We start from the raw sequence: 144,179 nt of genomic DNA on the forward strand, positions 1-144,179 counted from the left end.
AACAATAAAAATATATTTATAAAAAATTCAATTATTTATACTTGTTCTAATTTCAAAGTCAAGTACATGTTAGATAATCTCATAATACTTTAAAATACATAGGCTAAATAATAATAGAAATACGAAGCTCTAATACCACTCCTATATTATAATATAATAGTCTTATTATAATTACAGTTCTATAATACATTTCACTAACAAAACCATTTGTATATATTATACATATACAAGATTTTGTTCTTATACATATGTATAAATTTGTTATCCTAAGTGACATTGAGACGTGAAGCCCTGATATACGAAATAAAAGACTGTAGGACCGAATTTTTAGAATCAGTTGGATCAGGTGGCAAATCCTACGAGAGCACTCAGAATTTGGTAAATGGCAAAAGTTAAACTCGGGTATTATATGTATAAATTATACATATGTTTATAAATAAAAATACAAATACTCTCGATTATTTATAAATAGAGTTTACATCACATTTACATGTGACATAACATTTTTTTACAAAGTTGGACCAAAGGTGAAAAAACTAGTTTCTAACTTCGGATTCGCTGACCTTTATATAAATTCTGATCGATGATCTGATAATATAAAATAATATGATAATCGTGCTGTAAATTAAATAAGCGCAAGTCTATCTCTCTCTACATTTGTAAGTAGAGCAAGGGCATGGACGCCATTCTACGATCGAACTTATTATATTGTAAGAGAGATAAGAGAGAGTATTATAGGTAATATATTTTTTTCATCTCAGATTACGTTCGTGACCTTCTATTGAATGTGCCTAAAAAAATGTGTCAAGTTCAAGCGCACATAAAACATTTTTATAGGATAAAAATTTAGAATAAGGATAAAAAATATAGCATATAAAAATAGGCTATTGGTACTATTATTAATATTTATGCAAATACATGTTATAAATGAATTGATGTTTGTGGATACTAATGTTACATAAAAATATTTTTTATGTATTGTATAATTTCACCTTTTTTGTAACTCAAAATATGATGTGTCTAAGAAGACCCAATTCTATTTTTTATGCTTGTCTTTTGTAGAGGATACTTGACTGGCTAAGGGAGAAGCCCCGGCGGCAGGTACATCGTGGCCTCGAAGGCAACTGTCACCTGGCGTAGAGTCTGAGAAACCTATTTTTTAAATTCAGATAACTCATAAAAATTTACAATTATCACGCCGTACAATTAGTTTTTTGATATTACACATGTAGCAGCCACATAAGCTTATTAGAATCTTATGCTGTAGTACTTTTATTTCTATTTTATAAATTCATTATATGATCTGGCCAAGGATTAATTTCTGTGCGTGCCATCTATCGTTATTGTTGTCGTTTGATGAAGAGTATATTATTATTAGATGACATTGCACCGAACTATATGTATAACGAAAAAAAATAGCATGACAACAACCGTCGCGACGGTTTTAAATTCATCTCGAAACTGATCGCTTGAACATTTTTTCCCAGAACGTTTGCCCAGCGACGCGATAGTAAACAAAACATCTTCATTTGTCCCATTCTCTAAGTACGATATATATATATATATTTAAAAAAAAAAGAATTACGTGATTTTCTCGCGTTGTTTTTTGAGTTAGTCCCTCTATATTTCGCCGGCGATTTTCCCGGCATCTTCAGGAGTTTTTCACATTTTTTTTATTTTTATATGGTACACTTTTATTTACTTCGCGCAGGAAGGGATTTTTTACTCGCAGTATTTTTTTGGTTTTAATTTTAAAAACACGTTTTTTAGTTTGAATATTATTTTTTATCGATCGTTTTTTCGTTTTTTCGAATATATATATATATATATATATATTACAATGATTTCATAGATTTTAGAATATTTAGATACATGAAAGTCAATAAACAAAATAAAGAATGACGCTAAAGACACGGCGTGGTACATCAAAGTGTGACTTGCAAAACTAAAGATTCAAGTTCGCTTCAGAGAAATTTTTCCACGAATCTTGAATAAATATTAAATCAAGTGTTTTCATTAACTCAAGATGCATTATCTAACGTGAAAAAATGCATAATTTAACATTCACGCATATGAGCATATATTCAATATGTAATCATGCAACAAACGCTATTTGTTCTCTACTGGCACTTACGACTTTTTCTCTAGGCATCTACATTTGAATTAATTTCTGTGTAAACAAATCTATTTTTGTCGATTTAAGTAAATTGTTTTTTCATAAGAATAGTATTTCATGCTAACTCGATAATTAAATTTGTTTCGTTCAATGACCAATTAATTGTTCATGAATCTTAATGACCGAAAGTAAATTTGTTTTGCAATTAGTATAAATGCTTAACGATAAGAGCCTGAACTTGACATCTGTATATTTTGTCAATAGCTTGATTAAATGCTCAATTAAATATAATCTAATTATCAATGGGTTATGGAAAATTCATATAACATATAATTTAATAAACACGATCGACAAGTGACATAGTAAACGACTAATACCTGAAAGATCTGGGTTGGAATCTCAGTTTTTCAATTTCAATAATGCTTGGGAGATCAGAATTATTGATTATTCCATAATTATAATTTCAGTCGATCATCACGAATTAGGTTTTCCTAGATATATTTAATTTCGTGGATCAATAATTAGAAAATAAAATTAAACTTAGTCGTACTAAGTGACGTCTATGAATTATAAGCTGTAATAATTGCTTTTAAATAATAAAATAGATATAACACATTTAAAGAATGTGATCAGATGTCACACTACTTACTTTGTAGTTGTTGCGTTTGTCATGTTTTAACGCATTGTAACTCACACATAAAGTAACGGGCACACAAACAGCAAGTCCCCGATTAAAATAGTATTAAGTATAATGTTTACATATTTACTACATATACTTTTTTTAAATCTTTGTGATTTAGCCAAAGAACTGTAACTATTCATACATAACATGAAGCACACGCGCGTCTAAAGTCCCAGTGCGGAGCTCGCAAACCTAGCAGTGAGGTAGAAAAGCTAAGAAGTCTTGTAGACAATAGCGTTCGTTGCCCAAACTACACGTGAGTGGCACATTCTTAAGTCCATTTATAATTATTTAAAAAAGTGAAAATGCGATATCTACATGATGTTGTATTCCTGTTAAAGCCTTCAGAAAAGCAGAAAAAAATTAAATTTGTTAATATGTATTAATGTGAGTCAAAAGATTTTTTTCTTGTTGTTATATATAAACGAGAATATTATTTTCATATGTGTGAATAGAAGCATTAGAATTAAATGATTGTGCATTAAATATAGCGCCACTTTTTAAATCAGCAACCCAAGTAAAACTTTTTAGGCACAAAAATGTGTGGTGGTCAATATAATATATGCACACATATTAACATATTTACACTTACTTGTTTTCTCGATCACGGTATTCTGATCATTCGACAATCTCGTGGTCATTCTTGGTGACCATGGTGGCGAGAGTAGATTAACGAAGGTCACTTGTCTGTATTTGATCTGAACGCTTGACTTTCCATTTCTTAATAAAATCAAACAATTTTGCCATTGCTATGTAAATAATAAAAACATTTATAATTCTTTACGTAGAAAGAAAATAAGAAACCATTTAATAAAGACATCTTAGGAATAACAATTTTAATTATTGTTTATGCCTTCTTAATGTCATTGTTTGAAAATAAAGTTAAACAAAAAAATCTTTTTCACAAAATTAATTTAAAAAAATGTTGACGGTTGCTGAATATTAATGGTTTCCTTTTAGAAATGTATACTTCTTTGTTAGTATTCTAATTAATTATTTCACACGGTATTATACAGAAGGCATTCTTTGACTTGCTTTTATAGATAATTTAATCTTATTTGTTATTCAATGTCAATTTTGACATGGCACACAATTATAAGAGGCAAATCAGATTTTTATTTGTATATTTTAAATCTTGTAGTCATAAAAGCGTATTGGTAGAATTATTCTACGATATTTCGATGTCTTAATAATAAACCAAGAAACTCTGAATAATTCCTTCTGAATAATCAATTAAAGGTTTCTGCAAAATTAATTAATGGTATAATTTGATGATTACTATCTAAAAGGCCTAAGTTTGAATCTCATATAAGCAGATCGGAATTAGTGATTGATTGATCGGAATTATAATTCCGGTCGATCATCAAAGGTTAGGTTTTTCAATATTTTTTTAATCTCACTGATGATTATCGTGACGAATAATTTAAATACAACTAACTGAGATTCTGCATAGTGACATATATTAATTGTCACCTACAATACTATTTATATAAAGACTAATGGCAAAAAAATAATATAATATTTTATTATATTAAAAACTGTAATATTATTTGATGTAAATCAATATTTATAATTAGCAGCTACTAAACTTATTTTACATTATAAATAACACAATCAAAAATATTAAAATTACAATACAATAAAATAGTCAAAAATAATATAAATACGATTAAAAAATAATTTTAGATATTGTATTTATTTTTGCGACCAATGGTTCTAAATAGATCTTGTCTATAATATTATGGTACTATCGGGGGATTTCTTCGTTGCGTGACTGTCGGTCATTCTGTTCGAAATTTAATAGAATTGGATATAAAGCAAATAATACAAGTAAATTGAAATAATATACTATTCATTATTAATCATAAATGCTAATGCGCAGTTGAATAATAACGGGTAGCTTGAACAAACAAAATAAAACTTTTACTTTGCGAAATAATAAGCAACGAGTTAGCCAGTTTGAAGTTCTGATACTTATCAGGTTATGATCCGTCTAAGTTGGCTTACACGTGCCTGGTATAAAGATTTTATGTAGGGAAGAAAGAGGCAACTTTGAGACGGAATTAAAATTTTTATTGTTCGGGCTCGTTCGACGAGGAGCAGTTGCTTTGGCATTGTGAAATAAATCTTAATAATATTACTCCTTTGAAAAGGTAACATGAAAATTCTTAAAAATATTTGTTTTTTGTATTATTTATTAAAACACTCTAATACATATTTTTCAGCAAATCTATAATGCACTTAAATGTATCTGGAAAGATTTCAACATCATAGAAGCCTGCTCATTTTTTGATAAACCATTTTGATATCCTTCATCGTATTAATCGATAGTTAAATGAATATTAAATTAAAGGTTTTCGTAAATTTTTCAATGAGTTCATCACAAAACTTTCTCACATTTCTTTATAATGAACGTCATTTATTTTTATACAATAGAAACAAACCTTAAAATCATTGCCATTAACAATAACAAATTAGATAATGATTTCAGTAACAGTTTCTCTTTTTTCATAATTAAATTAATTCCCGAATCTATATTAAAATCAAAACGTTAAAAAGTTGCTAAAAATAATTATAACTAATTATAAAGTATAATGACTATATAAAGCACAAAATTCTAAAAAGTATAGAGCAAAAAATAAAGCACTACTACGAATGAGTGTGTCTATAGATGCAATAAAATCACTTTAAATACTATGAAAAATAGGTTTCGAAATATATTTTCTAGAAGCAAAAAATAACTTAAAATGTTACTCTTAGAATATTTTTAACTCTCTCTATTCACACAGTTTCGTGTAAAATTAGTTTTACTAAGTTACAATAATATAATATATGTTAAAGACCGCTTTATAATTTTTTCATGGTTTTAATAGATCATAAATTATGATGTTCTAATCATAAAGAAAACGTGCCTAAAAATAAAAATCAAATTGAATCAATAAGCCATTTTTATTTCATATTAGTATATCCTTACTACGTTAACTAAAATATTATAATTAATATATCTTGAAGTACAAACACGTAATGTATATATATATTATACAATTATATTTCCAAGTTCTCACATAAATTGCTTAATGGATAATACCTGATGTAAAGTAAATCTATCTGATTTACTAAATATATAATATAATATTATGTAAGACAATTTATCTATAATATTTTTATAGATCTAAGAAAGAGCACTTGAAAAAATCATACACATATAAAATAAACATTACGTATACTTTTACTTTGATGTTGACCACGTTACGAATAAATTTATTACAATAGATCACCTGTATGACCTGTCGTGTTTAGATAAATAAGATATAATATTATTTAATTAATAGTTTTGTTAAATGGTAAAAATATTTATTGGGAAGTCCCAAAATATACATCGTTTTACTTTAATTTGCCGGTTAAAACCTAAGTATGTATTTTGTGTCTATGGTAGGACTGTAAAAGGATTGTTCATTATGAAACTCTTAAGCCTGGACAAACAAGAACAGCAATATTATATTGTTATCAGCTATATCTTTTGCATATGAAAGTAAAAAAAATACTGCCTGCACTTATCAACAAAAATCGAAGAGCTCTACAACAAAATCAATCAACTTGGCTGGAACGTTTAATCTCATCCACCTTCATCTCTAAACCTTTCTCCTTCCGGCTACCTTTTGTTTCGATCGATACTTCCTAGACAGAAAAAAATCCTTTCTCATACCATTTATTTCGAACACTTCTTAGACAGAAAAATAATATTTTTTTACATCGTCTGCATCGAAATGCAGACGATGTGAAAAATGTGTTATCGAAATATTTTGCATAAAATCCTCCAATATTTTACGCTAATAATTTTTTTTAAAATACCCGTGAGATGAGAGAAGGTTAATATTTTTAATTATTAAAATAAAACAAACATATAAATGTATTTTTTTTTTTAATTTAATAATAAAACGACATTAATTTTATATTAACAGTGCAATATTCTATCAACACAAATATGTAGTACAATTTAACGATCTGTAATTTTTTAGTTCATAATATTATTATCACTGCTTTCGCTTTCATAATATTGCAATCAACTAACACACCCATACTTGGTGTAGTGTTTTTAAGATCAAGGTTACTTTATTTCACTCACAATCAATATATAAAAAAAACCTGGCGCCTGTTTGTTAAAAAAACTTGATCTGGAATTATTATCACTAGCTTATTTATACGCTTAATTTACTATATTTTTTTTATACGTGCTATTTAAACACGTGTAAAAAATTTTTTTATTCATTCATAAAAAAAAACACTTAAAAATAAACTCAATTATATAATGATTCAGTATTTATAGCATTAAATCTATTTGTTTATTAGTATATAATGATGAAAATTCATATAAATTTAAAAAGAATACAATGTAAACAAAATAAAATTGTTCTTTATTTTGTTACTAAGGTAGTAAAAAAAATATAAACCGTTTTTATTTTAATAAACAATGATACCTCGAAGACCTTCGCTCTGTTCTTATAATAATCTACGTTTATTTCCATTATCAGGTATATTTATTCCATAATATTTTAGTTAAATTACTGTTTATTTACATTTTTTTAAATAATTTTAAAACATACCTTTCAGATAATCATCAACTTATAAAAAACACTCTTTTGCTAGTAATATTTCTATTTTTTGCATACTTTCGATGTAATTTTCTAATTATGCTTTTCTTGTGTTTTTTTATGTGTTTTTTCTTAATTTATTTTATTAATTTATTACTTGAATTATTTATGTCTTTATTTTAATTTGTTTTTATAATAATTCTCGTTCCAGCGAAAGCTATTCTCTAATCGAAAGTATTTTTTTACAATGTGTCAATAAAAAATGTAAAATTATCTCAATATGGTGGAAATACGTATAACTCGTATAGTTGAGAGACATCTGTGGGCAGTGTACAAAATTTTTTTACAAACAAACGTAGAAGCATTTATAAAAAATTACAGTTAATAATTTACTGTAAAAAATAATGTTATAATAATACAAATTTATATTTTTGTGAATAAATTTTGGTAAATTTTATATTTTTTTTCAATGCTACACGAAAATAATAAATATTTTTAGCAATTATATTAAAAAATCATAAATATTGTAAAGAAAAATATAAAATATTAATATAAAATAATGCTATAACAAAATTTATTTTAAATAATATTAAAAAAACAAATTATTAGCTGAATGAAAAAGGAAATAAAATCACATTTATCAAATATTATATAAACTCATATTTGCATTAATTAAAAAAATTTTAATAAAATAAATAAAAATGTTTTTATAGTATATTTAACATCGATGTAAAATATTGTAAGATATAAATATTCTAAAACCATAAATTATTAAAATATGTATAGTAATTGATAGCAAGAAGTTAAAAAATATCTGTTGCAAAATTCGATTTCATGCTATGTCACTGAATAATTATGTATTGGGTTTATACATGATGAATTGTTTTTTTATTATAGATTGAAACCAAATAAAGCTGTGATTTTCAGATGTATTAATAAAATTATTAAAATAAAATATTGCGCCATCAATTAGCAAGTAAAATGTAATAATAATAAAACCAAGCGGTGAATCCCATTATAAATATTTTTTTATTAATAAAATAGATAGACCAGTTTAAATTTGCTGCTATTTCAATAACTAATTGCAGGTGTTAATTATTATATTGCTGTGTCGTATTAGGCTTGTTAATTTACAAAGATAAATTTACTATAATGATAAAACCTTTTTTAAATGTCATTAGTATATACTTGTAAAATTAAGAGGAACGGCCCAAGCAAATTACCTTGCGGCACTCTAGTTAAAATATTACGTTTTCTCCTAATCCGTAAACACATTTTTTAGGTGTGTTCAAGATGCAATTGGGTCGTAAACATCCTCATCTGACATTCTACAGAGGTGTCTTAAACTATTATTATAAAATATGTGCTACTTAATCACATTAAAGGCAGACTGCAGCGACATAAATAGACACAGGCAGACTATGGAGAAACATAAAGGAAGAAGAAAACAGAAGCTTCGATATTTCATTAGTATCATATCTAAAATTTATACAGAAAGAGTTTATTTTTACTAATGAGATCACTACTCTTTTCGAATATTAAAGCAGTTAAAACTACCGCCGTCGAAGAGTAGTTGGCAACCTTTTTATACTGGTGCGACCTTGACCCTCGTGGGTAAACCTTCTTATCAGTACTTCTAAGAACAACTTCTAAAAATTAAAAGAGAACATTGCTTTCATTAATTTATTTAGTTAATTGCTTATAAACTAAACATAAACAGAACATAAAAATATACTTTAATATTTTAATTTATTTCTTAATGCACGAAGGTGTTTCTATACTCCATTGAGGATATTCGGTACATTTTTATTTTTTGCTGATTGTCCTAGGAATGTTATTACACAAATTCACCGGTTTATACGTCCATTATATGTTTGTAATGCAATGGTTGACTTTCTATAATACAGGAAAATCTTTATACAGCAATATAAGCAACAATATAAAATCGCGTTGTTATATCGTGTTCGGGCATGACCGCCGCTCATGCGAACGCGCTCGAAACTAAAAACGGTCTCAATGCGCAGGCGCACAATATACGTCATTGACGAGAACGATGAAAATTTTGATTGGCGGGTGGTCCAAACAGTCCAAATTAGGACCATTGCTGTTATACATTAATGATGTAATTATTAAGTTTGCAGACGACAATTTTATTTATTTAGTGTTTAGTCTATAAACAATTAGCTATATTAGTTAAATATATTAATAAAATGAATGTTCTCTTTTAATTTTTGGAATATAGCGTCACACGCTTCAATTATTATTAGCACCTAAAAACCAATATCCGTCAAGTTATGGCTTAGATACGGCTCGATATGTACGAAAAAGTCATCGAAAGGATCAGTCCTTGAGAAATATCCAGAAGTAGCCATTTAATTGATATTATTTTTCATAATTACTGAAATACATCAAATGTGTGATTAATAAAAAAAATCCGTGTTTTAAAACTGAAGTTGAATCACCCTTTATATTATAAATATACTGATCATTACATGACAATATTGTATACCCCACTACTAGTAAATAACTTAATTTATTTTTAATAGTTAAATAAATAAAGATAACTTATATAAGAATTTTTAGAATATGTATCATAGATTTTTCAAAACGAAAAATCAGAAAGAATGAGAAAATAGTAAGAGTAAGAAAAGTCATCCGAGGCGTCATAGGATTGTTGATTCTAATTTGCGATTAGGCTATTCTGAGGCAACGGAAGCGTTTAGAGGCGCAGCAAGCACTGGCGGAAAGGCTACGAACGCCTCGGCCGCCTCGAGTGTGTATGCGCAGTTTGACGTTTGAGCGCGGCGGTGTTGGTAGCCGTGCGCGGTTCAGCCGAGCGGCGCTGCGCCCCCAGCCCAGCCCCGCCCGGGACGCCGCCCTCGAGCAAGTGAGGCCCCCATTAACTATCCCTGTCGCTTTCGCGCTGATCTCCCATTGAACCGCCCCGCGCGAGACCAACTCACCACCCCCGGGTTAAGGCCAATGTCAAAACCCCGGGACGCGACTAGACGGGAACGGGTTTTTCCGTCTACACCCGGTTTTTCATCGAGCTTTTCTTTCAAAAAATTCATATCTAATAATTGTAACGATTTCATACATGATATAAAGAATTTGGGCGTTGTTTGTGTGATTTTTTGATTTGCGTAATTCGACGTGTGCGGTTGTACGGCTGACTTTTCACGTGTAGGGTTGTTTATGTCAGCTTAAGAATATACCGTAGAATACAACACCGAACTAGAGAATTAGCTTTTTACGAATCTATTAACGATTTTGTGCTATAATTTTATAGCCATTACCAAATTTATTTACCCTATATTTTTTTTTGTTACTTTCGTTATTATTTTTTATTGTTTATATTACAATACAATATACATGGCACATCTTTAACTCATTTTAAGCTGAGTTTTAAGCTCTTTATTTTAATTACGGTTATTTGTATTTTAGCTTTTTGCAATTTTTTACGAAGACTAATTGAAAATGATTCCATTTTTCACTACAAAGTTTAATTATTTCATTATCATGTAAAATTATACGCTGTTTTTTCTTGTTTTGAATACATAAAAGGTGAAGTAGAATCATTTTAAAAAAAAATTCTATATCTAATATATACTACCTAGCATCACGATATTCATCCGAGATTAAAGATTAAAAAATCGAAATAAACCTAATCTGTGATAATTGATCGAAACTATAATTATATTATATTTACTAATTTCGATCTCCTATATCTCCAAGTTTCAAATTTATCATTAGTTTGTTTGCTTACATATGCATATAGTTGTAATGTCAAATCAAAATTATTCTCATTTCTCGTGAAATTTTATAAAGCATTTTTATTACATAAAATTAAATTTGTAGGAATATTTTTAAAATGTATACAACCACTGTCATTTTTATAACGCTGCATAAGTAAAAGCGGGCTCATGCATAATATGCATACTTTTTAAAACGTTTTAATAGGGGTCTGGGAATGACAACAAATTGTTTATTTATTATTAATTGTTCAGTTATTTTTGCTTAAGTATGAAATGAAGATGCTCAGATAAAAAACCTTTCCGAAAGTGTTCATGCTAGATGATTAAAAATATGCATACTCGGAAGATCGGATGTATTTGAATGGCCAACAATTTTTTTGCAATTTTACTCTAACCGGCCGGCGGTTTTATTTTTGCTTTGGTGATCTAAAAACCCGCTCCCATAAGAAGAAATTACGTATGAGAATCAACAAAACGATTTAGGGATATTTTTCTTTTTTGATAATCCAAAAAGGATTTTTTATATTGTTTTTGTTAAGTAACAATTGTATCATGATTATTATTGACAGCCGAAGGGGCCCTAATATTTTTGTTAAAGCAATTGTAAAATATCAATTCTGAGCTAAGCTTGAAATTTATTTTATCCATCCCAAGCTAATTCCTTTATTTTATCCATCGTTACTTTAACAACATGTGATCGCGCATTGTCGTGTTGTAAAACTGATAATTTTGCCTTTTTATTCTTAATTGCTCCTTTAAACGGCCTAACTACTCACAACACATCATTTTTGTAATCGTTTGATCAGGTCGACGAATTTATTTCCCACCAAATACACAAAACTATTTTATTTTGCAGTCAGTCCGGATTTCTCTTTTGTTTTTGCTATCTACTTATTTGATAACTATTGTTTTTTACGTCTACGATTGTCATATAGAACCTATTTCTCGTCAACGATCACCAGATGGTATAAAAACAGTGTTTTTTATGAACCACTTTAACGCCAGCAACTCATGATTATTTTTTTAAACAAATTATTTTTTTAAAACTTACGAATTATTTAAAAATTATGTTTCATTAATTATTAAAGATTACTGTACTAGCTTCATTATTCAGTAAACCAAGTACTTTATATTTATTTAAAGAAAAAGATACAGACGCGTGAAGAAAATAACTTGTGACTCACTAAAAAGTCGCTGGCAATTAAAGGGTTAAAGATCTAGGAGTTCTCGGTAAGTGCGGGATTCATTTGCCTTGCCTCCAATTCTTCCCAATTTTTCTTATATAAACATGAATGGTAGATTCAGAGAATCCACGTTTCTCTGCCAGTTGATGAATAGTTTGAGTCGGATGGTCAATGCCTCTTTACCCAATTTTGCAGTTCTTTCACTTCAAACTGCTTTTAATATCGAGATCTCTCATCTGAATTTATTTAAATCATTTCTGGCACATATGAAGATCTAATACGTTCGTCCCCCAATACATGACAAATGTTTTTTTGCTGCAGTAGTTACAAATATTTTAAAAAATCAAATAGCATACAATTTCGTAAGAAATCTTAGGTCGGTATCGATTGCGAATTGCTGGTTTTTTTTTTTAAATGGATGCCCTGAATGTTGAACCGAAAAATAACAAGACAGGCGTTGACACAACGATAGGCAGAGCGCGATTAATCATCCAAACGAACCAATACAAAAAACGACATTAATTTCCGAATAACCTAATAACTATACCACCATGAAGTGGACCAGGTTGCCCCGAAATGTTATGATTGTCAGAATAGAGAAAAAAATCAATCTAATTATAATTACAAATTAAAAAAAAATATAGTATGTACATAAATTGATATAAAAAACATTGTAAAATTATAAACTAACAAGCTAATACATTTATATATTAATACGATGAATAAAAATGATTTTTTTATTTTTATTCATCATCGTCGTCATTGAATTTCCTGAATAAAATGGCAAAGTTCAATTCATCCTTTATTGCTTGTCTTTTTTGTTTAGTACTAATTTTAATGCAGAAAAAGTAGAAAATATATATAGTAGGATTAGTTTCTTTATTGCTGAATTTGATTAAAGCACATGCCATGTTCGCTGCATTTTCAACACATATACTTTACCTGCTACCTGCCTTTCGTTAATTTCAATTTTTTCTAGAGTGGCTTTCACTTTATGTTTTACATATAAAGAATCATCAGTATCAACAATGTCCAATGTTTTCGGATTGCGGCATCCATCTTCAAATAGCAAAACTGTTTTTAAAATATTCTTCAGATCATTACGAGCATACTTCGCTGTACTTATTACCAAATGGGGAACAGCTTAATGTCCTGTGGAAACACCAAGCTCCCGACCCATTTCCCCTGCAACCTTTATCCTTAAGTTTGAATGTAGCGAATGGTGTTGAACTTGGTAAAATCCATTTTCACAAGACTTACGGAAAGTACTATTAACCATTTTAATTGTAATTTTTGAGGACTTAAAAAAAGAATTAATTTTATATTGGTCCGTTTTGATTTTCTAAAATTATAATTAAAAAACAAATGTCACATAAGTCTAACAAGAAGCGGACGAGAATCTACAAATCCAATTACACCCCCAAAATTCGTAATTGTTTGTGGTAGCAAAAAGTGTGAGAGCACTAAACCTCCCTCAGATCATGTGTATAAAAACAAATACATAACGCTCGAATCAACACTTTCGTTTGAGACTTGCTCTCGATAACATAATCAAGTTTGAATGAACTCAAACCAAGTAAAGACGCCAACCATCGGCAAATGAAGATGATCAAGAAATCAGCCACTTCCCTCTTCTCGTCAACCCTAATTCTGAATCATTGCCTATTTATTTTGTTTGCTAACGACATTTTTTAGACATTAGTGGATGTTTCTATCAATATTTTTTTTAATAAGGCTTTTTAATTAAAAATATTAAATTTAAAATAGTTCTTGGTCATATTTCTAATATAAAAAATAATTGTTTGTGGTGAAGCCATTACTGCTCTTGTTCAAGAAACAAATGTCACGCTGATGATGCTCCGTATTAACCTTGCTACAATTTTGAAAGTCACAACGACATGCTAAAAAAAGTAAAACCATTCCGTTTTTCTCGCATTTGCGTGATAGCAGGCCACAAGCGGTTTCGCAACGAAAACATTACGAATGATACGTTTATGATGAAAACCGTTATTAGGGCAATAATGATATTACTTTACGGAGCACCCGCGCTGCCATAACTATAACGAATGAAGCGATTTGCGTAAAAATCGATCGTATAATAAAAAAACCTCCGATGTCCGCGCAATTATGTATTTCACTAACGACACCAATCGATCAAAGGAAAATTCGAGCCGAATTTTCTCGTTAACGATTCGACCTAAATGCATATTTCGGCACTTTGTTTCAAAGACTTTTAACAACTGATTTATTCACACATCAAATTATAATTAGAGAGTGAGTGATATTTTACAGCGCACAAATTTTTCGATAATCACTAATCAGCATATATTAGGGTACTAAGATACTATGACTGATTTTCAGTTCACACATAATAATATTTTCGATATGAAAATGATCTCAAAATTGACGACTCTTAGTGATAAAAGTCTTTCAGTGTTTTTTTTTATATTTAATAAATATTTTATAACTTTGTTCTTTAGATTATATAAGCTATATAATACAAACAATATAGTCTATATAATAACCCAAAATTAAGCTATATAATCTATAGATATAGCGTAGTCCGTAGCGTCTCAGACTAGTAACTCTGAGGTTACGGGTTCGAGCCCCGGCAACGACACTCGAATTTTTATTTATAAAAATGCGCTATTGTTAAAAAAAATAGCCCCATCTGCAGTGACATCTATTGATTATAAATTGTATAGCACATTATAATTAAAAATTAATAATATGGATGTCACCGATTCCCAGACGTTCAGTCTGGTTGTTCAGTTGTTACTGATTTGTTCGTTGCAATGCATTGGGCTTACGCCTGTCAGATTACAACGGAAGATTTAATAAAAAATATAGCCTATATTTATAAAAAAAAGTGAGGAAAAAACTACATAGATTAAAAAATGTAAATAAACAGGATTATTTCATCTTTGTATAAATACATTGCGATTAAATTCAATCCTGCCAGATTTATCACTATAATTTAAGGGCAAATTTTATCTTAAAAATAACAAATTATATATACTTTTTATAAAAAAAAATCACTACCATTGCTAAATTACGTTTTTCGACTTAATACTGATAACTTTATTATGTAACGGTTTTATAGCATAATAAGGGTTCGAAGCCTAAAACTGAGGTAAATATTTTTGGATTTTGGGGTCGAAGGGTTGTAAGACTTAACAGCAAAAATAGACACTGAAAAATCTAGTGACAGTTTATTTTGTCAACATAAATAAATTACCTAATATATAATCAGAGTCTTCGCTGGCGTGAACAATTGTATTATTGTCAGCTGTGATTCTGGTAGAGCAGCTGGGTTTGTCCTGATGTACTTTCACGATGTTCTTTGAACAATCCGCTGCAGTCTTTTGTGTCAATGTAGTGTCTTGGATCATTTCTACTGCTGTAATTCCGTAGCGTCTCTGCCCTTCTGTAACCAAATGTCACATATTTTTTTAATGCTGGTTCGAAACAGCTCGATTGCAGCACTTTTTGGACTTACCCACGAATGTTTACGCGTTAAAAATATAAATGGTTTAGATCCTCACTTCAGCGATCAGTAATTAGTGAATAAAAAAACAATAGTATTATGCGCTGGGTAGAATATTTTGCCTAGCGCGCGTCCTTTCCAAATAAAGAGTACTTTTTTCGGTGGTACTTACATGTGATAAGTATTTCCAAATATTAACGCAATTTTATGGTCACAAGGACTACCTTCTGTGTGTAACCTTACTTTTAAGATGTTTTTGTTTCTTCTAAACTGTGATTGAAACTCCTACAAAATCTTTTTTTTTTATAATTAAATAAAAATATGTATTTCTTACATTTTTAAAGCAAATAGAGTACAAAAACGAAATTGAACATATCATAGACTATGCACTTTTATATAATATATAAGCCAAGTTGCTTTATATTTGTGATAAAAATCTTGTTGAATGAATATGTTCTACATTCTTTTTTCGTTTGGCTCATAATAAAATTCGGAGATATTATTACGAAGTGGCATAGTTTTTGTTGACCTCTTGAAAGAAAATTCCAATGTTGACCTCTTTAAGTTGCTGCATATACTATTATAAATTATCGAGACAATGTTGTCTATCATGTGTAGCAAAAATCATTAAATATTATTTAAAAACACTTTTTTATCCATGTAAGCCACAGTTTATTTTACGTGTCTCTAAAGTGACTCAACTATATTTTTATAAAATTACTAAGATATATGAATACATGTATATTTTCAAAATTGTTACTGTAACATAGCTACCATTGTTTATGTTATTTTTCAAATGCTCATTATATTTGTAGATCTCTTTCAGATACACATCAGTAACGTTAGATGTTTATGAACAGTTTTTTTTTATAATAGTTATATGCAAGATAAGAGGCATTACGAAGTGTTTTACTAAACATATAATTTTTAAAGCTTTGTAAAGGTATTGCTGTTGACCACTTAAAAACTTATTATTAAATAATGTAGTATAAATTAATTTTTTTGTTAGAAAATTGTTTATTTTCTACGATTTAAGTTATTCAATAAACTATCCAAACGTATACCATAGATATTGAAAATAGTGGTATATTTGCTTATGTACATATCACACGAATAAATCTGGTTCGCTTAACATGATAATGATAGTGCTAAAAATTTGCGTGAAACTAGAGCACCACCCCAAATCCGTTTATCGAATTGTTTGGGTGAAGCTCTAATGGTTATAGATAGCTGTGTTATATATTACATAAAGCTTATATTATGATATATATAAAAGCGATCCATATTTTTTTTATATAGCCTTGTGATTAACCTAATGCAAATTACAGGTTGTCGTTAACAGAAATTACAAACAGACAAGTGTAAATTTAAACTACACAGTGTGTTAAAAAATTATGTTTGAACGCTGCTAACAGAGCAAATGTTTGCATAGGAGGAGAATAATATACACACACAATCGTTAGCACGTAGTCAACAATGCACGAATATTTACTTACCCCTATTTAATGCGTAAATCGTCAAGAACTTGATTTAAACCACACAAAATAATCTATTCAAAATAAAAACAATATTATTTATAACGACACAAAATCATAGTCGATTTTCAAATGTACTTCGAGTACTCTGCGATAAGATCCCAATCTGTGGCGCACATATCTGCTTTTCATTATTACTATTATTTTGCAAATAAAGCAGAAATAAACGTGCTGAAAAGTCCTTCAAGTTATAATGCAGCTACAGCTCAAATTGCTCATGTAACAAAATAATCTTTCACTAAAACGTGCTCAAGTATTAGCTTTTACTTAATAAATGACACTCAACTGATCTTGTCATTATTTATTTATTATATACAATTTTAAGCAAATATTTAATACCTTGCAATAATATAAAATAATTATCGTTGCATGACAGTAATACGTCAACGATATTCTCGAGTCTCTAATATGCCATATTTTATTAAAGCATTATCGTGTGTAAATAAAAACGTAGCGCTTAATCGCCATATTGATCAGGTATACAAAACGTTATCTCTGAAAAAGTTTGCTTTTATAAAAATAGAATATAAATAAGCTAAATATAACATCTAAATAAAATTAGTAAATTTAAATAGTACTTATTTATATCAGGAAATTTTAATAGCTAATATCTTGGCAATTATAACTTATAATAGTGCTGTTAGACATTAAACCTGTATAGTATTATTTTATTTATGTATATATGTTTATATGACGGGGCGTTCCTCTGTGCCTGATTTAGTTCCCAATTCCATTTTAAAGCGTTGTTAAGTCATTCTTGCTGATTTCTCTAAAACATATTGTTGATCTGATTCTCAAGAATTCATCATTTCTTGATCTTTGGAAGTGCACAAAATTTTCTCTATTCATAAAAGTGTGGCAAATTGTGCATAAAAAACTATAGACCAATCGCAGTGTTGTTAGCTCCTGATTAATTATTATCCATATATACATCTTCAATCCCTTTCGGCCAGTTTTGTTGGGTTTTGTCCCGCTCTTTTCCCTGTTATGCCTGGACTACACTCTCTGGAAGTTGGCCAAGGACGGAGAATGTAGTGAATTACTACGGGGTTACTTCGGTCGAGTTCGGTCTAAAATCTCTCGGAAAGAGAACAGCAGGTAAAGTGGGGGTAATTCAGTCGACTTGGCCAGCTTCAAGCGCTTCCGAACATTGTCGGCAAACGGACCGAAGTCAAAAGGACCGAAATCGGAGCTGTTCTTTCGAGCGCGAGCGGTGAGATACTTCCCCTTTCGCGCTCTCGCGTGTTAAGTGACGAGATTGAGAGAGATATTGATATGGTTTTTCGCAAACTGATGTAGAACGAGTAACTCGGATCAATTTCAGTATGCGCGTAGGCGTCCTATGGTCAACACGCATGACGTGCGCTGCATCGTGGTAACGTGGTCAAGTTATAATACCACATTCTTATCGAGGACTTCAACAGACTCTTACTGATATCTTTGAATATTTTAGGGCACCAAAAGGAATTAATTATATTTTTTATAGTATATTCTTCTAACAGATATCGTTATTATATTTTTTTCATATAAAATTAAATATTTAAAAAACAATTAGTGGTACTTGATTTTGTTAAAAAAAATCGTTTCGAATATCCTTATGTATTTTCCTAGATCGGTTTATATAAATGTCACACCATAACGAATTCTTGTTTAGAATCGATGGCGACAAATTCTAGGATAGTCACAGATGTGGTGTTCGTATTCTGAAGTATAATTTTTATGCCTTATGGCATTTTGCAAAAGCCGACAAAGATTTTGCTTAAATTATATATTTACGACCGAAAAGTTTTCACTGATATTGTATTGGTGAGTGCTCACACAAATTTTTATAATTATCAGTAGCGTAATTTTAATAATATGACAATTTAAAAATTGCGATTATTTGGCACATTTTTCGATCACGCGCAAATATGCCAGCTGTACATGACAGCAGCCGCCGTGCGTACGTCATTCACGTCCGCCTTCCGGACGGCATCTGAAATTTGTGACAGTGTGGCCGCTACTCGGAAGTCGGTGACCTTGACCGACTTCAGTTGAACTTCGGTTGGGACAACTTTCAGAGAGTGTAGTTCAAGCATGACTAACCTTCTGTTATTCATTAAAACGATGACAAAATCTTTCGATGCAGGAATTTTAGTAGACATTGTATATACAGATTTGGAGAAGGCTTTTGACTTGGTTTGTCACGGGTTATTATTAAAAAAATTGTCGGATTTAACTCAGTTATTCTCGTATTATTTTAATGATCTTAAAGAGCTTGCAGCCTATGGTGGCCTACTGTTAAAGGAATAAATATTAAAAAAATGGCTGTTGAGTAAATAACATTAGTAATCCTATTAAGTTCGGCATTCAACGGATTAAAATAGACTTTTATCAATGATATATAATACAATACACATATTTTTGTGTCCAAAATACAGTGTAATCGAACTGAATATTTAAGTTTTTTACTTAACAATCTCAACAGCTGCTTAGAAATTTTCTGTACATATAGAAAATTCAGTTAGCTTGTTTACACTGGATTTTTATCCCAAACATATTTTTTTATTTTACAGTTTCTAGATAGCCCTAGTTTTCTTCCCTTCGAAATTGCTTGCTTAGAACATTCAGGTTTATTTATCCTACTGTTATTTTTAGTTTATTATATTTAGTTTACCACTTATATATACATATGTCACTGTTGAACCATCGATAATCACAGCCCAAAACACTCTTAGGGCTAACTTCTTCCAAATTAATACCCTCAGCTTTGAAATATGTATGCTAAGTTCGTTTAAATCCACCAATTGTCGAAGAAGACGAGGACCTAAGGGTGTGGCGCAGTTCAAATTGGGACAGGAAAGACAGAATCGCACCCTTTTGTCCTCATATAGCGGGTTCGATGGGTTTTAATTAAGTGCCTTCGGATCCGGACAAAAGATGAGGCAAACAATGTGGAGGGAAAATCCGAATATCATAGTCCGCTCGGAAGGTTTGCTATTGAATTAATATCGCTTGATTTCCACTGCAAACCCTTTACTATTGTATACCACAGATGGACGAAACCAACACATAATCAATTAAGACTATTCAGGATTTTTTGATTTAGTAATAATTGACCTATGTACATTTATTTATTTAAAATAAATTAAGACCATCGTGACCTAACAAGTTAAAAGTAAATAATACATTGTATTATTACAATATACACACTAAATAAAAATAATACATAGCAAGAAAGAAAAAAAAATTAAAATGAAATTATACGAACTGGACCAGCTCCTCGTGGTTGACATTAAATAGTTCAATGTGCGATATTTGCGTCATAGTCCGAACAATTAAAAAAAGCTCATATTCGTAAAGATTAAAAATAGGTTATTAGGAAAATATTTTTTTTATATATTAACAAAAATCATTTCCTATTTTACAGAATATTCAGTAAAAAATAAATGAAATAATTATAAAAATAAAAACCATCTTACTTTTTAAATTGTAAAGAGACTTTTGACCCATCATATAAATTAGTACATTATATAAACTCCAATTTAATTTTAAGAAATGTTTTATTTTAATTGAAAAATAATTGGTGCAACTTGACTTTAAACTTTTTATTTTTCCGTCTCCTAAGTCTTGAGTTTATTGCTCTGAATCTCCCCCCCCCCCACCTCTCTTTTTTTATATTATTTAGAATTCAGCTCATAGCATGGTTTAAAATAGTTTTTTGTATAAAAAATCTGGTTTATTAATATATATCTGGTTTAAAAATATATTATTCAATAACTACGTATTAAAACAGTATATATTCAATTACAGAGCTTTAAACCCAAATAACAAGAATATTATTTTAAACGGGTGTTTCAAAACCACAAATTATCAGTTAAGACGAGGAAACCCAAAACACGCATATCTTAAGTAACTGAAAATACAATAGAATTCATGAAAATTAATTGTGGAAATGAGATATTTGCATATTGCACAGATAATGAAAATATGATATGATGGCACAGAATAATATCTTTGTGATGTTCTACACATCTTTTCAATCCACTTTATGTGAAATATGCAACCTGTTAATGTTACAAAATACATGGAATTTCATAAGTACCATATAAAATGCCACCAACCGCACAGATGGCTTAAATGAAAAACTGCCGCAATTATCCAATGCAACGAGATGAAATTAATTTGCGAAATGCTTTCATACCTTCATTTAAAATTACGCTGAATTTATAACTGACATTCACGTGTAATATCTTGCAATGGTTTTAATTTGCTTTTGCGCTGTTAATTTTTAAGTAGCTACAATATTTAAGATATAGGATGATTAATTTATAAAAAAAATGGCAACATTACTTAGCAAACACTATAATACAAAAACTCAGCGTCATGGTAAAGACAGCAATGTTAAATAAAAAATACAACCGTATTTTTTTAGTCTGTTTAGATTTTAGGATTCAACACTAAGAAACAATTTATTACTGTTAAACATTTTTGATTGGTCATAAATAGTTTTCAATGAAAACATAAAAAAAACTACTATTGTTTAATTTTTGCTCATTTGTGTTTACTCAGACTATATCTCCAAATGTGTTTCACTTTCTGCCAATGGAATTAATGTGTTTTGCTCTTTTCTTGATAATGTAACAAAAATATTTTTTACTACATATGCATTTAAAATCAAGAGTAGTCAAGAGGTAGTACTTTGAGTCCTTCTTCGCATGTTCAAAAAATATTAGATTTAATATATCTATAGTTTTATTGATTAAACCATGAAAACTAATCTGATCGAAGAAAAAGAACTACACTGATCGAACCTTTAAACGTTTGTTTATATCTCCTCATGAGCAAGGGGTTCAAACGGGGCGGCTTCCACCCACCAAGGCTTTTATGGCGACCTAGTTTCTCCGGACTCCAGGTCAACGACAAGGAGCAAACAGCATCCCTCTCCGGGATGAATGGAGGCCCCCCCGAACGTGAAATTTCGTTCTTATCGCAGCCGAACCCCGCTTTGGCCTGTCATGGTTCATATTTCGCCGATCAAGGACAACCGACTAGAATAAGATCGATGGCTATAAATCAAAACCAAATTGCCGACGATTTAGAAAGCGACCCAAACAAACAGATAAACAAGTAAAAAAGTAGCATCGTGAGCGAATTCTAACGTGGTATGGGGCTTTGGACTCGATCCAAGTTTTTAAAGATAGGTTAGGAACCTTTGAAAAGTGGAACGAAAGACGTTGGATTTTAAGAGGTCTATTTTTAAACGACCCCGTTGCAATAATAACAGGTGAATGAGGAAAATGAAAAAGTGAGGGATGGTGCCGTGGGGGATGCGTTATGTGAAAGTTTACTCGTGTCTCTCTGAAAATGCTCGAAAAACATTTTGGATGGTGACTAAAAAACAGTTAAAAATAGCATCCTGGTGGAGAACAGTTTATATTATATACACGGTTACATTTTAAGTGCACAAACATGACAGGCAATTTACAATTAAATAATGTTTTTAATTTATAACAGAAAAAATCAGTTATAAGTTTATTGTGCCATTGTTTAGGAATAGCCGATTTTTTTATTTATTTTTAAAGTAAATCATACAGGTTTAATACAGTATTATTTTGGTTTGCTATACTGAACTTAATAGATTTTCCCAATGCGTTATGATGACCAATATACGAACAATAATTATATGATTTAACATTTAAAAAATAATAATTATAATAAAACAAATATAGTGCACACCTAAAATAAATGAGCACCATCCCACATTCATTTTCCAGCTCCTCACAGTTACCACTAAAATCATCCTGTGAGATGGCGAGATGTTTTCTCCGAGTGGTAGTGGAGAAGCTGGCGCAGGGATGATGTCCGTGGGAGATTCTCATAGGTCTATAGTCTATTTATTTTCAAGAGTCAGTGCGCAAGAACGTTGTTTAACGCGTAATCAAAATGTGCTCTTAAATTTCTGCCTTGTGCTTGGTCGTTCTCAATGAAACGATTGATCTTACGGCGAACGACCAATCACAGGGCAGAAATTTAAAAGCATGTTATGATTACGCGTTAAACAAAGTTCTTGCGCACTGACTCTTGAAAATAAATAGACTATAGTAGGTGGCTTGGCAGCGTGTACAGCGGAACTTGATTCCTCTCAGTTCCTCTCAGGATGTCAGTGCTTTAAGTCCAATTTACGTGTGTACCATACATTGATATTACATATCTCATAGTTCAAAAATAAGTTTACATACTGGTTATGCCGCGCAGCGCAAACATGTTATACATAATATGATATTTTTCATATTATATTTATTTTTAAGATACCTACTGATTAAATAATGTTCTAATTTTTAATTGTTTTTTCTAGCATATATCGATATTTGATTTACAGTTAATACTACTGTGGATTTTTTTACATGATTTATGACATCATTAGGGTTTAAAGAACGCTTCAACGTTTATTTTAAAAAAATCATAAAAAGCACAATGACAGCTCTAAAATTGTATCAATCACGCGAACGAATAATTAGAAAGGAAATATTTTTACACCAGTTAACTGTACTAAAACAAAAATAAACCAATTTACGTATAATCATACAGTAGTTATAAATAAGTCATTATGTAATTAGTAAATTAACATTTCTTTCGTGTAGCGTAAATAGTAGACAACACAAATATACACAACACAGAACTTTTTCTATGTTTACAGATTTATAAATAGATCCATAAATGGGTCGCTGGCCGGTCACTCTTCTGCATGTCAATGACGTCTCCTCTCTCCGGTGACGTCACCCGGCTACAGAGTTCGACCTGTGACGTCACGGGAGCAATCCCGGTCACGTGTTCGTGACGTCATGCAGTGACCCAAAAAACCCACCCCTACCTCTTTCGATATAATAAATAAGTCCGGATTGCTGTTGCAGTTTCCGCGTGGCCCCCACCACCGCCGGTATTTTGACCCAATTTCAGTGATGCTGTGCGCACCCATTCATCATTGCCCTCGGGCAAGATCGATATCTGGTATCACTGGGATATTTATATGACACTTTACATCGCCAGTATTTTTTTATAATTCAACGAACGGTTCGGTGTTTTAAAACTATCAATGAAATACACTTATCATTATTTTTTTGTGTATTACATCATTTGATAAATATTGTATGCCGTGTTACAGTGAAAAGTATTTACATTTGGGGTTGTATACATCTTATGTTACTTCTTAATAATCACTACTTTTTGAACAGGGTTCTAAAGAGTAACTAACTATTCATAATTAGATTAAAGTCATTCAAAGGGTTAGGGTCGTATTCAGACAAAACATATATATATAGTAGATATTAACCATTTGGTCCCATGTTACTTATGCGTTTTGTCGAGTGTCAAGTGGTTAACTAGTTAACCACTTCATGAAAAACGATACTTATCAATCATCGAAGTCCGAACTTAAGATCACTGAGTGATTCAAGAGTGATTGCTGACGCGATCGAGTGTAACATCATTTATACAGTTCCTTTATGAAGCTTTAACGAATGGGAGCGAAGGTCCATTTCGAGGCAATTTCGTTAGTGTTAAGCTCTACCTCTTACCCATCCCTTTGTCGTTTTTATCAAATTGTCCTCACGCTAAGCGACCGTTTATTAATTACAAAGGATAATTAAAAAAAGTTAATTTGATGCTAGGACATGCGTTTTAAGGTAAAAAAATAATGTCGCTATAAATCACCATTAAAAAAATATTCTTTTAAAACAGTAATTTTTATTAAAATTTATACTTTTATTCATTATTTTAAAAACTGCTATACAAAATTAAATTTGCGTCTTAAATTTGACTTACCGTAAAACTAAACTTTTCATTAAATGAGAATTACCGAAAAAATATTGTTTTTACCATATCTTCTTGGTTATTAAATCATTATTTCCTCTGCAAAAAAAAAACATAGAAATGCGAATGATGAATATAATAAAAATAATTCTAAGATATGTAAAACAATATTATTTATTAATAAATCAGTATTTTTAAAATGTTAATTTAAATAATTTTTATAAAACATTTTAAGTTATTACAAAAACTACATACAAATTAAAAAAGAAAAATATCGAAAAAACAAATTTATTTTACAATTTTTTGATATTGACTCTCGAACTGATATTTCTTTATAAAAAAATAGAATTGAGATGAAACAGAGCGTTTAAATATTATAATTTAACTAGTAAATTTTTTTGCTGCTTAATTTTTGCTACAACAAATTATGGCATAAAATCACAAAGAATGGTATAACATTCGAGTACCTAATCATTACATTATTATTATTTTTATATTCTTATATGAGATGTTATACAATTCTGACTAAAATCTGTAATGCGTATCAGTTTCCATTACATAATATTTTTTGGAATAAAAAAATATATTACACCTTATTGTGTGATTTATATCAAGGCTTGGCAAACTACGGCCCGCGAGCTAGAAATAGATATTAATTTGTCAAACTTTCTAAAATTTCAAAGTTTGCGCTATACTAGAACGACTTGCGAGATATGCCCGTATGTGGTGCTCCTATTGCTTCGCATTGTACTGTGACGTTGCGCAGTTATGGTTTAACAGCGTCTATAGCAGTGTTTCCCAGCCTTCTTTATGCCATGCCCCACCGTAGTCTTTTCAAAAGTCATATGCCCCACCGGCATCATTTTTAATGAAACAGTAGGTCAATTTTCAAAACTTATATTATAATTGAAATAATTACAAAATACAAATTAAAAATGTAAGTAAAATAAAATAAAATGGTAATGCATAATCCATTATTAAATTATTAAATTCGCTTACGCTTGCTACAAAGAAATTTTATGTCTGGATCTAACTTGGTTAATTTCACTCTTAAGTCCCCTCTATTTGTAATATTCAATCGATTTCTTTTTTTAATGAGTAAATCGCTTATGGCGCTAAAACCACATTCCACTAAATAAGATGATGGAAAAGGTAATAATAAATTTCTAGCATGCAAAGTAATATTAGAATATTTTGTGTTAGTTTCTTCGCACATCCATGCCATTATTCCTTTTATATTGAATAAATTTGTAATCGAATCATCATTTTGCATTTCCGAAAGTTCTTCTTCATACAAATTTTCATTTGAAATATCTACCAGCATTGGTTGTGTGAACCAAGCTGGAAAATGTATCTCTTTTAAATCAGCAAATCGTTCTTTAAAATCAGTTGATAAAGTTTGCAGATGGTCCAAAATAACACGTTTAGCATTATCAGTCACTTCACATTTTTGGAGCCAGTAAAATTTTTCAAAATTGTTGTTAAAAATATTTTTTTTAGATAATTCGATAAAAGTGGTAAATGCAAATATCTTTGCTTTTGCATCGACAAGTGTTTTCTCCGATCCTTGAAGTTGGCTATTTAAAATATTTAATTTTTCAAATATATCAGTTAAATAGCTTACAAATGCTTTACCGTCGACCGTCATCAAAAACCTTATATCAGATCGGTTGCTTAAAAAATCACAAAGGGTATCGAATAATTCCATAAATCTTTTTAAGGAATTTCCTTTTGAGAGTCATCTTACTTCAGTGTAAAGTAACAGTCTTACGTGTTCCGCATTTTGTTCTTCACAAAATAACTTGAAGAGACGCTCAGATTTAGCACTAGTTTTAATCATATTGATACACTTTATAACGGAATTTAGTACCTCATTTAGAACAGGTAAAATGTATTTATCCACCAAGTTTTCCCTGTGAACAACACAATGCACCACAGTCGTATCTGGATTCTCGTCTTTCATTAATTTTAAGCAGCCATTTTTCTTTCCCATCATATTGGGGGCACCATCTGCAGCACAAGATATTATATTTTTCATTGGTATATTTTTAACGTCTAAATATTCTTGTAGCTTATTAAATATATCTTTGGAGGTAGTGGTGCTTTCTAATGATTTGCAGAATAACATTTCTTCTGCAAATTCTCCTTTATCAATATATCTTACGTAAGCTAGCAACACGGCTTCACTGTCTCTCAAAGTTGATTCATCCATTCGTAGTGAAAATTTTCTTGTTTTCAGCTTTTCAACAAGTTGGATTTCAACGTTTTCATTCAATTCGTCTATTCTTCTGCAAACAGTAGTGTTGCTGAGGGACATAGCCTTCACGAGTTTGTCATCTTGTTGTAGAACTGTTTTAAGAAATAGACTCTATAGGGTCCCGTGTAACGCTTCCTGCGATATATTGTTCTTCTTTTATTACCTGTAAATATTTGTATTGTCATTAACAAATCTAGAAAAGAAGAGACTTGTGGACTTTGAATATCGTGCTTAAAATAGAGTGGAGTGTGAATTATTTTGTTATCAAATTAGATGTCGTCATTACTATTATTAGAGTTGGCACTCGACACGATATTCACAACTTGCAAATTTACAATGACAAATTTTTTTCACGAAAATAAAGTAAGGAAAATTAGGCTTTAACTGAATCTGTTTCCGAATAATATATTAACTAATAAAATAGATCCATTTACTGATGGTTAATTGATAAAGTCGTGTATTATTGTTGCAGCCTTGTTTCAATCTATCAGGGTTTCGATGGAAACCGTTGTTAGAAGTGTTGAGCACATTGTCAGTAACATCAATAGACAATTTAATACAAAACAAAAAATTTCTAAAGCTTTTCTTGGTTTTTAAACTATTGTGGCTCTCGGCGCCCTTGCTAAATCTAGGTTTTCCTAAGGCGCGCTATGTCAAATATCTTGTATAATAAAGGGTTGGATAAAAATAGTTTTAGTAAGTTACCTTTTTTTAGAGGCACATACAAACAGTTAGTTACTAAGTAAATTAATGGTTTGCAATATATTAGATTAAAAATGGAAATCATAAGTCCATGAAAATGTAATAGTGGCGCCCCTATAAGGAAGCCGCGACACTCCATGGCTCCAAAAACTTAATCATATTGACTAATATTAAAGAACGGAAATATTTTTATTTGCTATTTATAATGTTATTTATAAAAATGCTATATTATATTTGCTATGTATATTAAATATTTGCTACTTATGAAAATTAGAATCGCTTTTAATAAAAATAGTATTCGCAATGTAAAAAAAATCAAAATAATTAAGATTCGGGCCTAACCCATTGGTACCAGTAAAAAATATTTACAGTGAACACTTTCTACAAACAACAAAATTCTAAAATGCATTATATTTTATGCAGAATTTACTTTATTATATAAATAAAATGCCTAAAATATTTTCTCACATTCTTTTTTAAACTAAAAACTTTTTCCCAATTCTCCATCGCCCTCAATGGCACCTCTATCGCCCACCGGTGGGCGATATTGTCCGCTTTAAGAACCTATGATTTAACGTATTAAAACTACTGCATGTTTTAAAAATTGCAATAGTTGTAAATAATTAAAAAATATTCGTATAAATTGAATATTGTACAAAAAAAACATTTTATGCTCATGCTTAAGAAATCAGCAAATTTATTAAAAAAAAATCTCGAGAAGAAACACTCACAGGCCTAATAGCAAAATACTAATAACTTAAAGTTCGACAATTATTATCAAAAACAGGATTTAAAATACCAGATTATGTTACAACAATATTCGTGCATGAGTTAATTTATATTATACGATATGTTTTTTAACATTTAATATTGATAATATATATTGAACAATAGCTTCATGCCATAAATGAGCTTTCAAGTTACGTTTCGCACCCTATCATTACATAGGCTACATAAAAGTCGAGGTTGGAAAAAAATGCGATAGTCTGATCTCAGATAAAATATATCCTTCCTCGAGAAAATCTATTTCTCGTTATTTATGCATATAACCGTAAACATCTTTTACTGTTTTTACTGTCGTTTTATGGATAAATTCATAGAATCGTATTAAAAATGTATGCATAAAAACTCAAAGGAAAGTCGCTTAAGGCTGTAAACTACTTTAGGTGTCCATATAGTACAAGTTTTACCGTGGGATTCGTTGTGTATCTTCATCCGGGTGTATAAACGCTGGAATTGCACGTCTGGGATTTGGTGGCCCGGATTGGTTTGCGCTCGTGATTTTATCCAGGGTTTTTGTTCAAAGCCATATTTATTACTAAAATTGTGTTGTATATGTGCGCATAAATGGTATTTTGGGATAAAATTAAATCAACCCTCGTGCGTTATAATGACCCAAAATTAATGGATATTCGCCATTCCATACTTCGAACTTAAATCATTTATAAAAAAATATTTTAAACTTGATATATTACATACAAAAACAACGTAGTTCGAATCATATCTACACCAATTTTGATTATCTTGGATGAACCCTTATTTACTAATGACATATATTAAATTCCAAACGAAAAAATGTTATGATGTTATTGATAGTAGTGTAGCAAAAAGACTAAATAGTGTGAGAGCTTCTCTCTAGCGATCGCTTAATGTAATTTATTGTGCCATTGCATAGGTCAATCGATCGTTTAACCCTCAATGGTGAAATTGGTCCAGAATTTTCTACCCACTCTCGATTGAGATACTAACGTTTTATTACCTGAAATCAGAGAGCGTAATAAAGTGCATTAAATTACCTACATAATACAAGCGCCATGACATGGCACACAAGATCGAGCCATATTACATATTCTCGACGAACACGTACATGCGAAGGGCTTTCACAAAGGGCGTCAAAACGCCGTCGGCATAAAGAGAGCTTTCAGGAGCGAGTATTATTTCAAAGGAGGATGACTTACGTGCTCGAAGACTGAGAGCGGGGCTCTACAACACATCTTGACCGTTTTTGTATTGAGTTCGGGTGCACAATTCGACATTTGATCTTCCTATACATCGACGTCTATAACCTAATGTGAAAGGCAGTGTAAACTTCTCTCCAAATTTATATTATATATATATACATATATAACTAGATCAACCGAACTAATGCGCTGACCCTCGGTCAACTAGTATTAATTTGATCATATGATTCAAGGATGACCAGGTTTATAGGCCAACAAAGTTTTAAGTAAATTATACCCTAGTGAACCTTTACTAAAAGTATAATTCCAAAACTAGTCTATCAACAGATAAATAATTTAAAGAAAAATATGTATAAAAAAATACAATTTTTAAAATATTTTTAAAGATAAACGGATGTGGAAATCAATACATTAATTAATTAATCAGACTCAGGGAAACGACATAATAAGTATGAAGGTTGTTCAAGATCTTCATATAATAGCAGAAAAAATGAATATAAAATATAACGGGTTTCATAAATGGAATAAAAAAACACCTTCGTACATATAGAAATAAATTATAATATTAAGACTTTATTATTGTATATTTTCATTTTTTCTTTCTGTTATGTATTTTTTATATATTTTTATATATGTTTACTAAATTTGTTAGATATAAAGATTAGCTATTAAGCTAAATAAATTAATAAATAATTTACTACATTGAGAGTATAGAAGAGTTTGTAAATTAAATACCTTAGTTTAATAGTAAAGTACAATACAATAATGAAGCATTGAATTTAAAATTTAGTAAATTTAAATTAGTATCTTCAGAAAAAATTCACAACATAATTTGTAAATTAAAAAAAGGAACCAGTACTGATGAATAAGATGTAAATATAATTAAAAAAAACTTGGGAAATACTAGTTACTAAATTACATTATTTAGTAAATAAAGCACTTTCAGAAGGAGAAATACCTATATATACCGATAGCTAAAATAAAAATAGTAAAAAGGTTGAGGTTACAAATAACCATGTTGCCTTGTATAGAAAATGTCACGGAAGAAGTAATAATATTTAATAATAATTTAATTTTAACAATTGGAGCAGTTTTCTTGGATTTCAAGAGAGCTTTCGAAACATTAGTCAGAATATCGGTATAAGTGAAATTGCTTTAAGAGGGTTTAATAAATATTTTAAGTAAGTGATAATGTTAAATAAGTTGTAGATAATTTAAAATTTAGTTTAAAAATAATGTACATTTACTGATTATTATATAAAAAGTTATTAGATAATAATATAAAAATTGCTATAGATAACTCTATTTTATAAATAGTTGCTAATATAATGCGTCGAAGATTGTAAAGCACAGAACGTATTTAAATAAAGACAATACAAACTGATACTTTCAATAAACAAACTCAATTTCTCTATAAGATCTTCCTTCTTAATTATTCTAGGAATAATACGTGCATCGTACTTTTTATTTCTCGTAGACAAATATCGTGAGATTCGAAATATTTCCTCTCTTGCATTTTATTTCGCTTGCATTTTTTTCAATATTATATGTACGAAATATTAAATAAATCGTCGAATATATAAAGTATCGATTTTCGGGTTATTTTTTTTATGAGACAGCGAAAACCCCAGAAATTCCAGAGAATAAATTCGACGAGATAGTGTCCGAGATTTGATCTGATTTATTAGACCGAAATAACTGACACTTCGTTTTTTTACCTCCTCTTTGATGTCATGTTTGGCTATTATCAGACTTTCTAGATAATAAAAACTGTTAACACACTTTAAAAATACTCATCTAATAGGATATTTTCAGGATGCTGTCCCAGTTAATTCTGCTTGTTAATTATTAGGCCTATTTTATTGACTGATGCTTAAGAGCGTTGAAGACTTTTAATAGTGCCACTTTTGCGCTAGTCACAATATTTGTACAGATGTATTATATAATATATAGTTCTTGTTATGTTGACTTTGGCATCTCTAGATACTTTTTATAGTGCAATGTTGAATTTTGCACTCCAATTTACATTCGACACTTTTCATAGTGAGTTTTACCATGGAAATAAGCTTCTTCGAAACGCCCACTTCCTCCATGACATTTGCAACAAAATATCGAAAAGCGGGAGCTGACCTCAATATTGGATAGAATCTGTGTTTATCTTATTGAAATGATCAACTAGTAAATGGAAGAATATCAAAATAGTTTCTTTATATAACATGCTATATATTATCATAGAACGGTTACATCTATACATTAGTTGGCAAATACCCAAGCAGCAGGCTTAGCTTGTGTAAATACAATGTACAAGGGAATAAAATTTTATTTTACGCTAACTCATCAATAAATATTTTCAAGTTGGAAATGCTTTTGGTATAGCTCAATATAAGAGTTTTAACACACCTTGTCAACAACATATAGAACCTTTATTTTTAATACAAAAAATATATATAAAAGTTAATATAAACGCTTGATAATCGAGCATTTTCACTGCGAAGGTACGATTTTATTGCTTTTGAGCTGGACTGGAAATTCACTATATGGCAACACTGAGTAGCGATGAAAACAATACTAATTATCAGATAAATATTATGAGTATATATTTTTAATAATTTTTATTTTAAATATGATTTTAGAAAATATGTCGCAACGGTGGTTAATTTTTATATGTATTTGTAGCATAGAAATTCAAGAAATTATATTAGGATTTAAAAATATATATGAAGTGCCACTTTTGTCATTCACTCTAGGCGGCCCTGACCAGGAGTCACAGCCGACGATAATTCAACCCGACACTCCAACGAATACTTTCAAGACCTGTCATTTCAATTTTACCACCCGATAGCGTCAGCTACATTTCTATATATATGTATATATATACAAGAAATAATATATCACGATGTTAAAAAATATACAAAATGTTATTTTTGTCATGAGGCCCGGAATTATTGTTTTTCCAGGGCCCGGGTTTTGAATATGGCTGATTAGAGTAGTTGAGACAGCATAAATATTTTTTGCATTGATACACATTTTCTTATGCAGCAGTATAATAAAATTCAGTGGTTATAAAAAATTTAAAAATAAACGTACAAATTTAATTTTAAACAAAAAAGGGCTATGAATATTCTCGAATAATTGTTGATTTTTGTGATTAATGATTTATGATAATTCTCGATTTGGCTTCTTGAGAAGAAATTCACAAGTTAAGTTTTTAAAGATGGAATTGTGTTTTAATTAAATTTTAAATAAAATATCTGTTCATAAACAATTAATTTATATTATAATTTCAAAGATAATTGTTATCGAATTTTTAATAATACAAATACCTTTATTTCTAATTACTTGGCCAAATCTACCCATATTTTCTACCAGTGACCTATTTTCAGCTTAAAATAATTTTGTAAAGAGTTCGACTGCTTCTCATATTTGGCTAACTAAAAATAATATTTTCAATAAAGAGTTAGCACAATGTTATTTCATACTATTAGACAGTTTGTCTCATTGTGTGGTTACAATTTCATTATGATAGGCTCAACAACTGCTCAAAAAACTTAACAAACTACTAAAATATTTAATGATTCGCCTTAAGTTTTTCTGCGGCATCAATGGTTCACGAAATATAATAAAATGCTTATAAATATAGAACAACAGGTTCGTGACTAAAATTGTGGAGTTGTTTAAAAGAACAAATTCACACGATGTACGACAAAGATCATCGGCAAGAAATAAATAATGAACTCCATAGAACACCGCGCGACACGCGCGAGAGTAGAGTTTCTAATTATCACCTACATAAATAAAGACTGATTTCGTATTTAACCAGGCTCGTTTTCTTTTTTTGATTTAGTATTAAAAATACAAGCTCATTAACTATTTATCAATTTAGAAAAAATGTTTTAATAAAATGAAAATAAAAATCTGCAACTTACTAAAAAAAATCTGAGTCAAATATGTAACGATAATTATAATTATTTATTTTTAAACATGTTTAATTCCTACCTAGCAAATATTAAAATTAGGAACATTCTGTATTATAAATTATTTTTACATACGTTTATTTATAATATGCATACAACTTTGAGTAATTAGTAAATAAATTAAACCGACTTTAAAACTTGCGATTCACTTTACAACCAATGGTTTTAGTGCTACTTATAAATATCATTGTAAATAAAATGAGTTTAAAAACTTTATCTAAAATAAAATAATATATATTTAACTTCTACTATACTAATAAATTAATTATTGAATATCCAAAATTTAATTATTCATCCATTTCACTTGAATTTGCAGTCATCCAATCACATGTTTGTTTGTGTTGGATTGTAACACAAACGATTCAGTGGCATCACTTTCAGTCGACCTGTGTATACACAGCTGCACACGAATATGGGTATGGGTGTAGCGTAGCACAAGGAAAAGTGTTCAGTTCGATCGTGCTCGTTTCGCGAACGGACGTTCTTTGTGCATTACAGAGTCCGTGTATAAAATATTAAATTATTAATAGTGATCGTTGTTTGTTTCTTAAATTATTAATCGGATTGTGGTTTATTATTGTGAGTACTGTCTATTTTTAGTTTGTGATTTTGATTAGAAAGTATTTCATTAGGTTAATGGAACAATGGTAAACCTTCAATTTACACAATACACGTGTGCGCAAATAAATTGTGTAAAATGTTCATTGTTTACTTTTATGGCCAGAGCTCTAAATCCTTGAACTTATTCAGTAGTTGGGTTGTGCAAAGGATTTATGTTGTTAATGTGTAAAGTGCAAAACATTACACATGTATTTTATATTTTTATTATACACATTTGCTTTAATATATTTAGGACTAAACTTACTTTAGTTTGAACCAATATAATGTAATTAAATACTGATCTATATTATAATAATAGATTTTTAAAAGAAAGAGCGAAGTTTCAGTACTTAAAATCTTTACTTACTTCATTCCATTAGGATTAGTAAGCTTTTGATAAAATAAAATGCATAAACAGTTTAAAATATATTTTCTTATTACATTTCTGCGGTTACTTGTGATTCATATCTTTATGCATTGTTTCATATTTTTTTTTGCTACAAATATTCACTCGTAAAATATCTTACACTATATAATAATACCTTAAAGACTTCAAATTCCCTATGAACTATGGTGTCGAGGTAATCAGAATTTCTGATTGCAGCGCTCCAATCTCTGTCTATTTTTTTGAATATATAGCAAATTTAAAAAAATATTCTATGTAAAGAAAAGGTGCAATATAAAACAATTTATTATTTAATACTTATCTAATCAATATTTACAATAATACAATGTATTCAGCATTAATACAATAGTTTAATATAAATATAATTTAAAAATATAACTTTAATTTAATGTAAGAACACTTAAGAAAAACTACTGGCTTATATAATACCTACATATGATATATAGATATCTTTAACGGTTACAAACTTTGTTCATATCTTTATTTACCTTCGATTATTACTGGGGATGAAATTCTCTTTGTGCGTTTGTAGCGCCCTTATAAGAGGATTTATAAAATGCACGAATTATAACCTTATTTTTTTTCGTTCGCTTCCCTTCTGAATAAAAGATGTCCAGCTTCTATTTCTATTCCCTAGAGTTAACTTTTGCGTTTTTTATTTCATTGAACACGCGCTATTTTCGGGCGTGTTAAATTATTTAACCCGTAAAGGTGATTAATATTTAACCCGACAAACTAACCATCGTATGTATCCAATTACTACCTCTTTACCTCTCGCGTATGTATTATAAAGTTAATTAAATATCATACAAGAATCTGGTATGAAATAAATAAGCAGTGATAAGTGAGTTTTAAAAAAATAAAAATAAATTACGTCCAGACAATTTAACAATAAATTAATCCATTGTTTATAAAATCAATGTCTTTTAAAATAACATGATTCTGATAAATAAATGTTGTATTTTGAATAATATGTATACATGTTTTAAAATTTGATTATCTGTAGGAGAATGCGGGATGAGTCAAAATTTACAGTCATTAGTCTGCATATGTCTGTTTATGAACATTGGATGTTTTATGGTTAATTTTCAATACATGGTCTTAATCGCCCTACAATTTAATTCCAGTGTAATAGTCTTGCCTGATTTATGAATTGATTGATTAATACCACCATATTGTCACCATACTTTTTTAAATGCAAATTTGATTTTAAAAAATATTTTGGAGCTTCTCTGCTATCTAACCATTGTCCTGATTCATTCTCGGTATCGCAGAGAATTATTTTCTCGTCAATAGTAATGATTCTCTTTATGAATGGGTCACTATTTTTTTTTTTTTTTTTAGAAATAATGTAAAACAGACTTTCGGTCAGTTTATTTTTGTACCTATTGTCCTTTTTTCACTTTTTCTCTGACATGCAGATGTTGTGAAACGGTTGCAGGAAAGACCTCTTAGTCTTGTGAGACTTTTTAAAAAAAATAATAATAAAGGTATTTATTATTACATTTAAGAGTGTTTTACATACCAAGTTTCACCTTACTTTCCGATAAAAAGTTTACGATTATATTTTATAGCAAATAAATAATATTTTTTAATTTTTATATATTTAAAGTGTTTATGTACTTTTAGTGAATTTCGCGTTATTCCATATAGTTTTTTAATAAAATGTTTGAATATATAATTTTGTAAATCTTATGAACATATATTGAAACTATTTTTTTTCTGTTACAGGTGACACGAGATAGAAATCGTTGCTTTCGAAAATCAATCATCAATATCATCGATGTCACATTTTGAGTGTCTGTGATAATTTCAAATTTATTTGTTTTAATTTACGTTTTTGTTCCGGTCGTCATAGATACATAACATAAAAACTGTGATAGCGTCGAGTATACAATAGTAAAATCGGACGGTCTGTGATAAAAAATAAATAAAAATAAGCAAAAAATAATATTTTAACACAAATATACAAATAACAGAAGAGGATAGTGTGGTCAAGATTTATACAAGAATCAAGATTACATGGATACCCGTTAACACTTGCGGGTCTTCTCAGACAAAGGCATTTCGCAACTTCAACCGCACGGATATCAGCACGCTAAAAGGTAAAAATGAAACCAATCATTCGATCGATATGAGTACTAATAAGTTTTCAGTGCACGCTGTTATGGCAACACTGATAAGGCTTTGTGTAACCTTCATTGTTGGGTTTTAAAATTATATAGGATTAAATTTTTATGAACGATAGCAAAAGAATTTTATTTTACCGGCAATTATGTTATAAATGGAATTTGGAATATAACTAGAATGTGTTTAATTAAATAGCTATTGGTTTTTGTAAATAATATTTATCCTGAAACATATGTCGGTTTTAAAATCATCACTCAGTGTAATTAAGTCTATGGCATAGGTATATTTAAAAAATATGTCAAACATCAATGTTCGACGCAGAAGGTATAATTAACCTTTAACACGATAACCATCGAGTTGACATGTTACCTTTTACACGCGTCACTAATCAAACAGTGAAAGTATAATTGATAAAATAAACTTCACCAATATGTTAGAGATAACATTGTACAACAAGATGTTTGCCACAAGATAAAATAACTTGATTCATTCCTACTAGTTTCTTCAATATATATGTTACTTTTTCATATATTATTGATTATATATTTGATAAATTATTTATAACTGATTTATAAATGCATGCACAGTAAAGTTGAATACTGATACATAAACTACGTTGATTTGAATCCCATATGAATATTTCTATCATATCTGAAAGATCAAAGTATTCCAAATGCCCCTTAAAAAAATGCGGTAAAACGGATACCGGAAACTGTAGTGGATGTGGAAGTTTTTATGGATAAAAACATCGCATTATCACTAGCACTAGTTTTTTTAGTGTCTTCTAAAAAATTGTTACCAGTATGACAAACCAGTGGTGTAAGTCGGTTAATAATACCTAAAAGACATGGGTTCGTATCCCTTATAGACTTATGTTTTAATACTTCTATCGTATCTGGAAAAACAAATTTAGTGATTATATAATTAAATGTTCAATTGATCTTCATATATATGGTTTTTCTAGATTTTTCTCACGGATAAATAATTTAAATTAAATAAATCTATGTAGATCTTTCATAATCACATCTATTGATTGTAAGCTATAATTATAGTTTATAACTAATAAATATAGATGTCACTAATTTATATACCTTGATTTCAGTTTATTGTGATTTCACACTACTTGCTTAATAATTGTTGCTTGTGTTTATCCCATTGTAACGTATTAATTCAACGCTTGTCATGTTGCAGTAAAAGATTTACAATAAATAAAAATAAATCAGTAAATTTATTTTTAGTGAAATTGTTATTTTTGTAATGATACTTAGCCGAAATATTAGGTAATCCTGAAATTAATGTGTTTTTTTTTAATTTTGTTTTAACAGACAGTCGTGGTTTTGCACATCTAGACACCAAATTTTATTATCAAAATAAAAAAAATGGTCCTCAAAATTGCGATGGCAAAATTTTTAGCGAGTGAATATTTTTTTACAAAATTGCATGCTATATTAATTTCTTAAAAAAATACCTAACTACGGCCATAAAAATATATATAAAGTGGTAAAAGCTTGATTAGATATCCGTAAATATCAAAGATGGTTAAAAAAAATTGAATTGAATAATCTTAAATGTAGGAGAACAGCAAAGATGTGAATTAGGTTATTAAAAAATATATATACATATATTGGCTGAACTATCCAATCAGTAAAATATGCTGTTTATAAATACTTTTTTATCTTATTTATATAACGCACAGCTACAGAATATTTTTTATATATTAGTTTGATAATTAAACTATATTTTTTTAAATTAGGGTGAATTAAAAATAATATTTTGGTATCCGCATATTTGCTAGCTGCGGTACCTCACGATAGTGTGGGACCGACAGATAATGTTATTATCTTTCTAGCGAAAAAATGTTTAATTGCGGTAAATTCTATTAAATAAATAAATATATAAAAATAATTAAATATAAAACATATATTGAGGCATATAAATATATAAAAAAAAACTGTTATTTTTCCTTATAACAGTGACTCAAATGCCGACTAATATTTATTTTTTTAATAAATTATGTGAATTATGGAACTAGTTCATTATGCCTTTTATACAAGAAAAACTATACTTTATTTTATTACTGTGCAATATTTCATCCTTTTCTTTAATGTTTGTATTTTTACTGACCACTTTTTTGGGTCTTATATATAATATATAATTTTAAAGCCTTGCTTCTTATATGTTATTAACATATGTATAATACTAATCGACTACGTTAGAATGGTAGCATGATAATAGAAGTATGCATAATTCAGCAATATTACTTACTTGCTCTTGCACTTATTACATGAATAATTTATCCAAACACGTAGTAAGTAATATTTAAACAAAGCGCATTTCTGTACAATATGGCTTCATTATTGTTAATATGGATTTTTAATACTTTATTCGAAAAAAAATCCTGCGTCTCGAAATAAATTAAATGTAGTTAGGTTTCCAAAAATTTAAGATTTTATTTAAAATTTATTTATAATTTATAATATTAGAAATTATGACAATAAACTATATAATAATCTTACTTTTGAAAATTGCGAACGATTCTAGAATTAAAATTTGATGATTTTTCAACATAAATTCTGCGAATAATTTATAAAATATTGCAGATAAAAGTCAAATTTAATTATATAACTAAATCTAGAATTAGATAATTCTGCCGATTAAATTGTATAATATATATTTAGAGATTCTCAATTCAGTCAATATTATTATTGAACCACTTAATTGTATATATGAAGTAATTATAAACTTAATAAAAGTTGAATATCAAAGGCTTTTAAGTGTTTGAAGAATTTTAATAACATAGATATATAATAATATTTTTTTTATTTAGCACTATTGTCGATTTTTCTATATATATAATAAATAAGCTATTTATTTTTATTTTAATTTGTCAAGAACGGATGCAACAATTTTCAGATTATTGCGTTTATTCTTTTAAACTATATATTGCACAATTACTTAAAAAGTAACACAAACATCGTTAACTATTATACAATTTCATCTTATTTTTTGGTTAAAGAACTTCCTCGCGTGTTTGTGTCATGCGCAACGGTAATTATAACTCGAGATTATCTAAAAGTAACAGACAACATGTTGTGTCAGTTATGCTGACTATATATTAAATTCTTTTCTCTTGAAAATCATAAATATATGTAGTATTAAAATATTCCAAATAGTAAGATGTTAAGACCAAGTCGTATATATGACGGTTAAGGACAAGAAATGAAGTTAACGGCCAAGCAGATGCTATTTTTTTTTGATCGCCTTATAAATTTCGCTGTCCTTGGAAATCAGCCTGATATGTAATTAATGTTTTTACATCATTTGTGCTCAAAAATTAAAACGTCTCAAAAATTTAATTTCAAAGAGCCAGAAAAAATCTTACATACACGAGCTTCAATGTTTAGTTAAATAAGGAAGTCTTAATAATATTTATATTTCTTCCGCTGGCGAATTAAACATAATAATAAAAAAGTTATTAACTTTTAAATATAACGGTCGGTTATATTATGAATCAGTTAATAATTTAACCTGCATGATAGACGAGTGGTATAAGTTTATTACCATTAACTTGAAAGACTTAGGCTCGAATCACATATGAACCTTAATATTTTTATAATTTCTATTGTGTCTGGGAGATCGAAATTAGTGATTTTTATAGAATTATAATTCTGAAAGATCATCAAAGTTTACCTATATTTTATTAATGTTATATCTATCAAGGCATATTATTGTTTTTTAGTCAAGTTATCATTCAATAAACCTAATCTGTGATGATCGCTCGTTATTATAATTATATAATAATCACTTATTCCGATATCCTAGAAACGATAGAAAAAACACAAATTGGATTTTAAATTACAGACCTATTGTGCTAGTAAAAACATAAAAAATAACTACTGTTTAAGCATCTGGAATCCCACGAAACTCGGGAATTATCATAATGAAAATCTCTTTTTTGACTAAAATTGTCACTCCGCCACGACACCTTACAAACTGATTCATTGGTACTAAAAACCCAAATAGTGTTTACTCAAACGCAACGCTGCTGTGTGACCGCGCCTTTACTTCTTCTTTGATACATTTTACGGAGTAAAACGTCGTAAGAACACACGCAGAGGTGTTACAAAAACGTGTTATTGTGCGGTTTGTGTGTATATTTAACGTCCCACGTATCGATTCACTCGGTACCGAACAAGCAAGCAATGTCCCTGTTTCGTATTATTTCATCCGCGGGTATTCAATTCGCGACAACTAAGCTTCGTGGGATTATACTCCCACAGTGCCGGCGTACCGGATTATCGAAGGTCGCCGGATAAAATCTCGCTATTTGAGTATCATATTTGTGAGGTAAAAGTGTGGATATACATCGTAATAGCAGCTGTTTTGCAAATTTTTTTTAAAAAATTTTCGACGTGTACCTCTGGGATGTTACTACAATGTTGTCTGATAAACTAGAAAATTATCGTGTGGGCAAACCTTTGCAATTAGTTCTCAATTGGCATCGTTTTATATCTTTCTAAGCTTCATTAAATGATTGTTATAACATATGTGACTACTTTTCAATCAACGACGACTACATACCTACTCTCAGACTGTGTACGCAATATGTGATGTATTATTCTTGAATTTTCGACACATAAACACTATTGAACACAAAAATGTTGAAATTTTTTAATTTATCTAACAGTTGTTAGATAAATTAAAAAATTAAAAAAGTTTGGTTAGTTGAACTTTACCATATTTGCGTTAGCACAGTCAGATCGAGAGCTATATATTTCCTCATTATTAATAATTAAGAAAGAGATGGCAATTTTGGGTTTACGTCTCTACTATTAGCTCTAAAGCACATGATACGGATATATTTTTGATATATGTACTCATCATTACTTCGATTGATTGATAAATATAAAAAATATAGTAATGATTTTAATTTCTATAAATTTATTCAAAATATTAACAGCAGTAATGATAAGTATATCGAACGTATATCCATAGGGGCGTAAACCTCAACTTGCCATCTCTTTTTCAAATATGAATAATGATGAAACTGATAGCTCGCGAACTGACTGTGTTAACGCAAATAAGGTACAGATGATTTTCTCCCAGCCTTTGCCATATTTAAGTACCACTTTCTTCCCCTTGTTGCTCACTATTTATAATCAAATTACTATTTTTACAAATTACATTTTACTAGTTAGCTCTAAATACATCTTTCAGCGGTTTCTAAAAGCAACAAATCGTATTTATAGTCAGTTTTACTATATTTTTTCAATTTCTTGTTTCACTTATATGTATCATATTCACTGAACCGTTTTACGAGTTTGTAACCGCTTGGCGTGAATAATTAATCTGTTTACTGCACATTGATCTGCTTTAGTCCTTGTGAATCCAATTACATTGTATTTTAACCTTCACTTAAATCAACATTGTTTTTACAAATATATCAAAAAGCGTTGTCTTTTTAGAATTGGATGCTCGCATGAATCATTAGATTAATTTATAAAATTGTAGGAGTTTTAACAATGGCTTTAGAAACCATTAAAACGACAATTGTTTGTTGAACAATATAAATCGGCAGAACACCCAGAATTGCACAATAGCCACGCAAAAAACTTATTAATGAAATGTTTATAAATTTTAGTATTTAGTATAAAAATGTAAATAACTACATTAAAAAGCACTCAAATTGTATTACTGAAGAACTGATAAATTCTCCTTTTATATAAGTAGAAAATATATTTCTATGTATAGACGTATTGCGACGGTATACGTGACATTAAGCTTACAATACATATTTTAAGCGTTAATTATATTATTTTTCAATGAATGAACCTGGTGTGTACAATGAATTGACGTCATAACTTCCTAGAGTGTTTTTTATCAATACACGTCAGCAGATAGCTGCTAAAAGATCGATTTATTTACCCACATTTTCTTTATCGTTTCTGTCGGTCGCAATAGTGGTACTCAATAGTATGTAAAAAACGTAATTTATGGCTTGTAAACATATTATAATATTTGCGAGGTATGTCGCAATTGAGTATATTTATACATTTTTAGATTAACTTGTATCTTTAAAAATATGTGAAATGTTTGACATTATCAGTTTTGATAAGAGTTAATTTGTTATATTTGATAAAATAGTTTAGATGTCATTCACATTAAAGTTTTCTGTACATACAGTAAAAAACCTGTTTACAGAATCCGTATTTCCTAGTAAGAAATAATGGAAACTTTAGTTGATTTGTTGACTCGAAAATATTCATATAAAAACTATTAATACAAAGTACACACATATTTTTTATTACTTTATTATATTATACAATAATTTTATTTATTAATTAATAAAATCGGAACCACTGATAGATCAATGATTTTTTTCTTTTTGTGGAACTTTCTTTTGCCCCTTGATGAGGCTTTGGCGAAAATGTGACATTGCTTTGCCATTTGGGTGTTAATTTTCCTACATTTACAAATATCTCTAATCTTATTTTATGTAACGAGTTTCTCAGCTTTTTTTCCTCTTCCTCAGACAAAATCTACTCTGTAGTCTCGAGCTGTTGCTTATGTTACAGATCTATTAGACCATCGGTGGTCAAATCCTGGCCATGGTACTCTACCGATTCCTGAATATCGTCCTCATTCAGCTCCAGTCTTATGTTTTTTCCAAAGACACAATTTCATCGATAATTAGGCGACAGTTTTCTCCAGCAAAATTGAGGATTCTCTTTGTTAACCTCACCCCATGCTTATTGATGATATTGATCTGAGTAGTATACTATTTTTTTAAAGTAATTCTTCACTGTAATACGTTCTGCTCGTTTATCAAGTAAACATTGATTAAATATTTGCTCGTATTGCGAATATGCCTTAGACAAACTGAGATTATTAGTTAATGCTCTAATTAGAGCATTGACTAAATGCATATAACCTTATCACAATTCAATACATTTCAAAACAGATTAATGGCAAAGTCAGTAAGAAGGTTGTAATTTTAACTTTTATAGATATCTATATACAGCAAATGATTTATTTTTAAATTATGTTTACACTGCATTCAGAAATATAAAAAGTACGAAAATATAGCCAATAAAGTAATCGTAAAAAATCTCATTTCCACTCAAATGTTTAGTATACAGCTACAGAAAAAAACCGCAGTAAAACCAGAGTGATTGGAAATTCAAGGGTATAATTTATTTTGATAAACTTTAGCTTATGATTTGAATTTTATGGTTGCAACTAACTTGGTTGTATCGCAATATTATTTTCTTATGCTAAATAAAAATGTGTTATTACAATTTTATCTTATGAAATAATAAATAGTACAAATTTAATTCATTAAAAGCTAAGCTGTATAAATAATCGCTCAACAAACGTTTAATATTTTTACAAAATGTTTTAACTTTTTAAGTCTACGTCTGTATTTATACTATTGAATTTAAATTTTAAAAATAATATTGTGGGAAGCAATTACCGTTTATTAACCTTTTACGTTTTCATGTTAAGGGTGAGAATTGAAAAAGCAAGGCTAATCTTTATCGTGCAGTTAATCGTTTTATAAATATGAACTTAAATTTGTTATGAAAATCTGACCTAACTTTATAAGTAACGTTTGCTACATATTAATATTTTATAATATACTCCTAAAATAATAAATATAAAATGATAATAAGCTTACACCCGAGTGTCAACAACTAAATTATTTATAAGGATGCAAATGCTTACAGCTTATATTAAATCCAAATTCACATTAGTGCGGAATGCGTCATGACTTTCTATTCTTATACCTAAGTATATGGTTGTTCATGGTAGCTTATGACACGAATATGGCTTCGGAAAAATTATTATAATATATTTAAAGATGGCACGAGGATTATATACATACGTACCTGTGTTCATATATATTTATGTATATGTATACACGGGACCCGTCCGTGTACAAGAAAGATCAATATTGCGGTTTTAGACTTTTGGGCTTGCGATGGTCTCGTTTTTGAGGATATTCATAAAAATAATAGTTGGTGTATATATAGCTATTTGCATACGAATATAGTACATCATAAGTCTGCTGTATTACTCAGCGATGTCGCGATTATCGATTCGGACATTCAGCATTGTTTAGGTCAGATTTTTCTAAGTAGTAATAGGTTGTGATGTATTTTTGTTATCGACGGTTAATCATATTGTAAATAAATAAATTGTTTTTGCTATTAATAATAATAATCTAGAGTAGCTAAGCTTTTCCAGAATTTGCCGTTAATATTTTATGTTAAAAGTTTATTTTATTGTCATTTTTATTATATTTTTATGTCTTTATTTGACTCAATTATTTCGATAAAAAAAATCGACTGCGTTTGAAATATATACATATATTATATTATAAAATATATAATTTTTATTGAAAAAATATTTGGTTACATCCAAAATTGATTGTTATCTTTTCTTAAAATAAAATACTTTAAATGAAAAGCAGTTTTTATATTTTTTATTTACTTATGTGACGAAGCGAAACCGTCACCAGTTTCGCTTCGTTCGCCTCTTTAGAAATGTAAATTAAGATTTTGAGTTTTTGGATGTTGACCGCAGAATATCAGTAATGACCTTCAAGTTTTATAAAAAACCGGTTGCATGATTTTTGCATACTTTTTTAAGTTTATAAAAATATGTATAACCTTGCCATCCTGTAATTTATAATGAAGCATAACTGGAAAAAAATACTGCGTACCTAACTTATGTACTGAATTTATGGAACAACGTAATTATAGTATTATGGCCTTATGAGTAAATTGCACATTGAATAGCACTAAAATTATTGTAAATTAAACTAATTTATTTGCGATTGTAAGATTATTTATAAAATTGCTGTGGCGTCAGAATAAAAAATACTACTCATATTATTATATTTTCAATAACAAAATTATTTGTAAAATTATATCTTCTTTTCCCTTTAATGTCATTATTTTTTCATCACTCAATTTTTTCATAAAATCTTATCTGTGTGGCAAGAAAGTGTAACATATTGTTATAGTAATAATTATTAGTATAATAAATATGATTTCAATCTTAGCCCTTTGAGTAAAGAGTTAATTTAAACATATTTGTTAATTTGATAGCAAACACCTGTGAGTTAATTTTACGTATTTTTTCATAATTATTTTTTATTGATTTATTATTATTTATATTGCATTTATAATTACATAAAAAATCGGTGTTTCTCAACGTATAATTTCTTTGATTTATGTTACTACTTTTCTGTATTAGTTCGTTTTAATAATTTATTTAAACACTTTTCTATTATTAAATATTGATAATTTATTTAACATATTTTTTATATATTTTTCGGATTCTGTGAAATTTTTTTATATCAATTCAGAGGCTCTCAATATTTTTCATAAAATTAATATAACATATTCTCTGTTATTTTCTATAAAAATCATTTACATTAAAATAAATTGAAAAAAATATTATGTTTATTATTTATTCAGTTATATATGTAAATATATAATTATATGGGGTACCTCAAAACAGTGAAAGATCGACTGCCGTACATGTACTGCAATATCGCTCAAAATGTTAAGACCCTAAATTTGCTTTTAATTTTAATTTGAATACTGTAGCGGCTAACCAATGTTATACGGATAAAATATACCTTATCAGTAGGAATTTTAATAAATTGTACAAACCTCTCAATCTCGTTTCCAAAAATACCGTCAGAGAAGACAATTTCTCAAATGTGGACGTACAATATGAGCCAACTGCTCTACTATTAGCTGGCTAGACATCCTAATGCCCCCAGGGCTCCTACGATTTTCATAAATCAGGTGTATGCAAAGGACCTGTCACCTTGGCTTTTCCCTTAGCCAGTCAGCCCCCCCTTTCAAACAAAATTTGTTGTTTTGTAACAAATTTACAGTAATAATTTTATAAAATACATCTAAATAATTGTACATATGTATACATTGTAGTATATCTTAAAAAATATTTTTCAGAAATTCAACAAAAATTATTTTGTGTTTTTCTTTTGCATATTGTACTTATTATGGTTTTAATAGAGTGGAAAAAATGTTTTTTAGAGAGTTTTTATTTTAGTAAATGCCCGGTGCCCATATATTTTATTAAGTGATGTAGCAGAAATTTTAGATGTAGCAGGTTTTGTCACCCAAAAGTTATTTTTTGAGTATTTCGCGTTAATTTATAATTGCTGTCCTCAAATAAAATTTACTGCTGAAATTTATTTATGTTTACATTTTAATAACATTAAAAACGTAGCAAAAAAATGTAAAGTGATATTTATGATGAAAATAAGAGAAGAATGCCTTCCATTGTCACTTATGAACTCATGCAAAAATTAAAAAAAAAAAATAATAATTTTTATAGTATTTTATTTGCATTATTTTTAAACCGTTTATTAAAATATGTAGGTGTAGAATTAGTAATTTTAAGTAAATTAAAAGTTGTGTATGTGTGTAAATTGTGACTTTCCTGTTAGTGACTTTGACGTATGGTGGACGGATTTATTTGACCAATTAAGCAGTATGGAATATTTTCGCCTCCATATATACTCCTCTTTTATCTGGCTAACATACTTTTATGTTTTAAAAACCATTTTATTTTTTTGGGTATTTTAAATTTTAAAGTGGTACTCACTTTTATCATACCTGCTGCCTATAAGTATGTAAAAAATATTAACTTAATAAATTACTTAAAATTTAACATTATTCGTTATGATTTAAAAGAGATAATTATTGAAGTTTAAACTGTTTATTAAAATAATATGCGTGCGTCAAGTGCGTAAATAGAGAACGGGCGTTGTAGTTATTAAAATCGTCCTAAGAATCTCCAAAAGCTATTTTTAAAATTTAATAAAGGGATTCTAAAGAATTAGAAGTATTAGGATTATATTCTACATATTATTTTATTGCGTTAAAACGGGGTTAACACAAACAACAACTACTTAGTTAGTAGTTAAATACCCGACTAAAATCAGTGACGTCTATTTTATTAATAATACAGCTTACGACATTTATTTGTGAGATTAGGTAAATCTAGGAAAACATATTCTATAATGAATGATCAATCGAAATAACGCAATTCTGTATTTTCAGTAAATTTATTTTGAGATGATCTAAAAAATCCACTTGGTTATAAAATTAATTTTGAAAGGTATTAATTTTGATACTATGATTATTTATTGTTACACTAATTGTGACATAAATTGTTTAATTTTTTTCCCGAAGGCTTATGGGGCTATAAATATTATTAACACCTCTGTATAAAACTTCTACTTGTTTATATTTTTTTAGTTATATTATCTATTTATTGAGTAACAGCTTATTGCCACTTAAATATCAATTAGTGGATTAAAGAGTAAATTTAAATAAAAAAGTAAATAAGTACCATATAAAAGTGAGTGTTCATAAAAAATTACACGACTTTGTTTAAAAAATCTGTTCCTTTAGTTAGAATTTATTTAAAACCTATTTATCTTAGGAAATATAAATCAATGTCGCATGTGAAGATAATCTGTGTGACCTGGTTGTCAATAAGGAATTAAAAATATGTTTAAACCAAACTAAAAACACATTTTCCTGAGCTACACGAATTTACATATAATTATCTCAATAGGACTGTTTTATTTGGCATAAATTTAAATTTATCAAATATCGTAATTTTGTATGAAGTCACTAACTATTACGCTTAGAATGATCCCTAATACACCTATATTTCATTTAAATTAATACATTTATTTAAGAAGTAGATATAATTAGAAAATACATGTAGAGCACGGTAAGGATTATAATAAATCAAATTATAACAATAGTTCAATATAATAATCTATATTAGAAAAAACCACTACCGTCCTGTGTACCTACACGTGCTGGTACCGCCCCTTATGACGGCCGATCAATTATAGGGCAGAAATTTAAGTGTACGTTATAATCATGCTTGGAACTACTTGTGAACTAACTGTTCTTAATGCGATTTTTTTCCTACCTATGTTACAATATAAAAATGTAATATTAAACCTAGAAGAGAATGAACATCTATATATGATGTCCCTCTTACTTACATACCTTCAACGTACAATATATGGTGCTAGTGAAAATACGTGAAACCATATTGACTGGCTGCGTTTATTTCGTTTCAACTATAAATTGACACTAAAAAGTTTGACTGCTTGCTACAATCTCTATAATCAATCTAGATTATTCCGCATTCGACACCGCCGCCCGACACTAGGACCTGAATGACATATATACCATTCAGATCTTTCACTAGCAAATAAAGTCCCCGCTAAACTCGAAAAATGTAACGCCTATGTGAGAATATCGGAGTAGAACAGGTCTAATCCACTAAATAAATTCACAGGCTCTCTCACACTCATCTAAGTTAGTTCAGTATATTTATTACACTCTAAAATTAATTTACCTCAGCCGTTTAAGTACCTGAACAAAGGCTATAGTTTTATACAATATTTTTATATGCCTACCTTCGGGTCACCACTGGGCACCACGCCGTTTCGCACGGGGTGGGTTTCTGAGGGTGGAAAGAAATAAATTTTCATCAAATGCCGCCGCCTTCTCGGTACACGGGTTCGGCATAACTTCGCCCCCATGGCGCAGGGTAATTTCGACCCCTCAACTTCTTAACAACTTCGATTTTAGGCAGCAGCAAACCTTTGCAAAAGGAGTTGTCGAGTTTTCGACGTTGTTGCATCAAATATTAATGAGGTGCCCACAGCCCATACTTTGCCAAAGTTTCGCCGAGATTCCCTTCGATAGCTCCTCTGTGCTATTTGTCTTGTTCTACATATATATACCTATTAATAATATGAATTTTAAGAGATCTTCTCGCGCCGTTAAAATCGACGTATACTAAGATGGTAGTAGATTTCATAAATCAATGCTTTAATGCCAGTTTTTGAGACAGCCGTAGCATGCTAGGTCGTAACAAAGTACATTTAGCCCCTAATGGTTTCCTGATGCCATCAGGATATATACGAACGACCTGGTGTTTTAGCTCATCAAAGTTTTTAGGAGTTTCCTTTGGTGCGTTAACATTTTCATTTAACATAGGGCTCGATTTTTTTATTAAAAATAGCAGTTAGTTGGAAGAATGTTTTAATTTTGATTGAAATAAAAACAGAAAGCATCGACTACCCAAAGTTGACCGCGTCATTGCTTATATGAGGCATATGTGTGCATTGCTGATGGATTATTAATATTTAAAAAATGCTTTAAACATCAATCTGCATTCGTCCTCGATATAACCTTCAGTATTTTAACATATTTAAAAAAATGTTTACTTAATCTATTAAGTAGGTATATATTTTTATTGCACAATAAATGTTTATGCATAAAAATCCATAAATATACATCAGGTGTCAGTGTCTGGCGTCGGTGTCGAATGCGGGTGGTTTTAGATAAATTGTTGATGTAATAAGTTTTTAAATGCATTTTTATTTTCTATGTGGTGATTTGTGTAATGCAACATTTATTTTATTACAATAAATATTTAGTACACGTCTTAGGACTCATCCATTGGGACGCATCTATCCTAGTTTATTTTTTCGTAGAAAAAAATCGTTTTTCTTACTTTGCAAAGATTTGTTCAGTATTTTTCGTAATCCCTTGAGCGTACCGAAAACATACATATGCTTGATATTGTTTATTTTGACTCAACTCATTTGACTTGAGTGCTTTTTATGGCCTTAATTTCTGAGTTTTAGTATTTTTCGCCAGATTTAATTCATGCCAAGTAATGATACGAATAAATAAAATGTAAAATCTATCTGTCATTATAACTCCTCTGAAAATGTAAACAGTAGCGACATGACATTTGCACATGTCATTCTGGCTGATATTTTGCGGTCAACTGTGTTATCATCAACTTTAAACTTTTACTTAACCCTTTGAACTCTGAGTTCCTAAGTCATTTTCGACAAAGTAAGAATATTTGATTAAAAAAGCAATTTCGATCAATTCGATTTTTTTTTAAAACTTAGTTTATTTTTTTCTGATAATTGCACACACTTTATGCAACTCATAAAAATAATTTAGAAATACGATAAAAAATATTTATTGCATGTAAAAGGTTAAACAATAAAAATCAATTTATTGCTGGAATTCAATCTTAGAATAACACTCTTTATAACAGTTTTCAGATCTAAACTCAATTTAAAATGATAATTGTGACACCTACTATAATTTACACCAGTAAACCGTTTTCTTGCATATTGGAAAATCTTATACGATTTTTTATATCCTCCCAAATTTTTCTTTGCAGGTCGGAATACCGGCCTGTGGGATAATGATGATAAAATAATTAGTTGCGAAACTTAAAGAGTGGTTCTGTCGTAGAGTAAGAAGAACCGCTTTCCTGTTTAAGTAAAAATGTATTTTTCAAACTGATCATATTTTTAGCAATACTTATTTAAACTATATTGAATATTTACCTGACCAAAACTCAAAGCATAATTTAAAAAAATATGAAAATCTCTTGCCAATAAAACATAAAAAAACTTTTTCTTAGATATAAGGAATACCACAGAAAAAGCCGCTTTAAAATCCGTGTATCTAAAGTTTTTGAGGTGAAAAACAGTCAGAATTTGAATTAGCCTTTTATATAAGTAGGGAATTACGCACTCGCTACAACAATTAATTTTTGTATAATGTTATTTTTTATGCCAACCACATCCTGTTCGCATATTGTTCTCAAAGTTTATGGGATTTTTTTCAAACACTGTTTAAAAACACGAGAAAAATTCGCATCGTGAATAACAATTAATACCACTCGCAAAAGAGAAGTTTTTGTGTGAAACTGTGAGAATTATTTTTATTATATTAAAAGAAATTGTACAATATAAAGCGGAGAAGGACTTTTCCTCGTCGAATCGAAATTCACTATCAGTCCTAGGAACCAACGGTCTATTTTCGCGGTTTGCGTGTTGCGAAATAATTTACTATCCTCAATTGGATTATAAGGCTAACGAGGTTCGTATAGTATAGTATATAATAATAGCAAAGTTTATGTGTCACGCCATTCCTTGGACCTTTTCGATTGTATCCAGTCGGTTCACAGATATTTTCGAATCTGCGTTTTCTATGCATTAAAAAAATTATTCGATTTGTATATAATTTACGTATTTACATTGCATAAGACACCATATAATGTTACGGTTTAATGATTGCTAGTTAAGTGATTTACAACCATTTTGTGTTTGGAGTTCCTCTAAATATTTCAAATGATTTAACCGAATTAATTCGAGAGGAATACATTACAAAATTAATAATAATATGTTCACCACAAATGATATAAAAATAAATATGGTATAGTTAAGCTTTCAATTTTATTTTTTATTTTTATAGATGATAATAAAATTATATTTAAATAATTTAAATTTGATTTTTTTTGAAGCCGAAAAGTTTTGATGAATTGCTACGGAAAATTATGTATTTATAGTGTCGTGTTTTTTTTTGCTAGCATGTGATTTTCTGTGTAAGTGTAACGCGTTGCTATTGTCATTAACTTAATTTATTTTTTGCACAATTATATATTCAGGATCTGTATCAACAATCATAAGCTGATTTTGTGCCTAATCTGGCAGTGTACATATTTATTTTTTAAGGTACAAAGTTTTTTTTAAATATGTTCAAATCGGTACAATTTTAAATGTGGCCTTTCAATTTGTAATAGTCTCCAAATCGTATCGAATATCGAGTTGCATTCTTGGAATTTAAATAACTGCTTAGCTAGACCAGATCGGACAGTCAAAGTAAAATGCGGCTGCTTTTCTGGATTTCTAACGGTTGTATTGGTGGATTCAGTGTAACTCCGCTTAGTGTGAGTTTGGCTGAGCTCTCTATTAGTAAAAGTCAAGGAAGTACTTTTGTATTAAATCTGATTGAAATATCTGAATTAAGTTTTTGAGTACGGTAGTGGGACAATTGCGGGCAAGAAAAAAAATGTTTCTTAAAAAATTAAAAAAATAATAATTAACTAGTTTTATGAGTCATTCGAGACTAATTTCGTCACAGCGATTATGGGTGGTAATTTATAATCAGACAATTTAAACTTCATTAGTCTTTTTCAAGCATTTAAATCTTGTAAGTTTTTGTAATTATGTTATAGTTGATTCAATTATCTATAAAACTAGATTGCGTGACTATGAATTTGGTTAAAAATTATATACATCGTACCAAAACTAATAATAGATATAAAGTCATCGATTAAATTTCTACATAAATCAGATATTTGTACCAAAACCTCTCGAAGTCAAAAAATAACGATAAAATAAAATATATATTATAAAAATTATTACTACAATCACATGAAATAATCATTAGTTTTTACTTCATAATTAATTTATAATTATTATCTATAGCAAAAACCTTTATAAAATATAATTAATCGCGTGTTATGTGACGAGAGAACGCATGTAACGCACGCCCTATCTCTCACTCACTTTCGTCACTTAACACACAAGCGAGCGAAAGGGAATGTATCTCACCGTACGCGCCTGGTTGTGATACGAGAGAATGGGGGATGAGGCGCCGCCGGTCGTCATCTTCCCGTAGAGGTCCACTAAACAATGCGTCGCCCTATCCCGCCATTGAAAATAAATTGACCTCTACAGTTTTTATCAAATTTAAAATAAAAATATCGTTGTTTATTGAGTAAAATTTATATTTATAATATAATTTGTTGAATAAATATTATCATCAGTTTATGTATTTTATATTTGTATTTATTATATACAATATAATTTTTTTTTAATAAAATAAATTTACGTACTAACTTTCGAAAATTGGGAATCTCTGCTTTGTTAGATGTTTGTGTTGCTCTTGAATCATATTTTTTTACATTTGCGTCATCAATGGTGATGTGATGATGCTGCTATGTTGATTAAGGTATAAACGTACTTGAATATACATTTTACGTTTGTGCTAAATTATAGGATGTGACACACCTCATGCGATTGTGACGCATCATTTAAAATAATAGAAATTGCTATTTTATTATTATATTATAAATAAAAAAAAACATGTATCTAGTAAATAAATAAAAAATATAGACGTATGTTTATAACATACACCTAGTATTAATTAATTTAATCAAACAATTATGTTCATTAATTTATATTATATGTATAAAAACATAAACATAAATAATCGTTAAAATAATTACTTCCTTCTCATTTTTAAGACTATTAAAAAAAATCCTCTCATCTTCATCTCAATATATTTAAAAGTTTTGGCGTCATGTTTGATTTATTTTTTCAATTTAATATATTATACTTCATTATATATTTGTGAAAATTTGATGGTTCTCGCCGGTTTTTTTTATTTTATATAAAGCTCTTGTGACATTGTCTAATTAATTATGTGAAAAAGAGTAATTATTTTATGACAAGCTTTGGGCTTGTGTGGTTCACATGCGATATTGTGTTATATTTGCGCGTCCATCTATTGTGTATGTTGGTACATGATATGTATAGTAAATTACTAGGTACATCTGTAATAATAAATTCAGGTCATCTCGAATACAAATTCACACAAATCACGATGATGATGTATTGTTTTACTCTGAATTGTTAATTCATACATTCATACATATATCTGTAATGTTGTGCATGGAGATACATATATATTTAATCCATTTATAGATACAAAAACTAATATATCTGGTAAAAAAATAACTATTGAAATTACACGCTAAGCAAAATTATATTTAATAAAACAGATTTAAAACTCTCATAAACATCATTTTCATTTTCTCATAAATAAAAAATCTCTTATGATTTTTATATATAAAAGCATTAAAAAGTCCCATAAAATCATATCTGCATTACAATAGTTTTTGACTTTCAAATAAGGAATGAGTAGTGAGCCGGTTCGTTATCGTGGTGCGAAATTAAAATTCGTCTTCGGTTTTTTACTACAAATCTCGCAATTTATTTCTAAAAAAACTAGATATGTTTAAGTGCCAAAGTTGTTTAAGGTTTAGTAGGCCTAATGGGTGTGACTTCGCAGCCAGTAAGACGCAGGTGGACTAGTAATAATGTATTAATTTATATTACATATATTGCGAGTTACTATGTTTTTTCCGAGCAGTGGTGGAAAAGCTGGAGCAGGGATGATGTCCGTGAAAGATCCTCAGGAATCTTGTAGGTGGCAGTGACAGTGTCTGGAGGTCAGTTCCTCTTGCTGTGATGATCGTGTTCGGGAGTCTCAGGCCGTATCTTCGCGTCTGTTGGTGGGGGCGCGTCTGCCAGGCGGGCCGAATCTGCCAAGTCTCCATTGCAAAAAACTCGCTGACGAATCACAATCATGCTGCGATCATCCAGCTAATCGTAGGACTCGCTTCTTAGAACAACATCTCCGAGGTCAAATTGTGCAACGGGAATGTTGTGTTTTTTGTCTTCCGGTGATATATTGTTTCCCGTGACCGTTTCCTAACAAAGAAATATTTATTCAATGCACCGGAGAATCCTTGCGTTTTATTTATGGGAAACCTTTTTTTCTATTCGTAACGAGGGTTTTGTGTGGTCCCACTATTGTCTTGTTTATTATTATTGATAAATGATAATTTTTGGTTACAGTCATTAACGCGAGCTTCAAGAATAAAATCCCCCACAAACGAGGGGCTTTGTGGGGGATCATCCTTTACACTATATTGTCTTTTTTCTCTCAATTGTTGATAAATAATAATTTTAGGTCACAGTCATTAACGCGAGTTTCAAGAATAAGACCCCAACAGTTGTATAAAATATTACATATTTAATACTTAATCAAGCGTTAAAAAATCTCAGATATTGTTATATATATATTTATATTGTAGAAGTTCGTTTATATTATATGTATTTAATATTACTTAAAAAAACTTGTTATATGTCGTTAAAAAAAATATTGATGATGTACCCATTCTAGCAAACACAAAGTCAGATTAATTATATCCGAAACTCCCTGTAGTGCGATATCGGAACAACTCAATTTAATCCGAACTAGCACAAAAACCACTCTGGAACGTTTCAGAACAACCTGCACTTTCGAAACCCAATTAATCCAGTACCTCTCTCCTATTTTTTTCATTTCGATCTCTTCAACCAGTGCCTAATCGACCTTTCCTATAACACACCATAATATATTTTTTAGACGCGCCGTTCTATCTAGCTTAATCCTATAAATTTACTCATCCCAAGGAATGTACAAGATTAATTAAAATTTTTGCTATGAAATTTACAAAGCATAATATTAACTAAAGTCACCCTTACACTATCCAAGAGTAGTACGTATCGGATAAGATTTATTGCAGTCATGTCAAAACCTAATACGCACTTGTAAATGCCGTATTGCCTTCCATAAGATACGTTTGATGCCTGGAAGATTTATTGCTCTTGTTTTGGCAGATGTGCTTTGTAATTTTGAACGTATCCCCAAATGCAACGTTAAAGGTGTCATTAATCATTAGAAACTGGGCTAAAACATATTGACTTTACTGTTGTACTTGTAAACAAAGAAAACTTGTAAGTAATTAAAGTAGTTATTGTAATTTTTAACCCCATAATGTTAGAGGTTCTGTTTAATGAATTAAATAAATATATTTAAAGCATAAATAAATGACATTTAAATAGTGTCCTAAATTGTTAATTATTCGGTTACTAAAAAATTAGGCGATTGGCTAGTAAATAAGAGCAGATACAATACTAATGCCTGCACTATACTCTCTGGAAGTTGGCCAAGGACGGAGAATATAGTGGGTTACTTCGGGGTTTCTTCGGTCGAGTTCGGTTTTGCCCGCTCTAAAATCTCTCGATTGTCCGAGGTTACCGAGAATGGGAGGTATAGTGGGGGTAATTCAGTCGACTTGGCTAGCTTCATTGTCGGCAAACGGACCGAAGTCGGAGCTGCTTTTTCGAGCGTGAGCGGTAAGATACTTCTCCTTTCGCTCTCTCGCGTGTTAAGTGACGAGAGTGAGAGAGATATTGATATGGTTTTTCGCAAACTGATGTAGAACGAGTAACTCGGTTCAATTTCAGTATGCGCGTAGGTGTCCTATGGTCAACACGCATGACGAGCGCTGCATCGTGGTAACGTGGTCAAGTTATAATACCACATTATTATCGAGGACTTCAACAGACTCTTACTTACATCTTAGAATATTTAAGGGCACCAAAAAGGATTGATTATATTTTTGATAGTATATTCTTCTAACAGATATCGATATTATATTTTTTTTCATAAAAAATTAAATAATTAGTGTTACTTGATTTTGTTTAAAAAAATCGTTTCGAATGTCCTTATGTATTTTCCTAGATCGGTTTATATAAATGTCACACCATAACGAATTCTTATTTAGAATCGAAGCCGACAAATTCTAGGATAGTCACAGATGTGGTTTTTGTATTCTGAAGTATCATTTTTTTATGCCTTATGGTATTTAGTAAAAGCCGACAAAGATTTTGCAGAAATTGAATATTTACGACCGAAAAGTTTTCACTGATATTGTACTGGCGAGTGCCCACACAAACTTTTATAATTATGAGTAGCGTAATTTGAATAAAATGACAATTTAAAAATTGCGATTATTTGGCACATTTTTCGATCGCGCGCATATGCCGGCTGTACGTGACAGCAGCCGCCGTGCGGACGTCATTCACGGTCGCCGTCTGGACGGCATATGAAATTTGTGGCAGTGTAGCCGCTACTCGGAAGTCGGCGACTTCGGTCGACTTCAGTTGAACTTCGGTTCGGACAACTTCCAGAGAGTCTAGTGCAAGCATTACATTTAAAGAAACTCATTCCTAAGTCAATTCCAAAATAAATTGCTTAATAAAAATATCTTTATATTTTTTTGCTATCTATATATTCGAATCAAAAATAAGACAAACATCTTCTCGCAATTTATTTTTGTTAAGCCTGTAACCAGGACTTTAACCGGATAGTTATAAATTGGTTGGCGTGTCAGTTAAAAATCCCATTAAAACACTCCGGGTGGATGGCCAACCGCGTTCGAAAAGCGAAAACACGCGAGTGTTGTTCAAATTGGCGTATTAAAGTTGCAGTGTTCGACGATTGCTAAATAACGATTAATTGCACTGCCATAGTGAAAAGCCAAAAATTGTAATTAAATAGTATCGTATTTTTCATTACAACGATGATATAGGTGTATGGCATATAAAAATGGTCCCAAAAGTATAAATAAATAATTAATGGAATACGCGTACATTACATCATGCTATTGACTTTTCGCTCATGAAATGCTATTTTATATGTTTTAATTAAAATATTAACTTAAACACACCTGTAACTCACAGTCATTAAGTAATTATTTTTAAAATACCTTTCATCATATTATTATTAATTATATGTGGTATTGAAATAATTACGAAAAAATCAATATCCAAGCGCTTCCGTTGTATTATTCTATAGAATATTTAAACTCGCGTATTCCTTAGTTCAAGTATATGTATGAATGTATAAAATAAACCGTTTTCAAGGAGAAGGAAATCCATTTAATACGAATAACGCGAAGGCCGTCCAAAAATCGTGCTCACTTTATGTAGGAAGAAGTGTTTTTAATCGATGTTTAAATGCCACATAAACAGCAGCAATTAATTATTTATTAAATATACCTTAACATGTACAAAATAAGTAATATATCATACAGATGAAATAAGAAACGCATTATTATTTTAATATGACAATTAACCATTTTATTACCTGCTCTTTTCTCTTATACGTTGATATCACTACATATGCTTTAATGTTTTTACCTACACTTTAAAATATTTATAGGCCATTATTTCGCTAAACAATCCCTAATAAAAATAAAAAATTTTAAGATTAAGAAACATTTAACTTCATTTTAAAGACAATAATATAATTAATTAAGAATTACTTTCTTTCTTTACAAAATTTTTCATGACTATTACTTAGATTGCTTTCAATAAATACAGCTTCAAAGATTTAAACTATGCATAGAAAATTAACCATGAAACATTCGATGCTGGTAAACATACTCGAAACAATTTTTCTCTAATATAATACGAGAACTAATTCTTCCGTAGTTAGTGTTGCAAAATTAAACGAATAATGATTTTAATTTTTACTTTACCACCCATATTTCCCTCATAGGTTTTAACTTATTTCTTAAAAATACGACTTTAATAATCAGAATGATATTATAAAAGCTATTGACAACTTCACAACATTTAAAAAAAATATTATTTATGATCAATGTATCATTCATTAATAAATCGTTGGCCAATAAGATAATTTTCATTAAAAAAATCTGCCACTTTAAATAAAACAACCTAATAGATAATACAATGCATCGCATTTCATTAAACACTTTTTAACTATTATTATTTTGTTGAATGCAAAAGAAAATTTATTAAATATTATTTTTTTAATTTCAAGGTTTATAGTTTCGTGTCGTGGAGTTACGTGCAAAATAAAGATATAATCTAACAGGTAATTTTACTTATCAAATCTCATCTAAGATACCTTTTCTTGTTGACATGGTTTGTGCAAGTAAAATACTGTTCTTTCACTGCATTATGATTTACATTTTTAATATTAAAATACTGTAAATAAACAGAAAAATATAGTGATATACATACAAAACTGTCTAGATTTTTATAAATATTATTATATTTATATTTGAAGATGAAGTATGTATGTTTATACCTATCTGTCATCTAAACATATTAGGTAAGAAGTTATAACATAGTGAATCAAAACCGGCGCATTTGCCATATTTGTTAAGCTATGTGTACGTTTTGTAGTAAAATATATTATGCCTGCACTACTCTCTGGAAGTTGGCCAAAGCTGGCCAAGAACGGAGAATATAGTGGGCTACTTCGGTCGAGTTCGGTTCTGCCCGCTCTAAAATCTAGAGGTAATTCAGTCGACTTGGCCAGCTTCGATCGCTTCCGAACATTGTCGGCAAAAGGACCGGAGTCAAAGGGACCGAAGTCGGAGCTGCTCTTTCGAGCGCGAGCGGTGAGATACTTCCCATTTCGCTCTTTTGCGTGTTAAGTGACGAGAGTGAAAGAGATAATGGTATTTTTTTCGCAAACTGAAATAGAACGAGTAGCTCGGTTCAATTTCAGTATGCGCATAGGCGTCCTATAATTAACACGCATGTCGAGCGCTGTATCGTGGTCACGTGGTCAAGTTATAATACCACATGCTTATCAGGGACTTCAACAGGCTCTTACTGACATCTTTGAATATTTTAGGGCACTAAAAGGGATTAATTATATTTTTGATAATATATTTTTCTAACAGATATCGTTATTATTTTTTTTTTCATGTAAAATTAAATAATTAGTGGTACTTAATTTTGTTTAAAAAAATCGTTTCGAATATCCTTATGTATTTTCCTAGATCGGTTTATATAAATGCCACACCATAACGAATTCTTATTTAGAATCGAAGCCGACAAATTCTAGGATAGTCACAGATTTGGTGTTCGTATTCTGAAGTATCTTTTTTATGCCATATGACATTTTGCAAAAGCCGACAAAGATTTTGCGTAAATAGAATATTTACGACCGAAAAGTTTTCACTGATATTCTATTGGTGAGTGCCCACACAAACTTTTATAATTATCAGTAGCGTAATTTGAATAACATGACAATTTAAAAATTGCGATTATTTGGCACATTTTTCGATCGCGCGCAAAAATGCCGGCTGTACGTGACAGACGCCGCCATCCGGACGTCATTCGCGGCCGCCGTCTGGACGGCATATGAAATTTGTGGCAGTGTGGCCGCTACTCGACCTCGGCCGACTTCAGTTGAACTTCGGTTCAGACAACTTCCAGAGAGTGTAGTGCAGGCATTACATAAGTAGCTTATGCTAGTCGATGCCTGAATTTCTATAATTTTGTATCACTTAACAGTAGTAGTCGGTTCGATTGATGAACTGTGTTGGCATCTGTCGAATGTTTGGCAGGTGATTTGAGTGTCGGATAGTAGGTATCGTAGTCGTCGTTGATTGTCAGTAATCATAATAGTGATTACCGTCCATCAGGTGCTTGCCAGTGATTGGTTTTTTATATCGATCCTTTTAGGATTCTTGAATACTGTGTTAATAGATGTTTCTTAAAATTTTGTATAGCTATTATACAATTCTGGGTATTTTCCAATAAATAAGTATCAAGACTAGTGGCTTAATATCTCAGGAAGGACGTAATAAGGGACGCTGGTGTTTCTCTCATGGCAAATATGTCACATTGGTGAAGAATCCAAAGTATATTTGGTTTCACATAATATTATAGTATTCACTGCATTCTTTCAGTACATTCAATATTTAAAGACATATGCATATTTTAATAACCTATTTATAACATTCATTTTAACTGCGCATGTTTCAATTATCCATTGCTCGCATAGCTCATATTCTTTAGAATAATTTTAACTCCTTATCGCAAGCTAATCATTTTTTGCCGATTAGTCATGTGACTAATGTTGTTATAACTTGAGTTATATCGCATGATAGATTAAAAATCCATTAGTATTAATAGACTATAAATCTGTACAATAGCTCTACGTATGGATAATTGCATTGTATGTATTCTATGAATATGCGACCACGTTATCGTTAATGTTGCAGTGTTTAAATAATAGCATATCTAAGCGTCAGTTCTTTAACCCTGTCATATGTAAATTAACTGTGATTTACTACTATATGAAGAACAGTGTAATTGTTTATTGATGCCATGCACACCTGTGTTAAATTACTCTATACAGTTTTGTATTTGAATTATATTACAAATGAATCATTTACGCAATAACTATAAAAGTCTAGATGGTTGTGTTTATATTAAATAAAAGACTTCAATAATAAAATATTAAACGTTTGTTTGCTCTCTAATATACTCGACTCATATCTTTGATGGCGAAATATTAAAAAATCTAAATTACAGTTATACATCTATAAACCTTTTCGGATAAATATAAATATTATACCATACGATAAAGAAATACACGTAAAAAACAAACAATATCGAATTTATATGTTGTGTAAATCTATGTAGATATTATAGCTTATTTCAATGATAATTTCTTCCCTCTCATCCTTCTTTATTAATTGCTCTCACCCCTAAACCACCTATTCCCAGCGTGCTGAAACTGAGACATGGCTTTTTAACAATTAGTCGTATGCGCTTCCACTTGACTCGCGTTAATTACATTAAAAATTAATTATCGGACCTGAAATATCGCTGTATCGGTAATTTGATTCCATTTCTACGCTTATTAATATAATACATAATAGCCAGAAAATTATTCTGTTGAATTAATATTTTAATGAGCACTGCAGTCATAAAAAATATGTAGACGATTATACTTCAACTGCCTACCTGATTTGTATTAGATTTACATTTCTGATTTAATTTTAATATTTTTGTATAGATATTTACTTTAAATATTTAATTCAAGATGTTTTCAATCGTTTAAGAATACATTTTTTTTTCAGTAAATTGTAACAAATGTAATAAATCAGATCTAAGTCAAATGCGTTTAATTAAACGTTGTACAAATTTGGCATAATTTAAATATTATTAACATGCAATAATGTGTGTAACGCATGAAGTTAGCAGCTTGTGAAATAAAAAATATTATAATGCTGATCTAAAATTTTCATCAGATATTTTAATTCAATATATATATAATAAAAAAAAAATTGAATAATAATAAATTACCTGCTTTTATAAAAAAACAACAATATTTTCAAGTGGATCAAAGGTGCATTTATAATAAATATACGCACTCACAAAATAGCATCCGACTTCCATAACTGGCTTTTAAAACGAGCCGCCTAAAGGATGTACTTAAGTGATCATAAACTTTAAATTTTAATATTTTTAAAATTAAATTGCGTATTATAAATAAATACTATTTTAAAACATAGCATATTTTGCTGCTTGTTTTTTTAATATTTTTATTTTTACAAACAAATCAACGTATATTTGATTTTTATATGGGTATTTTTATGAAATAATTATTAAGTGAAAGAATAATTTTACCGGCTAAATATAGGTTAAAGTACCCATGCAATTACGCACCAAAAAGAAACACAAGTTCTAAAATTAAAATTAAAGTCACTAGTGAAATAATATATATTTTGTTAGTAATATATTTTTTCATATTATATTAGTTTTCTCATAAAAAATAAAATAATTGTATTCAATATTTTATACTTTACTCTATTTGCGTTAACACAATCAGTTCGAGAGCTATCAATTTCAGCATTATTCATAATTGAGAAAGAGATGACAAGTTTGGATTTACGCCCCTACTATTAGCTCTAAAGCACACGATACGTATATACGTTTGGTATACTTACCCCTATTTATATTTTGAACAAATTTAAACTCATTACTATATATTTTTATTTATTTATCAATCAATCAGAATAATAAATATAATTCTATAATCATTACTTTTTTATACTTATCATTACTTCGATTTATTGCTGAATATAAAATTATAGTAATGATTTTAATTTCAAAAAAATTGTTCAAAATATAAACAGGAGTAATGATAAATATATCTAAGTAGAATGAAAAAGTAGTTTTTAAGTTGGCTAAATTTATGCTTATTTTTTATTTATAGATACTAGCTGTCGGTCGCACACTATCGTGAGTTACCGCAGCTAATTTATTGGTTTGGAGATATTTAAATGTACATACTATTATACATATGTATATCGATAGTAGATACATAGGAAACTTTTTAAAAAATACAAAATGTTTAATTTGAAATAATTTGCTTTTAATTAAAGTGTGTATTAGGTTAAAAATATAAATTTTAAACTAGTTGTTTTATTAAAATTTAACAACACAATAGCATTTTATCAATTTAATAATTGTAATTAGAATATTGCTTTTTTTAAATTAACTTTGAAAAAATTATATCTCCCATAGGTATTAAATATAGAAAACTATCCGTTATTTTATACTACTTTTATGTACTCTTTCTTGATTTATCGATACGACACTAGTTGTGAGTAAAATGTTCGTTTTTTGATAAATTTTCTATATTCCTGAAAGCTTTAACGCAATATGAAATGTCAATTCGATTGATCACCACACACACTACATTTTTTATCGAGCGCTACACACGAACATTTTTCATACAAAATATCGATACTAGTTTTTCTCTCATAATTTGGTTATTTTTAACAGTTTCGTCTTGAAATAACCGACCAACCCCAATATTGGTGGTACATTTTGCATATATTGAAGGTACAACACGCAAAGTTCTCCTTGACATAGTGTTTCAATATCGACAAGGGTGAAATTGAATAATTAATTCTTATATGCATTCTGTAAAGTTTTCCTCGTAGGATATATATTATGTAGATAATAAAACAGTTCTTGAAATGGCTGAATATTTTATGCGAGCGAGTTACTTATAATAAAATTCAATATAGTATAATAGAAAAGTGTACAGCTTATGTTAATGTTTCAAGCATCAAGATAATATTTTTTACTTTTATACTATTTATGTACATATAAGTGTATATTTTACAGTAAAAATATTGTGTCATCGCCAGCACAATCGCCAGTTTCTCAAACAGTGTTACTTTTAAGATAATTATGACAAATATTTTCTATATTTTCATATTAAAACAAATACTTTACATCTAAAACTACACCAGTAGAAAAAATTGTAAGCGTACATTGTGCTTGCTATACATGCGACACTTTTAGAGGTCATTCTAATACTTTAGACACTTATCTATGATGATAAAATTACAGTTATTTGATTCAAGTGCAATAATATAACCATCGATGGGTCAATACGAATAAAGCCAACCTCAAGGTCTTGCATTACATAATTAAAAATGTATGAGCAGTCCGATATGTCCTCAGTTACGATTGTTATAATGTGATTTAAATTTGCGATTCTTCCTAATGTTTGTTTGTAGCCACTATTTTTTCCATCACGAAAAATTAGTGCAATATTAACTAAAGAGTTAAAGATTTACTATCGGTAATTTATAGTTATAGACAAATATATAATATAATAGTATTATTATTTAATATTATTTTATAATAAAAAAATATATTCACAGATTTAATATATTTTTTGATCTCGTAAAAACGAATTGCGTATTCCAGACAATTTTTTATCAACATTTTTTTATTAAATATGTGACCTAAAAAATATTAAATACAAAAATATTATTCTGTAACTGTTTTACAAGCTACAAATGATTTTAAAATGTATCAAAATAATATTTAAAAACAAGCTAAAAAATTATTTTTTAACAATTTTTTAAAATTTTAAATGTTACTTTTTTTAATAATAATTCATAAAAAACGTTTACTAATTACTACATTCAGGCTACATAATATTTTTTTACTCGTCTTTTTCTGTACAAAAAAATTAATGAACCATTTATTTCAGGACTAAATTTCAAGTAAATAATTTTGTCTATCAGAAAATCTCAATTATATATTTTTAGTTTGCTTTTTACAATTTCTTTTATATAGTTAAAAATAACATTTTTAACATGTGTGATTTTTTTCATTTCTTATCAAAAAATAAACGTACTAATTTATGATTTTAAAAACTATTTTCTTACACTGTAATATATTTTTTAAGCTAAATGTTATTCTATATTTTCTTAAATATTCAAAAAAGTTGTTCCTGATTTAATCTAACTTAATAGTTTAATATAAATTTATTATATACAAAATTATATTTTTCGCGACGATTTAAAACGATTAGTTTTAAGAAACAGTATTTTTGATTATTATTGTATATTTAACATTATGTCGTTATGATAAGTATAATAATTTTATAATTTTACCGTTATCGCTCAGCTTTAGTTTTTTATTATTAACAATTAAAATGTTAATTTCGTGCCAAGTTGATAAGCAATAATTGATTCTTGATTTTTATGCACTTTATACAATATTAATCGATCAAGTATAGGTAAATTTATTTTTTATTACTAAATAAACTATGTTTTACATTTTTTCCTTTAATTAACCAATTTTGCATATCCTTTATAATATTTAAAAAACTTTGCTATACTTTAAATTGTATTTACTTATCGTAATTTTTCATTTAACTGATAATAATAGCAATAACAATATTAAATTAAAATATACACTTGCTGTTTCTGTCCTAATAAATAAACCAGAAATAAAAATTAAATTAAATATTAGTTTTTTATGCGTCTTTAGAATATGTTTATGGATCAAATTTAGCTAGGTAATTTTTTTAAATAGACAATTAACGTTTATTATAGAAACTCAGTATCAAGCAAAGAAATTACATTGAACATTTTAAAAATAATTTTCAATGTAAAAGATACGATAGTAATACTATTGAATATAATAGACAGATTTAAACACTTAAACAAGTTTGAATATATGAATAAGTAGTATAAAATGTAACATACATATACGTCACACCTTTAGTTTTATTGTCATAGACCATGGTTTCCCAAACTATGTTCCGCGGAACACTGGTGTTTCGCGGATCCAAAATAGGTGTTCCGCGGAGCCTAAATAGATATTTCACAAAAATTTAGAGTAGATTAAAAAAATTGTTAGTCTTGCTAATACATAAAAATTGTTCATAAATCTGTTAAAAAAGCTTGAAAATATGTGTTAAATATTCAACATTGATGTGTATAAAATCTGGAGAGAAAAGTTTCATAAGTCGGTGTTGTTTTTTTTAACTTTAAAATTTGATCGTATTTAAACAATATTTTTTTTGTTAATTAATCACACGATATTAGTGCTTGTTATACGAATTTTATTTATGTGACTACATATGCTACTAGCAGTCACTGTATTTTGCATAGGCATGCACTGTTGACTAAAAAATTTTCCACAAATTTAAAAAATGTTATGAAGTAGCCGTGAAAATGATAAACTATGTAAAATCTAGACCACTTCAATCCAGATTATTTAAAATTTTGTGCGATGAAATGGGTAGTGAACATAAAGCACTTTTATTACATACTGAAGTGAGATGGCTATCCAGAGGAAAAGTACTATTAAGACTATGAACTTCGAAATGAATTATTAGTCTTCTTGAAAGCACAAAATAATTTGCAACATCATTTTATAAAATTTTTAGCAAATCCTTCCTGGTTGATACATCTGCATATCTGGCGGATATTTTTACAAAGTGAAATGATGTTAACTTATAATTAGAAGAAAAAAGTATTACAATTTTTAATATGAGAGATAAAACTGAATCTTTTGATAAAAAATTACAATTTCAGATTTTATCGGTTGAATCTAATAATTCTGATTGTTTTCCTGTCTTGGATATGAATGTTTAAATGAATTGAATTTTCAAGTAGATAAAAAAGTTTCACAAGTATTTTTAGAACACCTATATTACTTGAAAATAATTCTTTCGGAATATTTTCCGAAAACTAGTAAGGACGATTCCTGGGTTCGGAATCCATTTTCCGGAACAGTAAAACCAGTGGGCTTAAGGGATTATGAGAATTTAGTTAATGACTCTGCTTTGAAACAAAAATATCAGCCATTAAATAATTTCTGGGTGAGTCTGACTGAAGAGTTCCCCAAGGTGTAAAAACAAGTTCTGGTTTGTTTACTTCCGTTTTTCACGACGTATTTATGCGAAGTGGGATTTTTTAAGTATATTGCAACAAAAACAAAATACAGAAATAGACTCCACGCCACGGCAGATATGAAAATACAACTAACCAAAATTGTGCCTGATATAAAAAAATTGTTATTTAAAAACCCAAAATCATCAGTCATTAGGAGTTTTATTTATTTGTATTTTTATGTTTATTAAATAAATTTAATAACATTTCTTTAATAACACGTTTTATTTTATTATGAATTACCCAGCCTAAAAAATAAGCTAAGTGTTCCGCCAAAATTTTCGGATTTGCCAAGTGTTCCGTCGCTGAAAAAGTTTGGGAAACCCTGGCATAGACAATTTGTAACTTGACTTTTACTTGAAATTGATGTTTATAAATATTTGTATTTTTTTCTATGAATTACATTACTTAAAGTTGACTCAATTGAATGCATTATGAAAATCTTCATAAGGAGCTACAGATAAAAACAATATTTAAAGAGGTGCGGCATCGATCGTTACTCTATTTCTCTAGCGTCTTGGTCTTCCAATCACCACGCCTTCCGGTTACTCCGTGAAGACGCGTTGAAAATATTAATGTTATATATATTTAAACACAAGCTGCTAGATTTCAGCTCACATCCCATCCAACTTGTAAACTACGTGCATTCTTCTGAAGCCAACCGGGCACATAAACACAGACGTTCTGCCGTGAAATGGTGGCATTACGAGAGCAGTCTAGCGCGACGTTCCCGAGCACAAAAGGTCCCGAGAAACTAGCAACGTGGCCAATGTATGCACAAAAGTAGCTGTAATTCCGAACAAGGAGCTGAATGCGGAAGGAGGCGGGCGTACGTACATATACCTGACCCATTTTCCCCAAACAACTTTTCCCTGCGGGTCTCCTCGGATGCTGCGGTCCATCCCGCGAGCAAATTAAACTTAAATGCTACTATTGTGGCGATTAATGGCAGGCCGTTGGGCTTTCGGTGCACGTACGCCGACAATCGGATTAGTGTGAAACAAGGTAGTTGTAAAGGGACACGGAGCGCGGGTAGCTTTGGCGTGGCCGGATTTGCAAACCGCGCCTGACTTTGTTACCCCAAAACTAGGCTGATGTTTGCAAACCGCGTCTTCAATAGGCTTTGAATAAGCAATCGATACTATCAAACCACATATATTAATTTGTATGATGTATTAGATTCGTAGATAAGTGACGCCATCTAATCTTGATGAAAACATCTCAGGTGGCGTTTATTGATCTTGACGTACGTCCTTAAAATATATATACTGATTTACCTAGGAACGATGTAATACACTATGTAAGACTTCATTAGTGAATATCAATGGACCATAAAAGAGTTTCACCTTAACCGGTTGAGTGAGTGCTGCGCTATCTCTGTTTGTGTAAGGTTGAAAATTGCTACTTTTGTACGTTTTCAACTAATTAATATATCGAAAACGTAACGCTACAAATTTTGTGTAAAACTTAATAAAACTGCCACTGAAGCTTATGGAGATAAAAAACTATTGAGAAACATATTTTTGTGTGGCGCAAAGCTTAAGAAAAAGATCGAAAAATGTTGTAAACGAAATTTATTTATTTTTATTAAATTTTTCGTTGTAACCTGGCATGCATAAGCCCAGTTCGTTACAACGGGCAAATCTGTACCAACTAAGTCAATCAGACATAATGTATTCATTAAAAGTATTAACCACGGAATCAGTGACATCTATATTATTAATTATAAATTATTATGTTCTATACAATTTATAATCAATAGATGTCACTGCAGCTGGGGTCGCTTTTTTATTGATAATAACACAATTTTATAAATAAAAATTTGAAAGGTGAATCTTCTGCAAATGTATCTCTCTTTGTTGGGTCAGATCAGTCAAGGGCAAAGCCCCAGCGGTGAGCCCGGTATGACGTAGTACCTCTATTAACATAATAAACACCCATATTTGTGTATAGCAAATTAAGGTAGTCACGACTAAAATTAAAAATATTTTTTTAATGATTTGTTTATTTTATGTAAAAATAATAAAATTATATATTTTTTTCTGATTTTCTGATTACAAATTTATTACTCGAATATTTAAATACTATTCGTAAAGTATTCGTTGGTGACACAACTTCAGTTTTCGAGCATTTGTTGATATTATTTTTATTAATCGAACATTTGAGGTATGGTAATAATTATGAATTATAATATTAATTAAATGGCTGCATCTGAACCTTTTGCAGCAGCCGATCCTTTCGATGACTTTCTTGTACATTTCGGGCGGTATCTCGTCCATAACTTGGTTTTTAGGTGCTCCAACGTTTCGGGTTAGTCAGCGTAAACACGGTCCATAGCGTAACCCCACAAAAAATCCAACGGCATTTTTTGTAGGAATACATCATGCGCCCACCATTTATCGTTTTTAAAAATGTAACGTCCAATGACGCCGCCTGACCACAATGCGCACCAAACAGTCACTTTTTGGGCATGTAATACATAACGATTTTCCTCGCATATGCTGCAATTTTGCTTAATAATATACCCATAGAGATGGAAATGTTCCTCATCAGAGAAGAAAATTTTCTTTTAAAAATCAGCATCATGTAAAAATTCCATAAAACGTGAAACATTTTGACCGAAATAAAATGATTTAAATATGTTTACGATTTTAACCCTTAAACTAAATTATTATATATTAGATTTCGACGTATCAAGAGTATCTTAATAATGTTAGAATGTTCTTTCTTATAAAGATATTTAGAGAACGCACGAAATATGTTGTACTCGGTCTCCTTGTATTCTCAGTTATCCACGTACACACGCCTTTTGTTATCGCTATTGTTTCCCTATAGAAATAGTAGCCAGCAAGATGTATCTCGAGAGGGTAGCGCCTCCGTTTTCTGAGAAAGGGAATAGAGGGATAATAATTCGAAGAAGGGAAGATAGGATGAGGCACGACGACGAAAAGGGAACTATTTGGGTCACGGAGTTTCCCACGATATTCCCGCTTCCTCTGCCTCTCGCTCTTCTCGTAAAAGATTGGAAAAGAGAGAGATCTCGGTCGGCATAGTATCGCCGTATGTTACCTTGCCCTCCTGAGCAATATAATATATATAGCGCAGACACAATGTATAAACATGTAATGGCACCATTATATGGGTGATAGGATTTTGGGAATATTTTATTTTTGCAATAGGTTTCGAATGTGAAGCAAATATATATCTTTATACCATCCAGCAAAAAATATTATAATTATAATATAAAGTATACTTCAAAGATATTTTTTATTCAGGAGAAGTCTGTTGTTAATAATTTAAATTATATACTAAGCTTATTTTTTTATAAATTCTAGTTTTTCACAAGAGTAAGTTATAATTTATAGATTTACATATGTTGTATTCATTGTAATAAAATAATTAAGATTAAACGTTTAGTTTCTTAGTTACTATTCGGAAGAATATCCTTGAATTTCATTATCCAAAATACAAAATGTGGAATACTACGAATACTAAATACTAGGTAACATACATAGTTAGTACCGTTAAAAATCTATATAGAATACATAAATTATGTATAAAAGTTTTATATATTTATTACCCACTAAAAATAGAATGTATCCATTACACATTATTTAGTTTATAACACGCTAGTTGTAAAATAATTTAGACCCTGTCGCAGTAACAGTTACTTTTGGTCTTTAAAAATTGTTCTTTAATCCTTAAGAACATGTCGATTAGCATGAAACTTCGTACTTGTTGAAGTTTAAACATGCTCTATTCTTTTTTTAATATATATAACATAATCTTGATATTTTTTGTTACTTACATAGAAATGTATAGAATATATTAAAATATTTGGATATTTTATTGTTTGCTTTTCGATAATTAAATAAATGAAAGTAACAAATATTTGAAAACCTCAGATTTACACTTCATATTTTTTTTCTATGGTCTCCTTCACCTGTCTGATGCAAACAACGGACTCCTTTTCAAAACAAAACCTATCTTCAAGCATATTCTATGCTATCCTCTAACATTAATTAGTTAAAATAAAGATTGTTTTAAATCACTTGTCACATTTCACCATGGATACCTGGTCTAACAAGATTTTTATTAGACAATAACAAATAGTCTGGTTTCACATCAAATCGTTCCATTGAGAAATGGAGGAGACATTCGACTTCCTCTAATTCTGAAAGGTATTTATGCCGTAACATTACTGTATTAAATTATTTCCATCGAAGACTTAAGTCAGAAACGCTATTCAGAACCATAATTTTGCTTCCGACTTAAACGAGTAAAGCCGAATTCGAGCAAAACGTCTCTTAGTCCTAGAAAGCAGCAAATTCCACACTGACCTTCTGATCCGGTCCATATCTCAAGAGCTCAGCTTGATTCTCGACACTACTTGTAGACTACAAAACCGTACAAAACTAATTGAAGACTATATGAAAAAGTGAGAATGTCCTTTTTTTCTAAATTTGTTTTTTTGTCGTAATGGATAGTGCTGGGCATCTGAGCAAAATGGTAAAACTACCATTGTCACAAAAATATTTTCACAACAGTCAATTTCATTGTAGAAACATTTTTATTTTATGAAAATTTTTCTTAACATTTTAAACATAGGCAAATTCAGATGTAAAAAATTGATCATTCATTAAAAGGAGAGGTATTATACTATGTCAATACATTTTTCTGGGGCATAGGATCGATTTAAAATTACTAAAAATATTGATCTTCCCACTACAATAAACTTTTTGCGAGCATATGATGGACCTATTCCTTTGAAAGCTCAAAAAAATCTGATTTATTAGGTTTAACAAAAATACTTTCAAAATTTACCATCACTGGAATACATTAAAATGGATAGTAAAGATGTCTCGAGTGACGAAGATTAATGCTATAAATTTATAAAATTGTTATTGTATTATTTTCTAATATTTTTTTGCTAATTTTAATATTTCTTAATTTTTTTCCTATTTTACATGTTTTTTATTTTTAATATATGCATGCGTGTGCGTATATATTCAATAATGTTAAACTTAAGTGGTAAATATTAGAAAATAGTAAATAAGTATATTGAAGAAAATTTTTTTTTTTGAAAAACAGCCTATGTAAAAAAATGCCAAAGTTGGTTTTGATTTTTTATTTTTTTTGTGTGTATTATTTTATTTCTAAAATAAACTCAATGTGTTTTAATATTTAATGTTTATATTTAAAACGTTTTTTTTATAAAGCATTTCCTTGTAATCAAAGAAGAAAATTAGTTTTTTTTCTCTCATATAAAAAAATATTTTTGTGACACTGGTTGTTCTTCAATTGCAAAGCGACGATTATTGATGTTCGTTCACAAAATTTAGATACAGGTGAATGTTATTAAATAGTAAAAATAAATAGCAGCATGAATACTTATCAGTTGAAATATTTAAAAAAATATTTCATACAAAACAATAAAAGTAATATCGATTTTATCACAAACAATAACATACACTTTGAAGCATAAACGAAAAGTCTACAGTCTACCTAATATAACACCAAGATTTGCTAAGCTTTAAAACTTGCAAAGAAAATGTTGATAATATTTACGTAACATGATATATTTTTTAGTATTATTAAAATATTTTACGGTGTATGTCGCGTTTTAAAATGGTTAAAAAACACTGCTTTAGAAAGTGACTACATCTAAGCGAGTGCAATTCTCGCTGGTGAACCTCATGAATTCTCAATAACCCATATTCTACAGTTTTACTTATATAAAAAACCGTATTGCTTTCTAGCCAATAATTGTATTCAAACAGCATAGTTGATTTTTTTCTAACGGGAAAATACTGTAAAAACCTGTAAATTTATTCGCAATAATTTCTACAGAATGTTTTGATGTTTTACTTTTGATTCATTTTTGCCACCCCTTGGTGTATTTTACAGGTTCTGAAAAAAATATTTTGTGTTCTGTATTATGTACATTATATTCCGAAACATCTTCTTTAGTGAAAAAGGTTACCCCATTTCATCGAAAAGCGTCTCAAACTCAAAGTTGTTTACATATCCCCTTCGGTGCATTTTCTTCTAATTTTAGAGCTGCGTCGTGTGGCAATGTGCCATTTACGGCCCTCTCCCGGGCCATTCTGCGCCCATTCAGAACCGATTTCATTCAACCCGGAGGCCGCCCGTGACGTCATAGCCCGATAACTGGGACACCCGGGACGCCCCGGCACAACCTCCAGAAGTTCATTTGTGTACCTACGTACGCTCAGTGTTGAGGCATTGATGGTGCACGCCGGTCCTCAGTGAGCTTCAATGGTCGACTTTGAGCACAAAAAGTCTGGTTGTATTCCAAGTAGTGTAAGTGTGAATACTTTTTTTTTAAGCTGATAACTTTCATTCACACGCAGTGCTAATATAATAGTAAGTATGACCAAGTATTATTTGAATTTGATTACGATAGATTTGGGCCAACAAATTTATTTAGTTTATGGAACATATATTATAAGTACAAAACTTATACTTTTGCTTTCAGTGTCGTTTCATTGTTATTCACACGCAGTGATTATATAATAATAATAATCATTATAGCAAGGTGTTATTCGAATTTGAATACGATTAATTTAGTGACGCTTCACCCAATTCAAATATTGTTCTATTCAGCATACTTCTTTATTGGGTGCCGTTTCATTGTTCTCTGCGCGTAGAGCTATATTATAATAGCAATAATGATCAGGTGTTATTTGTATTCAAATATAGTGGATTCAGGCCATCGATTTTATTTATTTTATACATACACCTCATACATTAAATATTTAATTCAATTCACAATACTTATGTTTCAGAAATATATTCAAAATATATGATATTTGTAAATTAAAATTATTATTTTCTAAATGTAGTCTCAGGTGGCTAGGATGGACTTGTTTTAATGCTTAGATCCGAATATCGATTCCTCGGGTAGATTCTGGGACAATACTTCGCTGGCGACAGCTTTTATTATTTTTTGAACTTTTTATTTTTAGCGAATGTTGCGTTAGCTTGTCAAGTGTTTACAAGTTTTAAAGCTTTTAATAACCGTTAATATTTGTAATCTTCAATATACGTAACAAATAAAAAAAATTAACAGATTTTATTAATTGTTTTATAAAAACCAATTGTTTGTGCATTACAATAATAAAAAATGCGCATTAAATAAATATATCTATGATCAATAAAACATATTGGATTGAGCAACATTGTATTTGTAGTGTGCAATAAAACGAATAATTTGTGCATTAAAATAATAAAAATGAACATTTAATAGATATATTTAAAATTAAAACAAAATGATCGACATTTAATATACATATGATGATCGATAATAACAATTAATTCTTAGTTTTCATGTTATTTCCAGTTGTGTAATGTCCATTTTCTGTTTAAACTCGAACTTAATCTAATTGAATTTTAACAAATATAATCAATTTAAGAACTTTCTTTAGAAAACTACACCAACGCTAATGCACAGTTTATTTATTTTAATGCACATATTATTAATTTTAGATTACATTACATTTTTTTGATTCACGTATATTTTATATTATATATTGCTCATTTAAATTGTCTTCTTTTTATAGTGCAAAGTATCAAATTTATAGCGGAAACTAATACATGTATAGTGCAAAGTATTCATTTCATTCGGAATTGTATCGAGTTAAATAGAAGCGACCACAATGATGTCGTATATAGAGGGCCACCTGGGATATATACTCATGCTTTATTAAATGATTGAAGATTGATAATGTAGTCTAATGGACATAAATGAGCATTTTTATCATTTATCTAAGCTTCTGTGAAGGAACAATATTCTAGCTCGATAGACCAATGGCATTAGTCGATGACTAATGCCTGAAAGACCTATATAGGTACGAATCCCATATGAATATTATATAATTATAACTTGATTTCTGTAATGCTTTTAAAACAAAATTTACTTTTAAAATAAACGAGCGGTATGAGTAGGTGACTGTAACCTGAAAGATCTAGGTTCGATTTCCATACGAAACCTAATGTTTCTTTTTTAATTTTAATATTATCTGAGAGATTGGAATTAGTGATTATTATATAACTATAATATCGATTGATTTTCACAGATTAGGTTTTCTAATGTGTTCCTTATCTCGCGGATGAATATCGTATTGAATAGTTCAAATAAAATTCACCTAATATAAATAGTTCATAATTAATAAATTATATGTCACTGATTCATAGACTTTAATTTTAGTGTGATGTCTCTATAATTGATAGTTATTGATAGTCTTTACCCAGTTGTGACACATGGGGCTAACGCCTGTCATTTTGTAACGAAATATTTACAATTAATTAATTTATTATGTATCACAATAGTATTTTTTATCCGATTAAAAGATATGGTGTTCGTTCATTGTTGGCAATTACTCATGTGGCACCCACGCTGAAACACTTTTTTAATATACGATTTATATCAATCGATGAGTCTGGCTTTGCATAAAAAAATCATCCTTGAATCCTTACATTAAAACATTCTCACTGTGATCTCTATTTATTTTATTCTAGTCATATTTTATTAAAGTACTGATTTTAATGTATTATTATTACTAACGATAAACCAAACGAAATACAATATATATTTATAATATCGCATTATTCTAAGCAATTTACGTACATATATTACAATATGTATATACATAGTTCATGCTGTACCATTTAACCTATATCGTGTCACAGTTCAATGCATATTAAGTGTTATTACATATAACTAATTACTTTATCGATTCGCAATACACGAAGCACCTGTTGTAATACCCACAAATGCTTTTTAGATCGATTACCTAGCCTAGAAACCAAATCTTCCGTGATCAATTATAAATTTGACCTTGCACTTGAATTGTTTTTACCAAAAACCGTTATTTTGCGTGTGGCGTTATTTAATTTAAGATTCCGTGACTCGTAGTTAAATATGGGACATTTGATAATAATGTAGAGAAATATTGCCATTTTTTTTCGTGGAAAATCTTCACGGTTTTGACAAAACAAACAATGAAATGATAACCAACTGTCTTAACGAGCCGTTTCATCGTAACTGATTTTAGTTAAAATGTTTTTATTGACTGAATAATTAAACGAGCTTTTAGTATTTTGGAGTTTATCTATAACTGTAACAATCATCACGCGATGGTCGCAATAAGGCTTTATTGATCAATTATACAATTATATTGTAGTAAAGCAATAAAACAGACTATTGTGGAAGATTAATGGTATTTGCTATTTTATTTCAGATCATGTTATGAGCTTATATGGTATTTTTATCAAATTTAATTAAAATATTTTTCACGCAATATTTTTGTAATTTATACAATGAATAACGGGTGAAGTTGGCCACGAATGAAATATTTAATCTAATATTAAAGAATAACTGGAAACTAATTTATCAATTATTATTTTTATAGATGTAATAAGATATTTATAGTAAATATAATACTATCTAATTTTATAAAATTACAAACACTACTTTCAAGAAGTTCATAAATACGGGTTAAAATTAAGATTGGTATAATTTAAGGAAATTAACTACCAAGGAGTAGTACAGAAGTTCATATTTATAGTGATACCGTGTGCTCATTATTTAAGCATTTGAGTTGCCATAAAAAGGTTCTAATGATTATATTTTTTTCTTTCCAGTAAAAAATGCGAGTTGTTAACGGATCAGTCGGCACAATGGGGCCCATGCCCCTCGATGTAGGCCCCGCTGGAATCAACAGATCAGTGCGAGCCAACGGACTACCGCGCTGGGGCTCCTCGATACCAAACCGTGGTCCCGCCGACTATTCAGGCACAACTGCACCCAGACACCAAGAGCCTCCTTTCACAGAAGACCAAGGACTCAATAAGAAAATAGCTCTCTGGTAAGTTCACATACCCACAAGGTATACAAATACAGAGAGTTATAATGTTCTTACTTATATTTTAGGCACGGTGACATATCAATCCTAGAGGTGGACGCTATAACAAACACAACAAATGAATCAATGGACGAACAAAATTCCATTAGTGATAGAATATACGCAAGAGCTGGTTCGGCTTTAAAAGAAGAAATATTTATAGACGTTAAGGGTGAGTTACTATAATTGGTCAACATTATGCTGTTATTTGGGCTATTACTTTTGGATGAAATGTATTATAGTTCTCAAATACTATTTTTAAAACTTGCCGCTAGAACTTGAACTATATTACACGAAAGTAAAAGATATATTTAAAGGTCGTTATTAAAATGTTCTCGTTACAAAATTAAACTTATTTTAAATTGTGTTTCTCACAAAAATTTTTGACGTAAAGATTTTTTTTATTATATTCAATAACATATACAGCTTATTAAATATATTTTTTTATACGAGCTTTTCTTTTCATTTCAGAATGTAGAACTGGAGATGTTAAAGTTACTTCTGGACATGAACTGGCATCCCGTTACATTATTCATACAGTCGGACCTAAGTATAATCCAAAATATCAGACAGCTGCTGAGAATACGTTGCATATGTGCTATAGGTAGTGACATATTAAATTTAAAATAATTAGAATCAAATCATAATAATATATTTAGCCAATATTTACACCTTATAATAAAATACCATGTAAGGTTTAAGACTTGGATAAATTTTCGCATTTTAATAATTCATACAAAATATATAGTTTTAATGTACAAAGAAGGTTAAAAAATATTTATAATCTAATAAATTATTGCATGCTTTAGTAAAATAAATTATATTAACATTAAAATTTACCTAGAATATTTGACATGATAATGTTAAATTCAAACAGCTGGTTAAATCTCGATCACACGGCTCAATAACTGCAAACTAGTAGTTTTACAGAAAAGTAATTCTAAACTTTGTTTGGTGCTAAAATTCTGATACTTGTCTGAAATTGTTATTTGTAAAACTAACATTTTATTATTACGAAGTTCCTATAAACATTAAAATATTAATTATTCTTCTATACCTTCGTCAAAATCAATAAAAATAGTCAGTTGCTAGTTTATCTTATAAGTAGCTAACCACAGAGAAAAAGCAAAAAATATTTTTATTATATATATAGATTCTGTAGTTATTATCAATTACACTACTACTTATTATGACATATTACAGTTCTATAACATCAATGTCATCCGCATAGCATGGACGTCACTTCAGCTTTTTCCAGGAGGGGGCAAAAGTTGGCCAGTCAGTGGTCATTTCTTTAATATTTCCATTTCATTTTAATATTATTTCAATAAATTACAGATTCATACTATTTCAATAAATGACATGCATTTTTCTTGCCAAATTCAAGGGGGTCCCGGTTTCAAATCCATGTCAAAAGCAATAAAATCATGCTGTCGTCATCACAGTGGAAACATTCGGCTATCTAACGTTCATATTAGGACCTTTTTATAACGATATTACGATTTACAATAACTAGTAGTCAAATAAAGCATATCTAAACCGAATTTTGACAAATAGGAGAGCGCAAAAAACAATTATCCCTTCTCAGAAGTCAAAAATCTAGGTCAAAAGCGAATGCCCCCTCCCCCCGTAATTGATGCTACTAGATGCTATGCATAATAAAATTAAATTAAAAAAGATTATTGCTATACTATAATAATTTGTTGTTTTACACTCAATTTTCAGAAATGTTCTTCACAAAACGAGAGAATTGGGAGTTCAATCACTTGCTCTGTGTCTCATACATTCCGTAAAAAAGAACTATCCAGCCGATTTAGGTGTTCACATTGCTCTCCGTAAGTACATCATACAAATCAAATGAATTACAAGAACCATCATAATCTAATGAGCCATAATTTCTCAGGCACTGTGAGGCGATTCTTAGAATGCTACGGATCATCGCTACACACAATAGTGATATGCGCAGATGGACGTCAAGAACTATCACTGGTTGAAACACTTCTTCCGCTGTACTTTCCTCGTAACGAAGCCGAAGAGCGAGCGGCGAGGTGGAAGTTGCCGGCCGATATCGGAGGATCGGCTGGAGAGCCACACTTACCAGACAGACAAATTAGGATTATTGATAATCCACAACACACTGTGCTAGATGGTTAGTTGAAGTTGATGAACTAAACTAGAGATAAGATTATTATTGCCGTATATTCTTCAGCTATGTATACAGTCATGTTTGAACATTGAAAAAATAGCTAAAGCTAATCTTATCTTTTTAATTACTCATACCGAGATAAAGTGCAATATATCTTGTGAATATAATTGGATTTGATACGGATATACGCACTATTCGCTTTTGTGATCTTGGTTGAATCGGTCTTATTGTGATTGAGTGCAGTTATTTTAAAGCGATGAGTGCTTCAGTATTTGGTAAATATTATGTGACTAAATATAATAGCAATGTATTCATACTAAATGTAATATTTAAACATACAAATATTTTTATATCTACCAACTTTTTTTGATGAGTTTTCTTTACTGTGCTCTAGCACAATCTGAATAAGCTTCTTAAACTGCGACATCTTTTTATTCAGATTTAGAGCTTGGCTCTTATTTTTGTTTTCATTATCAATTGAAGTATTTCGTATTTAACTTTATAAATTACTTAGCCTAAATATTTCATATTCTATCGTTTGAGTACAAATAACAATACTTTATTAGCATATACTTTTTGAAGTACTATGTAATGCTTAGCACATCCACATCTTTAAGATTTTAAATCTTGTGATATGTTTATATCAACCAGTAAAACATATGTTTTTTTATTGACCTTGTTTTGAAAATATTTCTAAAAAAATTCAACCTCACAATTGTCAACTAAAATAGTTTAGTGAATATTAAAGGTATTCTTTAAATGTTTTTTTTACTATTTCTTCGCTGATGCACATTCTTTTTTTTTTCAAATGTCAAGAGCTTTATTGTTTATAAGTTATGAGAACAAATTATTTCATTTGTTTTATAACCCAATGATTTAATTTATTACTGCACAACTCAAGTGTAACAATCAAGGTAAAGATTGAAAAAATGTTCAATAAATTGTATTGCATGTCACTCATTATGTAGATGTGGTCAGATTATCATTGAATCACAACAAAACACTCAGGTGTACAAAATGCTATTTGTTCACTCAGTATGCCATTTACCACTCGTCTAGTATACATAAAATTATTAATACTCCTTTAAAACATGTGGTCAACTTAAAATCCTGTCAAAGTTCCTAATTTGTGTGCTGTACAATTTTGGCAATTAACACTCGACATAAAAATGTTGCGCAGCCAGATAACATTGTAGAGTTGTTTGTGAATACGTGTGATAACACATTGTGGTGGCGTGGGCGCTCATTTCAATTTTATATAAATTGTGAACTTAAAAGATGTTGGATGTTCCGAATTACTGTCAAACCAACGACGCGTTTGAGCTCTCTTGTGAGTCAAACTTAAGTTTATATTAATAAAATATTATTGATTTTATTTATTGTTTTATTATCAGCTGACGATGAAGCCATCGACGTGGAAGGGCTCAATGCAGCCTTCGGACAGATGCAAGGAGATCTGGACAAGCAGAGACTTCTCGGCGAGCAGCGTCCAAATTATGATCCCGTCGCTGAGATCATGGCCAGAGAGATAGAACATCAAGAAAGGTAGGTCTAATACTACCGTTAAACTGACTCATTAACATGTCGTAGATAATGTGGGTATATACCATTTTTTATTTGCAACGATATCATATGAGTAATGGTCATATGATGTGCGAAAATAATATAGTGCTAAATAATTCAAGTGATACTTGTTTTTGTCAATTTTTATATAATTATTTTGTGAGTAACCTATGACTTGTAATTTTTTAAAACACTCAAATATTGAATACTAATGCAAAATATATTCATTTGACGCAATTTACACACGTTTCTAAAAATAATACTTTAAGTAAATAAACAATCCATATTTGAAGAGTTGCATGGAGTCAAAGCTCCCACGCACTTGGTAGCTTTCCAAAGGTCAAATTTTGTTCTCGTTTTTTCTTCTATTCTTGGCTACCTCCGTAGTTGCTTTCACTTTAACTGTTGATTGGATTACTCTTATAATATTATTTTATACATACATAGCATAGAGATTTTTTCCTATACAATAAATATATATATGTTTTTAAAAAATGCAAGCTCGATTAATGACACTCAATACTTGTATTTCCATGAATATATTATTCAGCTCAAGTAGAAATCCAAACTTATTGATAAAAACTCGCTCTTATTAATTTCCCCATAAAAACAATGTAACAATCGCTATGTAAATCAAAATTTCTGGATACTATGTATTCTTTCAAAAAATTCCTAAGTTGCTCTTTTTGTTGTATCCTACTACTGTTAAATATAAATATATGGGCTTAATCAATGGTAACTAGCTCGTAGTTAGAGCAAGCGCTGCATATTTATTTTTAACCAAATAAAAGAGGAATGAAGTATTCTTGATCTCTTCACATTTGAATTAACATAACGTTGTAAATAGGGAGTCTGCGTTGTTATGTGGTATCATATAGCATACCATATCATACAGTATCAAGGTATTAATAATACCATTATTGCAGCTTTAGCGATAACGATTATTTTATGCCATGTTAATAAGTTTATACATATACTTGAAAGATAGAGTTACCGAATGTTTATTATCAATTTAAAATTTTTAACCTGGAAGTTAAAAAATAGCGTCGCCCAGCTTCATCGAAAACTTCAGAACAACATCATGCAAAATAACTATATCAAAATAGTAACGTCAGTGAGCCTTTTCAAGACCATGTGTATTATCTACTGCGTGTAGAATAAATGCAGTTTTCCTTAGTTCTATTCTTTATCTACGCAATGCTGTACTAAATAAATATTTTCCTAGATAAGATCTTTCTTATTTGTAGTAAATCCTTGACGGATTCTTGTTCAGATGGGATTTCTTTGATAAAAATGACACATGTATATTTTCTGCAAAATCAGCTTAAGAAAGTTTTATGCATTGTTATTATTTTTTCAACAGTTTTCTAAGATTGTTTTTTTTAAATCTAAAAGCAAATGAATTTATATATAATTACTAAAAGGCAATTTATTTTTTTAAGTAGTAAAGTCATTTTATCTCATGTTCCTATGTATCTTACTTTAAATTTAGATATCATAATTGACAGTATTAAACGTAGAATATTACATTAAATTTTTTTTTTATGCTACATACTATTTTGTCAAAATAAATTAACTTTATGTATAAATAAAATTATTTTCATTTTAAAATATCTCATAGTGTAAAAATACACACTTGCTTTAAAAATACACGAAAATCATTTTTATTCTCAATTAGTACGGTTGTATATAATTTAAATATAATATATGTATATGTTCAAAATAGTTCAAATCGAATTTTAGCTGTATGGGTTGGCTGAAATGTAAAGGGCTAAATAACATTTACCTCTATGGGTCAGCCGGCAACTAATTATTCACTCGCCGACCGACCAGTTGTAGATTTTCACAGTTTGTGAATGAACAATCAATTGTATTTGCTGCGTTTTTGAGTTATATATATTACTTTTTCGTACGTCATAACATGCGATGTTCTTTGTCTTCAATTACATATTTCGACTGATATAAAATCCCGAATTTTAAATTCTATGGTAATTATAATAATAGAGGATTTGGTCACCCATGAATATATATATTTATTGTTTCGAGAGCACATTTTAAAATTATTTTTACGAAAATAATCTCGTCAATAGTTCTCAATCCGTGGTAACAAAAACTATATTCTATAAAAATTTTAGTGAAATTTTTAATATTTGAATATGAATAAAAAATTGCTATATTATGAAAAGACTATAAATCACATACAGTAGACCCCCCAATAACACGGTAAATTGGGAACGTGCTATTTGTACGCCCCATACTTTATGTGCGAGGGAACCAAAGGGATGATATCTCACCACACGCGCCTGATTCGTACGTATATATTGCAAAAAATGTATTTTCTAGTCCCCCAACTACACGCAAACAAATAGCATGTCCCCAATTTACCGTGTTACTGGGGGGTCTACTGTAAGTGCAAAATTCACTACAGTTGTAGACTCTAAAATTTAGAGTCCGCAGATGTAACCTTTCTTAGTATCTCAAGTTGATATTTAGGTTAATGATAAACATTACTAGAATAACAAAAAATATAATCTCTATCTTTTTGTTTGCTAGATTTGCTATAGTTCTGTATATGTATGTTAAATATGTCAAATATAATCTAGTTTCGGGGCTGGTAACCGAATGATGTGAATTTTGCACCCAATTAAACGCTGAAAGAGCTGATAGTAGCTCTTGTACAAAGGAGTGATTTTAAAGTGCTCCTTCCTGAAAGCTTCGACGATTATGAGATAAGGCAAAAAAAAATCGCATTCGTTTCTAGCTCCACCTCCATCACTCCTTTAGCGAATGCTGGTTTCAAGGTGTCCGTATAATAATTACAAAGAATAATTTAATCAGTGCATTGCGGATGCGAGGCCATTAGTGTTTTTCTTAGACTAGTTTTGAAGCTAATAAAAAAAGGTAATTCGTGGCTTTCAAAAGTCTGAGTGGCTATTATTCAATTTTAGGTGCTCTGTAGACCTCTAATGTTTTGCTGGACAAGCCATTGTCGTTTGCATATTTTAATGGTAATTGCTGAAACTATGTACTAATAACATTCCCTTAGGCTGAACGACGACGAGCTTATTTCTAATCAAATCTTATTTCTTGCCAACTTACTATGTTTTGAATATAAGAATGAACAATATTACGTAAAACACAAAACACTGTTTATATTGTGAATAAAAAGTTACTCTAATATAATATATTATAATAGGTTTTAAATGTGATATAAATGCTGAACCAACCCACAACTTCGTCAACCACCTCAATTAATTAATCTCCACCTTTACAACAAAAATCAACACAGACCAGTTCAATTTGTAGTAACCACCGCCGAGGTTTATTTTAACCGTTAAATTGAACTCTGTCCGTATTTGATGGCCCCTCTGTGTACGGATTTAGACTATTTTTGCACGAAACGGGTCCTTATTAATAATACCTCGCTAGTCATTAACGAAAAGTGTTACTGAAAACGCGTCATCGTGACGTCACTCTTGCGTCATGTGTGATTTTGCTAGTTATTTGTAGCGTGTTGCATTCTGGAAGACATTAATACCTTATTTATGGATCTGCGATGTGCGTGCCAGTCACTGATAGCGATATTAAGGAACTTGCTGTACCTAGCGTAACATATATTATACATAAATAGTATATGTGTCATATCATATAACTTGTCATGTAAAAATTTCTAGCTTTCTCTCCCTTTACAAACGGCAATTTAATTACAAATACGTTTTTAGGTCAAACTTTATTTGGCATTGCATTGCAATGGTCTACTTGAACGCTTCAAGCTCATGATATTATTCTTGGAACCCTAACTTTAGAAAACCTTTACACTTGCCGTGACCAAAATCTTTATATTCATAATAATTAATTGTAATAATTAAATAAAAACAGTGATCAATAGATACATGTGCAATGACACCACTTAGTAGGCTGTCGTTGAGAACTTTTTCCAGTTCACTAAGAGCTTTTCCCTCAACTTGCGGTTGAGTATAAAACTGTGCAGATCAATAACCGTCTTTGTTGAGTTTGAATGAATGAAGTTGTTGTCTGCTTGTGCATGTGTAAATAAAAGTGGATCTTCCTCAACATTTATTATTGAAAATATTATTTATGCGTTTTAATTTATTTTCAATGTCACTCGAAGTTCATAACGTATAACGTAATCGCAAAGAGCACTCCACACACGACGCCATTAATTGTGAGTGCAAAGTTACACGGAATAAAAGGATTATGCAGTGGCTTGCGGTTTTATTGTCCACAGCACACAATTTTTACAGCTGCAGAGACTTTTCACTCTGATTATTATTATCGTATAACGTAATAAACGCCATATTACATTTTATCGCAATAGAATGCTCAACGTTAAAAATTTGCTTTTAAAATTGTATTAAAAAATAAACAGTGAAAGGTTAAATTTTACGCTCTCTGGTTATAATTTTGCCCCCTGCTGTGTAATGCTTTTTATATTGTAAATTTTTTCGCAAAAATTCGCATTCGGTTTTTTGAGATTACTTTTTATAATGTACACACACATTCGCGTTTGATGCTATTCGCAAAACTCTGAGTTTCATGGTTGATGTTTGAAGAGGGATAAAAATAATTGCTCACATACCTTGAGGCTAATCGGAATCGATGAATAAAGGTTTTTAGAAAGTTATGAATTTTCAAGACTTAATTGAGTCATGTATTTTTATTTTTGAATATTCGTGTAGATATATAATATATTAAATTAAATTTTAAATGTGCTCATAAAATGATAATATACTTATATAATATATAATTGTGTGGGGGACCACACAGATGCCCTCGTTTGTGATATTATTATTCTTAAAACTCGCGTTACCTACTCTGATCAATAGTGATTATTTATCAATTGACAATTGTGCGATCACACAAACGTTCTCGTTACGAATAGAACTAAAGGGTTTCCTCATACATAACACACAAGGATTCTCCGGTGCATTGAATGAATATTTCATTGTTATGAAACGGTCACGGGAAACAATATATCACCGGAAGACAATTACCACCGTAAAGCCACAATATTCTCGTTGCGCCATTTATCCTTGGAGATATCCATCAAGCAAACGTCACTTTCTAAGAGCTTATGCCTGCACTACACTCTCTAGAAGTTGGCCAAGGTTGCCCAAGGACGGAGAATATAGTGGATTACTTCGGTCAAGTTCGGTTCTGCCCGCTCTAAAATCTCTTGGAAGTTGTCCGAGGTTATCGAGAACGGGAGGTAAAGTGGGAGTAATTCAGTCGACTTGGCCAGCTTCAAGCGCTTCCGAACATTGTTGGCAAACGGACCGAAGTCAAAGGAACTGAAGTCGGAGCTGCTCTTTCGAGCGCGAGTGGTGAGATACTTTCCCTTTCGCTCTCTCGCGTGTTAAGTGACGACAGTGAGAGAGATAATGATATGGCTTTTCGCAAACTGAGATAGAACGAGTAACTCGGTTATATTTTAGTATGCGCGTAGGCGTCATATGGTCAACACGTATGACAAGCTCTGCATCGTGGTCAAGTGGTCAAGTTATAATACCACATGCTTATCTGGGACTTCAGCAGACTCTTACTGACATCTTTGAATATTTTAGGGCACCAAAAAGGATTAATTATATTTTTGATAGTATATTCTTCTAACAGATATCATTATTATGTTTTTTTTTCGTATAAATTAAATAATTAAAAAATAATTAGTGGTACTTGATTTTGTTCAAAAAAATCGTTTCGAATATCCTTATGTATTTTCCTTGATCGGTTTATATAAATGTCACACCATAACGAATTCTTATTTAGAATTGATGGCGACAAATTCTAGGATAGTCACAGATGTGGTGCTCGTATTCTGAAGTATAATTTTTATGCCTTATGTCATTTTGCAAAAGCCGACAGAGATTTTCCGTAAAAAGAATATTTACGACCGAAAAATTTTCACTGATATTGTATTGGTGAGTGCCCACACAAACTTTTATAATTATCAGTAGCGTAATTTTAATAATATGACAATTTAAAAATTGCGATTATTTGGCACATTTTTCGATCGCGCGCAAATATGCCAACTGTACGTGATAGCAGCCGCCGTGCGGACGTCATTCACGGCCGCCGTCCGGACGGCATATGAAATTTGTGGCAGTGTGTCGGTGACCTCGGCCGACTTCGGCTGAACTTCGGTTCGAACAACTTCCAGAGAGTGTAGTTCAAGCATTATACTTATTTCGTTGTTCTAAGAAACGAATGCAACGATTGTCTGGACGATCGATGCATGCCTAAAAAGTACATGCCTATTAAAAAAAGTTTACGATTAAATATTTTCAAATAACTAAGAGAGTGAATATGTAACTCTTTGACTCAATCATAAAAATTGAATAAACACTGATCAGTGATCATAATCAATAATTGTCTATATATTATATTTTCCCACAAAATTGTGTTTTTAAGACAACATTCTAAATATAATATTTCAAATCTGAAAACTGGTGATACTGTTATCGTCAAGTTATCGTATATTTAATAGTAATTTAAACCTAACTGTTCATTTCACAAAGTGCAACGTTCTAACAAACAAGAAATATTGTATCGATTAGCGTCTTATTACGTTCATTAGTCATCCATTATCGTGCAAAATATTCGCTAGACTTAACGATTCTCATTGTCATTGTCTCTTCAAGATCATTGCATGAATTCATAATATTATATAATCAACTTTACCCAACGTAATTGTGCATAGATTTTATGTTTCTTGTTCTATGGCGTAATCTACATGATTGGACTATGCATTTTATGGATATATGCAGTGCGACATGTGCACGTGTCGTTTTTGCGGTGTATCTCATAGTAAACAACTTACAGACGTTCTAAAAATTATATGTATTGAAAAGAATTGTTGAAAATTATATTTAATAACAAGTTTGTAATTTGGCACCTTGGCGAACGTCACGTGACGTTCACTTTGTTTAAACAAATCATTACATGTGCAAACTCAGAACGTCGCAGTGTTATCTGTTGAAATTTTGAAATGTTTTCTCAGCAAACATTAATGGGAACAGTTGAAAAAATAAACGCAGAATTGTGTGTGATGATCATTATAATGTTGTTTGTTGATAACATGATACGCAGATGCCACGATTATCATTGCAGAAGCGAAGGAGAACTTAAGACCAAGGCCATTATGATACGTAAATAAAATATTCACTAGAATTACCATTCTGGTGCCCAAATAGATGACAGAATGACTTTAGAATCCAAAGTAATTCTGTCATCTATTTGATCATCATCTAAAGTTTAGATGATGATCCTAATATTGCCGTTCATCGACATTTCATGTTTTAAGATAGATTTGTTTACGTTGGGTTAGCATTGGAATATAATTTATTGCGTTATTAACGTAGCGTCTATTCAATGAAGCGCTTTTTAAAGTTGCAGAAGGGTGGTGTCTACAACCCGTCAAAAATGGGAGACTTTCGCCTGCGAGCTTTAAAGTGCCCTAGAATCACGATCGCGTTCTTTATTGTTTATTCTTATGACCAGAACGTCAGGGCTTTATAACGCTCCTCTTGAACGACCCATTTAGTTTCTCAATGATCTCGGTGACAGCTATGAGGAGTTGGAAAAAAATATGTAGGATGGCTCTCATATATTTTAGGTGTCCATCATAACTGTTTTTTAAATGTTCATTGTTGCTTGATTAACGCATATCATAACACATTTAGGAAACCTGTAATACCTACACTACACTCTCTGGAAGTTGGCCAAGGTTGGCCAAGGACGGAGAATATAGTGGGTTACTTCGATCGAGTTCGGTCTAAAATCTCTCGGTAGTTGTTCGAGGTTACCGAGAACGGGAGGTAAAGTAGGGGTAATTCAGTCGACTTGGCCAGCTTCGAGCGCTTCCGAACATTGTCGGCAAACGGACCGAAGTCGGAGCTGCTCTTTCGAGCGCGAGCGGTGGAATACTTCCCCTTTCGCTCTCTCGCGTGTTAAGTGACGAGAGTGAGAGAGATAATGATATGTTTTTTCGCAAACTGAGATAGAACGAGTAGCTCGGTTCAATTTCGGTATGCGCATAGGCGTCCTATGGTTAACACGCATGTCGAGCGCTGCATCGTGGTCACGTGGTCAAGTTATAATACCACATGCTTATCGGGGACTTCAACAGACTCTTACTGACATCTTTGAATATTTTAGGGCACCAAAAGGGATTAATTATATTTTTGATAGTATATTCTTCTAGCAGATATCGTTATTATATTTTTTTTCATATAAAATTAAATAATTAGTGGTACTTGATTTTGTTTAAAAAAATCGTTTCGAATATCCTTATGTATTTTCCTAGATCGGCTTATATAAATGTCACACCATAACGAATTCTTATTTAGAATCGATGGCGACAAATTCTAGGATAGTCACAGATATGGTGTTCGTATTCTGAAGTATCATTTTTATGCCTTATGGCATTTTGCAAAAGCCGACAAAGATTTTGCGTAAATTGAATATTTACGACCGAAAAGTTTTCACTTATATTGTATTGGTGAATGCCCACACAATTTTTTATTATTATCAGTAGCGTAATTTGAATAATATGACAATTTAAAAATTGCGATTATTTGGCACATTTTTCGATCGCGTGCGTACGTCATTCACGCCCGCCGTCCGGACGGCATATGAAATTTGTGGCAGTGTGGCAGCTACTCGGAAGTCGGCGACATCAGCCGACTTCAGTTGAACTTCGGTTCGGACAACTTCCAGAGAGTGTATTGCAAGCATAATGTATGATGATCAGATTTGTAATAAAAAAAAAATATAATGCAAATATTAAAAAAATAATGCAAGGTAATGATTTGTTACAAATTAAATATTTTCTGCTTTCGCTAAAGCGCTGAAGCGTTATAAATCCTTGGTTTAATTTTCACAATATATTCTTATCAGGAAAATCAATTATATTTTGCTTACATAAATAAAATATATACTTGTACAGCTACGTCAAATATATTTAAACCGACAAAGTAATACATGTACATTTATATCAAGGATTCATTACTTCCCGCATCAATTCACAGATAACTAAATCTAAAGTTCTATTTAAATTCTGCAGCCTTTATTAACGCAGATTTTTATGTCTATGTCAAGGCTGCGACCCAGAGCAATCCTCGACGAGCATTAACCTATTTTTAAACCATTACTTATTCCACTAGTTTCAGAGCGAACGTACATACATACATACACTTTATAGCCAATCTTTCAAAGTGCTTCTGGGCGATATTCGTACCTTGACATTTTCCATAAAACTGGTCTACAATTGAGTCTAATAAAATATGGCAATATTGTATAGCACTATATTTTTGTAGAATTTTCTACCGTACTAACCCTTGGGAGTCGCTACTACCTTGAAATATTAAAGCGCACGTTAATTATGACTCGACCGCGTGCGAATTAACGTTTTAACGTTTCATAACTCGCCAAAAATGAAACTCTCTCTCTCTCAACGTGAAATATGCATGATGTATTGCGGAGTAATTTCGAATTCACATTTTCGAGAGACAAAAGGGAAATTTTAAACGCGCGCGCAAGGATTAATTTAACGTTATGAATTTACGAGGTGACGCGGGTTAAAAATAATTAATTAAAATTTAACCGCTTCCTCTCGACAAGGTTCGGTGGATTAACGCGTAATCATTCGTTACCTGGAAATATTTTATATATACAAGAAGGTTCATAAGTCGCTTTACAAATGAGATAAAAAGTTAATATTTTTTAAGACCATGAACTTTAGTACTTGCACCAAACAAGTGTATTCGTTACGCCAACGTTCATTACGATCAGATTAATATTTAAATGCGTCTCCCAATGGATCAATCTATTGACAAGTGTCGCATTAAAGCATTGCTGTTTATCTTCAGCTGTTCAAACTACGACACTTACGCATTTTTATAAGAATGGTAATAAATCAATTTCCACGCCCAAATCAAGTAGGCAAAGCAAAAGCATCTCCCCAATGTCGAAATTTCAACAATAACTTTTACCGATTTGGATACAATCGCACAAAGGAGCAACGCTAAGCATCGATTGACACTTAAAATAGCGATGAAGCAGCTGCTTTTCTTTTCATGTCAGCTATGAAGTTCGAAATTCAGAATTTAACCTGATTTTTGGATACAACTGAATTTTACGAGACGCAAACAAGGCAACAAGAATACTATAGGAATTACAAATTGTACGTGATACAAAAGTTGTTGCGAATAATAATTTATAATATAAATAGCAGGTGCGTACGGTGAGATATGTATATGTGTTAAGTGACGAGAGTGAGTGAGAAGAAGTGGGCGTGCGGAACGAATGTAACGTACGCTTTTATCTCTCACTCACTCTCGTCACTAAACACGCGAGCGAGCAAAAGGGAATGTATCTCACCGTACGCTCCTGATAAGTAGCTCTATTAAAAAATAAACAAATCAACCATTGGTCATCACATTAATATTCTATAGCTTGCTTTACAGTACGAGAATAGGCTTCGATCAGGAAACACCAGAAGTTTTTGTCTTAATATCGATGAGTTCAGCCGCCCCCAAGTGGCACTTGCTTGGGGGGGGGCATTTTCGCAATGGAAGGGCCGTTTGTGTAATGTAGAAACAATTAATAATGTATTGCATTTTCTGACTTTAATCCGTGCTGCAGCTATCAATCTATCTCATTCGACACATTCGAGTCCCTTAATACGCTTTGAACTATTCAATCGAATTGCGCAATATGTCGCGCAATGTTTTATTTCGGGCGTCCATTATTGCGCGCGCACGGGCGTCGCTTTTTCGCGCTGACGACCGGCGGACCGTCAGTCGCCGCGACGCCATGCTATTCGACGGACGTGCCCTCAAAGTTTAATATAAATAAAACCACTGACAGTGTGCGCGTGTGTGTGTACAACCCCCTGAGTTTAAAAAAATAGAACAATGGTATCCAGCACAATGACTGTCGAGATACCGGAACCGTTGGGTCCTTCGATCATATCGGGCACTTCTACATTTCCGGTTCTAGACGAAACACCGGAAGAACGGTACGAAGTCTGATTTAGTAGTTAAATTATTGTGCTATATATGTATAACCTTGCAATTTTTATTTATTAAATTACATCATCTATGATTTATGAATGGTGCAACGCGATTAGAATATTTCTTCCGTCGTTACTAATGTATAGCTTGATATGCATAAGTAAATCATGTTGTTTTAATTACACGTTTAAATGATTCATTTAAGTAGAAAAAGTTGAAATAAAATTGCTAATTCATTTTTGGTATTATATTTCTGTATAGAGTCCATAATTGTAATATTTTTTTGCAATGATTTCTATGTAAAAGTTTGCTTTATAATCGAAAATATATGTTTAGCTGAAAAAACCCATAAAACTAATAACAAATTTAAATCAATGTTTCATAAAATTGTAATCATATTTAATACTAATAGCTATGCGTTACTCTTTGTCGTAAAAAATGACAAAGAGTAAACTATAAAAGTTATTTTATGAGAAATATAATTCTGAGTGCCGCGGCGCAATGCGTTCCAAATAGAAAATAAATACTTACAACACTTTACAACAATATTTTTGGTACAAAGACGACATTATTATGCGTAATTTGAAGCCAAATGCAGATGCATTTTGTATGTTTTTTAAAGAAAACATTAAAAATACCATATCTGATTTTTGCGTCCAAACTTTACGTATTTCTACGTTAGAAAAAATATTTATTTTAAATATTTTAGCTAGCAAAAAATTACTAGAAAAAACGAAAATTTTAATTTTATGAAATACTATATATAGTTGACTATCATAAAAATCAAAATTTATCACATAACTCAACTATGAGGTTGTCCCATTAGTATTTGCGTTTTTTCTTACATTCATAAAAATGTATAGCTTTTTATAAATTAACGTTAATTACATAATTTCAGTGTTCATTAACAGTCGTAACTGAATATTTTTGTTTCGATATTTTCAACAATAAATCAACAATGGCAATGGAGACAAAATATTTTTTGTTAATCTATATTATGCTTTATGAGTTTCAACTCAATCGTAATGCAGAGATGCCATTAAATTTAGAAAGCCGTAAATGTGGTTATAAAAATTTCGTTCCGGGAATTTTGACATTGCATATAATTTGAATATGTAACGGCGCGTAGTCCTTAGGAGTTGTTAGTAAGGATATAAGGCCTGCCATCAAAGCAGATCCAAGACTAAGAATATAGAAGCTAGCACAAAAGCTTAAGGTGTCACCTTCATCAGTTTTTAGACATTTATAAAGTTAGGGAATCTGTAATTTTCAGAATATGGGTTTCTCATCAATTATTGTCGCGCAGCAAATCTCAATATATCAATAATTAACGATTCTAGAACAAAAATTTATTTTTGAGTCTAATTGTTACTGAAGATAAAAAGTGGTTGGATGCCAATCAACCCTTGATTCTAAACCCGAGAATAGAATTACTCCCCAATAAAATAATGTTATACATTTAATGGGATATGAAGGGCATATACAGACAATTACGACAGACACATAGTGTGCTTAGCTAATTCGTTTAAAAGCTACTCAGACCATAAAAATACTTTTCCTTATAAATTAAATAAGGGTAATTTTCATGTATCAAAAAGATGATATAAAAAATCAATGGAACTTCTATTTCGCCCACCATATTCTTCAAACATTGCTCCAAACGATTATCTTATATTTAGATCCCTGCAACAAATTTTAGGAAGAAAAAAATATTTTACAAAAAAAATATAAAATATGTAATTTAGTATTACACGTTTTTATTTTTAATTAATTTAGCCCGCACCTTAAAAACGCGAATACTGTAAAAGAATAACCTAATATTCATATATTATTGAAATATGAACATATTTTAATGATTGAATTTAAAACAAGACTGGCTGTATCGCAAAAAATATATTTTTTGTGTAAACTAATGGGAAACTAACTTAATATAATTTTGGATAAGATTATGTTATCTCATTTTTGTGGCAAACTTGACGTCAGTATATGGTTTATGGTTCGCTTATTTTTTGTAAGTAAATCAAAATTACTATATTTTTTTCTAAAAAAGAGTATGAAATAATAATTTCAATTCATTTTTAATATTATATATATAAAACTAAAATAATAAAATATTATTTCACTTGCGTCTTTCTATTTTTTACGTTAATAAAAAAGTAAATTTTGTAGCGACTTACAATACCAAAAATTTCACTCCTACAAAAAAATATAATTAAAATATTTAGCACAAATGTTTATAAATTAATGAAGTAAGAGTTTGATTTTTTTCATAAGTAATAAAAAAATTATTACTTTTTTAATATTTTGCCAAAGCAAAAAGAGTTAATATTAAAATTTACGATTTTTTACAAAATAACTTTATTTCTTATATCATTATAGATCAATTTAAGTGCCACTCAACTTTTTCATAAGTGAAACAAATTCTGTTTTTCTACCTTTTTTTATATTACATGTATTTTTTTATATAAGTGAATTCAAAAATACAGGTTATAAATCAAAAATATCACTTTTAAATGTAAATTTTAAGATATAACCTTCTCCCTCTTCTTTCTTATTATTTCATTTATGCAGCCAGGACATCATCACCTATCTTTATCTTTTTCTCCCACGCCCAGGATTATTCTTGATATCGTGATTTCCCGTTCAAAATTTTCTGAACCATCTATGAGTTGTAATGAATTACCTACTGCTTCACAAATGTTTTGAAAGGCCACAAAAAATACACTAGATGATATTTTTATTTATGCTCATTAATTATTCTGAAGATTTTACTAATAATTTAACATCAACTTTTAATGATGCATTTTTAGAAAAAAATCTTTTTTAGCTATATACAGATTACATTATTTTTTGCCAAACGGATGACATTTGAAAGACATTTTTTTTACACTATTGCAAAAAAATCCACTTACTGTATAAATGACACAAGCCGATTGTTTATAAAAAAAGAGTTGAAGAATTAGTAATATAGAGGAAGAAAAAATACGGTCAGTTATACCTATAACTTAAATATATAATTTCTTATAAAATGTAATATATTAATTTTTAAGTATTGTTACCTATAAGCTAAATCGCTTTAGGCTAACTACAGTGACGTTTTAAAGGCAGATAATTATATAATAATAATAAAATAAATGTCTCAATATACTAGATCAAGTTATACGAAGAACCTTTGAAACATTTATATTATAATTGGTTTTTAAATTACATGCAAATTTATTAACTTGAATTAGTTTAACACTCATCGATACAAAACTCTGTTTGATTGTTTTCAACCTTTCTTCGAATGTTATATTTAGTTTCTTTGAAGTATTGAATTTTTTCTATGCTTTAAAAAAATATCTTAATGCAGAATCGGCTCAATTAATTAGTAGCAATTGCCTCAGTGATAATGCAAATACGTGGCATTGTTTCGCACCGCGCTCGTCTTTCATTTATGACGGAGGTTAATGTTAAGTTTAGATTTTGACCTTTGGTTAAAATGCCGTATGTATGGTAAGCATTCGCTTCATGAGAGAGGCAAATCGATATGGGCTTTGCCTTAAATTATTCAACGTACAAAGTCTTGAACATCAGTTCGTCGTAAGGGTATGTTTTCATTATTGAGTCTCTCGCTATTCTACACCTATGTATTTACGAATACACGACAATCTATGTATAACACGAGTTCATTGACGCTGCTTTCGTTTGATCTGCCTTAATCCTTCGATCTGTAGATATTTACATTCGACAAGCTCTATTCAAATAGTGAGGCAAACGGGCAAATATTGATTATCTGAAAAGGTTAGGTTGAAGTCTCGAAATGTTTTATTAACACAAAAAAATCAGATAAATGTCATCAACTATGGTTCGTATTTATCTTTGATGAAAACAAAGCTTTCAGGAATTTGGTGGTATTTGTTTAGTTTGTTAACTAACTAATCTGTGTGTTCGCACGAAAGTAACGGCTCGAAACTAATTAATGTTAAAAAACTTTTTTTCTTAGTGTGCCGAATTCACTTTTAGAATTTAATGCGTAATATTTGTGTTAATGTGTTTTGATTAAAATTATTTAATTTTATTACCATATCGTTGAATTCTTAAATAGCTGTCACATAAACTAATTTAGGGTACACATTATAATTTTTAATAAATCTATTTAGATTAACAAAATATAATAATCTTGGGCTACTTTTATTGCGCCGGCCATTAATTACATACTCGCGTGTACTCGCTTCATTTCTCATTCTACGGTCTGATATTTCACTTTCATCATTAATGAAATATGTATATGAAGTAACTCACTTTCACTTTAAGCTACTAGAAGGTATTTCTATTCAAAACGTAAAGTTTAAAGTATATATTATTTACTTGAACATCAATAATTGCTGTTGATCATAAGCTGGAGAATAATAAAACTAAAATCACCCGGAACTAGCAAATTACAGCTATTATTTAAAAATTTGGGTAACAAAAACAAGTTAATGGAGACAAATCTAATACAAATGGCCTCTGTTATTTGTTTAGTTGTTGACAAAACTATTGCAAAATATAAACACTGCGAAACTATGACCAAACATGCTTCATTTTTCACGTTACACGCTTCGTTAAATCTGAATTTAAATTACTGACACAGATGAATGAAAGTAAAATAAAAATGTTATATATATATTACTATAAATTGTCTAACTTTTATCATTTTAAATTAATTTTACACGAAAGAAAAATAACTGAGTTTTGTCTTATTATTTTCACAAGCAAACTTTTTAAAAAATCGTAGCATTTATATTTGCAATAGTGTGGGAGATTATATTCTTGAAACTCTGACCAAAAATAATCATTCATCAATAAGGATAAACTAGACAATAGTGGGATCACACACAGGCCCTCGTTGCGACTAGAAAAAAAAGGTTTTCCAATAAATAACACGCAAGAATTTTCCAGTGCATTTAATAAACATTTCTTTGTTACGAAACGATCACGGGAAACAATATAGCACCGCCAGACTACAACATTCCCGTTGTACAATTCGACCTCAGAGATGTCCATCAATCAAATGTCACTTTCTAAAGGCGTATACATATTTCCTTGTGAGTGCAACGATTTGCTGGACGATCGCTGCATGATTTTGATTGGTCAGCAAGCTTTGCAGTCCTGAATACATAAGACTGGTCTCCAATGAGGACCAGGCAGACACTCGAAGGAGCAGATTCAGACGCTCACATAATGAGAGGGACTCCACCATACTTCATCCATCAACCATCGCTATGCTGTAGCTGCCACACCAATCAGAACTCTAGGCATCTTCCACTGACTTCATCCCTCCGCCAGCTTCTCTACCACCACTCGGAGAATAACGATCTCGCCCATTATAGGCTGCGAAATCACACCTCAAAGTGTTAGAATCCCGAAAGTAGCATTAACTTATTTTTTTTTTCTCTTGGAAACTCGGTTAAAATATTATTTTGTTACGTTACGCAAAACATATATATATATCAACAGCTTTGTTTTACTTTATAAATATTATTTATCACGCGAGATCTACTTCGATGGTATAATTAGATTTTTTCTACACGACCTAGTGCTTCTTCGTTAAATCAAAACGACCGTCATAGCGTTAATGAATAATCTATTAACGGCGACCTTATCATAGTGTGACGTAAGTCGGGAGGCAATTTTCTTACAATCTTCACCGTCGTTTCGTTATCGTCCAGATCGATTACGCAGTTAATTCAGAACCAAATAGAAAATCGATACGAATATACTATAGATATATAGAGAAAGGCTTCGTCATATCGATCCTTGAGTGAACTTTTCTAGTAACGGTCACGCAATCTCGACTTGCGTCACGTCGCGTTTTATGGCAGGACTTATGGCGGAACTCTTCTATGGCGACGTAAAGCTCAAAATGGAATCGATGCATCCAGCTAGTATTGCGCCGAAGTCTGTTTCATCTATCGAAATATGACGTCGTATGTCTGTTCGTAAATACGTAATATTGTATGTATGTTCTCTACAGATGCTTTCATGTGAGTGATTATTTTAAAGGTATAGAACTTTAAAATTAAATAAAACACATAAAAATCGTGGTAATGGCATTATTGAAAAGATAATTTCATGCTATTAGTGTTTAAATATGATTTTGGGCATATTGGCGCCGCGGCTAATTTTCGACATTTTCGAGCAGCTAGGGCCGTATATCGGCAATAACGCGGCGAATGTTGACTTCCAAGTCGTCTCTGATTTATTAGCGTAGACTAGCGATTTCACTTATCCCCACAGAAAATATTCCAAAGGCGTTAAATCACACACCCTTAGACGCCAATTCACAGGTCCTTTACGCGAAATTGTGCTCTCATCGAATGTTTCCTTTAATAAATTGATTGTTGCGCCGTATTGTTGAAACCAAAGCTCTTTCACATTAATGCCGTTCAATTGGAGAACGAAAAAATTAGTAATCATGGATCTATAGCGCTCTCCTGGCCGGCATCATTTTTGAAAAAATATTGACCAATGATTCCACCAGCCCATAAAGCACAATAAACAGTGAATTTTGTGTATGTAACGCCGTCTCAATAATGGCTTGTGAATTTTCTTCACTCCAAATGCGGTAATTTCATATGTATACATAGCCATTCAACCAAAAATGAGCCTTATCGCCAATCAAAACGTTATGGTGAAAATGATGACCAAGAGCAATCTCGTTTTCGGTTTCAATTCTTGCACCAGCTGAATCTTGTTAACCCATAAACTAAGATCTTTCCGCAAAATCTTCCATAAAGTGGACAGACACAGCTTCAATTTCTGTGCACTCATTCAGGTCCTCCTCAATATTACGCTCTACAGCAGAAACAACTTTTTCGGTGCGCATTGTACGACGTCTCTGCGGATGTGTATTATATTATTAACTAGAGTATGCGTGGTGTGAAAACGATTCATGGTTATTCGAATTACTTGGATGGACGTTTATGTCGACCGTAAAATGCACGTAGCGTACGATAAGTTTCGCGAACTGAACCACGATTTTTGAAATAAATTTGTACAATTTGCAAGCGTTGTTCTGGCGTAATCGTATTCATGGTAAAATGGCAAACCAAACTGAGCACAAATTATCTGTAAGCTGTCAAATTGTCGCTGGAAAAAGTGTTGCCAATTCAAATAAAAAAACACTTTATATTATATATGCAGACATAAAAATCAGATGAGCATTTATAAGATAATAATCTAACAAATTTTAAGTTGTATTTTTGAGTTTGGATATTATTGTATCGAATGTTTTATGATTATGTTATAAATTGACGGGTCTTGATGAAGCTCATTAATGCCATCCATTTTATATTGATATTTTATATGTCATTGATGAATCCTGTGGTTGTAAAAGTTTTGAGGAGGGTTTGAAGTATTCGATGAAGTTTTCAGGTTCAAAGCTTATCGCAAAAAGTTTCAAAAAAGTTTTGAGGTATTTTAATTAAACTCCACTGTAACTTTAACTTCAATGTTTATTTATATCGCTGCAATCAAACTGCGTCTGCAGATTGATATCATTAGTGTCTTGATAGACCGTATAATACGGTACGTTATATGATAATGTTACCCATAACATTATGTTAATTTGAATCTGTCCTCGTCTTTCTGGCTAAAGATAACTATGCAGCGTTCGTTACCCAAACAACGGATAGAAACTTTGGAATAAACCTATATTTATAATAATTTAGGTGAAGTCTAATATAGTTAGCTATATATTTTTAACAAAAATATGTATTCTTAATTTTTCTATTTATTTATTTACAATCTGTCTATGCAATAAAAATTAGTATTTTTTTTAATATTATGATATTGGCATGTAATGAAAACTTTATTTGTTTATACTTATTTATTTTTTGTCATCTATGTCAGGTATGTCAGATGGTGTCATAAATTATTAAATAGTGATATTTTTCAATTGAATATACTATTTTAATAAAACAAGTTTGACTTTGGTTGCAAAACGTTGTTCATTTCATCAGGGGGTAAAAGTTGGCCAGTTAGTGATCGTTTTTTTAACATTTATATTTCATTAAATGACATGCATTTTTCTGGACAAATTCAAGGAGGTATCTGTTTAGAATCTACATCAAAAACAATAAAATTGTACCGTCGGTGGAAGCACTCGGCTATCTAGCGTTTATATTAACGCCGTCGCACGCTCGTTACCGAGCGTTCCCACTGCAACGGCGCCGGCACGATTTTATTGCTTTTGTCTTCTGAACAGAAATAATGTTTTTTGTGCTCTCCTATCGGACAAAATTTGGTTTAGATATGCTTCATTCGATTCTCACTTATTGTAAGACATAATATTGTTAAAAAAAATACAATACAACTTATTACTTTAGACGTAGTCAAAAATCGACGTCAAAAGCAATAAAATCGTGCCGGCTTAAAATTGCAGTGGGAATGCTCGTTTCATTTTTTTTTGTAAGCTGGGAGAAAAGTGTGCCAGTCAGTGATATTTTTTTAAATATTTCAATTTCATTAAGATTCATAGTATTATATTAAATGATATGGATTTTTTGTCAAAATTTATGGGAGTCCCTGTTAAGAATTCACGTCAAAAGCAGACTCGGCCGACACATACAGACTATTACAACTGTTTTCTCTTTAACTCAACTATATATAATCAAAATTTAGTTTTTACTTGAACTTAAAAGTATCTATTTGACCAAAGAATCTTTGATTTTTAGGTAAACGTTAAAAACAATAAACCAATCAAAATTGAATCAGAAATTATTTATTTTTACTATTTTTATAAGATTTCATTAAAGTCAGTTGCAAGTAAAAACATAAATATTTTATTATCGGTTAAGTTGACATAACTTATTAATTAATATATTTTTTGTTCATATATGACTACAAATACATAAAAAAATATATTAAAATAATTTACTTTATTTTTTTAAATACTTAACACGGCGATGTACAAACGTATAGGTTAATGGCTTACTCCACTTCTTGCACTTGACCTACATCTAGACCCTCTCCCACTGGCCATGCAGTGTGTCTAGAGTTGCATTTTGGAGTGCAAGCTTGTCGCTGAAGATTTTGCTCGTTTACTTAATAAGTTAAAGAGTACGTGTAAATACTATTTGATCGTTATATTATAAATTTCGTTCTATACCTCGATTATCGCGATATTTCCTAAAACTTAACTAATATCTATATATTTATAATAGCATATTGTCTGGTCTATATTTTGGAATTGCTTATTCTTTTTTAAATCGAAATATGAATTATGAATGGTAATAAATATACAATAGAAACGTTTATTTAATCAATACTTATTTTTCATTGGGTATGAAACTAGTTTAAATAAACTTATAAATCGGTTGAATTGAATAATCTGCTGATTCATGATATTTACAATTTTCACCATTACTTTAGCGTTAAATGATCATTTGTACATAATATATTCTATGGAGGACTTACCTCAGAGCTGTACGTTTATATAACGTTTTAGAAATCTGTTTATTAAATTTGAGAAATTGCACAATTTCCATCATCAAGATTAATGACTATATATTACCGGCGTCCGTTTTTATCCCTTTTTAGCACCCTAAAAGCTCTGTTTGTAGCATCAGCGACTTGATTGATGGATAACGGATGCTAATGTGTATATAAATACGTATGTGTATTTTGGCTGTGAATATAAAAAATGAAATAAAAAAATATAATGGATACGAAAATTCAGTATCGGATTAACATGGACTTAATTTTTATATAAATTTGTTTATTTTACTGTTTTGTTATATATTATTTAATGTTGTTGGAAAACTATAGGTCAAGTTCAAACATAGCAGACACGATTCTCATAAATAGTAAAAGATAAATCAAAGGGCATATGCAAATGTAATGTGGCCTTAAAATTGTGAACTCGTATAAAAAAAGTGTGAATATGATCATTTAGCCTGTTTGCATAAAGCAGCTTGGTGATAATCTCGAGTCGCTGATTGCCTCATTATTGTTTTATACCTGAATAAATTCATCAAATATGAAATTTGATTGTATCACAACTTGAAGTTAATGTTTGATTTAATATTTTAGATTATCTTAACGTTCAACCCTTTACCAGAATTGCCATCTCGATGAAAGGGTTAATCCATGCAAGATTCCGTGTAATTTATACTCTTATCGCAACCATCAGCTACGGGTAGCTAGATATCTCTTCCTTTATCTATAATGACGCTATTATGTAAACTTATGAATATCTTAATTTAAATCTATCATTAACTGTCTTTCAACATACTTATTTAGCTAATATAATAAATAGATAATATACGAATTATGTAGATAAGACTAAATATGAATAGCCATAAAAATTTGATATGTATTAAAATAAAAGATATGATTTTTTCTTCAATAGATTTTAGATTTGTAATGCCTTTTTAAGTTATATTATAATATTATTTGATTTATGGTCGTTTTTATATTTGTTTTGTGTAAAATTGTATATGCAACCCAGAGGTCACGGGTTCGAGCCACTGCAGCAGACTCTAATTTTTATTTATAAAAAATTCTTAATTATTTAAACGGGTCTCAGATGCAAAGTTACATCTATCACGTACAAATTATATTATACATAATAATTTATATTTAATAGTATGTGTTTGATTGATTTGCTCACATGATTTACCCCTTTGCATTAGGCACTACGCCTGTCAAAAAAAATGTTTTTGCTTAAAAACTTTAATTAATAAATTCAATCAAAATCGGTGCATTGATTTATAACTTAATTTTTGTGTCATTTTTCATCTAGTCATTAAAATTTTTAAATCGTAAAACTAAAAACAATATTGACTATACCTAAAAAACTAGTCATACTGACTAAAATACTTATGAGTACATTATATATGTTACTGAAAATATATTTTGACTGGCATTTCAGTGAAATCATATTTACGGTAAAAATATTATATTTTTACTACATCTAGTTAGTGAAATTATATCTGTACTAGTGTAAATATAACTTCATTAAATTTAATTTGACATAATAAAAGTTTTAAAACTAACTATTGTTTTCAATTTTTATTGGCTTAATTTATTTTAGTTAGGTTTGGGTTTTACCAGCAAATGGAGTTTCATGGACATTTTAGAGCAGCATATTTTCGCTAGTAGAATTATATGATTTGATTTCACTAAATGACGGGTATAATTTTACTAAAACAGCTAGTGAAATTATATTTATAATAATTAAAATTTAACCAGGCTTTAAATGTATTTAATATTATATGTAATTAAATATGATTTTTGAGTACTGGTACAAAATATTGAAAAAAAAATTTTAATATCTATTATAAAAAAAATGTTTCGAAACATGTTTTTTTATTATTTTAATAAGTGTTTGCAAATGATATTATATTTATAAGCATACCTAATATGGTGCTCTTTTATTTACACTCAATAAAGCTTTTGAAGTTCATACAAAAGGTACTACAAAAGGCTAGGACAAAAGATGCCACGCCTATTATTGCAGAAAATTTCGGGAAACTTTAATCTGGATTAAATGCTATATATAAATACATATAAAATCAACGTCATAGTGATTAAGAAATACCAAAAAAAATCATTTTTGTTTGTATTTAAGAAGAATCGAAATATTAAGACAAGTTGTAAAATTAAAGAGCGTAACGTAAACATCAGTGACTCAAAATTATGTTTGGCGACGTCTATATGACGATCCTTACGTCGTAGCACCTAAGGTGTGCCGGACATTAATCTCATATAGACGGATCAAAACCTGCAAAGCGGTTAACAACGACTGGATTGCGATTAATGGTCGAAAACTGAGTATTTTTACACTACTACACATTCATTAAATTTGTTTTAAATTTATCTGGGGAATCCTGTGTTAACAATACTTTACCCTAATGACTATTTGATGTGAGTTACGCGAATCGCGTGAGTCATTATTTTATCGATTCGAATGAGTCAGCGCTGATTACTAGAAATTGCGCGATTTGTTTATTTTTTTCATAGCCCACAACTCGAAAGATCCTACGGCTCAAGCTGCAAAACAAACAATAGGCGAACAACCCGCTTCGTAAAAGTTTTAAGGCTGTAATTTTCAGTCGGATGTGCTCTGGGTAATCGTCGAATGAAAGTTTCGGCCCGGCGCCACGTGGCACCGCTATGACGTCATCAGGCGCCTGGGGTGGCGCGCCCACCCCCAGGTTGGCTACCCCTGGCTCGAAGTACGTGCACTCGGAGCTGGAGGAATCGATAGCCGGCGGTGGTTTAACCCTGCCCGCCGAGCTTAATCCGATTCAATCGGGTGCATTTTTTCGGATTTGCATCTGAAAGGCTCTAAAGAAGGCAATGTTGAAACATTCCTTTTCGTTTTATACACTAAAAATACTGCTTTTTTGACTTAACATTGACTTAGCAATGTACGACGATGACACAAACATCAAAATCAATAGGAATTCTGATCCTAGGAATCGATATAGTGTAAGAAGCTTATGACTATTTCCCGACGGTACAGATTGCTCAGCCCCTGTAGGTTGCATTAAAGAGCTGCATTCTCTGTGTGTTCGTAGCAGCTTTAATGTGTACCAAGATCTACTGATATCAAACTCTGCTTATAATGTCTACACCTAATATTGCTCCCGAATGACATTTTATTACCAAAACCATTATGGTCGCTTCCTGATGACGACAAAAAACAATGCCTATTGTTCAATAGTTGTAAAACTTAGTTGTAACAAACGGTTAAGAAGTTTTTGTTATGGTGATCAGTGTTAATCTGTCGCGGGCATTATTTACATCGTTTGTTTTTTTTCTTGTGTCCATTTTTCTTGTGGTTTTGTTTATAAAGCATCTTTGTTCAATTGACGCTTTATACATCCATAAATATATTTATTTTTTATTTTCCATCGCGTACATCTTAAGATATATTTTCAACTCTTCTTGTAATGCATAAAGTGTAAAAAGTACGATCAAATGCCATGGAATTTACGAAGTGCGTTGCTTTGAGTTTATTTTGTGCTTCACTCAAGTCAAATGTCTTTAAGATCGAAACGTAAATTAAACTTGTGCAGTTACTGGTTTTGCTTTGTTAAAACTATCTCTATCTGCCTATGTATTTCTAACTTTACTTGTTAGTCTAATTGCTTGTCTTCAGTTTAGCATTAAGTGACGCACCTATTTTTTTTTTTATTTGTGTATTCAATATCTAGAATTATTTTATAAGTCATTCCATTCAACTCCTCTGTGTAGTAAATGAATTACGTCTAAAGCTTGTTCTTTCAATTAATAAAAAAATTGTAGCATCACTTTTTCAGCGAATGAAATTAATCCTCTTTTAGAACATCTAAGTAAAAAGTCATAATTTGTGTAAAAATCATTTATACAGTAGTTAAAAAAATATGTGTGTTTTTTAGACATCTGTAAAATACAAATAAATATCATATTCTGAAATTCTACAACATATATTTTTTACATAAGACAGTTTATCATATGTCCCATCTTTTTATAAGCTACTTATTTTATTTCTGTACAATTTTGGAAGCTTTTGATTTGGAATTAGGGAATAACTTGCCATTCCTTATTGAGTTCTTTTTTTGATAAGTGAATGGTTTGAGGAATCTAAAATAAAAGTTGTTGAGCGTTATCGTGGTAAAAACAACCTTTCTCTGTTTTATAAATATTTAATTCTCTATTAAATAATTTTGTTAATTGTCTACAACCATGCTAAGCTGTAATTGCTTAGTAGGATTCCAGAAGCTCAAAATATAATATACTCATTGGAAGCGCTTAATTGGAATTTTCTGTACTTTATTTTGTTGTGCCAAATTGAGCCGATAATCCGATATACCAGTAGTATAGTCTGTGTCTAATACACGAAAGACCTGAGCTCTAATCTCATATGAACCTTTGTGTTTTTTAATTTTCTATCGTATCTGGGAGATCGGAATTATTGATTAATATAGAATTAAAAGCTCGATCGATCATCACAGATTTGATCACAAATCTCACTGATAAATATGTAAACATTATGTTAACAATTTATATGTTTTTTAATTTTGATTTTAAGCTCTAAAAATATTTCTACTTATAAATGAAAAATTATTTTATTTAAAGCTTTTAATAATTAGTTTGGCAAACATAATCGTAGTACTCTGTAATTTGTGTTATTATATCTAATAAATAATAAATATTCAGTTTGCTTTAATAATGCATAACTATTTTTTAAGTAAAGTTAAATTTGTTATATGACGATAGAATTTTACTTAAATATATTTGCATGTATCCCTTTCTAGTGATTAGTGAATAACTAATGAATCTGCCTTACATTAGTTTAGCTTTGCCATTGCATAAAAGATTTCTTTCTTACAATGTTCCTATGAATATCAATCAGCAAAATTTTCGTATTAAAATAAAATTAAATCACTATAGAAACCAATCTTAGTCATGGATAGTTAAGTCGGTTGTGAGATAACAATAGAAAATTACATCTAAATGACAAATAAACAAAAAAAAACCTTGAAGGTTTTTCCCATGTAAATTATGTGAATAGAAATATACTAAAAAACACAAAAAATAGTTATACGTTTATTAATTCATATTTATCTAATAAAGTGCACTTATTTCTGTCAAATCTTACATTTATTTAGTTATTATAGAAAAACTCCAAGATGGAAACAACGTAGATTTGCATTCAAGCATTTTATTATTTTAAATAACCTTTGAAAGATTTTCTTTATAACGTTTGCTAATTTAATTATTAGTTATATAATGTGAATTAATAAGTACAGCTTATTTTAGACAATTGTTACAAATCAGCAATGTCTATCTCCTATATTTATCATGCCGATATAAAACATTTTCTAAAACATACTTAAATAGTAAACGTTCGCTAGCCTTATCTGCCATATTGTTTCAAAATGGCTGCAATTCTAAAATAAAATAAAATAATTAAAAAAATAGTTTCTTATTACAGTTTTTTTGTAATTTGTGTGGGTTTTTTAAGCACACAATGACTGTTTTAATGATATCTTAATGAAACATATTATAAAAATAGAGTTATATTTTCAGCTAAGTTTGCTAGCTAGTCTAATCCGCCATTTTAAAAAATGGCGGCGATTTAAAACATAAAAAATGTAATAAAAAAAAACGTTAAAAATATTTTTAAAAAGGTCAAAAATGAAATTTTCTGACACGACACGATAATTGTTATTTAATTGATATCGACATGAAAATTGTTCTAAAATATATATCTTGTAAATATCTTAAGTATATGTTGGTAATAAACCTAATTCGCTATCATGTGTCAAAATGGTGGCTATTTAAATAATTTAAAAGTCATGACTGTGCTTTAAAAATACCTAGAAAAAATCTAGGTAATCTGAATAAAAAAAATATATATTTTTGTGGGTTTTGAGGACACGATAACTCCCGAAGTTTTAATGATTGCGAAGTTAAACTTATTATAAAAATGGGTCAGCTAATTTTTCTAGCATGATTCGCCATACTCTGATATTTTTTTTTTAAATAAGAAGATAAAAAATGTTTTGTATTCAAAAAATGTTCTAACTAAAAATAAAATTTAAGTCTTAAAAAAAATTGTTTAAACGTTTTTTTTAGATTTTTGTGTCGTTTATATGGGATATAACGAAATTTAAGGACACTTGGTTCCAAAAATAGCTTGTGTTTGTGTTTAGCTAGGAAAGTTTGTCAAAAAATTAGAACTTTTCTAAAAAATCTTGGTAAATAGTAAAAATATAAAAAAAAAAAAAAATATAAATAAAATTTAAAATTTATTAAGGTAAAAAATTGTATACAATAAATCGCAATTGCTAGAAAAAAATTTGAAAATGTAAAACAATAAATATAAAAGTAATACAAAAATTAAAATCGATTTTTTTCTTACACAGAATGTACCTAATTTTTGCGGCCTATGATAGATATATTTTTTTCTCTCTTCTAAAATTTATATTTTGTGTCCTGTTACCATTTTAAGTAAAGCCATTAAATATTAGTTTTGATCCATTCTTTTCTACTTATTAAAAATATGTATTTAAATTAACCATAAAATTTCCAACCTCGAAAGATATTTTTAAAATTATTCTCCGTAAAATCTCGCAACAGAATCTCTAATAAATAATTGGAACGGTTTTAAATTAATTACAATTGAATTCCTCAAAATTGAAATACATATTTTAAGAAATTTGAAAATTGTCTTTAACCGAGAAGCAAAAGCTATTATATTTAGCTCTCAAAATTGAAAAAGGAAATTGCATAAACTGTAGAGCGAACGTTAAATACTTGTAAAATCCAAGCTTAAATTAATTAATTAAAATATTAAGGTACTTGAGTCAAAAAGGTTAGCTTAATAAAGTTTGTTTTATTTTAAAAATATAATTGCAATAAGCTGGCGAATAATGATCAGCATTACAGTAAATACGTGATCGAGGGTTAATAATAAATTCTAAAGTGGTGAGAATAGATAAATACAAAATTAATTAATTTCATTCCAGTAAGTATAGGAGTGTAGAATTCTCTCCTTGGCCAAATAGTAACAATAGTCTTGTATTAAACGCAATTTGGAATATACTATTTTATATTGCAAATTTTGAATCTCTGTTTTAATAGGAATAGACTTTTTGCAAAAATCAACCCTAGCTATTCTTCGAATTCAGGTCAAATTCTCCACTTGAGTGGTGAAATAATGGTGACGCACGTCTGAAAGCTTTTAATGGAATCTGGAATTGTTGTTGTGCAAATATATTATATGGCGGAATATTATTTCCTCGGATTCGTAGAGACTTGAACCGGTGCCAAGCGCTCTCCGGATGCTGTGCTCGAGAGATCCGTCTCGTGACGTCAGGGTTTACTTTCGCTGGTACGTATGTATGTATTTATAATGCGTGTAAGGGATAAAGTGTAAATAATTTATTGAAAGTCGATTCATGTGGCGGACCGTTTTAGACTCGGAGGTTGAGTTTCAGCCCTGAACCAGTTTATCGTTGGATGATAGCGTGTGCGTGGTATGGTTGTGATTAGATCAGCGATTATTTGGGGTGTATTTTTTAAAATTACAATTGCTACATTATATTAAATTTAATATAATATAAATATTTAATTAAAATTATTGCTTTAAGTTTATTTATGATTTTAATGAGACATTTTAAAATACGCTCGTTACCGAGCGTTCCCACTGCATCGGCGCCCACACGATTTTAATGCTTTTGACGTGGATTTTTGCCTTCTGAGAAGTGATAATTGTTTTTGCGCTTTTCTTTTGACCAAAATTCGATTTAAATATATATCAGAAGTCCGTGGTAATATTGGTAAGATCAGCTATCATATTTTTAAAACATTTTAATATCCAAGTGCAGACAAACTATAGAGCAATATGCGAGATGCGACGTCTGTGTGTACTTATTCTTCTGCTTATTTCCCCATAAAATATGAGTTGGCCTAGTTTGTATTTTTAACTTGACCTAATGAAAGTTCTCAAACTATAATTAGTTTTGGAACTTTCATTAGATTAGTTTTGGATCACCATAAATTGTCATAAAAACAATATACTGAAAAACATTCCTTAAAATAGACCGAAAAGCAAAAATAATACGAGAGTCGTAAATAAATTCAATCTAGCAATTATGACTTGAGTTGGCTTAGCTTATATTTTTGACTTGACCTAATAGAAATTCTAAAACTATAATTAGTTTTAGAACTTTTATTAGGTTAGGTTTGAGATGGACGTTTCGCAACTGTCAAATTAAGTTTCATATATATTTTAGAGCAGCATATATTTTATCTAGCGCCTATCAGTTTAATTATATTTTCGTTAGTAGAAATAATAGTGGTGAAAATGTATTCGGACTTCACTCTTGATAATATGACTTTACTGAAAAACACACATTCAATGTAACATTTATACATCGCATGTAAATGTATAAATTACTACATAGTGTTTCTTCTCGAGAAAAATGTCTGATATCAGAAACTTTTTAAAGCATTTCTTATTATATAAAATTAAATTTGTACGAATATGTTTAAAATGTTTACAACCACTGCTTTTTTATAAGCCTGCATAAGTGCTGGCAGGTTCCCGAAAGGTTCTAATTTTTTACACTCGAAATCGCTTTATTTTGCTTAAGTAGTAAAATAAGACACTCAGATAAGAAACCTTTCCGAAGGTGTTCGTGCCAGATGTTTGAAACATGCATACTTTCTCGGAAGATCGAAAGTATTTAATTCACCAGCTTTTTGCGATTTTCTATTATAACCGGCCGGCGGGTTTATCTTTGTTTTGGGGATCTAAGAATTTGCTCCAATGAAAATAAATTACGCATGGGATTCGACAGAACGCAAAACGATTTAGGCCTATTTTTTTCAATAATTAAAAGAGACTCCCACCTGCTCCTCTCCCCCCCCCCCCAATGACGTCACTGTGTACATATTGTACTATAACTCTTCATAATCCTTTTCCTTCAGTTTTAAGATGCTAAGAAGTTATTTAGAATGTCATGTTTCATTAGCTTTTATTTATTTCTACTCAAAGTTGCTCACACAATTTGATACATTGCCAATATAATAATCAATCACTCTACATACATATACACATATATATAGGACAAGTACTATTTATATGCATACACTGATAATAAAAAAACGCAATTTAATTAAATCCAAAAATTTTCCAGAAATCTGTCGGTTGCTTAATTAATTCATAACATTCCAGAAAATTTCCCCGTTCCCTTTCAACGCGTGTTACGTGTGCCCTACACGTTTCTCGGAACCTCCTACAGGGTATTCGCAATCCTCCGCGAGTGTTATATGACCCACATTTCCCTAGTGTGTTTCGTCGTATGTACTACTATAATACCAACGATTGTGTTTCACGTGTCTTATTGTGTTCCGCGCTAGTGCGCCTAGGGCTTTTGTCTATTTTTGAAACAAAACTACCCATTCAAAGCGCCTCCGTAGTCGATCAATGCCACCACGTGAACGTGAATACATTATAATGTCTCGACTGTGCTAAATGTCAATTTAGCTACCTTATCGCTAGATTTCCGCCGTCACTATTGTCCGAAAGGGCGGGTGGCAATTTCGAACGAACGGGGTCATAAAAATCTGAATTGGATTTTCGATCCTGAGGTCAGGTGCGCAAAAGTTTGGAATTGAAAAAATAAACGTGAAGCTCCTCTTCCGGCTTTAATTAAGCTCGGTTTGAAAGCTGCTTCGCCTGAGGCATGGAACGGAATGAAAGAAAAAAACATTGATACTTTGCTTGTTAATGAAATTTTGTTATGTATGCTGTATTTTATACGATATATTATATAAGGAACGGCCAAACTTTTGAAGCTATTTAATTTATTTACATTCTGTCGATAATTTTGTATATGGTATACTAAAAAAATCCTTAAAATATCATGCATTTAAAAGAGAGACTAGTTTATGTTCATAGAAATGAAACATTTTACCTGTGACAATAATTAAGAAAATAATACGTATCAATTTATTTACAATGATGTGTTTTTACGTATTGTGATGAGCACATTATGTTTGTATTATTAAAATATGTTTAAAATGAAGTTTCATATAGTTATACTTAGAGCTCTCTTGTTTTAGATTATCGATTTAATCAAAATTGTTGGTTGGCATTTTCGTGTTATGAATGGTGTTAGTTCAGAAACTTAGAAGTTAGCAATCTAGCACAAAATGGATTATATACGAAATTGTGTGTTAAAAAAGCTGCGAAAGCCTATTTTTAGAATTTTTTTTTTGTATTATATAAACTATACAAACCCTATTCCAATTTTAATTTTCACAGTTCGCCTTAAGAATAATTTATTTAAACGATTTTTATTAAATAGGCTCTGTATTGTAGAACAAATTTTCATCATCTATTAACTATTTGTTTTCCATCTTAAGTGTTTTCAAACGCGCCGGAAAAGATTTACGATCACTTCCATGTGACGTCACGATAACTGAGCTTAACGAGCTTTTCTCGCTTCCGAAAATGGATCTCGTCTCGAAGCTTTTTTTTCCTATCTGGTTATCTATTTATATGTATAAAGTATATGTGACATTAATTTTTATTTTTTATTTTTCAGATACGAAAGATTACTGCGTCGTGCTAAAACAGAAGACTTGACAGAAGTCTCAGGCATTGGATGCTTGTACCAAAGTGGCGTAGACCGTTTGGGAAGACCGGTAGTGATCTTCGTTGGAAAGTGGTTCCCGTTTAGCAACATAAATTTAGACAAGGTAAATTAAAGCTATTTTAATCGATTTATTTGTTATATCTAAGTGTTACAAAGGGGTAAAGGTAAAATAGAAAACACCAGACTGAAATCAAAATCTGTAAATCAGTGATACATATTTTATTATATATAAACTATTATTATAACAATCAATTAATGTCACTATGTTGCGACTGATTTTATTTTAATTATTCCTCTGTGCGATTAAGAAAAACTAATCTAATATTAATAAATGTAATAATAATCACTAATTTAGATCTTCTAGATACGATTAAAATTAAAATACACTAAGGTTTTCAATGTATTTTATGTAATAATTACTGACTTATCACAGGTCTATTGTGGTAAAATAGTAGCAATGGCAGATCTTTAAAGAAGTCATTACTCCTACTTCTCCAAATGCGTGATCTGGTCTCTGGTCTGCCTGTTATGCCTTGATAAGCATTAAACTTGTTTATATTCTCTCATAGAAGCTTGGACCAATTAGAATATATCGTCAAGCTTGATTGAGTATGTTTCCCGGGTGGACCTTTATATACAACACCATTATAATTGATTCCCTTTTGCTCGATACTAATCCAAATAAGATTAATAATTCAAGCAATTATTTAATTTATATTGAGGCTAACTATCTCTAATTGTAGTAATATTTAGGTATTTTTAATTGCATAACATTCACTATCTTATTTATTAATTTGTCTATAATAACATTTTCTCAAACACGGCACACCATAACAAAAATATATTTAAAAACAAGATAAATATATATAGATAAATTACATTATATTTATGCAATACTGTAAGCAGTTCCAAATATGAAGGACCTATAAAATATCTAACCTTATTTGTACTAGATTTTAAAATGTGAATATTTTGACTCAAACGCTTTATTTACTTGTATCATAAGGTTTTTTACTGTTTTTGAAAATGTTTACATGCTGTAGCCATTTTTTTTGTCGAATATGACGTTAGCTTTTACCGAATTTCTTTTGTGTCTCTGATGTTGATTTAGCTCTAAAATGCGTTTAATTTGCGGCTTTGTTAAATTGGATATATATTATATTTCTCGGAAATGTTAGAATTAATCCATTGTACACCTAGTACACCTGGTACACCTAGCATCGTCCGTAGCACACAAGCAATTAACCTGTGACATAATACAAATCAATTGTAAGTGTATTAGAGATCATAAAAAATTAATTATGTATTTCGTGTTTACATGGTAAATTATAAAAAATAAAATCAGTGGTTCTCAACATTTTAGTGTAGGGAAATATATTTTTTTTATTTTCAAGTTTAATATTCGATTATTATATTTTTTATTTTGCTTACATGGTAAACTATTTTTATATTAGCAAAAAATTAATAATAACATTTTTTTTTTTTTGAGTAGTTTTAAACGTAGTGGGCAGTATAAAATATAGAAATGTAGTGCCATTACAGCTATATCTGGATCACTATAGTACCACCGTACCAGTACGGTCATATCGCTCAAATGGATATATTTTTTTTAAAACGATTTATGTATAAGTAAAAATGTTTGCTAATTTAATATACACCTACAGCAAAACTTTTTTGTGTTTCTCTCAATACGAGTTTAATAATAGTTTCAAGTATAAATGTATTTTTTTTTAGTTAAAACATATCCAAAAAAACGACAAATACTTACTATTAAGTATAGCAAAAGTAAATATTTTTTACAATGAAAAAAAAATATTTATTTTGCAAAATAATTTCTACCTTTCTGCACAGCTAACTTATATTTTTAAATTTTTTCCAAGTTAACTCTGAAATGTTTAATTGATTAAAAAAATCTGAAACGAATTATCGAATAATTTTAAAGCTTGTAAAATTATTGCAATACAAAAATTGCTATCATAATATTTCAGCTTAGGAATTAATATAGTTTCAATATAATGATTTCATTGTTTAATTGTTTCAGGCCCTATTATACTTGATCGCATTGTTAGATCCCATAGTGAAGGGTGATTATGTGATCGCCTACTTCCACACATTAACCTCGAGTGCCAATTATCCATCGTTCGCATGGCTCAAAGAAGTCTATAGCATTTTACCATACAAGTTAGTAAAAGATATCCAATCAAGTATTCACGACGTTCTTCATTGTCTTCTATAACAATTCTATTCAATAAATTTCAGGTATAAGAAGAATTTGAAAGCATTTTATATAGTACATCCAACAATTTGGACAAAGGTATATATTGATCTACCGTACTTAAAAAATAATAGTATAATTATTTTTTAACGATTAATGAGACTTTACTTTTAAATTACAGATGATGACTTGGTGGTTCACAACTTTCATGGCGCCGGCAATCAAACAAAAGGTCCACAATCTTCCCGGTGTCGAATATTTGTATTCGGTAATGGCACCGGATCAATTAGAAATACCAGCGTACATAACTGAATATGATATGACTGTAAGTATGAGCTAAGTCAATGTACATGGAGTTGATTTTTACTAGCTTTGTCGATTGTCCGAATCTGTTTGCCTAAAAATATGTATACTTGTATTAAATAGTCTCTTTTTTATTTGTTTTATAATATATAATTTATATCAAAAGTGGGTCTGATGATTTGTTTGTATTATACATATATATAATGAATTGATACATAGATACCTATTTTAGTTACGTACTTGTAAATTGCGATGATGCATGTTTATATAGAAATGCTTTATCCAAGCTTTTGTTAACGAATGTGATCTTCATTTATATAAATATTTACACTATTTTTAATCATCATTTGACATTTTCTATATTATTTTTAATTATTTACATATAAATGAATGTTTAAAAAATGTACAATTTAGATTTAGAAGCAGAAATATGTTTAATAAAACATGAGAAAAAGATTTATGAACTATGAACTTTGATAAATACTTAATAATGTTACATTTTACTAAAATTAAATAAATGTGATTCTTATTACTTTATAGTTATAATAACACTACGACAATTTTGCAATTTTTTGCCACAACGGTTAAATAATTGTATTTTTATCAAAAATTATTTATAATAGAATAAAACTATTTTTTGTTGTACGAAAGACCATATTAATACGATCCCATACCACGCAGAGTGATTTAGATGTACGATATTATTTATCCTGCCTTTGACTGATAGTAATTAAAAACAATTTATATGTTCTTGTTTTTTAGATATTCATCTTTATTTTATACTGCTTTGATAAAATATCCTAAAACATATTTATGAATGATTATAATAAAATATTCTGCATAATATATATTTCATTTCATAAAGAAGTTTTGGGCTCTATGTTATAATTATAGATTTCTAAATAAAAAAGTAAAATAAAATTAAAAAAATATATAATTTTGTTGTTAAAGGGTTTTAATTTTATCATTTGGTACCGACTTAATACTGACTTTTTGCCACAAACATGTTATGCACTGATTTTAAATATGGTACTATTTTTTTTAATATTACAGCTTATTTAAATATTCGTTAACAAATATGTCAGAATAAACTAAATATAGTTCATCTTTTATGGAACATATAAATAAGGTTAATCTTTATAAGAAAAAAATGCATCATGCTCCCTACCTATTACACTAACTGTAGAAAATATTTAAATGGCTATAAATAATACTTTTATTAATGAGTATAATACTTTTATTTTCATTATATTTACATACCAATGAAAAAATAAATATGATGTAATATTATAATAATGAAAAAATACTTTTGAGTTGTAACTTTCGCTGTTGACAACAACAATTGTATTTTGCTTCACTTGTGAAAAAGTTGAGTGGCACTTAAATTTGAACTCTGTTCCACTTTCTGAATGTATAAAAAAAAGATAGATTAAGTATTGTATATTTTAGACAGATTCTAATCAAAAATTTTGCCACAAAAATAAAAATCTAATTCTAATGTAAATTGAAGTTGAGTGAAGATACTTTTTAACCAAAATAAACAATGCAATAATTCTTCATTTTACTATAAAACTGAGACAACTACTATTTTATGTAAAACTTTTTGCTAAAATGCTCTCTTATTAAGATATAATCAATCTTGTTTTTAAAGCATAACTATAACTAAGAACCTAAAACTCAACTTTTTATAAATTGATTATGTTTTATGTAACATAAAATAAATACTTTTTGAAGTAATATTTTGCAAAAATAATTATATTTATAATGCAATTTTACATATAAATCCTAATTTTGTGGATAAACTTTTGTACAGTGTAATTAAATATTTTTAAACATATTTTACATCATTTGTAATGAATTTTTGATATGAACATTGTATTATAATTTCCTGATTTTTTAACAAAATATGTTTTAATTATTTAAAATAGTTCTATGTTTTCCTAAGCTTTATTTGTAATACAGATTTAGACATGTATAGATATATTTTTTAATATTTTATTAATTTTTTAGAACCATTGTTAAGTTATATTTCTAATCATAAACATAGCTACAAATAATATTTATTACTGTATTATATTACTGTACTATATTGTATTTTAACGACTTTTATGCATGAGTCGCATGCAAAATTATCATCTATTTTATCTGTATTGAAATACTATAGTTTTAGGTATACTACATATCTATCAAAGTTTAGAAAAATATTTTTACTCTATATGTTTTTGATGTGCATATCCTTGGATAGAGTAATAGGCTCGGGTAAGTATCTACTTTGAAAAACTTAATTACTCACAGCCAACCAACATGCCGCAATGTGAACTGTTTATTTATTATTTATCATGCTGATATTTTGCCGTTGATTATGTTTCTTTATATTTTTTAATTACTTTTGATTCAGTTTAGTGATTCACTGCTTGATTACGATCGACATTATTCTCAACACAATCAAATATGTTTATACTATATGATAGTAAACATTTTTATTAATATGTTTCTTTTTATTAATTCCAGATAAACGGGCTGCATTACTTCCAGCCGGACACGTCGAGCACGTAAAACGAAAGTGATACAAACAAAGCTATCGCGCTTCAGAGTGTTTCTAAATTTTTAATAAGTCGTTTAAAGCTGTGGACTGAGTCATTAAGAAGTGAAAATAAAATAGACGTTTAAATAAGAATGATGCCTCGAGAAATATATCCAAATAGCAATATCATTTGATAGGTGACTAAAATGTAGATTTTTAAGATTGTTGTATTGAACGTCAAAAGAGTTATTTTTAAACATGATGTATCACTTATTGTGTAATTATACTGCATTGTTACAATCGTGGAGTGTTTAAATGAAGCGTGTTTCTTCATTATTAAAAGGGTGATTCACAAATATTGCTACAAAATAAATTTTTGATAGTCTTTTTCTTTCTTAAAAAAAAAGTTGAGCACTTCTTGCAATATTTTTATTAATAAAAGTCAGCTACAGTGTAATTTTATGAGTCAAAGATGCAGTGTTTCAAAAATTTTTTTCACTAAAATGTATTGAGAGTCCTCGTACAAAATACTTGATTTTTGATACGCGATTCGTTTATCTCTTTGAACCAAAATTGTAAATTTCTGCTGATTACACAATTGTACTTCTCTTATTCATAATATTTTTTTAATATATATTACTAATTTTTATTTGTAGCAGTATTCTTGTATAACCCTTTATTAATTATAAGTTTTGTATACAAATCAATGGTTGATTGTGAAAGTTGAACGTTTTAAATGTATTTTTTTTTTCAATTGAAGTGAGAAATGTTAATCTTGTAAACCGTTGTTGATCATTTCTATGAATTGTTATAGATTTATACGTATTATATACTTATTGATATATTCATCACGATTCTCTTGCATACATTCGCACTCCCATGTATTATACACACGCAATGTGATTATTCTTCATTGTTGTCGTAGTCGAGACGAGATAGATCTTTTTCGATGTTGTAACGCAAACTTAAAGAAACGTAGAAGTGTTTCTTTTTATTTCGAAAATCAGAAGACTGATTTTGTTACTTGATCGTCGTTGATTTACTCTAATGTTGTAAAATATCTTAAAGCATAATCGTGAACAACATTATTCTATCAAAAATTAGGTATATAATATTTAATTTAAATAATTTATTTACCCAATTATGTACAACATAAATTAGCAATAGTATATATTTTTTTTGCTTATTTTGGGATATTACAATAGAAAAAAATAGTAAAACATATATAATATGAATAGATACAATTATTTACACATAGTTAAATATGAATATATCCAAATCTAGCGTATTTTTGTTAAGAGTAAGAGTAAAAGATTTAGCTTTTTTATATACAAACATACAAAAAAATATATTTTAGAACTATATTTATTACAATCCAAAAGGTATTATAGTTGATTCAAAGAAGTGATACACATCTTTGATCCTCTATTTAATTCTTAGCATTTTTTTTTCTAGTCCTTGGTTCTATTATTAAACATTTATCCCTGTTCATTAATTCACTTATATTTATAAAGTATATACATTTATATAATATAATAAATAAATGTAATCAGTGCCATTGCGTTTATACATCAACACAAATTGTATAGTCGAAAGTGCCTCCCTTTTTCTATATTTGTCGATCACTGAAATTATTGTATTATATATTATTATATGGCACATTGTGGTATTATATAATTTCCCTCAATAACTTTGAATGTTTCCATTGTAGTGTCGTTAATTATTAGCACTAAACAAGCTTATGACGGGTTTTACGCCCGAATTGAAGTGATATACGTTATTGTTACGTGTGCGATACTAGTGATTATCGTAATGTTGAAGTTTCATATTTTTATCGTGTATAAAAATAAAAATTAAACTGTTGTGCCAATAATCACACACATTGCGTAGCGTTAAGATTACTACAAAACTTTTTTAGATCAATTTCAAATTGAAACAAAACTGCCCAGTGGATCACACACACGTAGAATTTAAACGAAACGATGAAAGCGTGTATATATTTTTGCACTGTATATATTACGATACTGTTATATTAATAATATTTTGTTGGAACATAGAGTTATCGATATAGTTGTTATATAAAACCGATTGTTACTGTACATAAATACTAATAAAAATATAAATGAACAAAATATAATATGGAAACATATCGAGACGGGTGTGGATGCGCGAGTTAAGAATCTAAAACTTTAACATTCCTTAATACTTAATTATATATTTTAGTTTATATTATTTCAATCATAATGCAAGAGATTTGATTACTTAGTTTTTATTTCGTTTATAGTTCCAATAAAACCTATTTTAATATGATTGTTTGATTGCTTTTGTATTTGGGTATTGATATTAATCATTATATGTTTAGTTAAAAACTAAAATGTACTTTGCTTAAAAATAGTTGTATTATAAATGCAACTGTGTGTAATTTTTTGAGGTTAACGTCTGAACTTTTGATAGTCTTCCTTTGTGATAATTGTCAGTTTGCATTAAATAATTATCATATAACTTTTAATTCTTTATTCGTTAATTATTGGAGTGTTGTTTCATTGAAAATTTATAATTATACTAAACAAATTGATAACAATATTGATAACTGTTTTTAACATTGATTTTATTAACGTTTCGTATAAAAAATAATAAATTCAGTATAATTATTATCATTATTAATAAATAAAACTCGTACGAGAATAAGCTTATTCCACTCGACTTAGATGTCAGTAACGTGTATTAAAAAAATAACAAATCACGTTAGGAGATGTAGCAGATGGTGGGAAAAATTTGCAATACGAATTCTAAAATTTAATATTAAAAAAATCGAACAGCACTGCGCTAGTTATTTGTTCCCGATAATGTAACCTAATCGAACGAAAGGTAATTTTTCGTGTCTTTGCAAAAAAATTATAAAAAATAGGTATTACTTATATTTTATTCTGTTGATTCAGATCTATCTTAATAAAAACATTAACAAAAAAAACTGTATTTTATTTATTATTTACTACTTTGTTTGTAATAGGTTATAAATGTAGAGAAATTTATAAAAAAACTTTACTGTATAACCATCTGTCACCACTAAACAATGTATTGCACGCATCGGAAAAATATCCATGAATGTGCTTTTTTATCAAGATAATTTACTGGTTTCACAGTTTTGAATGCGCAAATGCATGAATTACGCTTCGCATTGCTGCATCATCCACCATATTCACGAGATTTGGCCTCTGGCGACTTTTTCCTGTTTCCAAATATGAAGAAATGGCTCGCCGGAAAAATATTTACGTCGAACGAGATCATCGCAGAAACAGAAGCCTATTTTTTGAGAGCCTTTCAGAATCTTACTTACGGCAGTGTATCGAGCTAAAAGAAGACTATGTTGAGACATGAAAATGAATGTGTTTTTCTATTGTTTTGAAAAACTTATTAACCTACCCTCTTATATTTGAAAAATGTTTTTTTTTACTATTCTGAAAAGTGTTTCAGCGCAATCCCTATACTTCTTACGCGCATATTTTTCTATTTGCAGTGTTTAAATACATGTGTAAATGAATAATTTTCCAAAATTTATAAATCTATAAATAAACAACAAAGCAAATGTGTCAAGATGTCCTTAAAAATGTAACAATATATTAAATAAAACACATCAAATAAATTAAATTAAAAAAGTATCTATAGGCATAAATTTCAAAATATCTCAAATAGGTGATATTAAATTATTACTATATAACCATCTTATTTAGCGTTATTATATTTATTTATTAATTTAATCCTTCTTTCGGAATTCTAATCCTTTGGGGTATGACTTAGGAGCCCGTAAGACGCAGGTGGAAACTAGTGAGAATTTTATTTGATTATATTACATATTGCGACACTATGATGTGTGAGATCGTTATTTTCGGAGCGGTGGTGGAGAAGCTAGCGGAGGGATGAAGTCAGTGGAAGATCCTTAGAGTTCTGATTGGTGTGGCAGGGACAGTATAGCGGAGGTTAATTCCTCTCTGCTGCGGTGCTTGCGCGGGTGAGCCGAATCTGCTCCTTCGAGTGTCTGCCTGGTCCTCATTGGAGACCAGCCTTATGTATTTAGGGCTGCAAAGCATGCTGATCAATCATAATCATGCAGCGATCGACCAGCCAATCGTTACACTCGCTTCATAGAACAACGAAATATGTATACGCCTTTAGAAAGTGACTTGATGGACATCTCCGAGATCGAATTGTGCAACAGGAATGTTGTGGTCTTACGATGCTATTTATTTTCCGGTGATATATTATTTCCTGTGACCGTTTCATACCAAAAAATATTTATTCAATGTACCGGAGAAACCTTGCATGTTATTTATGGGGAACCCTTTGGTTCTAGTCGTAACGAGGTCTTTTGTTTGATACCACTATTGTCTAGTTTATCCTTATTGATGAATAATCACCTTTAGTCGCAGATTTTTTTTTTAGTTTCAAGAATAGGATCCCTCACACTACATATTGAGATTTAAGAAGACATTCAATATTAAAAACTAAATTGATATTAAACTAAATATTTTCCAAGTAATTTAATTTTAAAATTAACTGGACACAAAATGAAAAAAAATTGACAAAAAATATTTAATAAATATTCATACATTATTTTAATAATAACATTCAATTGAATGTTATTATTTGAACAAAATATTTTCGGAAAAAAAACAATAAATATTAACAACACGTACGTATAAGTCTTAGCATATTTACCAAATTAATTTTAAACCAAAATACTAATACTATTAAATTTAAGCAATTACTTACGACACAAAAACATACAGAACAAAATTACAAAATAGATAAAAAAATATTGTAGATTAGCTAGACGCTGCAATTTGTTTTTTGTCTGGTGGTATTTACTCACAGCACTAGAAACCGGTTACTTTGTCTTTCGTATTTAGAATTTTTGGTCTCTATTAGACCCAATCTCACATTTGCGAATGTCAATCGATGGCATGCGAGATCGTGTTGCAGCCCATCGAACAAATACATATTTTTATTTATAACAAATAGTATTTGTTCGATGGCATGCGAGATTAGTATCGTTTAATCATCATCGGTAAATCGGATTAACTCTTCTATTTGAAAAAAATAAGAACTGAGATTTAATCTTATTATTTTTTTTTGCTTCACAGCTTGGTTTACTTTTTTACTTCGTCAATGGCGCATTGTATATCCAGATGTATCTGTGGAAGCCATTTACAAGTCCACAACGACCACCTACAAATCCATCAACGTATATCAGCAAATACAAGGTAGAGTAGTTTTAAAAGCTTTAATTGAAATTGACGCACCGATCGTGAGAACAAAACCTCTTAAGCATCAAGAACGTCATAAATCTATACATCAGGTTTTAAATCCGCCAGTGCCTTTCATCGGCCAAACATTTCAAAGGATTAAAGTAAATTAAAATTATTTTTTCGTCAGCTGTTTTTGTCTGTCAAAATTTCTGAGAAAACATTAGAAGCGGTTGCAAGATGTGCAGCACTTATGCATGGAAATTGTTAAATATATTGGATAATAACGGATTATTTTTGTTTGTTTATTTTATTTTCAATCTTAATTCAAGCGCAATCAATAGAAAAACACGTAATATTAATTCGATATACTACAAATGATATTTCTTATCAGTATACTTAAATCAAAATTCGTTTTACAGCTGCAATATATTTTACAATCTGATATACGACTTATGTTATGTAATAAAATTAGTTATTAAAATGGATTTTTATCATGTATAAATATACACAAATATTTTAGGTTTTTATTAAATTTATTTTTTAATTAATTTCTAATTTAAAAAAAATCTTATTTTTTCTGCACGACTATTGTTTATTGTCAACAATTTTTCTGTATTTTATGTGTATACGCGTTTATCTTAAAAATGATATTTTAATGAATATTATACATTGAAGGTTCAAAAACAGTGACACGGTTAGTTTAGTCTAAAATATGAAATCATAATCGAAACTTCTATTTTCGGTGTACTTAAATGTCGATTACGAGTTAAAATTATTATCTTGAGTTACTTATCGTAATTTCAACAGCTTTATCAGCAAACGGCATCGAACATATTTTTACGGATATTTTTTTACTCTCCAAAACGCAGTTGATGGTGAGTGTGTTTATTTGTATTTAGCCATTAAAATATCTTTATAAATATAATATAAACATAACAAACAATTATTTTTCTGCATATTACGAAGAATAATATATTTTTCTGCTTTACCATATTTATGTTATGTTATGTTGATTTCACTAATAATAAAATAGTTTATTTTATTAAGTATTGCGTTACTTAAACATAATTTTAATTAAAGCCTATTAAACTTTAACCTAAAAAAGTTCTTTATATATAATATTTACCGACACCATAAAATTCAAGGCAAACAAAAATTAAAAATCTATTGGATCTGAGATGTTAAATAAACATTGTGAAAAAAATAACGCATTCCTTATTCATAACAAGTTATGTGGATATTCATAGAATTCAGAGATTGAAAACATTTCTAGTAAGGATTATATATTAATAAATTGCAGTTTAGTTCTCAAAATAATTGCGGACATACAGACGAAAGTTTGACTTTTTTATAATACATTTTTTATAATATTTTACGCAAAATTTATACTTCCAATAAAGTACAAAATATTTTTGCACAAAATGGCACAATGGTTGTAAACCCAGTAATGTACTACATTTATCATTAAAAAATATATATATTATAATATAATATAATGGAGAAAATTGCATAATATTCAGCCCAGTAATGTACTACATTTATCATTAAAAAATATATATATTATAATATAATATAATGGAGAAAATTGCATAATATTCAGACAATCGCTTTTCAAATTAATCGCAAGCAAAAATTGTACTTTTTTATAAAACATGCTTTTATCCCGAATCCCGTACCAAAATTGACACTGCTGAATATTTTTAATAATAAAAACCATACTTACATAAGCTTAACTGAACAGGATATGCTTTGAAGATAAGCTAAAATTATGGTAAAAAAAATATAACATAAAAAACTCTCCTTATTGGCCCCTAATAAACAACTTGTTTAAGATAATATAACATTGATTTTCCTGTCACTGACATACTAAAAAAATTATCTTCAGACATTTAGAGATAGTACTAGTAGTAGTAAGATGATTGAAGGAGATATCTTTAAATATATCCGTATAGTTGATTTTAATATTAATTATTTGTAAATTAAGAGCCTACAAGAGCAACGAATTGAAAAAATCTTTTGTGATTTTTTTGTGCAACTTATTTCTATTAGTATTTGTAAAGCGTCACATGAATAATATATTATTTTTTGCATTGTACATTCACCCATATTTTTATTGTAAAGCCTGTTGATTAGTTCGATCTAAAATGTATTTTTAACAGTGAACTTTTATATACGATAAACTTCCAAATCTTTTTCAATTCATTCTTTATTACAGATAATTGTGAATATATTGACTTAATTGCTCTGACCTTTGATAACCAATTTGTATTAAAAAAAAATAAGTAACAATACTATGAAATTATCCATCGTGATGTTGATGACAATACATAGTTTTATAAGCTATAAAAAACATACATTAAAAACAAACTGCTTTCATTAGATTTACACAGCTGTTTTTTCTTTTATTTTGCTTCCATTTATTCACGTTCTACTGTAGTGCGTACCCACAGACAGATGTGCGTGATCCGAATTACTAACATCAATGGACCCTGCACTTCTGCCACTGCACTCGGATTACATATTCTTTTCTAAACGTGACTGTGTGAACAAATGATTAATGGCCATGTGGGTAGTCGATCACAAGTTGTGGCCAAACGTGAACCACTTGAGCAAATCCCTGTTCGATAACTTAGTCACACTTAGGCCATCGGCGTGTGCAGACCTCGCATTCGGATAATGTATTGAAGATCGATCAAAATACTCGTTCGTAATTGAACTAAAACATATTTTTATAGGCACTGCTGAAACGAAACAAAGATGCAGAAGCACATCTATGAAGAAGAATTCCACGAAGCAAAAGGCAATGAAATCCAGATGAAAAACACCGACAACGAAATGATCCCGAGAATTATCGGAGCTATAAAAGAAGGCTCTATCGTAACTTTCACTTATTTCATGTAAGTAACATCCATTATTTGTATTAGTTTTCTTTATAATAATAATACTACAATTGTATAAATTTATTAATCTGCTTTAAAATAAGTAGAATATCGACGCTTTATTAAAATTAAGTCAAAAGTATTAATTTATTTACCTATCAAACGTGCCATATATATTTCAATTTAATAATATACTTATAATTAAATATTAATCCATTGGTATTTAATCTATATGTTACATGCATCTGTACATTTTATCAAAAAATCACGTGTAACTTATTGTTAATCTTTGACAACAATAATTTTATCAAGCAATCAAGATAAAATTGTGCATATCAAATCAATCTGCTAATATCAAAAATATAACAAGTTTTTGCTCATAATCACATATTTTAAAGTTAGGTTTACCAATATTGTTGCACAACTAAGCACTTGTGATAATAAATAACTGTAGATGTTATCAAAGACTGACTTATACTTACATAGATTAAAATATTAAAAAAATAGTATGTATGAACGTCAATGTTTGTGGTTTCAATCAATATTGCATTTACAAATACATGTTACTTTTTCAATGTCATTTATGCATAGTGAATAAATTGTGATGTATTAATACATTTTAATAACCGTATTTGTAGATAATTTCAGTCTAACAGTAAACTTTGACTCTATGGTTAATTACTCACAATTAGTTTCAATGGAAAATCACTAAGGTTAACTTGAAAGTATATTATAGTGTCAAGATATAAAATTAATCAGCTTCCATTTGCCAATAACAATTAATTAAGAAGAGAAAATTTCACTGATGCTTAGAAAATATCATACAATAATATATAGTACATACTTTTTTCATTATAAACTAAAAATACACTTGTTATAATTACATATAATTACATATTCCATATTTTTTTATACCCTTAACAAAATATCATAAATATGCAACTTATAATGACATTTCATATTACATTTAACTAATAATTAAGCAATATATTTACATATATTGCGTGTTGAGAGTGACATCATCACGCCGCAATATTACTGTTGTAATGAAATTGATACATTACCATATACATAAACATAAATTGCTATAATATTTTTAATATTATTTTATAAATTCAGAAACTCCTCTTTTTTCTACGCAGAAAACGGAACAAACATTACATCGAATTTTAAATTTAATTTTATAGTATGGAAATGAAATTGTCGCTTTATTTATTAAAATATATTTATCGTAAATCTTCCGTTTCAAGATACCAGACCTTAGCCCATTGCGTTACAACGAACTAAACACAGTAAACAACTGCTAAGTAAGTAGTGAAACGCCAAACTTAAATCAATAACATAATTATTATAGCTTACGATATTCACGACCTAGCTCAGTTATATTTTATGTATTCATCCGTAATATTAGAAAAATCTAGAGATACCTAATATGTGACGATCGATCGAAACTATAATTATATAACAATCACTATTTCCGATCTCCCAAAAACAATATAAATTGAAATACACTATGGTCCACATGAGCTTCGAACCCAGGCCTTTTAGGTATAAGTCGTTGACTTGAAAACGAAGTGGTAGTTCTGGATGAAGTGGTGAAAGTGTTTTAGTTTTGGCTTAAATACCCTTGAGGAAGTGGAGGAACGTTTATTTCACTCCAACATCGATAATTTGGGGTGGAAACAGACTCTCTGTTATTATATAATACCAATCTTATCAGATTCTTAAGCGTATATGGTGGCGTAACGTAAAAATAGTACATTTAGCGCTGTCGTCATACTATGGAATGCATATTTCTTCGCATTTGGCATCGACCCTTTAGTGTACTAGTTCAAAAATGCTAACATATACCGTTTGCCCTTTTTTTCACACCGACGAAAAAATCTTTATTTCTTAATAAATTCAAAGTTTTGTCACCCTTTTAACAAGTCTTTCCAACAAACTTCGAAGGAACGATTATAGATAGTCGCGATACAATGACTATAAATGATACATCGAAAAATAGTGTTATTAAAGTAACATGTTACGCACACACAGTGTGAGAAACTAGCATATTTTCGACAATCATACATACATATTATACATAACCGTCTAGGCAAATACATATATGTACATATTACACATTTCCTTAAAAATAAATTAGATGTACCAAATAGCCTTTTAATGCATTCTGCGCTATGTTAGAAATTATTTCTTTATAATATTTGGTAAAAAATAGATAGAAACAATAAAAGAATACGTATATGTATGTAAGATAAAGAGTTAGTAGGAATTGAAAAAATCTTATCATAAACCTTAATGAATATCTATATCTAAATATTATCAATAATTGGACTTTTGTAGACTATGTATTATGTTACATAATACTCCAAAATATTTATTTTCAGGGTCAGACAGATGTGATAGCTTATCAACAATAGTGTAGTTTGTTTATTTAATAATTTTATTTTTATTATAATTTCAGAACTGTACTAGAAGCAACTGGGATAAAATTTGCTCCAGCACACCTACCGTTGGAACGTCGGTTACAAACCTTAGCTGCACTAGGATGGATCCTCTTGATGATGTTCGGAGAGATTGCATCTTTGATTTTCACCGTTTACATATTAAGAACAAGATTTTATTGGATCATAATTTGTTACATATTACTTATAACTAATCAAAGATATAAGAGTGGTTTAGGATTGAAAAGGTAAGATTCTTGTATTGATATGTGACACTAAATTCTTTACTATATGTTTTTAAATCAAACTTATATCATTTAAGATATCAAATTTAAGTTGTAAATTACTTAAAATATACAAAGAAATATATGTTAATAATCAGATTTTAGCTTTCGGTTAAGTGAACGGCCGTTATATTTTTGTTGATTTCACATCGCCATTGATTGAAATTTATTTCATCAAAACTGATTGAAATTAAAATACAAATAAAAATCATTGAGGAATAATGTTTTATGATATATCACATAAATTTAATAAAAGCCATAGACATAGTATGTATTTAGATCTAATCTTATAGTAATCATAATTACACTGTACCCTTTCTTTATCTTTTACATTAGTAATATTTCTTTTTTCAGTCAATGTTCTGGAAATAGAAAATCCATTAAAATAGCTTTGAGTATTGTAAAGGATATATTTATCTAGAGCAGAAGTTAAAGATTGGTTTTTAAATACTACATTCCAAAATGTTAGCCATCCAATAGATTATGTGACACAAACGCTCATGTTTCATCCTAAAAAGTGGAACACTAACATTTAATACTAACACAAGTCAATTTATATTAGTCATACGAATCTGTAACTGTATCTTATGACAGCTGAAAGGTTAATTCGAATCTAGTAAGTCATAGATTCTTTGTGTTTTAGATGCTCCGCTTGATGCTTCTAAAGTTTGTTATTGTCACGTTGAGCCCTACTACTTATTGTAGTGGTGAAGTCAAGCATTGAGAATTGAAACAAGAAGTTTATTAAGAATAAATGAGATTCTCGCCTTAAAATGTGTCAATCAGAATTGTAACCTTTATCACATATTGCTAATCGTTCCCTCTATCAATTCCTTCATTATAAACCACATTTCTTTGCATACTTATAGTCTTAAGAGTCGGTTCTCTCAAATATAAAGAATGTATTGTAAAAAACTGTATATCGATTGTGTTCCAAAGGAAAACTTTTATAATTAGAGAATAAATTCAATATTTACGTTTTATTTTTTTGTTTTTAGATGGAGATGGGTTCGACAGTGGAGCTGGTGGAAATATCTTCACGATTACTTTCCAACAACTTTAGTGAAAACTGCAAATTTAGATCCATCTGAGAATTACTTGTTTTGCATTTTTCCACATGGAGTATTGAGTACCGGATGCTTCTCTTGCTTTGCGACCGACGCGGCTGGCTTTGAAGATATCTTCCCGGGTATGAAATCGTTCATGCTCACTTTGGATGGCCATTTCTTGGTTCCGTTCTTTAGAGAATTAGCACAGTGGTTGAGCGTATGCTCTGCTTCTGCTGAATCAATCAATTATCTGCTAAATAAAAAGAATGGGACAGGAAAATGTGCGATATTAGTTGTCGGCGGAGCAGCCGAATCTCTCAATTGCCACCCTGGTCTATACAAAGTTGTGGTGAAGAAAAGGAAGGGTTTTGTTAAGATGGCTATGAAAAATGGGTATTTTATTTTATTTAAATCTATTAATAACATGTAAATTATTGTATTAACAATTGTATCAATTCACAGTTCGCCGCTAGTACCCGTATTTTCCTTTGGTGAGACTGAACTTTACGAGCAATTAAGTAACCCCGAAGGTAGTATTGTGCGCTGTGTTCAAGAATGGGTTAGACAAAAGACTGGAATTGCACCTGTGATACCAATGGGAAGAGGTATTTTGCAATATTCCTTTGGTATAGTGCCACAACGAAGGCCGGTAACGACTGTTGGTGAGTTATGAACCATCTCTTAAATAATATACTATTTTTAAGATATGATATTAAAATATAATTTACTTTGTAGTTGGAAAGCCAATGCCTGTTAAAAAAAATACGGATCCGACCGATGAAGAGATTGATGTAGTACACTCAGAATTTATGAAAAGATTAGAGGAAATGTTCGAAGAAGGAAAATCTAAATATATTCCACAATATCCGGATGCTAAGTTGATTATTGATTAAATTAGAGTATAATGCATTTTAATTTCGTATAATATAATATATACAATATATTATTTTTAAATGGGTTAATTTTTCAACCTGATATGTTTACAATGTAAAATTGATAATAATTTTGTATAAAGTTGTTGTTTTAATTTAAATTTTATCAAGCCAAATATTGTGTTATTTTTTAATTTCTTAATAATATTATAAAAAATGTTATAAATATATTTTTTAAGCAAACAAATCTATTTACTTTATCTAAGGCTTTTAAAAGTTATCAGGCAAATAGTATTTCCAGTTACTATATAAACAGAATCTTTGAATAACATCACTAATCGTCTTATTAATAATACAAAGATAATCAATATTTAAAAGCATTTTAAACCGAATTTTACATTGTAATCTTTTAAATAATAAATTTCATGTAAAATGCTACTTGATGGTAAATATCTGAGTCTTTGAAATAGTGCAACAAAAAGATTCCTTATTCTTCTTTTATCTTATACGTTTCATGTTAGTAGCTAAGGTATCATATATTTTGAAAAAGTTGTAACTGAGAGTTTTTATGTTGTATTTTTGGGTTCATATCTATTACCTTTGATAAGATATTTGGGCTTTATATAATGGGAGCACTTCATAAAACTCAGTTAAATTACATTTCCATTTTTTTTTTAAATTTCATTATGTATAATGTGTAATTTATCATTTTATTGTAACACAAATGTAACTTATTTAGCTATTAAAACACCACAGAAGCATTTTTTTCTTACAATAAGCAAGTAATTTTATGTAGAGCACATTTGAAAACTGTAAGCTTGTGTTGAGTTGACCAGAACAAGGATCTACGTATTGACTTTTCACATTGGATCTGCAAAAGTAACTTGTTACAACTGAAAAGAGAAACTACTTCCTTACATTTTTCACTTTAACTTTATTACTACTGTGTGGAATCTTACATATATTTACCCATTAGAAAATGTCAAAAAAAGGCGCTTTATCAACAAACCAAAAAGTAAACAATGAACAACAGAGACTTTCGAAAACCATAAACATTATCACAGTAACAAAACTTCTAGTATTGTAGTTAAATTATATATGTATTGTGCTCTACAAATAATTCATCCATCACACAGTGAAATACTCATGTGAGGACGACAGGACTGACGAGAGTGCGCTTTGGGCCAACAGGGCGGGACGACAACGTGGGGCTTAGAACCGGCGACGACGCACGACGAAGGACGGAAGCGGTCGGTGTCGCCGGAGCGCATTACCACACTTTATTAGAGGATACGTACATTACAAAGCCAAGTTTGACAATACAGCCTATTTAGTCTAAATGAGCTTTATCCCATTCATCCAAGCTTCTTTGGGAGAAGTTTTATCTTTAGTAGAGAGAGAAAAAGAGAGAAAAATACATAGCAAGAGTAATCAACGACTTTTCTATATCACAGATCTTCCCAACATGACTGATAAAGTTACACCACTACACACAATATCTGTGATTTCTTATTAATGTAAAACAATATGTCAGATGATACATAGACACTTCAAAAGTACTCGTATATCCAAAAGAACTAAAACACGCGTACATAAGATGTAAACATTGAACACCAGAGATTCTTATCGACTGCAGGCTTTCGAACGAAGGATCCTAAGGATGATTTTTGGGCCTACTTGTGTGAATAGTACTTGGCATTGTCGGTACCACAAGGAGGTATACTGCTGTATCAGAAGTATGACATCGTCAAGACTATTAAAATACAACATCTGACATCTGTCTCCCAAGGAGGACTCAAAAGCAGTGAAACGACTTAATTTATATAATCCTAAGGTGCCCAGATAGACAACGACTGCATTGTTTGGGTAGAATGGAAAGGATCTCCGAATGCTCTGCATCAGCGACTGGAATGGGATAAAGCACCAAGAACCGAAACTTCCAACTCTTATCTTCCGGAGGTAAATTAATAATGTAATTAATTTCTTATAAAAATACATGATGATTCCATCTCAATTATTTGCTTACTAATAAGCCAATGTGTATTAAGTAAAATATGTATATTATAGAGCTTAGTATAGATCTTATCCATTAAATTACAAATCGACTTTCATAATAAACATAGTCGTAGCTAATTGTTTAATTTTACCATAAAAACACTTCAGTATTAACACTATTTTTAAGATTTGATACAAAGTAAATACACAGATATATTATATAAACACATAAGCTACAATAATAGTAATAATATTTATTTTTTCAAAAGGTATCACTTATAAAAATCACTGTAATATAAATTAAATGTTTTTACGCTTACAATATAAAACAGTAAACTTATAACTTAATTTTTTACACAATTTTTCTTAATGGTATTTAAAATAGTATCGCTCTAGTTTTATATTGTTGTATCTAAGTTATAGCTTTTTGAATGATTTTAAATGTAAAGTATTTTAGGTATAAACTATACGTTATACAACAGATAAGATAAGTTAGTACTGGAATGAAATGTGAATACATAAATTTGGCTCGTTTTAACGTACTGTGTTACTGTAGTACACCCAAATAATAATATTTTAAAACACTAGATTACATTCTAATTATACTGAAGAGAGTCGTAGTAATTATACTTTATCATTTATAAATATGATAATATTTACTTACATAATATCTGTCACGTTTGTAAGTTTAGTCTTGAGTTGCAAAAATGATTTGTTATCATAATATGTATTTTTTATGTTGATTTTATATGGAAATGTGTTTTAATTAGGATGTCTAATTTATGTTTACATTTAATAGCTATTTTTAACATATTCGCATTTAACGCGCAAAACATAATACTTTAACATCACGCATTCTTCACGCCGTACACATATTTATCTAAAATTCGTCTTTTATTGAATTAGTTACGTTTTTACAAGCATTTACAGTAAGATTAAATCCAGAGTATACGTCTACATTTCTGTGTAATACATACGCCAAAATACACAGACCGATTGTACTGAATAAATAGACGAATCTCGTTAAAATCTGTAACAAAAAGATACAATGTGTATTAAAAATTGTAATCTATGATAAAATCTATACAAATGAACGTACCATATCTTGCCATTTTCTGTTTGTCACGCATGTACTGTATCCCATATCAGAAAACGTTACCGAATTGTACAACGGCACCCAAAACGACGGCATCGTCTTGAACAAAAAGTCGTCTAACTTTTTACGTATTATGAACGAACGTCTATTAACTAAATCTCTCATCTATAAACAAACAATGCTGTATTAATAATAAATTAGAACTTCAGTTATTTAATATAGATTTACAGATAAGCTAACCTCAACGTAATTGTACATAGCCAAATCGCATATGGCATGAGCGTCTTTCTCCCTCAACTCTGAAAACTCTGTTAGTACTTTCTGCATATTACAACCGTACTTTACAATCAAACGATCGAGCAAAAGACAATCTTCGAACCCTGCGTTCATTCCTTGTCCATAAAAAGGTACCATTGCATGAGCAGCGTCACCGATCAAGACAACTTTGTTACTCACATGATACGGTCGACACTATAAGAAGTAGAAATATATTATTAAAATATTTATTTACAATGCATTTAATATGTTATATTAGTGACTCCCAAATTTTATAGAATAAAGGTAACCTATAAGGTTTAATAATTGCAATTTTTATTTTAATTGCTGTTATTTCTATAGAAGAAATGCCTATTTAATTTATATTTATATCAAAATGCACATTTAAAACGCAATCTAGTTTGATATTTTCTTTTCACTGAAACATATGCACTCATAATCTTATGCCACACGCTCTTAAGAAGGCAACCATAATAACCACATTTTAAAAGCATGTAAAAATATAAAATACGTTTACCCACTCTTAAATTCATATGTGACTGATCATATTTGCTCTGAATACTTTCTGTATTGTGTCACTCAGACAAATTGATGGCACAATTTTTTATTTTATGTAGCATAACAAATAAACAAATAAACAGAACCCTTTTGAGGGGCAATTCGGGTGAATTAGATAAAACATAATTTAAAACTAGATTAAGTTATAAATTTGAGAACCATTCAATTAATGTTGAATTATACCTTAATAGAAACAAGTGGTGAAGGTTTGCCTTTGAAGAAATCTTCCACTAGTTTTTCTTTACCGATTAGTGGAATAGCATCAGGAAAGTATCTTTCAAAAAATTCAATCAAAGCCTTCGGTGAATCTAAGCATTTAAACTTAACAAACGGCATGAATAGTGTGACTGTCCATGTATAGTCCTGATTCGGTAAAGCAATCATCATGAATTCACCTCTCGGCCAAATGTGCAGAAAAGTATTAGGCATTGCAAACTATTTAAATCAATATATATTAGACATATATTTTACATTAAAATATATCATTTATACAAACAGTTTATATACTTTATACACACTGCCGTCTTTAACAGCTGGAATGCAGAGTTCTAAGTATCCATGTTCTATATAAGTTTGACTGAAATCAAAGAGCGGTTGTTTCATCATGTGACGTCTAACCGTCGAGAATGCACCGTCAGCTCCGACGATCAAATCAAACTGTTTCTGTACAGTAGTGTTCTTTTGTGTCCTTAAAAATGACATAATAATTTAACTAATTAGTTAATGCTTAAACTGAAATGTGGATCTTACTCTAGAAACGTCAATTGTCCCTTCTCTAAGTTTGCGTTAATTAGTTTGTGATGGAAGTATAGAGTCACGTTCGGATATTTCTCAGTAGCTGAAACATGAAATTGCAACCTTGCTCTTATTAAAACCACAATACCATTGAACTTAAATATCCTTATCGAGTGGTTGTTTCAGAAAAATGGAGACCGCATACATAGGTGTCAAATTACCGCTTAGTGACAACATTTCAAGCGTCAATATCCCATTACAACAAGATCATCCACCGTTGTAGGGTTTCATTACAAATCCATTTTACGGAGTAATATATACTAATTACAATTTTACACGTAACCGTGACACTAAACTTGAAACGACGATTGTAATTTTTTGTATTCTATTAAATTATGGATAAATTCTATATAATATAGAACAATACAAATAAATTGCTAAAGGTGTGCATAGATTTTTGTATATATTACATACACATATATATGAATGCAGTATATACATATACATATATATGTATTAAATTCGATTTTTGGCAAATGAACCTATTCTTATTTGTTTTTTTATACACTAATGATCTTAGATGTTACATAAATATATTTTAAAATTATAATTATATGTTATTATATATTTTTACAAATAATATACAAAAAATTAAGAACGAATTACTAAAAAAATATATTTTAAGAGTTAGTTCTTAATTCATAACTTTCATAATAAAAATACTATACTAAAGCAGGGGTAGCCAACCCAAATGCTGGAAATGCATCACAACTCCGCGGGCCACATATATAATTATATATCCCCATATTAGATTTACATACACTATAGACATTTTTTGGAGTGAAAAATTGTCTATTGTGTATTGGCCATTATAAAATAAATATATTTTGTAAAAGTGTAATGAATCTCGCAGGCCGGAAAAATGTTCAAGGCGGGGCCGCATGCGGCCCGCTCGCCGCGGGTTGGCTACCCCTGCTTTAAAATCATGATTACAGTATTTTATACTTAATGTAAAACATGCATTTTAAATATTTCAATTTAAAAACTTTATTAATAATGGCTCTTAAATGGTAGTGAGCACATCGTATGAAACAACAAATTGCGTTAAAACCAGTGCCATTACTAGTGTTTCTTAAACTTGGACCAGATATGAACTGATTTTTCAACGGGGACTATGCAAGTATTATATAATTTAAATATTATAATTACAAAAAAAATATTACCTGTTAGTAAAACTTCATTCAGATATTTTCTGCCAACGGAGTAAATGCACTGAAAAATATGAATATAACAAATGTTACATAAATAAATCAGAGATAGTTTCTACGCATAAAAATAGTACACATATATTTCTAGAACAGTCTAAATAAGCCTTTTCTCCTATTCATCCAAGCTACTCGAAACACTCAAAATAGGACAATTTCCCGACTAGTCTAAGTCACTAGGAGGTGGCTTGCCATTTGTTCACATCTGAAACAGCAGATCAGCGATATTAGAGATCAAGAGCGCCACTGGTAGATCAGAGACCAGAGAGGCATTTCGAGAGGCTTCAATAAGGACTCTTTTTATCCACTTTTACAACTTCACCACTGCACGTACCACAATGCGTTCGCTTAAAATCATATTGTTGCTTCATTAAAGGAAGTGGACAATATAAGTAGAGTTTAAAAATACGATCGATGGTCTAAATAAGGCTTTTTCCCACTCGTCCAAGCTACTAGGAAGAAACGCATGTAAGATTCATAGCAGATGAGCGAGAGCAGAGTTCAGGGACACAACTGGCAGATCAGAGACTAGAGAGACTCAAATATTTCGAGAGGCATCACTTCTACAACATCACCACTGCAATTAATCTATTACTAATCTGCCTTTTCAAGGACTACTCCATATCTCTCCTGACCACCTGCTACACCACTACTCTTACTAGCTGAATAAGTCACACCACTCAGCACAAAACTCCATAAATACGAATACGAACAAATACATATTTGTTATTATGTATTATTATAGTGGAATATATTTTTATTATTTTGATTTTTTTATACAACTAGAGAGCTTGAATCCGAAATCTAACATTCACCAAAAATATTTATTTACGATCCAACTTTTATCAATACTATAAATATCAAACTACAAAATATTTACAGGAATACCTAAAGTGATTATTTTAAAATCAATAAGACATGTAACATGTATATTATACTGAATTTAAAAATGAAGTCGACTCTTTTTGACATATTTTATTTTTACACAACTAAAATAAAAACCATTAAAAATCACTTAGAAAAAATAATTCTAACTAAATTATAAAAGACTGGACTGTGATTTTTATTTGATTAATTTTGAATTAACTTTTCTTATGATATATCTGCATTAAAGTAGCTTACATTTTTTTTATGAGAAAATGTTAAAGACATACTTTACATACTCATTTGCTATATTGTGATAGTGAATCTGGACGTCAAAAACATTTTAATTTAAAGTTATTAGCTAAAACTTTTACCTGATTTGTTCTAGCGTCGTATGGAATAATTCTATTGGTTGCATTCAATGGATGTATCATTCTTCCTTGCATTGGCAATCCATGACCTATCATCTGTTCTTCCAAACCAACAATAGCCAAAGCTCTTCGAGCTCTCAAAGACATTGATAAGTTGATTGACCGTCCCCTGACATGGGGTGTCTTTCGAATATCTAACAAAAAATCAGAATACATAAAATAAGTTCTTTGAAACGAAATTATGATGATGATGGATGATTTGTTTGGAAAATCACCTTCTCTGTATTCATAAAGGTGAACGTCAAAGTTTCTTTTGGCAAAGAACGACGCGGCCAATGATCCCACCTAAAAGAGTTTATTACTAAAATATAATTCATGTTTTTTTATTCATATTAATTGAACCTTAACCATAATTAATGTTAAAAAAACATATAGCAAAATATATGCTTAATTTAGCGTACAAAATGCTCTAGATAATGTAGTAACTGGCACATTATATTTTGTTAACTAATCAAATATGGCATAAATCTAAAAGTTTTGACAATGTGATATTTCGCACACGTCATTACTCTGAATCGCAGTATGTAACGATTAGTTTAAAGTGGTAAAGGGTTAAGTATAAGGACAATGTTAATGGGAATCAAATTGGCAGAGTGCCAAAAACCGCGAGAGGAATGTTGAGACGAGAAACAAGAATTGGGAACAATAATACACAAAATCAATATGAAAAAAAAACTCTTAAGAATAGAATCATGCGACATTGTGATCACTCCTTTTATCTGATTGGATTTCACTCAACTAAATCAAAATGGTTATATAATATATACAGCTTCTGAGTGGTGTTCTAAAAATATGATAAACTAACTTTAAAGAAAAAGTATGTCTTTTACACAACACGTGTGACATTTCTCTTACTTATTTTTATCGCTGCGTCTCATTACAAGTATATGTATATTAAAATTGTATTACAACCAGTGATGTATATATTCTTAAATAATAGTCATATTCTGAGAATATTTATAACACATAAGATCGTTTTTATTTTTTATAACACTTAAAAATCTTTTCAGAATATGAAAATCTAAAATATTTCTGGATATAATACAAACCTTGAAATCTTCATCAAATTTTTAAGAGATTCAGAGAATATTCTTACATTAAAACAATTAATAAATGTTTCATGTTTTTCACTCAAAGGATATGAAGAAACATTGATCATAATCTGATCGACTATTGCCATATATTTTATGTACAATTTTATATTAATTGTTGAATCTTCAATATTTGTGTGTAACTTAAAATTATAATACATTAAAAATTTGTTGATTATTTAATATTAATATTACATATTTGCGTTTAATTATATTCATTTTAAAACACTAATGAACGATAAACCATATTTTCATTAGTAAATGTAATTATTTTTACTTTGTTAAAAATATAAAAAATCAATTACCTTTTTAGAATATTTTTTTCCTAAATATTATATCTGATTACATAATATTAAGCTAGTTATTTTAATTATTATATAAGATATATTAAAAATAAATTAAATTGATTTTAATACAAAAAGTTATTCATTTGGATGTACATTATTAAATAATCACTAACAAAATAAGTCGTTTTTTTAAATAAATTAATATTAAAAATATCATTTAATAAATTTATTGTTAAAGGCCGCGCGCTAACGTTCAATTAAGATAGAATTTTTAAAAGAATGTCTTTATGGGATTTCGAATAACGTGTAAAAATTTACTGCCATGAGCCTTATTTCAACGTTATATTATACAGTAATTTTAAACACAATGTTTTGCATATATTTATGGCAAAAAAACTAATTAAAAAAGTATTTTTTACCATTGAAAACTAAATAATATATATTCTTTAACCAACTTGATACGTACATAATTTATTAATAAAATATATATGTATTTGCATATGTAAACATACTAGTTTATGAAAATATTAAAATACATCCACAATAAAATCCCTGTTTAAAAGAAATAAATTTCATTTAGTATTCACCAGTCCACCGCCGACAATAGCGATGGAAAATCTCCTCTTAAGTCCATTTTCTACTCCGTTTTCGTCCATGTCCGACAAAAGACTAAAAAGGCTCTGCCATAGTTGGCAAAGATATATAACAATCTAAGCCCGAAACTCGATAGTTCGTTCGTGCTTATCTTTCAACAGTGTAATTTAATACACATAATATAACATGGTATTAGTAAATTTAATATTATTGAATACTTGATATTTAATACAAATATATTTTATACTATTATTTAATTAATTTATAGTACGATGAATTAATTAAAACGCAAATTTTCTTACATACGTTTCAATGTTATCATCAGATCATAAATATTGTTTTAACTATAAAGCTTATTTAAATTATGTATTTTCATAATATTATTTATGAATGTTGAATGTGCGTGTTATATTTTTTATAAATTTAAAATAATAGGTCGTAGCAGAGAGAAAAAGAAGTAATGGTTAAAATCTTAGTTTATTTGTTCAAAAATAATCATTTTTAAATTTGTATATCTCATGAACTAATAATACTATAAAACATACATGGTATGATTTTTATTGTCATTAACGAAGTTTTTAAAATTTAGATAAGAGCATGCGGTTCGCACGCCCTTTTCTCTCATTCACTCTTTTCAAATTTAATTTGGATTAACATATTTAAATATTTAATATATATTTTAGTTGTAATCGCTAGTTTAGATCAAATTTTTAGTATTTAAAAATACTTTTTGGGGGAAACAATAGCCATTTTAAAACTGCTAGTTTAGCTAAGTAAAGCATAAGTGGTATCACAGTAAACAATTTGTTGTACGTATCCTTTGTAATTATCGGACAGCCCACAAACGGAAACTTAAAAGTTAAGCTTTCACCTAAGATATAGATCGGAGGCGAAGTTAAACAAAAACACGATTAGTTATACGCTTATTTAAAGGATCAAAATAAAGGATGTGACAATTTGTCACAACACCAATCGGTCGCGAGTCACTCTACAATCACTATCGATACTAATTCACTCACCAAAGACTACAACTCTGCATTTTTATTGTACATATAATTATAATTATTCATAGATACGTCTTCAATCACTTTTGGCAAGTTTTGTTAGAACAACAGCATATGTTGCATCCCGCTCTTTACACTGTTAACAACCTTTTGTCTTTTACCAAAACGGTGACAAAATCTCTTGATGCGGGAAATCAAGTAGACATCGAATATACGGATTTTGAGAAGGCCTTTGACAAAGCTTGTCATATGTTATTATTCAAAAAAATGCCCGACCTCGGTTTCTCTGATGATTTAACTTTGATATTCGGGTCGGGTCATAAAATTAACATATGTGAAACTGTTGTTTATTAATTTTACTTATTCAACTTAGTTGTTAGCTATTCATGAATATATTTTATAGCGCATTCAGTTTAAAAAACGGTCCTTCCATTGCAAAAATGCCGCCCCCAAGCATGTGCCACTCGGGCGGTGCCCCGATCGTTTCTAGCTACGCTACTATTTATATGTTTTTTAGCATTCATTTTTTATTATTATTTCTATATATTGTGTTTTATTGCGAACGTTTTAAAAGCCACGCGTGCTTGACGTCGTCTGGTCCGAGTAGGAAATGCGTTTGTGTGCGTGCATCAACAATGACAAAAAGGCATAGCATTGTATAGTTCTTATTAAAACTATATTCTGATTAAAACTATTTCGGTCTCTCAACAGTTAATAATTTCACAAGGGTAGTTATTACCGTGGAGTTATTTCACGCTACTTTTGTATGTCGTTGACCAGTTCATTAAGTTCGGTTTCAATTTGCTCTGAGGTTTCAATTGGTGTATTTGATCGATTTCTCGTGACAGTTCCATCTTGAAACTTGTCTTTTCTGTTCTCTTGTTAATTAAAAACGAATTTTGTAATTTTTGTATAATATTTTTGCTAAACGTGAGTACTATGGGAGTACTCATACATGAATCTTTTCATATGCGAATCAGAAATCAGACATTTTGTTAGGAATCTTGGAAGGCTTGGAACGCTTAGGGTATAGATCTAAAAGGCCCCTCTGTAGACACCCCGGTCGCGCCGACTTGTCCTACCCTAAAGCCGGACAGATTGCCGTGGCTCTCCCGCCGAGCGTTCGCCGGCACTCGGAGAGAAAGGGAGAGGACCGGGAGCTGGGGATAGGCACTGCCGTGTTTCTTGGCAGACGTCCCGAGTCGGCGTCCCGACGGCGTCGAATCGGTCGCCGATACAGTGGTAGTCGCGCCGCGCTGCCGCCATGTCGCCGCTGCTGCTGGCGCTGGCGCTGGCGACGCTCCTCGCGCCCGCCACCTTAGACGCGAAAAAGCCGGCGCCCCCGGTGGCTGCCGCCCCGGGCCCCAAGGAGGCGGAGCCCGTCATCGAGGAAGTCACGTCCAAGCAGCTGGAGCGGGTGCTCAACGAGAAAGACTTTGTCGCCGTATACTGGTGTAAGCGTGTCGAGTTTCCTAGCCCCCCACCAAACGCCGCGCTAGCATGTATGCTGCTAGTTGTCCGGGCAGAACGCATTTAGCCATCGGCCGCCACCGACGAGCATTTATTTTAGAACCCGCCCGGTTACAGCATCCGTCCGCGCCCCGATAACGATACCGTTATAGCATGACAGGGCCGCGGCCGAACGCTTTCGCTGTAAACAAGCTATTTTTCCCGGCAAAACGCTGCCCCCGCCGCCATCTTGTCGCTTGCGACGCTGGCGGCAGCGGCAACACCAAAAAACCCCCCACACACACACCAACACCTATGTCGCTAGGCCGGGAATAGACAGTCGAAGGAGGGTGTCGCCAATTTGTTGGGTTGCACGTCGTTGCAGCAATGGGCGTAGTGCGTTCGATGTGGAAATGTGTTGATTGGAATGTCTCGGGTCACGTCGCATCATGATTCTTCCCACCCCCTAGAGCAGTGGTCAGCAACCTGACTCTTTTGAATGCCTTTTCAGCTTCTGAGTCGGACCGGCTAACTTAGCATTACATTATTTTATTAAAAACTCAGACAAATAAAAACAATCAGGTTCTTACTGTTCAACTGTCATCCACATAAAAAGCCTTATTTAAAACCATGTTATTTGTATTTATTGTTAATTAACCTTTATAGCGTAAAAAACGTTGTCCCAATGCATTGCAAGTAATCGAGTGTCCACTTTGTGTAAATTGGCATAAGTTCCAATTCTCACAAATTTAAAAAGTCGGAAGAAGGTGACACACGATTGGAAATACTATCTCATAAAATTTACTATATGATTAGATATGATGTAAATTATGAAATTATTTATAAAACGCTTACTTCCTTATCTATAATTTTCTTTTTATCACCATAATATAAAATCGTTGTAATACACTGCCGGTAATTTATAAAAGTTATTTATTTTATGCAAATCTAAGATAAAAATGCAAAGACTAATGGGACTACTTGATATTGTGTTGAAAATCAACCAAGCAAATAAAAATAAAATATATAAATAAAGGTAAAAACTAATAAGCAGATGTATTGCACACATTATATACTTGACTTCAAACTCTTGACCAGTGATTCCCAACCTTTTCACACTTTTGATTAGGTATTAAGGTCATAAAACATTACAGTATTTAAAAAAAAATTTTTGTAAAAGCAATGCTTATAAAAATGTAACTTTAAATCAACTTATAAATAAGCTGTTGAGTTATACAGATTTCTGAAATATCAGTAGTTTAAAATATGATACAGAAACTGTAAAGTATTTCGCGTTTTCAAGTTTTTATTATATTTAAATCTTCCGTTCCAACAGGACATGTATTATTACAAAGCGTTACAACGGGGTAAATACAATCAACAAGTAGTATTGCAATAATATCGGAATTTTCAATACCGGTATTACTGAGAGTGAGAAACAGTTAATACCGGTATTAACATTATTATTATGATTTTAATTAATTGACTAAAAAACAATCCTTGTACCATTCGCATGATTCACTATAATTATTGGGTCGATAACCTGAAGCCAAATAATCAGTACTCTCTATAAAAGAAAAATATATTTTCATATCCAGCACGATAGATATTTAGTAACTAGTACCTGAAAGATCTGGTTTCGAATCCCATATGAACCCTAGTGCTTTCCAATATTTATCATGTCTGGGAGATCGGATTATTATGTAATTATAATTCTTAATGAATTCAATAATCGCAGATTAGGTTTTCCTAGATTTTCATAATCTCACTGATTAAAATTGTAATGAAATAATTAAAATAAAATCAAGTCGTGCATAGTGACAATTATTGTATCTGATTTAATTCTAGTGTCCAGTAGCGGGCCGTAAGAATTTGTAGTGGAGGAGCTGCAGCAAGAATAATAATTGCAATATTGAACAAAATACCTAAATAATACTAAAATATATAGTACATAAGATTATAAAATAATTTACTAAAGTAAATTGACTCAGTTACATATAAATACAAATATATTTAATACTTAATTTTATACTGGAAGGGCTGCAGCGCCACAGCCCTTATAAACGAACCGCCACTGCTAGTGTCTCACTACTTAGTTGTTAATTGTATTCACCCCGTTGTACCGCTTTAG

General features: G+C 29.9%; 4 protein-coding genes across 15 annotated transcripts in view; 3 read left to right on the top strand and 1 right to left on the bottom strand.

Annotated features, from left to right (window-relative positions):
- The first annotated feature begins 10,146 nt into the window (after positions 1 to 10,146).
- Gdap2 (ganglioside induced differentiation associated protein 2) lies at positions 10,147 to 117,931 on the top strand. Of its 4 annotated transcripts, none has more exons than XM_088197068.1 (13): positions 10,147 to 10,277; positions 36,774 to 37,147; positions 77,460 to 77,683; positions 77,749 to 77,891; positions 78,191 to 78,323; positions 79,445 to 79,554; positions 79,623 to 79,868; positions 81,260 to 81,410; positions 112,537 to 112,690; positions 114,629 to 114,768; positions 114,847 to 114,901; positions 114,984 to 115,127; positions 117,617 to 117,931. In XM_088197068.1, the coding sequence occupies exons 3-13, from the start codon at positions 77,466 to 77,468 to the stop codon at positions 117,659 to 117,661; spliced, it is 1,539 nt and encodes a 512-aa protein (XP_088053194.1). In that variant the 5' UTR covers positions 10,147 to 10,277; positions 36,774 to 37,147; positions 77,460 to 77,465; the 3' UTR covers positions 117,662 to 117,931. The 4 variants fall into 4 exon arrangements, with proteins under 4 accessions (XP_088053194.1, XP_088053195.1, XP_088053198.1 ...); XM_088197069.1 differs by lacking the exon at positions 10,147 to 10,277 and adding an exon at positions 34,473 to 34,615; XM_088197072.1 differs by lacking the exons at positions 10,147 to 10,277; positions 36,774 to 37,147 and adding an exon at positions 74,098 to 74,117.
- Positions 117,932 to 125,412: 7,481 nt separating this feature from the next.
- On the top strand, positions 125,413 to 130,650 carry LOC148229971 (2-acylglycerol O-acyltransferase 1-like). Its single transcript, XM_088197075.1, has 6 exons — positions 125,413 to 125,553; positions 125,611 to 125,772; positions 128,219 to 128,446; positions 129,481 to 129,924; positions 129,994 to 130,193; positions 130,267 to 130,650. The coding sequence occupies exons 2-6, from the start codon at positions 125,633 to 125,635 to the stop codon at positions 130,422 to 130,424; spliced, it is 1,170 nt and encodes a 389-aa protein (XP_088053201.1). The 5' UTR covers positions 125,413 to 125,553; positions 125,611 to 125,632; the 3' UTR covers positions 130,425 to 130,650.
- Positions 130,651 to 132,631: 1,981 nt separating this feature from the next.
- On the bottom strand, positions 132,632 to 139,752 carry cn (Kynurenine 3-monooxygenase cn). The gene is made up of 10 exons (XM_088197074.1): positions 139,589 to 139,752; positions 137,839 to 137,908; positions 137,567 to 137,757; positions 136,287 to 136,335; positions 135,079 to 135,166; positions 134,836 to 135,016; positions 134,512 to 134,763; positions 133,735 to 133,965; positions 133,498 to 133,659; positions 132,632 to 133,428 (listed from the first exon to the last, which is right to left on the bottom strand). Exons 1-10 carry the CDS (start codon positions 139,655 to 139,657, stop codon positions 133,279 to 133,281), a joined length of 1,443 nt encoding a protein of 480 aa, XP_088053200.1. The 5' UTR covers positions 139,658 to 139,752; the 3' UTR covers positions 132,632 to 133,278.
- A 2,085-nt stretch (positions 139,753 to 141,837) lies between these two features.
- The window catches only part of hlk (hulk), a 38,441-nt gene continuing 36,099 nt past the window's right edge, over positions 141,838 to 144,179 (top strand). For all 9 annotated transcript variants that reach the window (XM_088197059.1, XM_088197061.1, XM_088197060.1 and 6 more), the window contains exon 1: positions 141,838 to 142,053. In XM_088197059.1, coding sequence (XP_088053185.1) covers positions 141,864 to 142,053 — 190 coding nt within the window. In that variant the 5' untranslated portion in view covers positions 141,838 to 141,863. The remainder of the gene's footprint in view (positions 142,054 to 144,179) is intronic.

This window comes from Plectrocnemia conspersa, unplaced genomic scaffold (genome assembly GCF_051122295.1).
Source record: "Plectrocnemia conspersa isolate PC_06_02 unplaced genomic scaffold, ASM5112229v1 ptg000011l, whole genome shotgun sequence".
Taxonomy (NCBI): domain Eukaryota; kingdom Metazoa; phylum Arthropoda; class Insecta; order Trichoptera; family Polycentropodidae; genus Plectrocnemia; species Plectrocnemia conspersa.

What these genes read in the sequence shown, in the direction of transcription:
- cn (XM_088197074.1), bottom strand. Translation starts at nt 139,657, where the DNA reads ATGGACGAAAACGGAGTAGAAAATGGACTTAAGAGGAGATTTTCCATC. An exon ending in AAGACGGCAGTGTGTATAAA is followed by an intron (nt 134,764 to 134,835) that starts GTATATAAACTG and finishes TGATTTAAATAG; the next exon opens with TTTGCAATGCCTAATACTTT. An exon ending in CTATGTACAATTACGTTGAG is followed by an intron (nt 133,660 to 133,734) that starts GTTAGCTTATCT and finishes GTTTGTTTATAG; the next exon opens with ATGAGAGATTTAGTTAATAG.
- Gdap2 (XM_088197068.1), top strand. Translation starts at nt 77,466, where the DNA reads ATGCGAGTTGTTAACGGATCAGTCGGCACAATGGGGCCCATGCCCCTC. An exon ending in AATATTTATAGACGTTAAGG is followed by an intron (nt 77,892 to 78,190) that starts GTGAGTTACTAT and finishes TTTTCATTTCAG; the next exon opens with AATGTAGAACTGGAGATGTT. An exon ending in AGGTGTTCACATTGCTCTCC is followed by an intron (nt 79,555 to 79,622) that starts GTAAGTACATCA and finishes ATAATTTCTCAG; the next exon opens with GCACTGTGAGGCGATTCTTA.
- LOC148229971 (XM_088197075.1), top strand. Translation starts at nt 125,633, where the DNA reads ATGCAGAAGCACATCTATGAAGAAGAATTCCACGAAGCAAAAGGCAAT. An exon ending in AGTGGTTTAGGATTGAAAAG is followed by an intron (nt 128,447 to 129,480) that starts GTAAGATTCTTG and finishes TTTTGTTTTTAG; the next exon opens with ATGGAGATGGGTTCGACAGT. An exon ending in AAGGCCGGTAACGACTGTTG is followed by an intron (nt 130,194 to 130,266) that starts GTGAGTTATGAA and finishes TTTACTTTGTAG; the next exon opens with TTGGAAAGCCAATGCCTGTT.